The sequence below is a fragment of the Emys orbicularis genome, chromosome 1, assembly GCF_028017835.1.
Source record: "Emys orbicularis isolate rEmyOrb1 chromosome 1, rEmyOrb1.hap1, whole genome shotgun sequence".
NCBI lineage: Eukaryota > Metazoa > Chordata > Testudines > Emydidae > Emys > Emys orbicularis.
Window position 1 is genome coordinate 114,399,185 of NC_088683.1, and position 135,841 is coordinate 114,535,025.

At 48.0% G+C, this 135,841-nt stretch overlaps 1 protein-coding gene and 1 pseudogene across 1 annotated transcript in view; one reads left to right on the forward strand and one right to left on the reverse strand.

Moving 5' to 3' along the window:
* Nucleotides 1-22,966: 22,966 nt before the first annotated feature.
* LOC135881479 (sodium- and chloride-dependent betaine transporter-like) lies at nt 22,967-80,525 on the reverse strand (annotated as a pseudogene).
* A 41,112-nt stretch (nt 80,526-121,637) lies between these two features.
* The window catches only part of LOC135886503 (histidine ammonia-lyase-like), a 20,273-nt gene continuing 6,069 nt past the window's right edge, over nt 121,638-135,841 (forward strand). Inside the window, exons 1-16 of the mRNA XM_065414237.1 lie at nt 121,638-121,884; nt 122,287-122,347; nt 122,521-122,548; nt 123,092-123,166; nt 123,267-123,339; nt 123,436-123,502; nt 123,699-123,736; nt 123,822-123,947; nt 128,695-128,834; nt 130,528-130,575; nt 132,653-132,800; nt 132,887-132,982; nt 133,098-133,156; nt 133,842-133,922; nt 134,779-134,844; nt 134,931-135,096. Of these exons, the coding sequence (XP_065270309.1) occupies nt 121,638-121,884; nt 122,287-122,347; nt 122,521-122,548; nt 123,092-123,166; nt 123,267-123,339; nt 123,436-123,502; nt 123,699-123,736; nt 123,822-123,947; nt 128,695-128,834; nt 130,528-130,575; nt 132,653-132,800; nt 132,887-132,982; nt 133,098-133,156; nt 133,842-133,922; nt 134,779-134,844; nt 134,931-135,096 (1,519 nt within the window). The remainder of the gene's footprint in view (nt 121,885-122,286; nt 122,348-122,520; nt 122,549-123,091; nt 123,167-123,266; nt 123,340-123,435; nt 123,503-123,698; nt 123,737-123,821; nt 123,948-128,694; nt 128,835-130,527; nt 130,576-132,652; nt 132,801-132,886; nt 132,983-133,097; nt 133,157-133,841; nt 133,923-134,778; nt 134,845-134,930; nt 135,097-135,841) is intronic.

Genomic DNA, 135,841 nt, shown 5'->3' on the forward strand with positions numbered 1-135,841 from the left:
GCTCCCTGGGCCTCAGCATATAGCAGTGAAAGCCTGCCTCGACAGGGTTGCCACCTCTTGTGATTTTGCTGCATCTCATGATATTTGGAGTTATTAGTGATGCCCCAGCTGTATGAATCAAGAGACCGCATGAAATCTCAGCTTCCATTTAAAAAAAATAGAGCGAGATTCTAACCCTCCTGGTTGCAGAGAAAAGCTTGAAAACATTCAGAGGTTGCACCCCAAGACTCACAAACCAGAAACAAAGAAAAAGAATCCCAATGTGTTATTTTTTAAAAAAAATCATGCTTTTGGGGGGAGGAATACATGACTTTTGTAATGGCAATGCTGTAAATGCAGGTTCAATTTAGTTCCCAGCTTATCAATCGCCCATGTGTGAAAAGGCCCAGTGCCTATTAAAAGGGTCATTTTTGCAGGCCCCTACTGATTAGGCTTTGGAGGTGGTCAGAACAGAAATGTTAGAAGTAACCATTTTAAAATAGTTTCCCCCTCATCTATGAAATCTTCTTACTTTCTGATCTGCTAAAGGTATCCCAGCATCTATCATTCCATGACATTACAAATAACATGGTTTGTAATGGCATTTCTAGGGATATCTGTAATGACCCGAAAACTATGACACGCAACATGTTTTCAGAGGGAGACTTGTATTTTAAAAAATATAATAATAGGTTTGTTAAAGTGCAAATTTGTGTGTTGGATTCTGCCAGCAGCCTGGACAAGGAAGTGTTCAGCATAGATGTGTATGCTTAGCTCACATTTCATTCTTGCTTTGCAGTTCTTTATTAGTTAGGCCTTAAGCACAACTGTAATAAAGGTGATTAAAATAACAACATTGCCTGCCTGGACCACAGAGATCCCATTTCCTCCTCTAATACTCAGGCCTCATCTACTCTAGAGATATTTGGTGCATCGATCATCGTGTGACTTTGAACACCTGTAACGCAGCTCATGTCCACACACAAGGGACAGCAATGGTGCATGGGGGGGCGGGCAGTCACAGTGTAAATTAGACTTGCTTCCAGCAAATTCCCAACGTTTGCCATTAAAAACAGCTCTTGAATCCCTCCCATTATCTAGATTCACCACAAAATGGGATATTATTTTTCTGGTTTATTTTTTAAAATTTCATTGATGTGATGTTGATTTTTTTCAAACTTGATAGGAGCAATCTGGAGACGGGGAGAATAGGGCTGGCTGAGAAATCACAGAGAATTTTCTTAGGCTTCACTATTTTTCTGTATGGGTAGGTCTGACTGCAGCCATCTCACCTGCCATCAGCACCCATCTGTCTCTCTAAGAGTCCACCTCAGTTTCAAGCAGCTGCTGAATGACTCAGCAAAAAGGGAAAGGAATCCCACAGAGATGTCCCCCCCTCCTTGCTTCATAAATACAAATACCAATGCAAATGCTGTTCCAAAGCACCTTCTGAATACCCTGCCAAGCGCCTGGCATCCACACATGGAGCTCAGAGCCCCTTATAAAAAAGAAACAAGAAACCTTTCCCACTCACACACACACACACCCTTCCCCCCCGCCCCCCGCACACACCTCCTTACCCTCCCATCTGTGGACATCACGGCTCCTTGGAACAAACCCAGTCCTCTTGGATGTTAGTGTTTATGAGGAAGGACAATCCTCCACCACTCATCTGAGTAACAACTCAAACATGTGCTGTCGTTTCACTCGACTAGCTGCTGTGTCACTTTGAGCTGAGGTTGTGTCAGACCTTGCAAGCTGAGCAGGTGTGAGCCCGATGAGTGCGCCACTAGGAGCTCTGTTAGGGGGCTTATTCCTTCACCCTCTCACGTCCCTGGTCCTTCTCGCATGAACAGAGAGCAACAATACCCGAAGTCTGATGGTGCAAACAATTCAATGTTTATTGGGGTGAACTTCCAGCAAGCATGATTCCAGTTTCCTTCCTTAGCGTCCCCCTTCCCAGCTCTGACACCACAGAGCCTTGCCTGTGTCCCTGTTCCCATTCCCTGTTCCCAGTCCCCCCTTTAGCAAAACATGATCCCAATTCCCCCATCCCCATTCCCTGTTCCCATTCCCCCTTACTTCCTGATTGACTGCAGACTATATAGTAAAACTTGAGTTCTGCTTAGCTATACCTTAACCAATCATTTTACTGAAATTTAACTAACCAATCCTAACATACTGTAACATGGTTATTTAACCAATTATTTCCCACCACCTTAATTGGTTTACACCCAACAAAATTAATTATACAGCAGACAGAAACAATTACAGAACCAGACAGAGATTATACAGACAAACAATAGGGAAGTGGAGACTACCGTGATAGAACAATACAGAAATGAGGATTTCACATCCCAGCTATTGGTAAGTGAGTTCTTGCCAGACAGGATGCTATCAAACTAAGTTTCCTTTTAGATCTTCTAGGCTCTTCCCTTTCTCTGGAGGTGATAGGAATATCAGGACAGGATTGTGTTCCTAACAGCCCAATAGCACCTTATTTCAATGTGACTAGTTCGGAATGTGTGGATGTGACCATACTAGGGTTACCATATTCAAACATTTTAAAAAGAGGACACTCCACGGGGCCCCGGCCCCGCCCCGGCCCCACCCCAACTCCGCCCCTTCCCTGCCCCGGCCCCGCCCCAACCCCGCCCCTTCCCCGCCCCCATTCCAACCCCTTCCCCAAAGTCCCTGCCCCAACTCTGCCCCGTCCTCTGACCACCCCGCATTCCCCCTCCTCCCTTCCGCTCTGATCTTGGTTGGGGGTTGCTAAGTGCTTCCCTGCTCCCCATTCACCCTGCAGCCCCTGCACCCCCCCCGCCCCTGCAGCCTCTGTGCCCCCTGCTCCCCACTTGCCCTGCAGCCCCTGCGCCCCCCGCCTGCCCTGCCCCTGCGCCCCCCTGCCCCTGCAGCCGCTATGCCCCTGCCTGCCCTGCTCCTCCTCGCCCTGCAGCCTCTGCACCCCCCCGCCTGCCCTGCCTCTGCGCCCCCCTGCCCCTGCAGCCTCTATGCCCCTGCCTGCCCTGCTCCTCCTCGCCCTGCAGCCCCTGCACCCCCCCGCCCCTGCAGCCTCTGCGCCCCCCGCCTGCCCTGCCCCTGCAGCCTCTATGCCCCTGCCTGCCCTGCTCCTCCTCGCCCTACAGCCTCTGCACCCCCCCGCCTGCCCTGCCCCTGCGCCCCCCCTGCAGCCTCTACGCCCCTGCCTGCCCTGCTCCTCCTCGCCCTGCAGCCTCTGCAACCCCCGTAGGGTTACCATATTTCAACAATCAAAAAAGAGGACACTGGATGCCGCCCTAGCCCTGCCCCAGCCACGCCCCCCTCAGTACCCCCTACCTGTCCCCTGACTGCCCCCTCCTGAGACCACCCACCCTAACTGCCCCCAGGACCCACCCCCTATCTAAGCCTCCCTGCTCCCTGTCCCCTGACTGCCCCAACCTCTCTCTACACCCCCTTCTCCTGACAGCCCCCCCCAGAACCCCCAACCAATCTAACCCCCCCTGTTCCCTGTCCCTTGCCTGCCCCAACCGCTCTCTACACCCCCTTCTCCTGACAGCCCCCCCCAGAACCTCCGACCAATCTAACCCCTGTTCCCTGTCCCTTGCCTGCCCCCCCCCCCCGCCCACCAGGCCGAGGGAGAGCTGCGGGCTCCACGTGGAGTCAAACACTGCCGCGCTGCTCTGCAGGGGAGGAGGGAGGGGGAGGGGGAGGAACTCTGGCTGCTAGAGGCCCCAGTGGCTGCGAGCGGCTTTCAATCAGGCCCAGCCGTCCAATCAGCCATGCTGCACTCTGCATGAGGGGAAGGGGGAAATCCTGGACATTTCTACTTTATTAGAAATCCCCCCCGGACGGCCATTTATAGCTGAAAAAGCCGGATGTGTCCGGGGAAACCCGGACGGATGGTAACACTAGACCATACACTTCCCAGTTTATGGCTGGCCTCTGCTGCTTAGCTGAAGGCCTTAGCCTAAGAACCAGGCCTCAGACTGTCACAGTAAGAGAAGGTCCTTACACCGGCAGACAGTGATTTTGATTCTTTATTTTATACCTCTAGAACTAGCTAAGTGATAAGAATACACCTAAATTCTTAAAGTATAGGCCTTTGCAGACAGGCCTGAATATCTATATCCTAACACTCCACCCCTTTTTTTTCGTTTTCTTTTGGGATCCTCCTGCCCAGGTATTCCTGGAAAAGCATAGGACATATGGCGACACATTTTTTGATAGGGCCAGGCATCAAGGTGGAAGGTGTTGATATTTTATTTGTTCCGCTGCCCCTTGTGTAGTACAGTGCCCTGCACCTTCTCTCGTACGGGCATAACACACCTATTTTAATTAGTGTTTCAGACTTTTTATTATAGTGGGCCCGAGAAGGTTGGGTCCGGGTTGTTTTGCACACTGCGGGGTGGGGAGGGCTTACTACATTACTTATAGGTTATTTTTATATGCAACGTAACACAAGTACAGTTAACAATACACAATTTACAGCAACACCGAGTCCTGACCACTGCAGTATGGTCCAACATTTGAGCCACCACCAAAACACTGCCTCTCCTCCTTTGACAGGGTTAAGATTTTAATGTGTCCATTTGCTGGCAGTTGCAACAAGCTGCCCCTGCAGGTTTTGCATGCTTTTGTTTACATTATAAGTTTATTGAATGTTTACAGAGAAATGGGTTATTCTTTAAACCAACTTAACCACTTGGTATGGAATTAGGCAGTATGCCCTGGTTTGATTACTTACAGCAATAAGATTTACAGATTTATTTGTGCACCAAAGTTTAGATAGCAGCGTGTAGATGTGTGTTGTTTGGTTAGGGGCTGGTGTAATTGTGCCCCCTAGTAATATGTACATTTTCAGCAAAACACCTTATACACAGTACACCCAATTGTCCACCCCTTGCCATAGGCCATTGATTCTGCTCCTCCATAGTCATAGGAGAGGGGCACAGCCAAACATCTTTTTTGATTACACCATTTTACACACCCCTTTATTGATTTTTAGTGAGCTCCTCCCCTTCTCATTATTTTTATAGGGCTTGTGGGGCCCACCTTAGTTGCCGTTTTATTTTTAGGCACCATGGTAGCTATTACACAGGTGCTGGCCTTTTAGTTGAGCATTTTGTGTTCCCATATAGATCTCCCCCCTTCCCCCGGTCAGCCTTTTGAAGCCATTTCCCACCCACGTTATGCTAGCAACAAGACAAACACTACAGACAAACAACACAAAACATAGATTTATGGTATTTTGGGTTATTTTTTTGGCTGGCGCCAGCATGCTTGTAGAGTGTCTGAAAAACAAAAGAAACAATTTCCACCCCCCTAGTGGGGACAGATTATTGCTTAATAATAATACCAATGTTTTTTACAAATTTTCTTGCTAATTGCAGGAAAAACAGAAGAATTACCTTTAGGCTGTTTTTATTTTGTTTTATAGTCAGGCTAGTGAATTACCCCACTTACTGGTCATTTATGAAATCTATGAGGTGGTGTACCTTGGTTTTTTCTTTTGTACAACAGACCAGGTTTTTAATAGTTTTTTTTGCTGTACCAAGCTTTAAGTTTATTTTTAGGTAATAGCTGAGAGACAGCTTTAGATTTGTTCTTTGCGCACGCGCGCGCACAGACACACACACACACACACACCCCTCCCGTAGGGTTAACCTGTTTCCCTTATTTTTAGTCTTAACTTGTTTTGTAACCTCCCTTTTCTGGAGGGCCATAATTTGAGTCTTTTAGTAGCTTGTTTGCTGACCAGATGTGTTTATTATTTGCAGGTTTTTTGTGCTGCTACTTATGGGCAGTTCCCCCCCCCCCCCGCAGCAGCAGTTCCCTCGGAGACAATACTACACCAATGCCCCGGCACAGTGTTTGGGGTGCTATCTTTTGAATGATGCAGCAGAATAGAAAACCTTTTTCAAGAGTGCAGGGGCTATACCCCAGGGATCTGGTCCGATTCCAGTTAGGAAATTAGATTCTCTCTCTCCCTGGATTCCCCTTGCAAGATCAGCTGGAAACGATATACCTCCCTTCATTCTCTGAACCACCGTGCGGTGTGGCTGCATGTTACTGAACACCTGCTGCGCTCCACCTGAGCAGTGGTTCAAGTGGCCCCAGGGTAAAGTTAGCCAAGCACTTTGGCGATCTTTATGTGAACGGTGACTTACAAATTAATGTCAATCATTCCAATTAGTAATTACGAGTGGGATTTATACTGAACATTTAGTATCTTTGACTTCTGATCCTACACAGGTGCAAACTGCCCCATACCGAAAAAACTAGTTGCAAGCTCTATGCAGAATACATTATATTCATCATCTCCAATAAGTAATGAATGTGGCACATGTTCACGGGTTTAAGGGAGACCAAAGAACTTGGAGAATAATAATACAGGGACTGTCAGCAACAAAAGTGCACAGCAAATGTACATGTATAGAGAGAGAGACTGAAAAGATTGGAACTACTAAGGCTATGTCTACACTTAAAACATTACACTAGTGCAGTTGCAGCACTTCGGCGTAGACACTACAGGGATGGGAGGGGTTCTCCTTTTGCTGTAGGTAATCCATCTCCCTGAGAGGCGGTAGCTAGGTCGACAGAATTCTTCCATTGACCTAACGCTGTCTACACCAGGGGCTAGGTCAGCTTAACTACGCTGCTCAAGGGTGTGGATTTTTCACACCCCTGAGAGACAGAGCTACACTGACGTAACTCTTCAGTGTAGACAAGAGACAAACAAGAACGGATATGATGGTGAATAAATAGGCCTGGTCTACACTCAGAATGTATACGGGCATAGCTATGTTGGTCTGGTGTGTGAAAAAACCCACACACGCTAGCAAAATAGCTATGCCAGCAAAAACCCCCGTATAGTCACAGCTATGCTGACAGAAGAGTACTTCTGTTGGCATAGCTAATGTCATTCAGGGAAGGGAGTGTTCCTACACTGGCAGAACTCTTGCTTCTGTCAGTTTACACTACGTCTACACTAGGGGGCCATGCTGGCAAAGGTTCTGTAGCACAGACATAGCTAAACAGTGAAGTTATAGAGAAGGTAAACTGGGCACTCCTTCTTAACCTCTCATAAACAGGAACAAGGGGACATTCAAGAGCAAATTTAAAACTGATAAAAGGAAACACTTTTTACATAATGCATTTTTATCCGATGGAACTCACTACCACAAGATATAAGGGGTTGAGAGTTTAATGGGTTTCAGAACAAGCTGAGACATTTAGATAATGAGAACAGTCATGGTAACATCATATATGGATGTAAAAGAGCTTTTAAAAAAAGCTGAGCAGGGATATAAACCTTCATGCTTCAGGAACTAAACCAACCACTAACTCAAGGATTTAAGAAGAAACAAGGGCTTATGAGCAGGTTCTTTCATAACTATCCACAAATCATCTGATGCTGGCCACTGTTGGAGACAGGATACTGGACTGGGTGACCTTGGGTCTGATCCGTACGGCCATTGCTACTTTCTTGCACCATTGAAGTCAATGGAGTAAGATCAAGCCCACAGACAGCTATTCAAAGCATTATATAAACACCACCTGTAAGGATAAGTATTGTTTTCTCATTTTATGGATGGGGGACTGGGGCCATGCCTACTCTACAAAGCCATCACAGTTAGTATATCGCTCAGGCATGTGTATACTTGGCTGTGTGTGTCAGCACTGTGTGCGCTCACCAAGAGAGCTTGTGTTGATGCACAGGCCAGTATACCATAGGTAGGTATCCCAATGTGCCATGTGCCACCGTCCGGTGCACCGTCTTTTGGGAAATTTTTTCAATGCATCATGAGATAGAAACAAGTTGCGCAGGGGTGACTAGAAGCAACGGGTCAAGTTACCCTTATGCAATTTTCTCCATTCCATAATGCCATCCAGATCCCATAATTTTTGAGCTTTTTTTTTTTTTTAGTCCCACAAACCCATGTGGCACTTTTTTGCTGTCCGCCATCTCTGACAGAAGCTCTGCAGTATTGTCATGACCATGGCAAACACAGGACAAATAATCTGCTGATATTTTCAGAGCCACAGAAAGAACCACAAAGGGGCACATGATAATTTCTTCAAATACAGTTTGCTAAGGGACATAGCGAAAAGCAATTCAAGGTTGTTGGTAGTGTTCATGGAGCAGCTGTAGATGGTAGAGCGCTGCTTTGGGGCCCAAGAAATGAGCACTGACTAGTGACATTGCACTGTAATGCAGGTTTGAGATGATGAGCAATGGCCACAGAACTTCTGGATGCAAAAGGTCACATTCCTGGATCTGTGTGCCGTGTTGGCCCCACTCAGGGACACCAGAATGTGAGCTGCACTGACAGTGGAGAAGCGCGTGATGATCACACTCTAGAAGCTTGCAATGCCAGATTGCTACTGGGCAGTGGGAAATCATTCTGGAGCTGGAAAATCCACAATGGGAGCTATTGTCATGCACATGTATAGATGACACACACGGCCCTATATTGGCACAAGCCCACCTTGCCACAGAGTATAGCAAAAAGCCTATTTTTCTATGGTTATGCAAATGTTGATGGATCCCGGGAGATTCTTCATCAATATCAATGTGGGCTGGGCGGGGAAGTTGCTCGATGCCTACATTATTAACAACACAGGACTATTTAGAAAGCTGCAAGCAGGGACATTCTTTATTGACCGGTGGCTTACCAACAGCAACATTGAAATGCCAATAGTGATTCTGTGGAACCCAGCCTACCCCTTGCTCCCCTGCCTCATCAAGTCATACTTTGGCCACCTCACAAGCACCAAGGGAAGATTCAACTACCGGCTCAGCAGGTGCAGAATGACAGATTGATGTGATTTTGGTAGATTGAAGGGACGCTGGCAATGTTTAGTTACTAGATGGGATTTCAGTGAGAAAAATATCTGTGATCAGTGCCTGGAATGGACCACACTGAGAATGCCACACTCAGGGCAGACTGCAAGAAACAGGGCAAACAATCCCCCAAAACTGGTGGTTTATTCTATAATTAGATTTCCCAACCCAGTAACAAAGTGGTTCTGTAGTACCCACTGGTTAACAAGAAGCCAAACAGTCCCCTTTAGGCACTCCAGCCCTTGGCTTCCATCCAGACAAACTGGTCTAATATAGTGAGTGGTTACTGAAAACCCAGTTCACCGTATGTAAGGTTCTACCATTCCCAAAGGATCAGACACTTACCATCAGGTCAATATATATCTCAGGTCTTACCCAATTTTCATGCTGTCAACCAATCTTTAATAACTAAGAATCAGGGTGGATAAAAATCAATGATTTTTTTTTAAATAAAAAAAAATCTGTTTTTTTTTATTTAAACCGGATTTTTGAGGAAAAATGTATCTGAAGATAGTTTTAATTAAGATACATTATAGATCAAAAATATCTCATCATGGAATAGGGATTATAAATTCTAATTCTATAGTATGAGACAATATATTCATGTAATGTTTAAGAAAAGTTTTGTAAAGGAGTTCCAATAGTTCATGGACCCAATCTTATGGGGTTCCACAGGCTTCTATATAGATTATTTAGGTTAATCTTTCTATCTACCCAATGGGACTCAGTGCTCAGTCTAGAAGATACCATCAGAGATGCTTAGTTTTGCAGTTCTCAAACTGTGGATTTGTGTCTCCAGAGGTAACATGCTTGTTAACAGCAAAAATGTTTTTAAATAAATAAATAATATAGAGAGGTGAGAAATAACAGACCTCAATCCTATTGTTCCTCTGCAAATTTGTGTACACAGAGTCAATCCCTTACCTCTGTCTAAAAGTGCAAAGTTTCAAAAAGTTCAACGAATAGAAGATTGTTGGGGGCGGAATAGATCTGGACAAGGAGAAGAAGTCTGGAGATAAATGTGAGAAGCGAGGGACATATGCTTTTTTGTTAAAATATTATATGTTTGCTGTTGAAGAAAACAATCCAGAATACTTAATGTTGTTGTTTTAGTTAAATAAAACAATTTAAATGTCTGTCTAGTGATGTTCTCCTCCTAATACAGCCTGGCAAGAAAATCCTCCAAATATTAACAATTAACCTGTTGAATTGGAAATAGTTCACCTCCAAATGACGTCATAAATATCTGTTTCAATTACCTTTGGTAAATGAAATAACCAAATAATCATTAATTTTCTGATATAGCTGTAAAACTAATCTGAAACGTTTTCAAAATAAACCACTGTTTAAAAATGTATAGGGTGTACCTTCTAAAAATGAAACCTACATCTATCTCTGAGTTGTGAAGAATATGTATTAATTAATAAAAGAAAAGAATAGAGTTATATATGGAGTGATGGGGCAAGGCCAGATGGCTACAGTAAAGTAGTGAGGAACAGGCATGTTAGCCCCAGGCTAAACAAATCCCTGGTACCATGGTAACCAAATGGCAGTTGCTCCAGGTTAATCAAGACTCCTGGGGCCAATTAAGATCCTTCTAGAAGGCAGTGGAGATAGCTAGATTGATTGGGACTCCTAAAGCCAATCAAGGACTGGCTGGAACTAGTTAAAAGCCTCCCAGTTAGTCAGTGCGGTGTGGGTGTCAGGAGCTATAGGAGGGAGCTGTGCTGTTGGAGGAACAAAGTAGTATGAATCCATATCAGGTGCAAGGAAGGAGGCCCTGAGGTAATTGTGAAGAAGATATTGAGTGGGGTCTGCTGTGGGGAAGTAGCCCAGGGAATTGTACACGTCCTATTTCCAAAAAGTCAGCTTCCATAGCTGCTAATTTTAGGGTCCCTGGGCTGGAGCCAGGAGTAGAGGGAGGGCCTGGACTCCCCCCTCCCCGCCCTGATTAATCACTGATACTGGGAGACAACAGAGACTGTGCGAGGGAGGGTTGTTTCTCCTCACCTCCCTTGCTGGTGTATGATGAAAATGGCTCAGTAGACTGTGACACTTGCCTCTAGAGAGAGAAGGGCTATGTGGAGGGTCACAGTGAGAGCCTCTGAGGCTAGCAAAATCCATCAGGAAACGCAGGACCCACGGAGTCAAGGACAGAACTTTGCCACAATGGTTAAAAGATCATATACTCACCAATGCTAGGGAAGTCCTTGAATCAGGTTTGTAGCAGTGAACGAATAGTCTGCTGGTTCGCAAAAGTCCCACTGGTAACTTCCAAAAGATAACGCTGCTAACGTCCTCAGTCCATAGTTCAAAACACTCCTTTCAGTTGTCAATCCAGTCCAGAGAACTGTAGCAGGAAAGAAGCAAAATGGAGATATCTCAGGTGTCTTTTATATTCTCTGCCATGTGCATGGAAATTTACCTATACCAAACAAAGCCCATAGCCCCTGTGTATGGAAAGTTACTGACAAAGAGGGAGTCTGAAGTCACATGTCCACATCAAATGCCCCAATATGTTTTGTTAAATAACAGGGGTGGCCATTGGTTCCCTGTTGTCTAAGACATCCTCAGGAATTGCTAAATGGAGAGTTGATTCTTCTTAGTGGCCCATCAAGCTTGACTAGTCCATTCACAATGGACTGGAGAGACTGGAAGTAAACTACCCTGTGGGTGTCACCCCAAGAACAAACACATCTGAGATACAAATACATCACCAATAGTCAGAACGTCAGATACTGTGATGATACAGGGATTTAACCAGGATAATCATACTTGACAGACTAACTTTTCCATTGATACCTTACATGATGTACTTTGTACAAGATTTGTTGCAATTATATAATAATGGGATCAATAATATTATAAATGGTCACCCATCTTTTATACAATGTCACAATATTCCCATGGTTATAGCTGCCTATTGTGTCCCGCATAATATCTGTAAGGCAAAGGGGGGAAAGTTGCTGCCTGTGGGGAGGTGGGGAGGCTATTGGCTGACTCTGAACAGCCAGGCCCAAGGGCCATTACAAGAGCCCAACATGAAGCTGTGCAACTAAGGGAGGCTTTGAATGAGCACTTTAAGGTCATTCACAGCAATGTCCCTCTTGGAGTGTTCTCTGGTCTGAATATTAGGGTGCTGTTAGGAACTGTCTGGTGTTTGCTGTACTTTTATAAATAGGACTGGGTATTTTAGTGATCCTATGAATTGTGTCAAGTATCAGGGTGTAGCCGTGTTAGTCTGTATCCACAAAAACAACAAGGAGTCCGGTGGCACCTTAAAGACTAACAGATTTATTTGGGCATAAGCTTTCATGGGTAAAAAAAACCTCATTTCTTCAGATGCACCTTCAGATGAATTGTGTGGTGCTTGCTGTACGTTTACAAGTACTCTTTGCTTCCTCAAAGGAAATCTGCGCAACACCCTCAAAAGACTGGTAATTTTGCAACAAAAAAACTTCAAAAACAGACCCCAAAGAGAGACTGCTGAACTTGAATTAATATGCAAATTAGATATAATTAACTTAGGTTTGAACAGAGACTGGGAATGGTTGGGTCATTACACTAATTGAATCTATTTCCCCATGTTAAAATATCCTCACACCTTCTATGGGTTATCTTGATTATCACTTCAAAGACTTTTTTCTCTCTCGGGCTGATGATAGCTCATCTCAATTGATTGGCCTCTTACAGTTGGTATGGCTACTCCCACCTTTTCATGTTCTCTGTATGTATAAATATCTTTTTTCTGTGTGTTCCATTCTATGCATCCGATGAAGTGGGTTTTAGCCCATGAAAGCTTATGTTCAAATAAATTTGTTAGTCTCTAAGGTGCCAGAAGTACTCCATAACTTTGCTAGACACTTAAAATCATGGACTCAACAGGAACACCAGTTTTATGGCTCATTACAACAATTTGTAACACACCCCACTGGTTGCTAACCTTTAATTGCCTACTTCAAACCCCTTATGCAAAACAATGTAACCCTCAATTGCCAACTTCTTTTCAAGTGGCCTCCTACAACTTGCGTTACCCCTTTTACTTAACAATCTGTTCCAACTTGCATTTAGCTCAGGCACTCTAATTTCCTTCCCCAGACCTGAAGAACACCTCTGTGTAGCTTGAATGCTTGTACTTTCCATCAACAAATGATGGTCCAATGAAAAATATTACCTCACCTACCTTGTGTCTCCATAGCTGTGTTTTGTTAACTTGTGGATGAGCTGGGTGCCATCATTAAGTGTAAAGACTGTAAGGGAAAATGCACATACACCCCCCCCCAAATTCTCTTCCCCGTTCTCAGGCTCATTCGTGTTTACCTAGCAGGACTGTCTTCTGTGATGGAGTCTCGAACAGGTCCTGGCTCACAGCCTCGCTGGAGTTCCTCGCTAAGTCTCTCCGCTCATTTTCCTCACTTTTCATGGCCGGGGTCTCTAGCTCAGGCTCCTCTGAGGTATCCACAGTGGCCTATGGGTTTCTTGTGGGGTCTATTCCAAGTATGCCAGGCAGTTCAATAAAAAAGTAGCAGATCTGCAGGGCACCACCAGATCTATTAGAGGCCTCCCTGGCCTTTTGGTATTCCTGGCGAAGTTCCTTTGTTCTCATGTGGCACTGCTGCTGATCCCTGTCATACACCTTCATCCCCTGTGCTATCTGCTTGTAGATGTCCATTGTGCTATGGCTGTGCTTGCACAGCCTCTTCTTCCTACAGGCCCAGGAGATCTACCATCTCTTGTCTACTCCAGGGAGGATTGTGTCTAGTGTGTGGAGCCAGCATGGTTGGCTGTGCCATTGCACACAACCAGGGGGAGCTGCTAGGTGTGTTCACCAAGGTGGACAAGCAGGAAAAGGCATTTCAAAAACACCCAGGGGACTTTCAGGTGGGGAGCATTGGAGTTTAAAATTGTGATCAGAATGGCCACTGTCACAGAGGGGCATTGTGGGATGGTTGCTGGGGGACTGTTAGGGTTGACACAGATCACACAGTGTTTACACTTGCACCGCATTGACCTCAGCAGGTCAACCATGGCTGCACGCTGTTGGGGGAGGTGGTTTTACTGCATCACCATCAGGAAGCACTTACATCGACCAGAGACAAATTTGAGCATAGACACATGTACAAAGAGGTCAATGCAAGACAACTTACATCAACCCATCTTTGTAATACAGACCAGGCCTGGAACACAGAAAGGAGAGGTAGCCTCAGAAGAGACCAACGAGAGCCTAACTGGCACCTTCAAAAAGCATGGGAGTTAGGATTTTTGGACATTTCACTGCGAGAGCTAAAACTTTGTGTCAGCTACTAATAAAACGTGAGTTTGTGAACACGACCAAACTCAATCTACTCAGAAGCTTGCTGACCCATTGCAGACAGTGGCACTGAGTGGTGCGCCACACTCTCACATACTGCAATACGTCTTCTCTGTAGCATCTGGTGCTGTTCACTGTCAGAGACTGGCTCATGGAATAGATGGACCACTGTTCCGCTCCAGCCTGGCAATTTCTCTGTTCCTAAAAGATGGTAGCTCCCCTCCCCCCTGCACTGGATGCAACCAAGCCTTATAGTGGAAACTACTGTAGTTCTGAGAGTCTGCAGGAGGGGAAAGTACAGTGACTGTGTTTCATAAGCGTGCTCATAGCTTCTACAGCAGTGGTCACCAGTCGGTAGATCGTGATCAACTGGTCGATTCTGGAGCCTCTCACAGTCAATCACAATCTCCGACAACTAAAAGTCTGGCAGCCCCGGCCCCATGCCGCTTCAGAAAGTGGTCAGCACGACCCTGCGGCCCCTGGGAGGGCAGGGGTCTCTCAGGGCCGGTGCAAGGATATTTTGTGCCCTAGGCGAAACTTCCACCTTGCACCCCCCCCATGTCCAGGCCCCACCTTCCTATGGCCAAGTTCCCCTCAGGGGCCCAGCTGTTCACAAAGTGCAGGGGGCATGGGGAGGGTCTGCAAAGAGGGGGGTCATATGGGGGCTCTTCCAGGGGGTGAAGGTGGCAGAGAGGGGGGTGCATACGATTGTTGCCGGGGGTGGAGGTGGCCAAGAGGTGGAGGGGGCTGGGGTGTAGTGGCAGGGAAGAGATTGCACAGAGGCAAAAGGGGCTCATTGCAGGGGGTGCAGTGGCAGGGAGGGAGTGGCACAAGGGAGGAGTGGGCAGGAGGGGGTTGTTGCAAGGGGCTGGCAGGTGGGGGAGTGTCTGTGCCCAGGGTTGTTGCATGGGGTGCAGTGGCAGGGAGGGAGTGGCACAAGCAGGGCCGGCTCCAGGCACCAGCCTGGCAAGCAGGTGCTTGGGGCGGCCGCTCTGGAGAGGGGCGGCATGTCCAGGTATTCAGCGGCAATTCGGCGGACAGTTCCTCACTCCCGCTCAGAGCGAAGGACCTCCCGCCGAATTGCCGCCGCAGATCGCGATCGCGGCTTTTTTTTTTTTTTTTTGGTTGCTTGGGGCGGCCAAAACCCCGGAGCCGGCCCTGGGCACAAGGGAGGAGTGGGCAGGAGGGGGTTGTTGCAAGGGGCTGGCAGGTGGGGGGTGTCTGTGCCCGGGGTTGTTGCACGGGGGTGAAGGTGGCACGGATGGGTTTGCACAAGGGAGGAGTGGGCAGGAGGATGATGGCAGGCGGGGTAGGGGGTCCCAAGGTTGATTCAGGGGTGAAGGTGACCGTGGCAGGGGGTGGCGGTTGCTGGGTGGAGGTTGCCCAGAGGCAAAAGTGGCAGGACAGGGTGGGTTGTTGGGGCGGAGGGTGCACAGGGGAGAAGGTAGCTAGTCGGTGGGTGTTGGAGGGGGTGGCGCTGGCTGGTGGAGGGGTGCCCGGGTTGCTCCCACATACACCATTCTCTTGGCCAGGGACTGGACCTGCCCACCCCCCGGTGCTCCGCAGGCCCGTGCAGCTCCCCGTGGCCCGGCTAGGTACCTTGCAGGTGGAGTAGACACCCAGCTCCTGCGCCCGAAGAGCAGAGCACAGCTGCGCCTTCTTCCCCGCGCCGCGGGCCGAGCCGGGCTCCCTGCCGCCCCCAGGGCTCTCAGCGGCGGCACAGGCAGCCAGCGCTCCCCGCGCCCAAGCCTGCTGCCACCACTGCTGAGAGCCCCAGGGGTGGCGGGGAGCCCGGCTCGGCCCACGGCGCGGGGAAGAAGGCGCAGCTGCTAGCGCTAGACCCTCCCCTTCCCCGCTCCGCAACTGGCTGCTCCCCCGGGGGGAGGGACTGGCCGCGCCGTGAGCGGCCCCTCTGGAGTCGGGAGGCGGGGAGCAGCAGCAGCCTTGCACTCTGCTGTTTATAAAAAAATTGGGCACTGCTTTTTGGCGCCCCCAACCACTTGGCGCCGTAGGCGGCCGCCTAGTCCGCCTAGTGGTTGCACCGGCCCTGGGGTCTCCCCCGCAGCTCCCATTGTCTGGGAAGGGGGAACTGTGGCCAATGGGAGCTGTGGGAGTGGTGCTTGCAGGCAGGAGCAGCGCACTGAGCCACATGCCCCCATCCCAGGGGCTGCAGGGGCATGCTGGCCACTTTCAGGAGCGGCGTGGGGCCAGGGCAAACAGGGAGCCTGCCTTAGCCCCGGCGGAAGCCCGGACCCTTCCTGCACCCCAACTCCTAGCCCCTCCCGGAGCCATCACCCCATACCCCCTCCTGCACCCCAACCCCCTGCCCCAGCCCTGAGCCCCCTCCCAGACCCCACATCCCATACCCCCTCCTTCATCCCAACACTCTGCCCCAACCTGGAGCCCCGTGCTGCACCCAAACTCCTTCCCAGAGCTTGCACCCCTCAGCCACTGCTGCACTCCAACCCCAGGCTCAGCCCAGAGCCCCCTCCCACACTCCAACCCCCTCGGCCCCAGCCCTGAGCCTGCACCCCCTCCCAAACCCCAACCCCTTCCCCAGCCTGGTGAAAGTGAGGGAGGGAGACGAGCGAGCGATGGAGGTGGGGGAATTGAGTGATTGGGACGGGCCCTCGGGGAAGGGGCGAGCCTCAGGGAAGGGAAAGGGTAGATCCTGGGTTGCACTTAAATTCAAAAAGTGATCTTGTGCGTAAAAAGGTTGGAGACCACTGTTCTACAGCATGTCACAAGGGAGGGCAACACTGAGCAGCCCATGGCTGACTTTTCATGGGAACTGCATCCATTTCTCTGGGGGAATTCCTTTCCTTTCTACATGACTCTCCATGCTGAGGCTTGACAAACCAGAACAGACAGCTCCAAACATAAATGTCCTCCTTTGCAGAAAAGGCTCACAGGTAGGGGATACAGAATGGTGCTCGTACTCCACAGCAATTGAGGGTTTAGGATCTATTGGTTTATTTTTTTTAAAAAGTGTTGCAAGAATCGATCCTGCTGCCCCCTTCTCCCCAGGTTGAATTCTGCTCCCTTGACAACTGGCACTAGGGCAAATGAAGCATAAAATAACAGCCAAATTCAGTAGGAAACCAGTAACAGGAATTAGTAAAAGGTCACACCTCCTTCCAGTGCCCAGGACAATGAACTGCAGTTTTCTTCATAGGCTGAGGAGAGAAGTCTCATCTATAGGTTGTGTCCTATGGCCAGTGAAGAGTGGCTAATAAAAACTAACTTAAAACTCAACCAACCAGGCATTTCATCAACTAGAGATTAACCTTAACCCCTCGGATTGTCACTCAGGGGTTTCACCAACTATGGATATTGAGCCCAGGCCTTCTGGCTCTATCCTGGTGCCTGATTAGCTAGGGACTGAACTCAGCTCTCCACCGATCTCCATCCAGTTCTATCAGCAGGGTATCCAGCTGGGTTACTGAACAGGAGCACCACTAGCTGGAGATTTGCACGGACAAGAACAGTTTGACGAAACACCTTTATTGTTAAGAGTATTGTTCAGTACAAAGTCTTCCAAAATATACACAAGTCTATGAAAAACAAGTACAAATATTGTACATGGGGGCATATTCTGTGCATACAAGTGCCGTAAACCAACTTTTAAGGAGAGAATTTACTGCTAACAAACACCCCTCCCCCCAAACTCTGAAATTAGGGTCCTTTCCCCAGCACTTCTGGAGTAACTGGATGGAAATGAGGAGTAGCCAGCCTCCTGACAGGTGGATGCCTACCAAACAGCCTGCTCTGTCACTGGGTTCCTCACTTCCCATGGTCCCCTCTGACAGCAGAGCATGGCATTTGTGCTTATGGACCCAGAACTCCCTACATTCAGCAGAGGACATGTCAAATGTATAGCAATGCCCACTTCTCCCTCTGCTGCCCCTGCCAATGGATTCTTGCCTTCTGCTGCAGAATACCCTGTTAGCTGGGTCCTTAGACTTACAGGCTCCATCTTTACAGTAGGAAGAAAGGGGTGTTAACTCAAGTTAGCTAACAGGTGATAACTAACACACGGTAATAGCCTAGTGAACGCAAGCCAGTTTGCAGTTTTCACACAAGTCAGCAGGTCTAGGTAAAGACTATGGGGGAGGTTAGTTTTTAACTTAACCTGCTAGCTCATGGGAATACCACAGACTTCTTTGTCCACACTAGGATTTTACCTTGACTTAGTTCACTCAAATTTAGAACACATCTTTTTCTCGTGGTGAAGACAAGATCCCAGATGTAACCTCATAACAGATCTCCCATGAACAGATGAGTGTGCGAGGATGCTGGCTGAGGGAAGTTTTTCCAATCCTATAAAAGCCCATCTCCTTTTCTGATTCAGTACCCACCTCTACTAATGCAGGGGGTGGTGCAGGGGAAATGGGGTGTTAACTCCTTCCAGCACTGCCACAAAGTAGATCTGCCCTTCTTCTTTTTCTGGTTCAGTGTGTGCTTCAGTTCAATAGGCTGCTATTATGTCACACAGTCTATATACCAATATACGTGCCATGGAGCTGAGGTAATGCGGCTGATGGGCCCTTAACTTCAGCTTTTCCGGTGATTTTAACTGTGCAGCCTTGATATACATCGATGTTTATAGCTGTTCCATTTGAATTTAGTCTCCATAGGAGACTGTCATGTGAAACTGTATCTAATGCCTTATTCAAGTTGAAATACCTCCAGTCTCCTCAGGGCCGTCCTGAGGCATACACAGCATCCATGGCTGCGTAGGGCACCCGAAAATTTGGGGCACCACCGGGACAGCAGGTAAGAGCGGGTCGGCTCCCTCACACCTAGTGCACACTGAAGTCTCCTTAGGCAGGGGCCCTATTCACAGAGCCGAATGAGCCGGCACGGCACATACTGTGTGAGGGGGAGGGTACGGGGCGGGGAACTGTGACTCTCCACCACCATGAGGCAGGCCGGGCCGCTCAGTATCCTTTGCTGCCTTGTCCCTCCCCCCCAGGCTGTGAGCCTAGGCTGCTGCAGCATCTGCTGCGTATGAAGCTCGGTGTGTGTCAGCAGTGGGGAGGGGGTGCGGTTCTAGGGGTCCGTGGGCCGGGGTGGTGGCTGTGCCCCAAGTCAGGCATAGGGGCACCAGTTTAATAATACTGCGTAGGGCCCCATAAATTCTAAGGACAGCCCTGTCCCTGCATTCCCTTTGGGCATTATCCTGTCAAAGAAAGAGATTAAGATACTTTGGCATTACTTTTTTCTGATTAACTCATCTTGGCTATTCGTTGCCTTACTATTTATCATGTATTTGCCAGGAGACGCTCAGGTTTTGAGCCTGATCGTACTTTGTGCAGTCATTTACACCAGGGCAAAGTGGTGTAAAAAGCTGCCATTCTGATGTGGTATCACTTGCCCTGGTGTAAATGACGCCACAAAGTGCAGTGTAGCAGGGAAACAGGCCTATCGACATCTCTATTAATTCTTCTAGCAAGCTGCAGGCAATGCAGTTAAGCTTTCTCGTGTGTAAGTCCTGGAGCCCCTTTTGACCCCTATATGCTATGTTTACTCTCGACCAGTATTGTGGGACCTCCCCTGCACTCCAGGCTCTCCCCAAAAGAATCGCCAGCTCTCTGCTAGCCTCATGCTCTTTAGGATGAATTTCACTGGCCCATATTGATTTGAATTAGCGCAAGTTACCCAGATATCCTTCAGCCTGTTCCATCCTGAGTCTGTCTTGTGGTCTCTCCCTTTCCTCATTAACTATGATTATGTTAAGTATCCTGTTACTCACCCTTTGAGTGACAGCTGAAGCCAAATAGCTACTCAGCACTGCAGCCTCCTTGGTATGTGATTGGCTCTCTCTCTCCCTGGTATGTAGGTGACCTACCTGTGCACTTTCCTTTGTCAGCCTCCTGCTTTTTATGTACTTATAAACCATTTAACTTGTTCCTTTTGCTCACACCCCCTCATTTTGTGCCTTTGCCTTCTTAACTTTACTTCTGAACCTCTCTACTCTTTGCAATTTCCTTTCCCCATTATTTTATATCTACTGTTCCTTTTTTCAGTGTCAGGGCTCTAAAGCGCCTCTGGTGAAGTCACATTGCTCTTTCCCAGGTGCAGAAGGAGAGAGCTGACCCAGCGGCATCAAAAGAACTGTCGTCCCAAGTCTGTATAGTTAACTACCTGATAAACTTGGGGAGGGAGAAGGATGTCCCAGAGTCACTGACTAGGATGGCTCTGCCTCAGGTGTGCAGAGGAGAAATGAAGAGTGCATTGTGAAGAGAAGCCACCTCAGGAACAAGAGGGGGAATCACACCAGAATCATAGGGGTGCGCATGGGGTGTGCCCAGGTACACCCTAATCATGCCTGAGCTCCATCTAGGAAGGCTGCTAAGGCTGCTCCTCCTCCTTCCCCCGCTGGAGGCTTGGAGGGGGGAGGAGGAAGAGGAGGAGGCTGCTTAGCACCCCCTGGGGAGATCAGCTGTTGGCAACTGCCAATCAGCTATTTAGCATGCTGCAGCAGCTCTCATCAGCTCTTTGGCTGGCTGCAGCCCATCAGTTGTTTGGTGTGAAGTCCCCGCCTATCAGCTGTTTCCCCTGCCACTGCTGAAGCTCCTAGACTGCAGGCAGAGGTGAGTGAGTCTTTCTGATTTTCAGGGTAGAGGGAGCTGGGTTAGGCGGGACCAGCAGCCCAGGCACGGCAGCTTCTGGGCTAGCTGCAGAAGGGTGGGCAGCCTCTTGGTAGGGGGCTGGGGGGAGATGGGTGGGCAGCTTCTCAGCTGGCTCCAGGGGGCTGCTGGGGGGAGTATGGGCTGGTGGCTTTCTCAAGGACTGAGCTAGTCAGTCTCAGCCTACCCTGGTGTTTCCCCCCAGGACCTGTGCTACCCCTTCAGCCAGGAGAAACCAGCTGCAGACCCCCTTAGTGCTGGGCAGGGGGACAAACCAAAGGACATGGCTCCTTTAAGAAAAGTTCTCCCTTGTGTTTGATGAGTGAAATTGGGCTGGGTCCCGCAGCTCACCCCGCTCCCCCTTCTTTACCCATCCAGAGGGGCTTCACTGCAGCCTCATGCCTGGGAAAGTAATGCTTGCCCAGCTCAAAGCTGTCTCCCCCTCCCCCATGCCCAGATCAAGCCTGCCTGAGGGGCTTTTCCACCAAGAGAGGAAGTTTATCCCCTCCCCTGCCTATAACCGTCCCCTCCTCCCACAAAAGTCGTAGAGTGTGTGAAGGAGTCAAAGTGGGAGTGGGCTGCAGCCCTGGGATTGGGAAGAGCTGGAGCAACACAGCAGCCACACAGCAGGATGAATGAATGGGCCATTTCTATGCTGGGCTGTTGAATTACATTTCTCCCTATGTCAGGGCATGTAGTTTCTAGGCTGGCCGCAGGGGGTGGGGTTCGGGGGAGACAGAGCTGCTTTGAGTGTGTTGGTGGGAGCAGGTGCTAAACAGAGCCACCAGGAAGTGGGGAGCAGAGAGAGATGGGAAAAGGGACACAGGTGGAGAGCAAGAACTGGGAAACATCAGGAAGGGGAGATACCAATGATAGACACACTTTCAATAACTAGAATGAAAGTGTATAAATATGTTGAAAATAGCCTCCCCTCCAAACTGGCAGAGTGCCCCTCCAGCACCCACACCTCGCCCTTAAGGCAGGAGGGGGCAGAAAGGAGTGAGCAGCTGTTGGGAGGCATTTAGGGGAGGGAGTTGGCAAGAAGGTGGCGTTCAGGGGGGTCTAGGAGGATGGGGCAGGAAGAGGTGGAGTGGGGGCGGAGCCTTGGATAAGGGGGTGGAGCCAGGATGGGGCACCCACTGGCAAAACCAAAAGTCAGCACCTCTGAGTCGGGGTGACAGGGTCCCGCCCGCCCGTGCAGGGTGTATTTGCTGCCTGTACAAACTTCCCCAGCAGCTGCACAAAGTTGTTGTAATTGTGTCACACAGTGAACCCCACGCTGCTACCGTGACCCCCATTGCTCCCCTGCCTGGGCCCGCCCAGCCAATCGCTGCCTCCCCAGCACTACACATGACCTTTGACTTACGTCAGTCATAGCGCTCTCCCACCGCTGTGCTCCAGCTTGGTTGACGCTCTCTGCGCCTGTCCCATAAGTGCCATCACGTCTTTGGTCAAGGGGATGTTCGGGGGTGGGATTTGGTGGGGATTCTGTTCTGAGCGGGGGCGTGGTAAGGGGGCCGGGCTGGGCCAGGGGGTTGGATATGGGCCAGAGGGTCTCGGGGGCAGTCAGGGGACAGAGAATGAGGGTGTTGGATAGGATGTGGAAGTCCCAGGGGGCCTGTCAGGGGGCGGGGTGTGTGGCTAGGGGTCGGGGCAGTCAGGGGACAGGGGGGTTGGATAGTTGGTAGGGCCCTGGGGGGTGATTAGGGGGCAGGGGGGTCTCTGGAGGGGGTGGTCAGGGGACAAGGAGCAGGGGGGGTTGGATGGATCGGGAGTTCTGGGGATCCTGTCAGGGGGCAGGGAGCGGTTGGATTGGCGTGGGAGTCCCAGGGGTCTGTCTGGGCGTGGGGGTGTGGCTAAGGGTCGGGGCAGTCAGGGGACAGGTAGGGGGTAGGGTCCTAGGGAGGCAGTTACAGTGCGGGGGTCTCAGGAGGGGGCAGTCAGGAGAAAAGGAGCACGGAAGCTTAGATAGGGGGTGGAGTCCTGGGGGGCAGTTAGGGGCAGGATCCCAAGGGGGGGGCAGTCAGGGGACAAGGAGCGGGGGGGGTTGAGTTCTGAGGGGGGCAGTCAGGGGGCAGGAAGTGGGAGGGAGTGGATCGGGGTGGGGCTTGGGCGAGGCTCCCTGCGTGCACACCCTAATGAAATGTGCTGTGCACGCCTGTGACCAGAATGCAAAGGCAAAATCGTTTCCCATATGCTTTACAAGTGAGTTTCCTTCTCTGTGGTTATGAGCACTTCCTTGGCTGATGGGGATGAAATCCTGTATTCTGCTTTGGGGCTCTCCAATGGTTCAGACACGCTAGCCCGGTGCTTCTTTGGCTGAGGCAAGTCCTCCGCTGGGGAAGTGAGTTGCATTAGCCTCTGCAGAGAGACAGGCAGACAGAGGGAATCTCTGTTAATTAAACTGATAAACTGACACCCAATAGCAATCCACAGTAATTGCTGTGGGCAAAGGCATTTCAGAGAGCTAACGCTCCACTTTCCATTCCTTTCCGCCGTCTTCTCTCTCATACACACATACACACATACACACATACACACATACACACATACACACATACACACATACACACATACACACATACACACATACACACATACACACATACACACATACACACATACACACATACACACATACACACATACACACATACACACATACACACATACACACATACACACACACACTCTCTCTCTCTTTACTTTTCTGATCTTTAGCCAGTTCTCATCCATGATTATTCAACCTCCAGGCTTACAATGTTGCTATTTGTTTACATTTTGGGACACATGTATCACAAGGCGCACTAGAGATGTATTTATGGGAGGAGGGACGGTTTTCTGTTTAAGGCACAGGAGTGGGAATCAGTACACCAGGGTTCTATTCCTGGTTCTGCCTCACATCTCCAGTGGCCTCAGACAAGCCCCTTGCGACTTCATTTTTCTGTGGTGCTGAGTAGTCACAACTTCCGCTGACTTCAATGGGAGTTGTGGCTCCTCTGAACTCATCCGATTCGAAGGGCTGATAATAAAGAATTGCTGCTCAGTCCCAGATCCAGTTCACGTCAATAGAAAAATCAGCATCTTCAGCTCTTTGTACCCGTGTCATCAACTGTAATACAGGGTTACTAACACTGCCATCCTTACAGGGGTCCTGGGAGGCTTTCATTAGAGGCTGTGCCATGCTTTGTGATCATTGGATGGAAAACACTAGGTAATATTATCCCACTGCACACACCTACCCACAGAGCAGTGCCATAGAGAGAGATGCTTTTAGCTATAGATCTCCCCCCCTCCATGTTTCTAGCATTCGTCTCACACCCTATACCCTTCTGAGACCCTGCACTCCCTGGGACTACCACAATGAAGTGTTTCTCGGTGGTTTTCAGATTCATTGAGCATCAAAACATTTCTCTAACAGACATTGATATTCATAGCTACATGTGTCTTTCTACTCAGACTGTCTGGCTCAGCACACACCACTCATCTGATCACATGCTTACAGACCGCATCACAAACAGGGCTGAGCAATTAACTCATTTCTATAACTAATTTTGACAATCTCTCTCTCTGTTTGTGAATTGCCTGCCAACAGATTGTTGTTGTTTTCTAATTTATTCAAAAATATTTATCCAGTAATTTCTGGCATAGTTCTTAGCCTGTAGCTTGTTTGGAATTTGAGCTGTTTTTAGCTGGTCACATAAGGTAACAATGTTTGTTTCCTGATTGGCCCAGTGGAACTCTGGGAGTCAGCTTGCTGGTGTGAATGTCACAATTACCAATTAGAAATGTGCTTTCCATGAATATACTGCAATAGTCACTTGATATACAGTATGCTGGTCCTTGGAGCTTTGCTGCCAGTACATGCATTTCTTAAAATATTCATAGGCAGTGAAAGAAAGAGGAACACAAGCACCGTCAGGGAGACTCCGTTTCAAAATCAGAACAATTATTCATTGAGGATTTTTCTTTTTGGGGGGGCGGGAAGGAGGTGGACAGATCCCTTCCTGCATTTCTAATCCATGTCCTTGGAAGCTTCTTTATAAAGAGGCAGTTAAAAAGTCCATGGAAGTTATATCTGACATAATACAAAGTGAGAGGTAAACAAAAAATATCTCTTATCTGTAACTTGACTAAATCAGTCACTTGAGCACACTTATAAATTAGCACTAACGCATCATAATAAAATATTTGGCACCTACAGGAACTTTTTGGCTGTAGATCTCCAAATGCTTATTAAAGGTGGAGAAGTATCATTCCCATTTTACAGCTGGGAAAGTTAAGTCACAAAGGCCCCCATCTACCTTTAATATCAGACAGTTTAACATCTTTCAGCTGTGTAAGCTGGTTGTGTTGTAGACTAGGTAACTGAAGTCTTGTCTACACACAAGTTTTACCACTTTAATTATATCGGTCTCGTTAATGCAATAACCACCCCTCCAGTGTGAGGACAGCTATAGTTTCCCCAGGGACTGCACCTTGATGTGGTGCATATGCTTCTGTGCTCCAGGTACCCTGAGAGCTATGTTGGCAGGTGTAGAACTCGTGGTAGGGTCACCCAAGACAGAAAGGTCAAAGGGTAGGAGCCAAATTAAAGGCAGTCCACGGGTCTTACAAAAACGCTCTGTTACAGAAACAGCCCGGAGACCAGATGAATCTGTCACAGATTTGCAAATACAAATAACAACTGTGGAGAACCATGATGTGCTGGATGTAAAACAAGGTAGCTGGATTTGCTGGTTGATCAGTACTGACATTCTGATGCTGGAGAATCAAATCCACAAGGAAATGGGGTATCTTCACAGCTAAAAGTAAGTCAAGAATTGGGAGTTGGAATGTTAGATCCCCTGCCCAGCTGACCCCCCTTTTCCCACGGTTGGCTGGAGTTGGGTAAGAAGCAGATGTGGCTACAGGTTTTTTGGCTGCATAGAGTCTGTTCGAGCACCGTGACCTTGGACTGGAGGCAGCGTCTTATCTTTAGGCTGAGCTGAGGCATTGAGTTAACCCGTTCTCTTCTCCCTTCCTCCCCCTTCGTTCTCTCGCAACCTGCAAAGGAATCTTCCCCTCCACACTCACACCTTTAACCCTTTAACCCTTCCCAAAATGCCTTGCAATGCTTGCAACAGCATTAGCAACATACAATGCTGATCTGCCTCCGCAGGGGACCCCTTCAGGGACGGGACCACTGGGTTGTGACAAGAGCACAGGTAGACTGACACAAATTATCAGAGAAATGATAATCTTTGTCCTAAGTATACTTGGACTGACTGAGAAAAGGTGGACTGGACCCATCTAATTATCATTGGAAGGCATGGTTGAAGAGAAGATGATAAGCATTGGGAAGGTTAAGTTTAGCAAGGAAGCTACTACAACACTGAAGGAATGGGTTCCTGCACATTCAAGAATACTGACCGCTCGCTTTATGACAAACCAAGCAAAAGTCACACTTGTTCAGTGTTATGCACCTAACAATGATTGCAATGAACAAGGCAAAGATTGTTTCTATGAAAGGTTGCAGAGCGTCCTTGGCAAGATCAATAAATATGATATTATCTCTATGGGAGATCTAAATACACAGGTTGGTGATGATAATACTGGATCTGAGCACATTATGGGCAGAAATGGCATATTAGAACAAACTGACAATGGAAAATGTTTTTATAATTCTGTGTCCTATGCAATCTATGCATTTTCACACAAGGAAAGACAAACTGACGTGGAGGTAAAATGATGGCTTCACCCAGAAACAGCTTGATCATGTTGCCTTTAGTAGGTGCTAGAGAAGATCACAGTTGAACACCAGGCTGTATAGGAGTGCTAGTATTAGAAGTGACCACCATCTTGTTATTGGGACAATCAAAATAAAACTTAAAAAATAACAACACTCAAGGTAGAAGGTATGTATGATACTAGAAAGTTAGTAGATCCAACAGTGAAGGCATATTTCAAGATGAAATTTAGCAATAGATTTGAAGAGTTAAAGACACAGATGGATGACAGAAAAACAATGGGAGTTTTTCAAAGAAGCAAGTCAGGATGCATCCAGGACTACCATGTGGGATGAGACTATCTAAGAAAGAAGAATGGCTCCAACCAAATACATGGAAGCTAGTTGAATAGAGGAAAGAATTAAAGAAGAGAAAGCAACAAGAATGAGACAGCAGTAAAAGAACTATTCTGCAACAAGAATATGCGGACAGAGACAAGGAAGTTAAAAGAGTAGCCAGAAGAGATCATAGAGAATGGATGAAAAATAAAGCAAGAGACACTGCGGAGGCACATAGGAGAGAGGATTCTAAACAGTTCTCTAGTAAAACAACTGACATCACAATGCTCTAATCTTTGTAGAATTGGGTAGAAAAGCTCAAGACTGTATGATTTCAACCATAAAGGATGGACAGAGTGCCTGTTGGATGGTACATTTCCAGGCTGTGCTAAACCAGCCAGAACCATTAACACATACTGAGAAACGTGAAGACATAGAGGTCTTATCTATATCACTACAAGTAATCACATCAGAGGAAGGAACTAAGGCTATAAACCAGCTGAAGAGTGTTAAAGCACCAGGCTAGGATAAAACAAATGCTGAAATGTTAAATGCTGGGGCGGAAGAGATGGTCAATTACATGTGCAGGCAGTTGAAGAGTGGTCTGAACAAGGGACACCCATCCAAAGATTGGAGAAGAGGTGTTATCTGCAAAATCCCTGAAAAGGTAGAACAGCTTATTTGTGATAAGTAGAGAAGGGTGATACTCCTAGCTGTACCTGGGAAAGTGTTTTGTATTATCATTTTGAATGGGATGAAAACTGCTATTGATAAAGTACTCAGGGAAGAACAGGCTGGATTTCAAACTGGTAGGTCATGTTCGGAACAGATTTTCACCTTGAGAAGATTCATTGAGAAAGTTGCATCACATGGGTCAGCAGACTGAGGACTCAGTGATTCATAGATGCCAAGGGCAGAAGGGACCATTGTGATCATCTAGTCTGACTTCCTTTATAACACAGGCCATAGAACTTATATTTTAGAAAAACATCCAATCTTGAATTAAAAATTGTGAGTGAAGGAGAATCCACCAGGACCTTTGTGATCAGACAGAGACTGCTACGGTGGTTTGGCCATACCATCAGGTTACCCGTAGCAGAAGCACAAGGTATGTCTTAAATTGGATTCTTCCTGGGGGGAAAAGAAGACATGGAGGACAATGAATGACTCATTGCAGGATGACTGAAAATGATGTTGCCATCATGGAGACTACATATTAATGAGTCAAACATCTTGCTCTGGACAGACAGCAGTGGGGAAAATGGGTTGCTTCATGCGCCACTAGGCTCAGGAGATTCCACAGCTAAAAGCTAAGAACAGTTCCACTAGTATAAAAGTGCTTATACCAGTCTAGCTTATTCTAGTGTGGGAAGGCGATTAAGGTATACCCACAAAAGGCACCTTTATACCAATATAACTGCATCCACATTAAGGATTGGGGAGGACTTAGCCAAGGAGATCCTCACTGAGATGTCCTCCTCTGAGCCCCATTCTGTGAGTTTTATCATAGGAGGCGATCCTGACCACTGTTTTGTGTATCGCCCATTGACCATGGACCCATAACTCTTTATACAGGTAAATCTTCCAATGAAGTCACTGGGAATTTTGCCTGAGGAAGGGCTTCAGGATTTGGGCTCCTATAAACTGGCAGCTACCAAATGAAAGTACCTTTGTCCCACAAAGCCTCACCACATCACCTTCAGCCTCAGCTTCAAATGACCCTGCTGCTTCCCCATTTTCTACAGCATCCAGTCCAAAACGTTCCTCTTTCTTTTTAAAACTCTCCATGGACTTGTTCCAGCCAAATGCACAATTCTGGTTTCTCTCTGCACTCCTTCCAAATCCCTCCATTCATCTACACTGGCCTCTTCCCTATCCTTTCATGGTCTCAAATGATATTGGCAAGAGAGCCTTCTCTTACACAGCTCCTTCCAGTCTCATCACATTACAACTCTCAGCTAGAGAATCAAAGGGCTGACAGGAAAAGGGATGCATTGGAAAGAACTGACAGATATGGTCACATGCCTATAGAGGAGAGGTAGTTAGGAGACATTTCTACTTGGTCACCACATTGATTCACTATATTCTTTTTGAAGCACTTCCAAACAGTTCGGGCCAGATTCTCCATTTCCCTGCATCTCGTGTCATCATTTTACACTAGTGCAAATTGCTCCCATTCTAACTTATGCCAACTTTACACAGATGTAACCAACGAACACGGTGCCAGGCCTCAGTGAACCAGGTCTATCACTTTAAAGAAATGTTACGCACTGAATTGTCTGAATGACATTCACGATCGTGAAAACTGCTGTACTGACAGTGCCACAGATCAAGGACAGCATGGGCAGCATAAGGACTACCTTGATCCCCACTGTCCCACTCGTGTGTCTCAAATGTGATCCACAGTGACCACCTCTGGGAGCAGGAGGGTACTTTATTCCCCACACCTCTATTCATCTGTGGCCTCTCTTCTAAGCCTCTTAACAAGAAGTTCAATTAGGGCCAGTTGCTGAGATGGTTTCGTACTAGTACAGTAGAACCTCAGCGTTACGGACATCGGAGTTATGAACTGACCGGTCAACCACACACCTCATTTGGAACTGGAAGTATGCAACCAGGCAGCAGCAGAGACAAAAAAACCAAAACCCAAATACAGTGCAGTTCTGTACTAAATGTAAACTACTAAAAAAAATAAAGGGAAAGCAACATTCTTCTTCTGCATAGTAAAGTTTCAAAGCTGTATTAATCAGAGAATATCAGGGTTGAAAGGGACCTCAGGAGGTCATCTAGTCCAACCCCCTGCTCAAAGCAGGACCAATTCCCAACTAAATCATCCCAGCCAGGGCTTTGTCAAGCCTGACCTTAAAAACCTCTAAGGAAGGAGATCCCACCACCTCCCTAGGTAACCCATTCCAGTGCTTCACCACCCTCCTAGTGAAAAAAGGTTTTTCCTAATATTCAACCTAAACCTCCCCCACTGCAACTTGAGACCATTACTCCTTGTTTTGTCATCGGGTACCACTGAGAACAGTCTAGATCCATCCTCTTTGGAACCCCCTTTCAGGTAGTTGAAAGCAGCTATCAAATCGCCCCTCATTCTTCTCTTCTGCAGACTAAACAATCCCAGTTCCCTCAGCCTCTCCTCATAAGTCATGTGCTCCAGCCCCCTAATCATTTTTGTTGCCCTCCGCTGGACTCTATCCAATTTTTCCACATCCTCCTTGTAGTGTGGGGCCCAAAACTGGACACAGTACTCTAGATGAGGCCTCACCAATGTCGAGTAGAGGGGAATGATCACGTCCCTTGATCTGCTGGCAATGCCCCTACTTATACAACCCAAAATGCCATTAGCCTTCTGGGCAACAAGGGCACACTGTTGACTCATATCCAGCTTCTCGTCCACTGTAACCCGTAGGTCCTTTTCTGCAAAACTGCTTCCTAGCCATTCAGTCCCTAGTCTGTAACAGTGAATGGGATTCTTCCGTCCTAAGTGCAGAACTCTGCACTTGTCCTTGTTGAACCTTATCGGGTTTCTTTTGGCCCAATCCTCTAATTTGTCTAGGTCCCTCTGTATCCTATCCCTATCCTCCAGCGTATTTACCACTCCTCCCAGTTTAGTGTCATCTGCAAACTTGCTGAGAGTGCAGTCCACACCATCCTCCAGATCATTAATGAAGATATTGAACAAAACCGGCCCCAGGACCAACCCTTGGGGCACTCTGCTTGAAACCGGCTGCCAACTAAACATGGAGCCGTCGATCACTACTTGTTGAGCCCGATGATCTAGCCAGCTTTCTATCCACCTTATAGTCCATTCATCCAGCCCATACTTCTTTAACTTGCTGGGAAGAATACTGTGGGAGACTGTATCAAAAGCTTTGCTAAAGTCAAGGAATTAAGTCAATGTTCAATTCTAATCTTTTGAAAGAACAACCATAATGTTTTGTTCAGAGTTACGAACGTTTCAGAATTACGAACAACCTCCATTCCCAAGGGTTCATAACTCTGAGGTTCTATTGTACTGGATGGAGACCATCTATTCCTTTCACACAAGCCAATGGGAAGCACTCACACAGTCTTCAGTAACTGATGACCTGGGCTGGATTTGAATCTGGGACCTAGAAGTTCTGGACCTTCTTTTACCTTCTTTAGTGAGCCCCTGGTTTTCAGCAGGATGAAAATGACGTAGCGTGGAATGCAGATTAGGGAAGAGAGAGCCATCAACCAGCCCAGAGCGTAGCCCCACGGAGGGTACACGTACCAGTTGTTGTATTTGAGGGGGGTGTACTTGATCAGTGAAAATAGGAAAGTCACCTGAGGAATGAAGAACATACAAGTCAGAATAGTAGGTGGGTACATGGTGAGTCAGAAACAGGTGGTGAGAGACGGTTCCTGACAAGGGATGTATAAGCAGTAGAAGATTTGTGATCTCCTTACCTAGTTACATCCTTGTTCGTAAGTGTTTGGGAGTTGGAAATAATGTCATGGGTATGTACACTGCTGTTACTTACCAGCCTTAGCTGAGTTTTGAAACTTTTTTTTTGGTTTTTGGAATTTTCCCTCCCCGCTGTGCTGTTTTCCATTCACCAACCCCTCCCCTCCCCTGAACCTTTGGGATGTGAGTCTTTGTGCTCTTCTACCTCCTATCAGCCACCTTTCCAGTCCCTACCCAAATCCTTACCTCGCCTTGCCCTCTCCAACATGGATCCTCTAAATCTCCAGGAAATTCCCTCTCTCTCCAATGTATGTGTAGGAGTAAGGTCCTTATTTGTAAGCTCTCTGTAGTCAGGGTGCAGAAACTCTGGAGCAGCCAATCAGGGGCTGCAGTTTGGGCACCTTCTCTGGTGACTCCTGGCTTAGTCATGCCTCTGACAGGACTGACTTTTGAGCTCTGAGAACAGCCCTGGGGCACCCAAGGCCCTCTCTGAAAATACTCGTTGAAAGATGATCTCTCAGCCAGCACCCAGCCCTATAGAGCACTCAAACCACTGAGCTCTCAGCAACTCATGCATGACCAAGCAGCAGCTCTGAAAACTCCCTGATTGTTTTCAACTCCCATTGGAGCCCTCAGGTGGCAGCTCCAAAAGCTATTGGTGCCTATCCAAGCTGTTGAAGATTTTGGCCATAGTGCCTGATCCCATTGAGGTCAATGGCAAACAAATGTCATGACGTTCATGGGAGCAGGATTAGGCCCATACCATCTGCTGAAATCAATGGAAACAGAACTGGGCACGAGACAAAAATAGTTAATATCTTCCCTTAATTATAAACTGTTTTCTTCAAACATAGTTGGTGGGTGCATTTTCAAGGTGATTTGACTTTATGGAAAGCAAGGTGCAGGAGCAAGATGTTTTTGAACTAGCGGGAGTCATAGAAATGTAGACAGAAGAGAACATTTCAGAACAAGGTAATTCTTTAATGGGCTGAAATTCAAAAATGATTTGATCAATTCCCTTCAGGCTTTGCAGATACATTCTCCTTTGCCTGCAGAATAAATATGCCAATTTTCAGGCTAAATGAAATTTCCAGACCTAAGACAAGGCTTTACAATGGAAATTGATTCCAGCTTCAACTACGGAGAAGCTACTGTTCCTCCACAGCAATTCTATGAAACAATAGTGCACCCTCAAATTCTCTTCTTCACTCAGATTCTAGGATCCCTGTACAAACATGCCTCACCATAGTTTGTACCTACCAGGCAAACACCAGGGGTGACAACCTGCCAGCACATCTTAATCAGCGGCCATGGCCGATAACCAATCATGTCCTCTATGTTGTCATAGAAACGGTCTGCACATTGACCACCAGAGGAAAGGACAGAGAAAGAGAGAGGTAAAGGGGGTGAGAATTTTTGTTCTTCAGAAATTACTCATGCCAAGTCCATGTTTAGTTATGCTTTACTAAAATGGAAGCTCTAATTCCATACAGCAGGGGTTTATTTGGTCCTCCAGGTTTTCAGAATTTCTGGAATTCAGGCCACTTATTTAGATGCCTAAATATGGAGATAGCAAATAACGCCCCTGCACCTATGGGGCAAGAGGGGCAGTTGTCCCTTGCTAGACCTTGGTTTTCACCCTCACCCATGCTCCATTATGTCTTCCACTTTTTGCCCTCCCCTTCTCCCACCCCCACCCCCCCTTGGGATGGGGTCATCAGGAAAGCAAATTTTGCCCACCTGAATTTTTCTGAAATGACCCCTATGGCTAGGTGTCTCACTTTAGGCACCGACTCTTAACAATTTGGGCCTAAAAGAACTCCCTAACCTAGCTGAACCCCCGCCCCCGCAGAATAAACCTGTGGGTGTACACAGGCTTTGTAATGTGCCCCGTAGGTCAACAAGAGACAGTTCTGTTAGATTAACTGTGTGGCTCTGGGTAGAGGGGCTCTCTGAAGAATATTCTGCCCTAGTAACCAGATGGATACATCTGGGGCTTTCAGCTTAATTGTCCTAGCTGGTTTCTAGGGCTGGTCCAATATTTTCCCTCAAAATGTTTTTTAAGGCAAATTGGGTCTTTGACAAAGCAAACTTTTCCATGAAGTGTCAACTTTCCATAGAAAAGTTTGACCTTTTTTGTTTAAAATCTGAAAACTTTTTGCTGCAATAAAAAAAAAAATCTATTTGCAAATGTTGACATGGTGCTTAATGGGAGTTGAAGTGGATGGCTCATGCCCTCATTGTCTGTGGCTGGGTTCCCCAGCTGTATTACATCTTCCATGGTGCACCACATCCATGTAATTCCCATGATGCACTGCAGTGGCTCAGTAAAGAGGGGAGATTGGGGCATATAAAGGGATAGATAGTCTGGCCATGAGGCAGCATTTCTGAATTTCTGATTTTGGGCACAAATATTCAGTGTGGTGGGTTTCTTTTTTCTCCTGAAAAGTTGAAATTTTCCATACGGGGGAAAAAGCGTTTTTTGGACCAGCTTTACTGATATCACTTTCCAGGTTCAAACAGGACCATGGAATAGTCTGTGTGACATTGCACAATCTTTCCACAGGAACACATTGTGATGTTAAATACAGCCTGGGCAAATTCATCCCTGGTGTAAATCTGCTGAAGTCAATAGAGTATCATGAACATAACATAAGAACAGCCATACCAAAGGTCCATCTAGTCAGTATCCTGTCTTCTGACAGTGACCAATGCCATGTGACCCAGAGGGAACGAACAGAACAGGTAATCATCAAGTGGATTCATCCCGTCACCCATTCCCAGCTTCTGGCAAACAGAGGCTAGGGACACAATCCCTGCACATCCTGGTTAATAGTCATTGACGGACCTATCCTCCATGAATTGATCTAGTTCTTTTTTGAACCCTGTTATAGTCTTGGCCCTCACAACATCTTCTGGCAAAGAGTTCCACATGCTGTGCATTGTATGAAGAAAAACGTTCATCCTGGATTTCTCTACAGGATCAAGTGGAAGGGAAATCCTGGATGACTGGAAAAGAGCTCTTTTTCAAAAGCAAATATACCAAACAATAGCAAGGAGAACACAGAAGACATCTCTGCCCAGGAATCCATATTCTACTAAATATAATTAGTAGTAGTATCGTTAATGTTTCCTTTTCCAAATGTATTCCAGATAAACACCATTTTCTGTGGTTCCAGCGCACCCATTGTAAGCAGTGGATGATGCAGTGGAACATGGTGGGACCTGACATGAATGGATTTGGAGTGCCCTTGAACATGAGGTTTGCATGATCTACCTTTCACAAGCAAATGACAAAGTAATCAGGCTGAAGAAGGACTATATGCATTACGGGAGGGAATGCCCTAAATATCTCCCCAAAGCGATCTTTGCTGGAAGGAACAGACATGTCTGCTTTTATCCTGCGCATCCTAAGAGTTGCCAGACTGGAACAAAGCAATAGTCCATGAACCCTAATATCTCCTCTGCAAGTGACCAGTGTTGGATGTTTTAGAAGACATAAAAACCCCATTGACAGTTCCCCTAATTTTGCAAACCTATATCCAGAGGGGAAGTTTCTTTCTGAACCCAGCTGGTGATCTGTTTATGCCCTGAAGCATCAGGATGCAGAGCCCTTATAATGTTTTCTCTAGCCTATAAGAACCGCAGATGCTGTTCAAGTTCAAATGTGTCTAATCCATTTTTGAAGTTATTAAATTTTGGTTTTCTCAAGACTATCCAGCAATGGTGAGTTCCTCAGGTTAATTATATGGTGCATTAGGGGAAAAAAAGATTTCCTTCAATCCATTTTAAATTTGTGGCTCTCTGTCTCCCCTTGTTCTTGTATTATGAGAAAAGATAAAAAGGTGCAATTCTCATACAGTAACTACCATCCTCAGTTTGATTGCCCTTCTTTCTCTAATTTGAGATGAACTCACCAAAGCCAAAAGCAGAATTCAACTATACAACCCATTCATAGAGTAGCATAATCATCATTTGCAGTCCTATAGAACCTTTCATTTGAGGATCTCAAAGCACTTTACAAAAGTAGATATTATTGTCCCTATTCTATCGAGGAGTAAGCTGAGGCACAGAGAAGCCAAATAACTTGTCCAAGATCTGCCCAGCTAAGCAATAGGAAAGCCCAGAATGGAAACCACGGCCCAAATCCTTAGCTGGTGCACACTGGCATAGCTCCAGTTGAGGATCTGGCCCAAGTTCTTCAGACTCTCTGTTCTCTGAGCTATCCACTGAACAGCCATGTTGTCTGTTTTATTCTCTCTTTTCTTAATGCAGCCTCAATCACATCTTCAACTAACACCACACACTGAGCAGACACCTTCACTGACATGACCATAGTGATGCCTGGATCTCTTTTCTGAGAGGATGAAACAAATTCAGAAGCCATCAGTGCATGTGGGTATTTTAAATTCTTCTTCTCAACATGCATTTCTTGGCACTTGTCTACACTGGAATTGATCAGCCATGGTGTTGGCTCATTTCAAAAGTGGCTCAAAAAGTCATTTCAGTTCAGGATGGGATAGAGGGAAGCGGGGGAGTAGAAGTGTGAGCTACCGGGACTTGGGAGTCTGCAGATTAAATTATAAGCAATCTGCACAGTAGGCAGAGACATAGCTCTGAAATGTCACATGCAAATGTAGAACAAGAATAGATCATAGTGGACGGGAAAGCTGCTAAAGTGGATACTTGCCTCAGATAACCAGTCCCTGTTATTCCAAAGCAGAAGGCAGAGCTGAGGAGAAGACTCCAGGATGGACAAGAAGCCGCTGGGGAAGCTATTTGAAAAGATCAGGTTGACAGTTAACAACCTTCCATGGAACAGAAACATGGGCTCTAAGGAAAATGATGAAGAATGAAGCAGAGAGATGGTGCATGTGTGAGTGGGAAGAAACCAAGGGACAGTTTACTGACCATGAAAATGCTATAGTCATGGGCAAGAGTGAGCTGTGTCATGAGGTGGGAGAACTGGAAACCAGCACAAGGCACGGGCAAAGAGAATTCATTGAAGGCGAACAAATGGAAAGACACTGGCAGTCTCCTTATGTGGCAATATTTAGACCAGGATAAAGTCCCCAGAGGCCTTCACCTTGCCCGAAATAGAGGGAGACTGATGAGGAGGCATTAAAGACATGAGTTTGCAAAGCATAACCAGAGAGAAGCTAAAATATGGCAGTCTGGCAAAGAGGCAGCAGAGCCCTCTAAGCAACCCACCCATTGGATGGCAGGGAAAGCACAAGTACCTGTTCAGTAGGCTGAAGCTGCAGAAGGGAAAGGAAAGCAGAAGAGTGAGTGGAGGCATGAGAGGGGAAGGAAAGAGCACCAGTCAGGGATCATGTTATGAAAGAGAAGAGGCAATGGCGAAGATTAGTTGTCCAGGAATCCATGCTGAAGATGGGAGGAGGGCCAAAAAAAAAAAAAAAAGTGTAATTCATTCTTATGTGTTAATTACATTGCTGTAGCACCCAATCACGATCAGGGCCCCATTCTGCTGGGCGTTGCACAAACACACAGGAAGACACCGAGTCCCTGCCCTGCGAGTTTACAATCACAATGACAGCAGAGCTCCTGAAACAGAGCACCCCAGGGAGGCGGGAAGAACTCTCACGCCTCTCGATGGACTTGGTGCAGCTGGGGCTAGGGCACAGAACTGCCCCCTGTAGCTCCTCAATCCTAGACTGTGCAAACACAGGGCCTGTTCCTCGCATAAATTAGACAAGTCTGGTGGATTCTCTACTAGACACTGACTGCTAATGGTCCCAAGGGGGTGTTGTGGCAGCCAGGGGTCACTGGGGCTATGCTCCCTTCCTCCGGCCTTATCTCCTGCACAGACTACAGGGAGAGGGGTTGGCATAAAGTCACTACAGCCACTATCCCCTCCTGAGGTTCTCCTATGCAGGTGGAATCCTCCAGTGGCTGGCTTCACTGCTTGCCAAAGGAGCAGTGTAAGGTATCACAATAGAGAAACAATGGGTTCTCTCTCTCCAAACTCAGTCTGACAGCGCTGCCTCAGCATCCCTTTGGAAGGTTCTCTCCACAATCATAGGAGTTAGAAACCTCTTCTCCTCCCCACCCACCCCTCCAAAAGTGCTTAATTCCTGCAGGAACTGATTATGGGCTTATCTTCATTGCAAAGTTTCACTCGAGTTATAACGTGAGTGTTGTCGCTTAAAGATCAGACATTTCCAGGCTTGGGGTCTAATACTTAGCCGTGCTGAGCACCCCCATCCCTCCTTGACTTTAGTGAGAACTGCAGGCAGTCAGCATCTCTTAGAATCATATCTGACTTAATTGATCAGACCAGATGGATCATTATGTCCGGTATCTGATGGTCAGTGCTAGTGCTCCTGAGAAAGGGATAACCCATGCAGTTAGCCAGAGGAGTAATGCTCCATGAGGGTGGTGAGGGGGATCCCTTGTTCTTCATAAATCTTTATATGCAGGAAGGAGCCCAGAGCTGTCGTAGCTGGACACACATTACAGAAATTAGTGAAAGAGTCCCATAAAGGAGCTACTCTCCTCCCTCCCTCTTACTAAAAAGAGAACAGATCCTGGGGCCCAATCCCTGTGTGACTCTGTATCTCCACCAGAAGAAGGTCTGTTTGAGGGATGCATCCTAAAGGTGAAGCGCCCCAGGCGATCTTGTGAAAGAAAACCCGGGCTGTGTTTAAATTCTAGGGGGGAGGATTCCATTCATTCTAGGGCCATGAGATTTCATTCCCCCTATTGCAGGGCTTCTCAAACACTGCCAGGGCGTGGACCACATTTACAGACAGACGGCCTCCTGAGCATCACGCCTCCCCGTTCACAATTGCACAGGCCACATCCCTTCTCAACTGTGATCGTATAACATCCTGGTGACAACCTCACCGATTGCTCATGTAGAAAAGAATTACTAGCAATGAAGTCAGGGCACTCTTAGCAGTCTGTAATGGCATTGGATGTGTTATTCCTTGACTTTAGCAAAGCTTTTGATATGGTCTCCCACCGTATTCTTGCCGCCAAGTTAAAGAAGTATGGGCTGGATGAATGGACTGTAAGGTGGATAGAAAGCTGGCTAGATCGTCGGGCTCAACGGGTAGTGATCAATGGCTCCATGTCTAGTTGGCAGCCGGTTTCAAGCGGAGTGCCCCAAGGGTCGGTCCTGGGGCTGGTTTTGTTTAATATCTTCATTAATGATCTGGAGGATGGTGTGGACTGCACTCTCAGCAAGTTTGCAGATGACACTAAACTGGGAGGCGTGGTAGATACGCTGGAGGGTAGGGATCAGATACAGAGGGTGTGACGTTATTGATATAATCTGGGACCATATAGATCATTGTTGCAACCAAGGTCCTGTAGTGGCACCCAAATCTTGTATAAAGGGGGTCAAATGGGGTGTCTAAGACAAGGTTATGGATTACTGGTTATAATTATGCTGTCTATATGTGTGTATCAGTGCTATAGTTGAAGTTATGAATATTGGCTCTATACTGTCTGTGTTGCAAACTTATGCTATGCTTCTGGGTGACATCCCAGACAAGCTGGTGTTAGCTCTGCCTAGCCTGCTTGATGGCCCATTAAGAACCATCAGCTATACAATGGACTCATTGAGAAAAGGCAAATATGCCTTGAGACTCAGCAAAGTATGCAGGGACTGGCCCATGTGACTCCAGACTCCATTCTGCTGTAATTTTCCACAGTAAGAACAAAGGGGTGTTCTTACACCTGGAAAAGACTATATAAGGCTAATGCCTCATCTCCATTGGGTCTTCAATCCTGCTTCACACCTCTGGAGGAACTTGGCTACAAGCTGAAGCTTTGAACAAAGGACTGAGGACCCATCCCAGCGGGGGATGTACTCCAGAGACTTGATTGGAACCTGCACTTTATTCTATCGCTGCTGCAAGCCTGAACCAAGAACTTTGCCATTACTGTATGTAATTGATTCCATTTAACCAATTCTAACTCCCATCCCTATCTTTTTCCTTTTATGAATAAACCTTTAGATTTTAGATTCTAAAGGATTGGCAACAGCATGATTTGTGGGTAAGATCTGATTTGTATATTGACCTGGGTCTGGGGCTTGGTCCTTTGGGATCAGGAGAACCTTTTTCTTTTACTGGGGTCTTGGTTTTCATAACCATTTGTCCCCATAACGAGTGGCACTGGTGGTAATCTGGGAAACTGGAGTGTCCAAGGAGATTGCTTATGAGACTTGCGGTTAGCCAGTGGGGTGAGACCGAAGTCCTCTTAGTCTGGTTGGTTTGGTTTGCCTTAGAGGTGGGAAAACCCCAGCCTTGGGCGGTAACTGCCCTGTTTGAGCAATTTGTCCTGAGTTGGCACTCTCAGTTGGGTTCCGCCAGAACCGCATTGTCACAGTGGCGTAGTCGTGCTTGGATCCACAGAACCAGGTCAATTAAGCTTTGGGTCAGAACCCCACGCTATCCAAATTTGAATTTTGGGATTGAGAGTTTTGTTGGTTAAAGAGCTGCTGCAATGGCTGAGCAAAGAGCATATGAGGGACTTGGCAAAAAAGCCCTGGAAAATTTGTGTTCAGAAAAGAGGATAAGCTTTAGAAAGAAAGCTACAAATCAAGAACGGAGAAATCTGTTAATAGCCAGTGATCAGGGGGCAAGAGCACAGCCCTTACCTGAGGCTACAGAAGATGCAGAAAAAATTAGGATGCAAAAGGTGACAAGTAAACTGCAATTTGAGCATGAACAGAAGCTAGCAGATCTTCGATTGCTGGAGAAGCAAAAAATAGCACAATTAGAGAAGGAGGCAGATGAGAGAGAAGAGAGAGCTCGTAAGGGGCGTCTAGAGCTGCTCGCTGCTGAACAGGAGACTCGCAGGATGGAACAGGAGACTCACAAGATGGAACAGGAGACTGCCAGACTTCAGCTCCGAGTAATGGAAGAGCGGAGAAAGTCATCCCCACCTGGTACTCCACTTCCCCCCCGCCATGAGAAAAACTGGGAAAGGATGTGTCCCATTTACAACGATACTGAGGATATAGAGGAGTTTTTATCTACCTTTGAACGCCTCTGCAATCTGTACCAGATCCCCGAGGGTCAGCGAATGCCTGTCCTGCTGACCAGACTGACTGGAAAAGCGAGGGAGGTATTTAATGACTTGGGGGAACAAGAAGCCTTAGATTATGAGCGGTTTAAGGATTCAGTGTTAAGGCGGTTCAAGGTTACTCCTGAATCTTACAGAGTTAAGTTTAGAGAGTTTAAAATGTCTAAGGATTGTACTTTTGTAGAATGTGCTCATAAGCTGATGGGTTTTGTTAAAAAGTGGGTTGTGGGAGCCAAGGCGCATGGGAGTTTTGAAAAACTGCTGGATTTAATAACTTTGGAACAGTTCTTAAACATTGTGCCTGACAATGTGAGAGCAGCTGTGTGTGATAGGGACCCTGAGTCAGTCCTACGGGCAGCAGAGATTGCGGATGCCCATACCCAAAACAGGGCTCGAGAAGGGTGTAAAACCCCGGGGAAAACTAATCACCATTCTCCCCAGTTCAAGAGGAGGGAAGGATTTAAAAGTAAACCTGACTCTTCTAAAGGAGTTCAAGGGGGCCCGGAGGGTAGGAACTCACATCCCAGGACGGAACAGGTTACATGCTATCACTGTGGTATGCTGGGCCACGTGAGACCAGACTGCCCAACACTGAAGGGCAGCCCAAAACCAGCAACCCCAAATGCCATGGCAAATGCTAACCCTGTTGTTATAAACTCACAGGCAAGCTACACAGAGCCCAGCATTGGTGCCCTGTGTGCAAATGCTGTTTCTGTGGTCTCTGAAGAATTTGACCTTAAAACTCACATTAAAGCTAAATATGGGGGAAATAATGCAGAGTTTATTAGCAGTGCAGAAGTGAATGGAGTAAGGTGTATGGCATGGAGGGACACCGCAGCAGATATCACTTTGGTTAAAGCAAGTCTTGTCAGGAAGAAAGATTATTTGCCAGGTGAAGATGTGACTGTTGTAGCCTTTTCTGAGTATTTTGTCAGGGTGCCTTTGGCTAAAATCCACCTGAAATGGAAGGGATTTGAGGGCACCATGGTTGTGGGAATAAAAGACACACTCCCTAAGGATATTATGATTGGAAATGATATTAAAGCTATGGTCAGTCAAGTTAACACAAACCAGGCACAGGAGAGGATTGATCCTAAGGTTGTGCCTATGGAGGGTTTCTCCAAAAGTTTGTCTTTGGAAAGTAGCTGTTTGGCTGTGAATGAAGTTTCTAAATGTCTATCTAATGTCTCAAAAGTAAATCTGGAATTAGATCAAGCGAAGGGAGAAGAGATTTTGGATGAGCCTAGCCAGTCTTGTAAGCTGATGGCTTTATCTAGTCAGCAGTTTGGGAAGGCAAGGAGAGTGGAAGATGAGTGTCCCCATAACTTACCTGTTTCCTGTGTAAAGAATAGTGACAGTGAAGGAAATGTGCCTGTGTCTGTCAGGGGTATTGACTTGCCTATGGAGGAAGCTACCCCAGTCTCCAAGCAGTTGTCTGTGAACAGCCCGGTGTGCTGGGACAAGGGAAATGAAATCCCAAACTGTGTGTCTAGTAAAGGAAAATGTGTCTCCAACTCTTTTTTGTCTGTGGAGCAGACAGAAGGTGCCTTTCAGCCTGTGATGGTTGAGAGTAATTCAGTTGCCTCAGATTTGGTTCTGAATTCAACTAAAGCCCAGGAAGGGAATGGTCCTAAGTTTGTGTCTGCTGGGGAGAATGGCACTGTAACTAGGTTGCATCCAGTTAGTGTCTTAGCAAAATCCCAGAGACCAGACAATTCTAGTGCTTGTATCTTGCCTGTTGCTCATGTGTGGTTGGAGAAGGGGGTAACAACTCTGTCTAATCAGAGTGATACCCTAGCCAGGGCACAAGGAGAGCAGAAAGGTAATTTGGTTGTGGTACCTACGGACAGTTTAACAACTTGTAGCAAAAAGGACAAAATGCCTAAGCTTGTGTGTGGCAAAGGAAAGGAGAATGCTTCTGACCTTTCATCTAATGAGTCTATGGGTTTGCCTGAAAGGGGATTGTGTAGAAATCTGCCTGATGGGCCAAAGGTGATCCTAAATGTAAGTAAGACCCAGACAGAGTCTGTTGTTGCTCAGGAAAGTGTTCCTTTAGAGCAAGCCCTAGGTGAAGAGGGTAAGGGCAAAATCTCTGTGAGGGGAAATTTGCTGCTTAGAAAAGCTCCTGGGGAAAGGAATCCTCATGGTAATCTGTGCAAGCAGTTCACTGCAACTGAAGGGTGTGAGAGTGATTTAATCAAGGAAGTTTCAGTTCCTAACAGCCAGAAATTTTCTGTTGTGAATGAATCCCCTGACTTTCCTTTTGAAAGATCCAGTGTGGGTAGCTTTGAGAAGGTCTCAGATGAAGTAAGAGCTGTTAAGAAAGTTAAGCAGCCCTATAACCAGGTGGCTGTGTGTGGCCATCTTGTTGGGAAGACAATGGGGTTGGGACAGGACTGTCTCCATGCTAATTCGTTAAGTAAGCAGTTGGTGCTTCAGGGTCTGAGGACAGATTTGGTTACTGGTGTTTCAGAGCAGAACAGTTTTATGGCCAAATGCTTGAGGATGCAGGGGAGATCAAGCAAACTCTCACCCTCAGACTCTTTGGATTTGTGTGGTATCTCTTTAAGACCGAGTCCAGCCTTGGAAATGATAGCAGTTAAGAATATGAAAACTGGTGGACTGGCTCCTGTCTGTGGTAATGCAAATTACTTGCCTGGCTGGGAGAGGAAGGACTTGCTAATAGCTGTTAGCACAAAGAACCCACCCCATCAGCCAGTGAATTCTGTTAAGCAAAAGAAATCAGGGTTTGATCCTGCAGGACAAGGAGGAAAGAGAAAACTAAATTTTGCAAAGGGAAGCCACAGGTTAACCCTAAATTGCCCAAACTCCAGTGGTATTAAGCCAAAGGTGTGCCATGACAAACATGATTGTAAATGGACACTTGCGATGAATTTGTTATTATTGCTAATGGTAATTTTTGTAACAAATGTGTTGCTATTACCACAAACTGTAAAAATGTACAATGTGCCTAATCTTTTGGAAAATCCATTGAACAGGTTAAAAGGAATACATGAGAACACACTTTATGTTAAAAGGCCTTGTTATAATGGTGTTTCACAGTTAATGCCTGTAAACAGTATTGGAACTTTTTACAGGGGAAAAGACATTCCAGACCTAATGTGCTGTATAAAAAGGGAAACAGAGGCGCACTACCATATTGCTTTCATGGCTAAAGGCCAAAATTCCTGTACTGTAAACAACCTTAATATCTACATTGACTTGATGTTAATTGGGTTCCAAATATTTGCCAAAGCTTGTATGAGTAAAGTAGCTGTTTTCTTTAGCTCGTGGCAAAATCACATGAGACATTCAGGAACCATGCTGCAAGAGCAGATCCAATCCACTATTGTTCTAACTAAGTTTTACCTTGAGTTTGTAAAGAGGTTCAATCATGTTATTGAACATGACTTTGATAAACCATTTCTGTTATACATTGGTATAACTTCTAACCCAATGCTAGCTGTAGTGAGACAGACCCAAGGATGGGGAGCTCTTGGGATGCAGTCAGTGATGTTTGTGTCATCCCTTCCTGCATCAATTTTGCGTTGGGGGTGTGACGTTATTGATATAATCTGGGACCATATAGATCATTGTTGCAACCAAGGTCCTGTAGTGGCACCCAAATCTTGTATAAAGGGGGTCAAATGGGGTGTCTAAGACAAGGTTATGGATTACTGGTTATAATTATGCTGTCTATATGTGTGTATCAGTGTTATAGTTGAAGTTATGAACATTGGCTCTATACTGTCTGTGTTGCAAACTTATGCTATGCTTCTGGGTGACATCCCAGACAAGCTGGTGTTAGCTCTGCCTAGCCTGCTTGATGGCCCATTAAGAACCATCAGCTATACAATGGACTCATTGAGAAAAGGCAAATATGCCTTGAGACTCAGCAAAGTATGCAGGGACTGGCCCATGTGACTCCAGACTCCATTCTGCTGTAATTTTCCACAGTAAGAACAAAGGGGTGTTCTTACACCTGGAAAAGACTATATAAGGCTAATGCCTCATCTCCATTGGGTCTTCAATCCTGCTTCACACCTCTGGAGGAACTTGGCTACAAGCTGAAGCTTTGAACAAAGGACTGAGGACCCATCCCAGCGGGGGATGTACTCCAGAGACTTGATTGGAACCTGCACTTTATTCTATCGCTGCTGCAAGCCTGAACCAAGAACTTTGCCATTACTGTATGTAATTGATTCCATTTAACCAATTCTAACTCCCATCCCTATCTTTTTCCTTTTATGAATAAACCTTTAGATTTTAGATTCTAAAGGATTGGCAACAGCGTGATTTGTGGGTAAGATCTGATTTGTATATTGACCTGGGTCTGGGGCTTGGTCCTTTGGGATCAGGAGAACCTTTTTCTTTTACTGGGGTCTTGGTTTTCATAACCATTTGTCCCCATAACGAGTGGCACTGGTGGTAATCTGGGAAACTGGAGTGTCCAAGGAGATTGCTTATGAGACTTGCGGTTAGCCAGTGGGGTGAGACCGAAGTCCTCTTAGTCTGGTTGGTTTGGTTTGCCTTAGAGGTGGGAAAACCCCAGCCTTGGGCGGTAACTGCCCTGTTTGAGCAATTTGTCCTGAGTTGGCACTCTCAGTTGGGTTCCGCCAGAACCGCATTGTCACAGAGGGACCTAGACAAATTGGAGGATTGGGCCAAAAGAAACCTGATGAGGTTCAACAAGGACAAGTGCAGAGTCCTGCACTTAGGACGGAAGAATCCTATGCACTGCTACAGACTAGGGACCGAACGGCTAGGTAGCAGTTCTGCAGAAAAGGACCTAGGGGTCACAGTGGACGAGAAGCTGGATATGAGTCAACAGTGTGCTCTTGTTGCCAAGAAGGCTAATGGCATTTTCGGCTGTATAAGTAGGGGCATTGCCAGCAGATCGAGGGACGTGATTGTTCCCCTTTATGCGACATTGGTGAGGCCTCATCTGGAGTACTGTGTCCAGTTTTGGGCCCCACACTACAAGAAGGATGTGGAAATATTGGAAAGAGTCCAGCGGAGGGCAACAAAAATGATTAGGGGTCTGGAGCACATGACTTATGAGGAGAGGCTGAGGGAACTGGGATTGTTTAGTCTCCAGAAGAGAAGAATGAGGGGGGATTTGATAGCTGCTTTCAACTACCTGAGGGGGGGTTCCACAGAGGATGGAGCTCGGCTGTTCTCAGTGGTGGCAGATGACAGAACAAGGAGCAATGGTCTCAAGTTGCAGTGGGGGAGGTCTAGGTTGGATATTAGGAAACACTGTTTCACTAGGAGGGTGGTGAAGCTCTGGAATGCTTTACCTAGGGAGGTGGTGGAATCTCCTTCCTTGGAGGTTTTTAAGGCCCGGCTTGACAAAGCCCTGGCTGGGATGATTTAGTTGGGAATTGGTCTTGCTTTGAGCAGGGGGTTGGACTAGATGACCTCCTGAGGTCCCTTCCAACCCTGATATTCTATGATTCTATGATAGCAGCTGGGAACGAAGAAGAAAGCCAGCCCTGTTGGGAGCCACTATCCTGCTGAGTGTTAGCATGCTGCGTATTCATAGAATTATAGATACGTGGGGCGGGAAGGGACCTCAAGAGGGCATCGAGTCCAGCCCCTGCTCAGAGGCAGGACCAAGTGAACCTAGACCATCCCTGACAGGTGTTTGTCTAACCTATTCTTAAAAACCTCCAATGATGGGGATTCCACAACCTCCCTTGGAAGCCTGTTCCAGTGCTTAACTACTATTTATAGTTAGGAAGTTTTTCCTCATATCTAACCTAAATCTCCCTTATTTTACATTAAGCCAATTATGTCTTGTCCGACCTTCAGTGGACCTGGAGAACAACTGACCCCCAACTTCTTTAGAACAGCCCTTAATATATTTGAAGACTGTTCTCAGCTCCCCCCCACCCCTGCCCCGTCTTCTTTTCTTAAGACTAAACATGCCCAGTTTTGTTTTGTTTTGTTTTTTTAACATTTCCTCATAGGTCAGGTCAGGACAATACATGTTGTGATTGTAATGGCTTTACTCTAATTTGCACTTGCTGGCTTCATTTCTAAGAGTGTTCAAATGGAGTCAGTAGAAAAAAATGGGGGAGTTAGTTTAAAAAAAAAAAGTGACTAATGCCAGTTAATGGGTTTTCCCCTGGCTATGGGTCAGCAGCACCGATTCTCTGGCTTACGCTGCAAATTATTACAGCAGTGGCGCTAACACAAACACTCATTCCAAGCTTCCCTATTGCCAGCTACTAGGTAACTTCCTCCTGCCTGTCAGCAAGGCATTGTTACAAGGATTTGAGATTACAGGTCCACAGCTTTAGTCCTGTAAACAGACCAGGCTGAGTCAAACCCACTGATGGCATTTGCCAAAGGGGAAGCACTAATGTAATTTTTTCCCAGCTCTGAAAACCGAGTGTAGAATAAATTGATAAGTTTTCAGAGCTCTGGATTTGAAGGCTGATGCCACAATAACATGCTGCAGGGAGCATTCTCCAAACAACAGTGTACACACTGGGATTAACTGTTCCAGAAGAGAGCTCACATACAGTCCTCTTGCTGCATCAGAGCTGAGATTGAAACCATGAGGACTGTTTTAGATAACCAGAGCAGATACGAGGTGAAGTGATGCCCTAAGGCAGCATTTTGGGTGGTCCTGCAATGAATCCATGCTCTGGTTTTTGCATTTGTATAAATCTCTCTCACACAGACACATGCACACACAGAGGGAGCAGGCACAAGCTTTTGGGGTCCAACCTTGCTCCTCTTGAAGTCATTGGGCGTTTTCTATTGATTTCACTGGGCGCTAGATCAGACCTTTAATTTCATTTGTAACTGTGGCCAGACACTATGCAAATGAGTTTTATGCATGCTAATTCACAGTGTGTATGTATATGGAATTTCAGGTTAAATAAATTGTCAGGATTAAATTAACAGAAAGACAGAGGGAGTTCGCATGACAGGTCAGCCATAAAACTGCAGCCAGTGCCACTCCTACGTGGAGAATCCTCTTCTGCTCTAAATGAGCATAGTCTGTGTCAGCCAGAAAGGGCTAGAGGTCCACAGGCAGAACAACACAGTGTGTGGGAGACAGAACCTATGCCTGAATGAGCAGGAAGACTGAATTCACTTCTCTTCCTGGGAAAATCCCTTTCAAAGCAGAGATAAGAATCATTCCTACACTAAGGCTAGGTCTACACTACAGCGGGGGTCCGACCTAAGATACGCAACTTCAGCTACGTGAATACCGTAGCTGAAGTTGCGTATTTTAGGTCGGCTTACCTGGCGGTGAGGACGCGGGAAAGTCGACCGCTGCCGCGCTGCCGCCGACTCCGCTGCCGCCTCTTGCCGAGGTGGATTTCCGGAGTCGACGGCAGAGCGATCAGGGATCGATTTTACCGCGTCTTCACTAGACACGGTAAGTCGATCCCCGATAGACCGATTGCTACCCGCCGGATCGGCGGGTAGTGAAGACAAAGCCTAAGTGTGTGGGGACTGAGGAATCCCATGGGTGAACAGATTAAATCAGAAGCACGAGGCACTCCTGCTTTTCCCTGGGGCTGACACGGCTATTCCCATCCCTCCCATAGCAGCCTGGGTCTTTGTGTTCCACTTACCATACACCCAGCCAACACAGATGACTTCAAAAATGGTCAGGACCAGTAGGCACGTACCGCTGGCAGCATAATAATCGAACAGCTGGAAGATGTACATTCCACCCTGTGTCAAGCAGAGAAAGGGGAGACGTGGAGAGCTCAGCAGAAGGGTATGTGAAAGAGAAAATGGAATTTGGACAAGTACAAAACAAGGCTGAGGGACAGGGGAACTGCACACAGAGCAAAGGGGCGTTGGAGGAAGGATCTCTCTCTAGGCCTGTCCACACTAGGAAATTATACTAGGTACCACCATGCACTAAAATGATGGTCAGGCATGGGGCCAGGATGATGTTTCACAATCATTTCATAGCATGATTTCAGTGTCCACAGAGAACAGGGATTTGGGGGTTTTAAACGCTGCTATAGACCATGCTCCCTGGCAAGTTTCTCGCACTGTTTCTGAATGTGGTTGTCATAAACAGATAGTTAAGGGTTAATGCCTCTTTTACCTGTAAAGGGTTAAGAAGTTCACCTAGCCTAGCTGACACCTGACCAGAGGAACCAATGGGAGGACAAGATGGTTCAAAAGAAAGGAGGGAAGTTCCCTTTGTCTGGGTCAGTTTTCACTTTGGACCGGAGTGGGAAAGCTCCAGAATTCAGCCTCTTATTAAGTAGTGAGTATTAGTGAAGGAAATAAATAGGTTTATGTTTATTTCTTTGTAACCTGTCTTTTGCAATTAGAGGAATAGTCAAATTGGGTATTTGGGTATTTTTTGTGTAAGTTTTTGCCCAGGGGAACATCCTCTGTGTTTGGAATCTGTTGTCTATGAGAGTAGCTGGTATGCTAATCTCTCCCAGAGGGTTTTCTTTTACCTTTCTTTTCTTTAATTAAAAGCCTTTTTTAATAACCTGATTGATTTTTCCTTGTTTTTAGATCCAAGGGGTTGGATCTGGATCCACCAGGAGTTGGTGGGAGAAAGGAGGGGGGATGGTTAATTTCTCCTTGTGTTAAGATCCAAGGGGTTTGGATCTGTGTTCACCAGGAAATTGGTGAAGTCTCTCAAGGCTACCCAGGGAAGGGAATTAGTGCTTGGGAGTGGTGGCAGCCAGACCAGATCTAAGCTGTTAATTGAGCTTAGAGCTTCTCATGCAGGTCGCCCACATCTGTACCCTAAAGTTCAGAGTGGGGAAGGAACCTTGACAGTGGTCCTTGGCTATGTTGAGCTTTGGGCATAAGCCGTAAAGTTTAGCTCCAGGTGTGAACTACCCTGAAGTTCAATATGGTTAGATGCCGGGATTCTAGTTCAAGCCCATCTCTACATGTTACAAGCATGTTGAGATCCCAAGCATAGGGTCTCAAGGTCCCAAGCATAGTTGGAAGCCCTGTGGAAGCAACGGCCTTTGGCTCTCTGTTGTGCAATGACAGTACAATGGACTGAGCATTTGTTCTACTCTCAGGAGAGCTATTTGTACAATCTGACTCTCGTGTTCTCACAACTTGTCTTGACAAGAAAATAGCACCTCCAAGAAAAGAAAAAAGTGGAGCAGATACATTGGAAAATTATTCAACCCCTTGAATGGCCATGGAGACAGAAGAAAAGCTTTCCTATTAATCCCACCAAACACTGAGCAAGCTTTGTGCAGTGTTTAGATTATCCTGCAGTGATGGGCAATGTGTAAAAGCCCCAGGGAAGTTAGATAGGTCCTGAAGTCCTGATGCAGTTTTCACACAGTCCTTACTCGGGCAAAACTCCTATTGCCTTCTGTGGGAATTCTCCCAAGTAAAATCTCAGCAAGGACCTCTGAATTTTCAGATGACTGCAAGAATGCCACCTAAGAGAGGTTAAGGGTTGTATCAGATAGCAAGATCCTGCTGTCTCCAGAGTGTGGGGAGCAGCTATCAATGACTTCTTTCCTCTAAATCAGTGGTTCTCAACCAGGGGTACACATACCTTGGGGATACTCCAAGGTTTTCCAGGGGGTACATCAACTCATCTCGATATTTGCCTAGTTTTACAACAGGCTACATAAAAAGCACTAGTGAAGTCAGTACAAACTAAAATTTAATGCAGACAAAGACTGGCAGCATTCACATCTCACGTGTAGCTCCTCTACTTTTGACCTGAGAGCCATCAGGACTGGAGTTTGGATATAAAGTTCCTTTCAGGTGGCCCTTCCCTGGTGCTAGGTTCAGGGATAGGCAACCTATGGCACGCGTGCCAAAGGCGGCACACGAGCTGATTTTCAGTGGTACTCATACTGCCCGGGTCCTGGCCACTGGTCTGGGGGACTCTGCATTTTAATTTAATTTTAAATGAAGCTTCTTAAACATCTTAAAAACCTTATTTACTTTATATACAACAATAGTTTAGTTGTATATTATAGAAAAAGACCTTCTAAAAACGTTAAATTGTATTACTGGCACGCAAAACCTTAAATTAGAGTGAATACATGAAGACTCGGCACACCACTTCTGAAAGGTTACTGACCCCTGTGCTAGGTTATCTCTGAGATATACCCCAGAGGAAGGCTCAGCTATACAGTACGACAACATCTCAACTGGCACTATATAAGAAAGAAGAACTATTGGTTCTGATATGCACCAGCTAATAAACTAACCTAAAGAGAGAGAGAGAATAACTAACTGTGTGAGATACAGATAATACTGCTCCAAACAAGTCCATATCCCTCTCCCCCACATGCTGGGAAGGTATTGCAGTAAAATTTAGCGTTCAAGGTCAAGAATCAACACAGACCATGCCAAGTACAAAGAAAAAACTGCTTTCAGCCCCAGCTGGCTGTGAAAAAATTTAGACAGAGGTAAACCAAAGGCAATACAAGTTACAGGACTGAGATTACATTTGCAAAGCTTAGCTGTCCAGTGAGATCCAACAGTCTGCCTTTGCGACCCTGGAGCTGGCGTGGTTTGGGGACGCTGAAGAAGCCACAGGCAGCCGGCCTGGACTGGAATCTCTGAAAGAGACGCTGCAGGAGACCCCAGGGTGTAAAAGAACAGTCCTCCCAAGAGTGGAAGCAAGTTGGAGATTGCACAGCGTATCTCTGGAAAAGCTGTATACAGGATAATCTCCCGTCCACTCCCCCCACTTCTCTGGATGTTATACACAGACGTGGCCAGTCTGGACATACGTGTTTGAGTATGAAAGTGGCTTAGGGCTTCGGGCATTAACGTTTTTCTTCCCGTGAGTGATGTGGGAGCGTTCCCAACGTTCTCTGTTGTTTTATTATTTTATTAATGAAGCTTTAAAATTCAGTCATATGGTGTGTTTTCTTTATCTTCCCTCAACAATCCTGCGGTGTCAGCCTGAGTACCTGACACAAGGGATAGATTGGTAACAGAAATTTGTCACAGTTTGGTGGAAAATTGAGTAAGAGGGGAGCCCTGCAGAATGCACACCATCTATTTGTTTTGCCCTTGTTATTTTATGTTTGCTTTGTTTGGTACTGTTGGTGTTATATGTTGAGGATTGCATAATTAAAGGTGTGCCCACTCTCAGCCGCAGTAAGTCTGAGAACCGGAGAGGGGTTTAGCATTCCTCTCTCCACCCCGGTTGACCGGGAAGGGTGTCAGGTGGATCTACCCCAAGTCGTAGCAGGACTGGGCAATAGAGAAGTCGGAGAAAAGGGAAGAGATGTGTACTTGATAACTAGAATTGAGCAATTAAGAGCATAGATTTCTCTTTGTCTCTGGGCCAAGCTGAATTTCAAATTAACCCGTTCCTTTCCTCAATAGACAAATTGCTCCCACTGTGTGTCAGAGGCTTTTTGGTGATTAAAAGCTCCTCTGATATGTATGATCTTATCTAGATTGAAGGTACCTTCTAGTGGGCATTGTTTAGATGGATTTTCACGTGTGTAAAGATTCCAATTTTCTAAATATCTGCAGGTTCTAGGACCATAGTGTACGTACATGTAATATGCTAGGGTACCCTTAGGGGGTGAGGGGAAATGCTTAGACTGTCCCCCACTCATTTTCCAATCACACACACAGGGAGGGCGCCCTGTCCGCTAGCGGCTCATAAACTAAGGGTATCACACTACTTTCCACTCAGGTCACTCACACAGGAAAGATTAACAAGGATGTCCACGACCTTCCTACACCTCCCTTCAGCAAAAAGCGTTGGCTAGTCTCAGAGAGATGGCACCGCTTCCAGTGAGATGATCAGACCAGTCAGTGGCTCACGGAGAGGAAAAGGGAAGGGAAGATGGGATCACACAATCCTAGACCCAGGCAGGCCCCTCGCTGGACAATGCCAGGCCGAGAGAGCCACCTTAGTCAGGACCTTTTACCAGTCCACTAGGTGGAGTCACAGGGCTTGCGTTAGAGTGTCTCCGGTCATGAGCCTACGGCTTCGCAGATGGCTCTGGGCGTCTTCCTGTGACTCTCATTCACACTGGTGTGTACACACACACACACACACACACACACACACACACACACACACACACACACACACACACACAAGGCCTCTATTTCTAAATACCATGATGCAGCTTTACCTTATGTCCGGACTCAATACACTTTCCCTTTTGAGGTGGTAACAACCCCTCAGCACCGGTGCATTAACCTAATGCATTTCCCTTATGCATTAACCTTATTGGGGGTGGCCAAACTATAGTCCCCAGTACTTCATACAACTACCTTATTGAGGGTGGCAAACTAAGTCCTCAGTACCACTTCAAACTGTCCTTATTGGGGGCGGCCAAACAGTTCCCCAGTACCGCTCCGCATCTGATCTTGCTGCACAGTCAATAAGTTCGGATGGCGTAAGCCCAACAGGGACAAACGGCCCCACGGACAGTCCTCCTCCGACACCCCAATAGAGATTTCAAAAGGTCTCTTATCTCTATTGTGGCGCCCTGGGGTTCGAAGGGGAATGATCCGCAGCAATTGCCACTGTCTCAGCAGGTGTTACCACCCTGGACGAGCCCCCAAATTGTTGGAGAAAAGGGAAGAGATGTGTACTTGATAACTAGAATTGAGCAATTAAGAGCATAGATTATCACTGCTCTACAGCCAAAATGCTTCTGAAATAAATGTAGTCAAACTTTACTAATTCTGGGTCACTGAGAACGAAAATGATGCTTAAAATTGTTGATTGGCTCTAGTTTTCAAGATATGCTATTGGGTCAGTATATATGACCCTTGACTTGGGAATGGCAGAGGATAAGTGAGTTATAAAGGGAAGGGATCTCAATTTAAACCAGAAATGACTAAAATACATCTTTGACTGGATCTATGAATAAATCTATGACTGGGTTTGGACAGTACTTGCTTTTTAGGCAAAACAATGAATGATGCAATCTGAAGCTGGTATTGCGTCAGACATGATATGAATTGCATCATGTTATTCCTAGAAGTCATGGATGATGCAATCCTAACGAAGCTTACATCACTCTGCTGAACAAATTGCCCTATATCAGCTCTAGAAATCATACAGTGTCGTGCTCTCTTATTTGTCAGTGTTTGATTTTGCAAAGGGACACATTTCTGTTTAGCCAAAGTGAGCAGAGATGCCTCGTACTTGTGTGAACAGTGCAGATAACTTCTGCTATGTTTGTGGTGAAGTGACTTTTCATCACAAAAGCGCAGTATAACCATTATGGTTAAGAAAGCGTATCACCTTTATTTTGGCTGCAAAATTGGAGATCAGGACAAGAGGTGGGCCCCGCACATATGCTGCAACACTTGTGCAACAAATCTTCGCCAGTGGTTGAACAGGAAAAGGAAATCTATGCCTTTTGCAGTGCCAATGATTTGGAGAGAGCCAACAGATCATACCAGCAATTGTTACTTCTGCATGGTGCCTCCAGTTGGGAAAGGTGTGTCAAAGAAGAAAAAGTGGACTGTGCATTATCCAAACATTCCCTCAGCTATACGCCCAGTACCCCACGGAGAAGGACTGCCGGTTCCTGATGCACCAGAATCATTCTCACTTGAGTCAGACGAGGAAGAGGATGAAACTTCTGGTCCTGAACCATCAATGTCACAGGACCCACATTTTCTCCCATCCTCCTCCTCTGAACCACACCTCATAACACAAGGTGAACTGAATGACCTTGTCAGGGATTTGGAACTACCCAAGAGTAAGGCAGAGCTGTTGGGCTCCAGACTACAGCAGTGGAATCTCCTGGCAGGTGATGTTAGGGTTTCCATGTTCCGTGACCGTCAAAAGGATCTTGTCCCATTCTTCTTCATGGAAGGTGATCTTGTAGCCTGCAACAACATCGGTGGTGTGATGGCAGCCCTCAACATCGTTCACGATCCAGATGAGTGGAGACTGTTCATTGATTCATTGAAGACGAGTCTTAAAGCTGTTTTACTGCATAATGGCAATGTTTTGCCATCAATTCCAGTTGGTCATGCAGTCCATATGAAGGAAACCTATGACAACATGAAACAACTTTTGAGGTGCATAAACTATGACCAACATCAGTGGCAGCTTTGTGGCCATTTGAAGGTTGTTGCTCTCTTGCTTGGTCTGCAGACTGGATACACAAAGTACTGCTGTTTTCTCTGTGAATGGGATAGTCGTGCAAGAGATTCCCACTACATCAAGAAAGATTGGCCACTCCGACAGTCATTGGAGCCTGGGAGGAAAAGTGTTCAGCATCCACCACTTGTTGAATCAAGGAAGATTTTGTTACCACCCTTACACATCAAGCTGGGTCTGATGAAGAACTTTGTCAAGGCCAGGTCTGATGAAGAACTTTGTCAAGGCCATTGACAAAACACAAGCAGCTTTCAAGTACCTCCGTGGAAAATTTCCAAGATTAAGTGAAGCTAAGATAAAGGAAGGTGTCTTTGTTGGTGCTCAGATTCGTGAACTTCTTCGAGATGATGCATTTGACCATGTACTGCGTGGCAAGGAAAAGACGGCATGGAAAGCCTTCCAGTTAGTGGCAATAAATTTTCTCAGAAACAACAAGGCAGACAACTACAGGTTGTTGGTGGAAAACCTCCTCAAGGCATACAAAAGCCTTGGTTGCAACATGTCACTAAAGATACATTTTTTTGCACTCTCATCTAGATTTTTTTCCACCGAACTGCGGAGCAGTGAGCGATGAGCACAGCGAGCGATTTCACCAGGACATTACAACAATGGAGAAACACTATCAGGGCAAATGGAGCCCATCAATGCTTGCAGACTATTGCTGGACAGTGACAAGAGATGCTCCATTTAATGAATACAAGAGACAAGCCAAGAAGCGCTGAGTAGACACTGAATAGGACTAAACTATGTACATAATAGTTTTTTGCCTTTTGTTTCATAATAAATTTTATTTATATAACCCTTTTGCTGATTTTTAAAATGTTACATAAACAGGACAGGTGAAATATTATCATGTAAAGCAACCATAAACACATGAAAAGACCTAGGTTTACAATTTATGATTAAAACTCCACTATCTACACAATATACATAGACATAAAATTTAAAAACTTAAATATCTTAGAAACAGTAGCCAATCAGTTGTTTTAATTGTCATATTTGAATTCAGCACATCAAAATACATAATAAATAGCACATTTTATCTCTGAAGCAGACGACTTCTCAAAAATTGTAGACCAGTGTTATGAACCAGGCAGCAACTCAAACATACGCCCAGGGCAAGTTGCAAGCCTTGAGACAGGACTTCCAGGCAGAAAAGGAAGCACTGGCTAAGCAAGTAATGGTCCTTCATGGACTTGTCAAAATTTAACCATTTGTGCTCAGCATATGTTGTAACAGCAGTGTGTTTGCCACAAAGAGGAAATTGAATAGTTAAATGCCAATGGGCCATGCATTTTTGCCCAGGTGGCAAGCCTCAGGTAGCCTTGTGAGTAAGAATGTTTAAGGGAAGAGACCAGGAAGGGTGGGGGCTAGTTGAGAAGCTCACCCTCCTTGCTAAATTGGTAGTGGAACAAAGCCGGTGCCCATGGAAGGGATGGTTCAGCGAGGAAAGCAGGATCAGGGCCAAGCAGGCAGGTAACAGATAGAGAGATTGGAAAACAGGTTGGAAACTTTGAGGGCATAGTGGAAGGAAAAGAGTAAGTAAGTATAAGCATGGGGATTTCAAATCCCCAGGACAATACTTGAAATGGTGATTTGAGTTGATAAAAAGTGTCCTTTGGGAGACAAACAAGTGATTTAAGGAAAGAGTGAGAAATTAACTCTGTAGTTGCTAAAGGGAATCAAGCAGTTAAACTTCGTAAAATGCTAACGAGAAAAATTCTTGGTGTCTTTGAAATGTTTGTAAATAAATCCAGGCAAAGAAATTATTTGATTGCAATCATTTGGCTATGAACAATTTAATCGAATTAGCTAAAGAAATGTAAATATACAGTGCTACTTAATAAAAATCCTATTAGGCTCTAAGGGGCTACAATAAGTGGTGTTTTCTTTCAGATCGTTGTGTGTTTTGAAAGCAGGAGTTCAAAGTAAAAGGCAATCAAAATACTGGTAAAAACAATTGTGTCCCTTTTAAGTAAGAGTCTTTAAGCTGTGGATAGCTTTGGATCCAGAAGCAAGCCAGAAAGCATCTGTATTAATGCAAATTATCTAACTGATAAGGTAGAAGCCACTGAAACCTGGGCTGCCTATGAAACAAATACAAGAAAATATGGGGTAATTCCTCTGTTTTGCCTGAAATCAACAAGGGTATTTGTATATAAAGGAAATATTTTAAGCAATGACTGACTGCCCAGAAGGGGTAGACCTGTGTTCTTTTTGTCTTTCAGATAATCAGAGAAAACTGATGCCAGCTGAACAGCATTCAACGTACCATGCATTTATTGGCACAATAGGAATTATGTTCTGTGTTCTATGTCCTGTTTTGTGGTGTTTGTCTCGTGGCCAGAACTGTTGTGTTTAATATTTTCATAGGACAGTCTAGTTCAAAATCAAATAGAAGGGTTAAATCAAAATGCAGATACTTGTTTTATTCAACTTGAAATACAAAGTGTTTGGATAAATCAGGAAAATGTGATATACTAAAGTCTAATACATTTGCTTAAGTAAGAAAAAAGAAATTTCATTGGCCAGATCTTTTAATTGAAAAAATTGTTGTTAAAATTTGTACACCAACAGTCTTTGGAAACAATGACATGAAAAGTTAACCCACTCCCCATACTGCACATGGGATCCTTCTGGCTTCCCCAGATTTCTTGCCAGAGGGCTGCGGAGGGAGGAAAGCTATTGGACACCAGAGGTTGTACCGAGTGGACTCCTCAAAAGTGGGTATGCTTGTCCTGGCTTGTTGCTCCAAAGCTCTGTAATAAAGTTATTTTACTGGAAGGGTCTACGTGGCATACAGTTGAATAATAAGACTAAAGTACTGTTTAATGGCAATGTGTATGTGTTCATTGTTGGGAAAAGGTGTATGAGTGAAGAGTGGAAGTTTCCTTTGTAGGTTAAAAAAAGCCAAGAAGGGAGGCTTGAATGTGCCCAAGCAGCTGTAAAATCTGCAAAACACTGCCAGGCATTAATGAAATGTGTTAGGTTTCTTTTCTCACAGGTAAAAGACGCGCTACCCCCCGCCCCCCCCCCAAAAAAAACCCTAGCAGCCCTGCCACTCCTTGAAACCAGGAGATTGGATCTATGTAAAGGTCCACCAACGAAAGACTGCTTTGGGTCCACGCTGGAAAGGCTCTTTCCAAGTCCTGTTAACCACCAACACTGCTGTGAAGTGCCAAGGACTACCTACCTGGACCCACGCTTCTCACTGCAAAAAAAAGACCCCTCCACCTGGAGATGACTCTCCGACTGATGATCAGCCTATTTCTCCTTCTAGCTCTGCTGTGCCTTCTGGACAGCAGGGGAAAAGGACAAGGTGAAGTGCTAGTAACCTCTCCCTTGTCCACTGACAGACCTACTGTGCCTTTGGATTTTTCTAGAAGAATCAAACCATTACAGGGTGATGTGCTAGTAACCTCTCCTCTGTACCATGCTGAACCACGACTGTTTCAGGAAAAGAGAATGAGGAACACTCGCTCCACTGAAACCACCAAAATCCAGGGATTCCTTACTACAAAAGACATTAAGAACTGACCCTGGTGAAGAAAAAGAATTATACACTGGCAGGAAGAAACTTGTGGGACCCATGCTTGAGAACGTGGTATTGATTGGATTTTGGGGTTTATTCTACAGGCTGCACCCTGTGTTTTTGGATAAGTCCTCCAGCATATATTGCCCTCCCTAATTGGATTTTAAATGACAAATACCAAAGGCACCTTGTTGCCACTGCCCCTGCCATTTCCTCCATTACATTATTATCCCTGTAACACATCCAAATACAGACAATGTCATATATCTGATAAAACCCAATGGCCAAGGCCTTCACACTTGAGTGATTTATTTAAATATTGTTTGGAAAAAAAATTTAAGGTTCAGGATATCCCATATAAGCGAACAATTGAGTGGAAAAAGACTGGTCAGAGGAGATAAAAATATATGGCATCACTACAAATGAGCTTCAAGAATTTGAAATTAAGAAATTTTATAATGGGGTTGATATAATGGCCATTCCAGGGGTCTGTAGTATATCGGGGGAAGGGGTCCTTATTGTTTCGGTTACCCAATTAGTAAATAATCAGACTCATACTCAAAGAGTGTGTTCTGCCACTGGAAAGTTTACTTGTACTGAAATGATTCCAGTAACTAATAACGTAACCTGTACCCTATTGCAATATACCCCCTCTTATGCCAATGCCTCTCGGAAGTATATAAAGGTATACAACCAACAGATGTGGTATAGTACTACACCAAAGAGAGATGTATTAGGATATCGATGGACTGTGATTAATACTACACTAGGGACTGTTAAATTCACGCTGCCCTCATCCAGTTTTCAGATCACCTCCACATATTCAAACTGCTCAAAAGGGGCTGCCATTAGATTAGCACAGCAAAGGGCCTGGGTTATTTCCTCTAGAAAGAAGAGGGACTTGACCGGATCCCTATGGGATGGTGCCAATAGTGCAGCAGCAATTTGGAATATTTTTAAAAGCCAAGAACATTACGAGAAATTAGGACAATTAGAGAAAGCCACAGGTCTTATTAGGGGAGCACAGCTGACCCAGGTGCAAGCTGGAGTTGGTGAATTACATGTTATTTCTGCCCTTAGTTCAATAACCAGGATTTGTGGACAGAGATGGTATTGAATATCACTGAGGCTGGGAAGGTATTGCAGTGGGATTTGGCATGTTCAGAAATTCAAGATTTCCTGAATGACCAGCTGACGGCCATTCAGAGTGATCTCGAGCATGAGGCATGGCCTACTGCTCTTACAGATACCTCAGGAATGCCATCTGATTTGTGGCCATGGAGACATACTTGGAGATTTTCAGGATGGAGTTGTATATACTCGCAGTGCTCCTCCCAAGCATATGGGCCGGTAGGAGTGGTGTGGGCTCCTACATACCGAATCCTGTCGGGTCCATGGGGAGGATGCATGTGGGACTGGATTATTTACTGTGATATCTGGGAGATTAGACCACCTGGTAATGCCTAGCCGATTTGCTGTTAGTGCTCCTGGAATAACACCCTATATTTGGATTGGAATAGGGAAGCACTGGACATTATGGCCCTTAGAACCCCCGCAGCTTCAGTGCGTAAGGAAATTGAAGCAACGGGAAGTTGTCACTGTTCATGACAACGTTTGCTGGGAGGGTAGGGGACAAGGAACTACCCTTACAGGACACCTACTTTTTCAAGCTAATGATAGCTGTATGTATGTTAAAACCACCACGTTGTGAGATATACATTTTAATCTCACTACTGCTGCAGGTAGTCATATTATTTACTGACCTGCGGATAGAATTTTACAAGTAGCCCTGAGATTTCAGATACCCTTTAATTGGACTAGTTTAGTACCTGATTGATTTCAAAATTTGCTTTCACTGTTACCAGAGGTTCAAAGAATCTCTGAATTACAAGGGCAAATTCACATGCTTCAAACTATATATCAAGTTGAAAAGTATGCCTTTCATACAGCTTATAGAGTGTCTTCTTTATGTACTAAGTATGATGTATTGTGCTTTGTGACTAAAATTGTACAACAACCCCATCATATTATTACTGTGGGAATGTTACTGCTTTTATTGTTGTTTAGTTTAGGATTATGTTATTGTTGTTGTAAAGAACATAATAATAGTAATACCTTTCATGTCCATACTAATCATGCATTGTCATTGCATCCAATTAAAACCCCTAAGGTTGAAGCATTTGATGTAGAATCTGAAATCCAAGGCTTGATGCAAATGGAGATTTAAGAATGTTTGTTGTGCTAGAAGCACAAAAGGGGTGTGTGTGGAAGTAGAGATGGAAATGAAGGGGATTTCAATGCAAATAGTGTAGTTTGTGGGCAAGAGTCAGGCTAGCTGTAACGCTAATAACTCGAGATTTGTAGAAGCGAGGATTGTGTGAGGCGAGTGGGAAAGTACTGTGTGAGAAGTTGTTGCGACCTTGTATTAGATAAGTATGGAATGTAGACTATAGTTTAAATAGAGGTGAGAAAAATAAGATATCAGGATGACCTATGTATAAACAAAATGCAGCTGTTGCCCATTATTGTGTGTAACAAAAGGTACAAATGCTTGCTGTAATTGTTTACCTAGAGAGAGACCTGTTTTGCTCTCTCCCTCCACGCAATTGCTAGAGATAATAAAGTATCTGACTTGCTGCACCCAACGTGAGAGTGAGAACTCTATTTTTCTCCGACAGACACTTGTGTATTTTTATATCTGATTTTGTAAGCAAGTAGTTTTTAAGTGAGGTGAAACTTGGGGGTACGCAAGTCAAATCAGACTCCTGAAAAGGGTACAGTAGTCTGGAAAAGTTGAGAGCCACTGCTCTAACTTAGTCTAGGACCTGCTATCAACAGCCTTCATACCCCCAGTCCTGGTTTCCACGGATGACAGCCAGCCAACTGTGCCTTCCCTTGGAAGGCCTCCACCATGGCAAAGAGTGGCAGCATTCACATCTCACGTGTAGCTCTTCTACTTTTGACCTGAGAGCCATCAGGACTGGAGTTTGGATATAAAGTTCCTTTCAGGTGGTCCTTCCCTGGTGCTCTGTTCAGGAGTAGGCAACCTATGGCATGCGTGCCAAAGGCGGCACACGAGCTGATTTTCAGTGGTACTCAGACTGCCCGGGTCCTGGCCACCGGTCTGGGGGGCCCTACATTTTAATTTAATTTTAAATGAAGCTTCTTAAACATTTTAAAAACCTTATTTACTTTACATACAACAATTGTTTAGTTGTATATTATAGAAAAAGACCTTCTAAAAAGGTTAAATTGTACTACTGGCACGCGAAACCTTAAATTAGAGTGAATACATGAAGACTTGGCACACCACTTCTGAAAGGTTACTGACCCCTGTGCTAGGTTATCTCTGAGACATACCCCAGAGGAAGGCTCAGCTATACAGTACGACAACATCTCAACTGGCACTATAAAAGAAAGAAGAACTACTGGTTCTGATATGCACCAGCTAATAAACTAAGCTAAAGAGAGAGAGAATAACTAACAGTGTGAAATACAAACTTGCTGCAGATAATACTGCTCCAAACAAGTCCATATCCCTCTCCCCCACCTTGTACTTCCCTTCTTACCTCAGTGACTAGCATCAGGCCAAGCAGGTAGCATATGACTGCAATGGCCAGGGTCAGCAGCTCCCGGTGCCCTTTCTTCTGGAGAACTTCTGGGTACATGTCGATAATAGCCGTCACCAGGCTCTCAACACAGACGAACTGCAGAAGAATTCATGTCAAGAAACCAAGGACCTAATGTCTCTCTTTCCCTACCTATCCTCTTTCCCACTTCCATTCTTCCACTCAGGTAGTCTCTCTCCTTTTTCCTACACCTAAAGCATGAACGGCTTGGAAACAGGGAGGTATAGCTGCATCTGAGTCCCAAAGGAAGTGGAGTTACCACTGGTGCAACATCAGGAATTGAGCGCCCCAGAGGAGTGACTGGAACCACATCTGGAACTGAGTGAGATTATCACAAGCCTTGCACATGGAGTAGGGAGGATGTTCAGGTACAACAGAAATGACACACGGAACATGGAGACATAAGGGAATTGCACCTCACCACAAAGGATTATCAAGAAATAAATTGTGTGTCACAAGGAACCACTGTGGTATAAAAGAAGTTACTGCCAGGAAGCAGCTACTCTGGAGCCAGGAGACAGTGAGGGTACTACAGGTCACAAGTCACACCTGGAATCAAGAACACTCGTAGTACAGTCAGAGCTGCCATCAAACTACAGTTACAGATGGGGCTTGTCACAATACAAAGGGAGTCCTAGTGAACTTAGAGGAGATTGACACAAAATGTGTAGTAAAGTGCCTGGTTCCTGAGAGATGACTACTAGCCCCTAAGGGCAGACTTGGCGGGAAGGACAAAGAAGCGTGGCTGCTGGTTGTCACTGGATTGTCAGAGACTTATGCTGGAAGGTACAGGTGCTGCAGGTCACTGTTAAGGAGTAACACCTAACACCAGCTGACTGCTGGGATGTACTGGCCAGCTCTAAGTATGATCATTCTGAAGTAGTAACATGGATGTGTGACAGGTGTTCCAGGTGGCTGAGAGACACATCACCATTTCCCACCCACGAGTTATGTTCTACATGAGGCTCTCAAACATGTGACAGACACCTTGGAGTTAGAGGGAAAGAGGAGGGTTATTTACTGTACCTGGCTGTCTAGTCCCAGGAAGATCAGCATAAGGAAGAATAGGCAGGACCAGAGCTGAGACACAGGCATCATCGTTATAGCCTTTGGATACGCAATGAATGCTAGGCCCAGACCTGCCAATCAGATAGCTGAGTAAGGATGAGGTTTCCCCAACAACACGACCCAGCAACACAGAGACCAGTTTGATGTGCTGTTTAAAAAACTTAGCCTACCAAGACCTCACTTCCCCAGAATGTATCGTGCAATGGTCACTGACACACGGGATAATAACTGCTGACATGGGCTGAGAGGCTGGTTTTGGAAAGAAGAATCAGGGATTTCAAAACAGAGAATGCAGCTCTGCTTCTGGACAGTGGCACTAAGTGCATCAGGATAGCAGAGAATAAAGCAGTGGTTCTGGATGACAGGGCCTCTGAGTCCGCAGAATAGGCAGAGGCTTTTCTGGGCAACTGGACTGGGGACACTAGCAATTACAGAGGATGTAGGATTGGTTCAAGGTAGCAGCACTGCTAACCTCATGGGTTGGCTTCATATTCAAAGGTGTCAATTCCTAAAAAGTCCACTCATGTTTTAAGTTTTCCTTTTGGCCCTGCCACATTTAGAAAGCACCAACCTGACTCGGCCACTTCTGAAATGGGCACGCCCTGTTCTTGTGCCATGAAGCCCAGCACAGAGAAGATAGCAAAGCTGGCCAGAATGCTGGTAGCACTATTCAGGAAACATAGCATGAAGCAGTCCCTGTTGGGAAAGAACCAAAGAGAGAGAGAGAGAGACGGCATTGTTTTCCTCTGCAAATTTACCACTTTGGGCAATTGCTTTTGTGCTCAGCTTTCTGAATGGGACATGAATCCATGCACTTGCTTACACTAACACTAGCCTGAGACTCCTCCAGAGGCCAGTAGCCCAAAACAGAACTCGGCAGCTTACAGCCTTGACCCATGGCACTACAAGAACTACATGATTATACTTGGCAATAAAAATGACGGAGGGCTACAGATTATAGATTATACATCCACCTATAGGATCACCCTATAGATTATACATCCAAAGCAAATCCCCTAACTCTATTATTAACAACACCTGAGTCTTTAAATCCCCAAAGCCTCTGCTTTCACTGAATTCTAATTAAAGGTCATGAAAATATTTCTATTCATGGCCAAGATTTCCAAAAGTGAGCAGTGAATTTGAGGGGGACAAGGCAGCAATTTTCAAAGCGTGATTGCTTACCACACTGAAAAATTTAGCCTCCTTAAGGCATCTCAACTTGAATCTGAGAGCCCCCAAAATCTTGACGTGTTTTTGAAAGCCTTGACCACAGTTTTTGTAAAGCCCTCCTGTCCTCTCTTTTGTGTGGGAAATGAAATGGATTGGTTTAGGGAACGGTTTGAGCAGAATGAATCATTCGTCAAGCCCTTTTTTCTGCTTATGGAATTGAATATCAGTGAGCAAGCTGCAATTTCCCTAAAGGTATTCATTATTCAGATTCACTCAAATAATATACTTTTGAATTTTTGTTCACACTATGGATCAATTGCAAATATTCAAATGTCAAACTGTGTTATTTGACTGTGATTTGTCTTTGTTAAGATAATTAGATTGAACTTTCTTTAGTCTCTCACTGTCAGTAGATATGGTTGGAAAAATTTTGATCAAACTATTTTTGCCCATCAAACTATGCAGATTTGTCAAAACCAAAACTTTTCATTGAAAAGGGTCAGTTTCCACAAATGGGTACTCAAAATGTTTTGTATATTAAATTTTAAAATTGCCAACATGACAAATTCTGGCTTACCAGTTCAAAACAATTTTAGGTTTAGAAAACTAAACTAATGGAAGTAAAAAAAAAAGGTGGAAAACTTATAATAGAAATGAAACATTGCAAAATTATTGAAACTTGACATTTCAATTGATCCAAATTGAATTTTTTATTTTATTTTATTTTCAGTTTGTGAAAAAAATTTAATGTTTTGACCTTTTGTCCTGATTCAGGAGGGGAAACGGTTTTTGAAATCTCAGAAGTTTTCACAGGACAGGAAAACCATTTCCAGGTTGGCTTTAACTGTAAGACAGATTTTCCAGGCATCAGATCATTCTTGTAGCTCTTCTGAATCCTTTCCAATTTTTCAACATCATTTTAAAGTATCTTTTTAAATCCGCATGTTTACACTTCAGTATTTGATTGTTTTCTGAAGTGCAAAGAGAGAAGAGTGGGGAGGAGACATGGATTTTAATTGAGTCCCCTGGGTCTCCACACATATGCAGCAAGCAGGAGAGAGCAACTCAGTACATTTCCATTAAAGGCAAAGAGTCTTGCAGGCTCCACATGTTCCCATCTGAGCCCAAGGAGCACAGTGGTGTAAGCAGAGTCAGGATAAGCTCTACCCTGACATCTGGTGGTGAATTATGGCGAGGGTGGAAAAGAACTTCAGGGGCTGATCTTGTTTGCATAGGCACACCCACCCGCCTAGCCTGGGACAACAACAACTGAAAGTAGTTACTTTGGCTGGTGTGGGATCCCCAGTTTCTCTGTTATCGGGGCAGGAAGAATAAAGTGTTGTTACCCTGATTCTGTGCATCAAGGCCAGTGGAACTGTTGTATGACAGAGGGACTCACCAGTAACTAAGTAGCACTGGCTAGACAAGGGACATGGGTTACAAAACCCAGTGAATTGAGAGAGGATGGGGACAGGTATGTGTACTTGATGGTATGGGCCCCTTTTGCGGGCCTGGAACACCAACTGCACTACTTCCTCTCTCCAGTGTTGATTAGCAGAGCTAAGTTTGCTTCCATTAGGAGTCTAGCTAGAGATTGCTGAGCTGAATTCACTTTGGGCCAATGGTGCACCAGCACAGGGGCTCCCCTACTACAAGCTGAAAAAACTAAAAGAGCTAAAATTGCTGAGCTGAGATCACTCAGTGTTGTGTTAACCGGGGGGGAGCCTGAAGATATATTGCTAAGCAGCTGGCAGAGCCGAGCAGTTTGTGGGACAGTTGGAGCGGCCCATAGAACAGTGAGTGGCGCAGAGTGGAGCTGCGCCATTTGTGGGGGCAGCTGGAGCGGTTCAGGGGACGGCTGGTGGAGTGGAGCGGCTGGCAGAGCTGAGCAGTTTGTGGGACGGTTGGAGTGGCCCATGGAACGGGGAGCAGAGCGGAGCAGTTTGGGGGACGGCTGGCGGAGCAGAGCGGCGCGGCTGGTAGAGCGGAGCCATTAGTGGTAAAGGCTGCAGCAGAACTCCACGGAGAGGTTGGGCAGTCGGCCTCAGACCACGTAAGGTGCCCCTTAACATCCTGTGTGTCCCCCCCCCATTTCCGCCCAGGCTGGGGGGGTAAAACTTTGCAGATAAACTTTTGAACTCTGGGGCAGCACTGACCAGGGACAGAGACTTTGGGGTTGTTGGACTTTGGGGTGATTGGACTTAAGACCCTGAGGGGAAAAGGACACTGCCAAACTTACTTGGAGGTGGGTCTTTTGCTCATGGTTTGTGTTATGAATCCTGTTTGTGGTGTTTCCCCAACATAATGCTGCATTGTTTCCCTCCTTTATTAAAAGGCTTTTGCTACACTCAGACTCCGTGCTTGCGAGAGGGGAAGTATTGCCTCCTAGAGGCACCCGGGGGGTGGTATGTAATTGTCCCAGGTCACTGGGTGGGGGCTCGAGCCGGTTTTGCATTGCGTTATTGAAACATAACCCCTAGATACTGAACCTGGCCCTTGTTACTGCCAACTCAGAGGGGCAGAAGGGTTACAGTGGTAAAAAGGTTGTAAATATGGGAGATGAAGACAGCCCTGTGGACTCAGGAGCTCATTGACCCAGAACTAAAGAGATGTGTCTATTGTGAAAGATGCGTCCTGTACCAGGAAAAGGTGGGAGTGATGGGAGCTTCATGGATGGAGAGAGAGCAAATAGTGGGAAACATCTTTTATGGAAGAAGGGGATTGAAGAAACTGGCCACTCACCCCTCAGCGATTGTCACAGGTCCTCTAGAAATGTGCAAGACCAACCCTGAGTAGTATAACCCACCCTCACCGCAGCTCAGGGGGTTATACTTCAGCCCTGCACCATTGAAGTCTGAGTGGCTTCTTTAAGCCTCCCATGTGAAATATGTTATGCTCATCCAATCCAGGAATAGAAACAATACCATGTGACTTATACAATCACAACCAGCCAGCCAAGCTCAAATTTTCAGTATCGAGTGTGGAATGCTCACAGCAGTGCCCTGTTTGTGAGCAATCCATTGAGTTAAAGAAAAAAGACAGAAAACCCCCAAACTGAGAAATTACAAATAATGAGGAAGTGGGAGGTAACCGTGCTGAACCCCCTAAGAAGATTATTTCTAGTGGGAAATTCACTCAGCTCTGGTGTTTAATTATTATTGGTGATTGGAGATTTGACACTAAAACAGGCTAATGTTGCAAAAGCCACCAGACCACTTGGGGACTGTGCATCAGCAGCAACTGGATGATTGTGTGTTGCTAATGGTGAAGCAGCGTCTTTCACAAGGTTTCCCCATTACAGTGGACCATGCTGGGCTAGGACTTCACCATTTCTTCTAAGATCTTTCCCTTGTCTCCCCTCTGATTGACTGACTTTCTTTGCTCTTCTCATAATGGACTAAATTCAGACCCAGCGTAAGCAGCTGTGACTTCAATGCAGTTGCACCCACCCATGCCAATCCGAGTATGGCCCTATGTCTTGTGTGTTCCCTGCGTCATTTCTTCTTCTCTCTGTATCCTGGAGAAGGCTAAGAAGGGGGGAAAGAGATATAATGGCAGCTAGGAGGAGGTTTAGGGACTAAGGGGACAGAGTTTGCTCTTACTTTGCCTGTGGACTTGACTCCTTTCCAGATGCAGAAGTAGCAGATGACCCAGGCGAGCAGGAGGCAGAGAGCTCCCAGCGCACAGTGCCCAGATTGTGAATACCGTCTGTGAGCCCCAGGGCTCGCTTCCTGCCAGTGCAGTAGGAGAGAGAAAGGTTAACATCCCAGACTTGACTCTTCCAGCAGCCCCCCGCCCAGAGTTTTCATACACATCCCATAGCGCAGCTGCCCAATCTCCCCCATCACTCCTCCTTCCAGTCACCCTAGCCCTGACAGCATTACTGTATTCTTGGTCACCACAATGCCTTAGGTGTCTCTGGGATCCCCTCGCAGCCTAGCCCCTGCAGTTCCACCTCACCCTTTAGTCAGCCTGGGCTCTCCAACTCTCCCAAAGCCCTCAATAGCCCCACTGCAGCCCCCAACCATTCACAGCACAGTCACTCCCGATCTCACATCACTGCCATCCCTTTGGCTGCCTCGCAGGCCACACTCCATCAGCAGCCTCCCCTGCAGCCCCCCGGTATCATCAATGGCTCCTAATCACCTGCTGGCTACTTTGTTTCCTCCAAACACCACATGTTCTATGGCTCTCTCCAGGAACCCTTATGGTTATGGCCCTCATTCATCCCTACAGGTTCCCCTCAGCACCCAGGCTCCCTAAGGTTATGTCTACACGATGAGCGGGGGAGCGGGGTGATTCCCACTTCACCCAGCCATACTCGCCCTCACACTCACCTGAGTTAGCACACTGACAATAGCAGTGTAGCCGTGGTAGCATGGGCAGGGGTGGCTTGTGCTAGCAGCCCCCACTATGTACCCATGGAGTTCAGGAGGTTTGTACTCAGGGCATCTAGCACGGTGCTGTCTCTGCCCATGCTACCATGGCTACACTACTATTTCTACTATTTTAAGCATGCTAGCTCAGATGAGAGCTGGCATCAGTATATCTACAAGAGCTGGGACCACACACCCCCGTTCATAATGTTGACATAGCGTAACAGGGACCATGTGAGAGCTGACCACCATGTCCAGACAGTTCCCCTGCAGCCTCTCACTACCCTAATAGCTATGACAACTCTATGTCCTCCCGTACAACCCCCACCCCCACCCCGAACTCTAGGGGCTCCCTTGTAGCTGGCAACGTTGTACTGAAATCACAATGGTTTTTGTAGCTATTGGTGGATGGTCCCAGGGCACAGGAGCCTGACACTGAAGTCCCAGCTCTTCCTCTGGCTCATCCTTTTGCATTCGACAAGTCACTTCACCAATGGGGAAGCATAGACACAGCAAAGAAAAACCCGCAGCTGGCCCGTGCCAGCTGACTCAGGCTCACAGGGGTTGGACTGCGGGGCTGTTTCACTGCAATGTAGATTCCTGAGCTCGGGCTGGAGCCCAGAATCAGGGACCCTCCCACCCGGCAGGGTTCTAGAACCCAGGCTCCAGCCCAAGCCTGGACGTCTACACAGCAATGAAACAGCCCCACAAGCCCGAGTCGCCTGGCACAGGCCAGCCGTGAGTGTCTAGTTGCTGTGTAGACATACCCAGACAGGCTAAGTGGGACAATGGATACCGATCACCTTTGCAAAGCACTTTGAAAGCGATGGATGAAAACGTGCTATTGTGATTGAGCCCCTGATTCCCACTTGCTTCCTGGGACTTCCCTAGATTGGGTGGGGGGCACGGTTGTGAGTGTGAGTCCCTAGAATTACAACTCCCATATTTTTCACGCCCTCTGAGGGCCGTGCTGGATGATTCCCTAGAGTGTATTTTGCAGCAGTTCTCTTTTCAGGACTCCTCTCGGGTGCTACGTCTGTTTGCCCTCTGGGTGTTTTCATGGGGTGCATTAAGTACTGTGACAGACCCAGACCAGTGGGGTACAGGAGTCTGGAGGAGGGCAAATATACTGGTCACTGGATGAGTAGTTTTCTGTTCCCTGAGTGACCAGAGCAGGGGCTCCACTAGAGTAATCAGGAACCTGCTAGAACCAGTTAAGGCAGGCAGGCTAATTAGGACACCTGGAGCCAATTAAGAAGAAGCTGCTAGAATCAATTACGGCAGGCTAATCAGGGGACCTGGGCTTTAAAAAGGAACTCACTTCAGTTTGTGGTGTGAGTATGAGGAGCTGGGAGCAAGAGGCTCAAGGAGCTGAGAGTGAGAGGGTGTGCTGCTGGAGGACTGAGGAGCACAAGCATTATCAGACACCAGGAGGAAGGTCCTGCGGTGAGAATAAGGAAGGTGTTTGGAGGAGGCCCTGGGGAAGTAGCCCAGGGAGTTGTAGCTGTCATGCAGCTGTTACAGGAGGCACTATAGACAGCTGCAGTCCACAGTGCCCTGGGCTGGAACCCGGAGTAGAGGGCGGGCCCGGGTTCCCCCCAAACCTCCCAATTGACCTGGACTGTGGGTTCTTCCAGAGGGGAAGGTCTCTGGGCTGTTCCCCAACCCACACGGTGAATCTCTGAGGCAAAAAAATCTGCCAATAAGCGCAGGACCCACCAAGAGAGAGGAGGAACTTTGTCACACTGGTGTCAGGAGTGGGATCTTGGGGTGCACAGCGCGGCGGAAGAAGGAGGGTGATTTAAAAAAAAAACAAAAAAAAGGGAGAGGGTTTATTTTTTTTCCACCACAATGGATGACGTAGTGCGGGCACTGATACAAGCTACGACGGCCCAGCAGGAGGCTACCCGTGTCCAGGCAGCCGCCCAACAGGAGGCAGTGCGGCTGCAGCAAGAGACTAATCGCCTGCTGATGGACCAGGCTGCTCAAGACCGAGCTATGTTGCGGGAACTGGTAAACCAGGTAAAGTCCCTTACAGAGCTGAATCGCGGCCATGATGGGACGCGGCTCATACGGGCCAGCCATTGGCTGCAGAAAATGACACGGGAGGATGATGTAGAGGCATACCTTCTGGCCTTTGAGAGGACAGCCCTACGGGAGGCCTGGCCTCGAGATCAGTGGTCTAGCATCCTTGCCCCATTCCTGTGTGGGGAGGCCTAGAAGGCCTACCATGATCTGCCTGAAGAGGCTGCCGCAGACTACCCCCAGCTGAAAGCAGAGATCCTGGCCAGATCTGGGGTAACAACAGCAGTGCGGGCCCAGCAGTATCACGGTTGGAGGTACCAGGAAGACAAAACCCCGCGGTCCCAATTGTATGACCTCATCCATCTCGCACGAAAGTGGTTGCAAACAGAGTCCCGGAGTCCGGAAGAGATACTAGCGGTTCTGGTCATCGACCGATACATGAGGGGACTACCACCAGACCTTCGTGCCTGGGTAAGCCAGAACGAACCCTCCACCTATGACGAGGTTGTCGCCCTGGTAGAAAGGCGAAGGACAGCAAGGGAGCTTACCTGACCAGTTAAGGAAGAGGCACCCTGGGTTAAACTAGAGCACCAAGCCCTAAAGTTCGGGTGACTGGGCTACCAGGAGGGCCCAGGTGGAAAAAGAGAGAGGCTGAAGGCCCATTAGAGGCCACAAAGAGTCGGAGCACTGAGGGAGAAGAGGATCGTGATGTTAGACAGCCCAAACCAAGAGATCGGGGAACGCCTAGGGCTCCATACAGATGTTATGCCTGCGGGGAGTGGGGACACATAGCTGCACAGTGTCCCAATGCTGAGGAGCCTATGCAGTGTAACCGGGGGAACTGGGCAGATCCATGCTCCCTAATCCACCTTGTGGGGGTCTCACTAACCCCACATATGTATACCAGACCAGTGAAACTAAATGGGGTAGGGACCACGGCACTGGTTGATTCGGGGAGTGCTATCACGCTTATCTCAGGGAAGCTCGTGAAGCGTAGTCAGCTGCTGCAGGCTAAACATACGGGGATAACATGCGTCCGTGGGACAGTTAGTTATTACCCCACCATCCCAGTAAAAATCGAGATCCAAGGGAACACTACTGAGGTAGCAGCAGGTGTAGTCCCTAAACTCCCATACCCGGGAGCAGCCCATGCTCATAGGGAGGGACTTCCCAGGGTTTGGAAACTTACTCCCAGTAGGGGGATTGGAGAAAGATGGGGACCCTAAAATTGGTGAGGCATCCACAGCAGACTGTCAACCCCCAATCTTCTCTGAAATATCCCCAGATTTGTTCTCCACTCCCAGACAGGGTAGAAAGACAAAAAGGGAAAAAAGGGCAGCTAAGGCCTTGGGAACCCGAATACTGACCCAAAGCCAGAGGGCTTGTCACGTGTGCACTGTGTGGCGTCCCAAGCTGCCCAACCCCTTGGCGTTGAGCAGGGGGAAGGGATACGTGACAGACCCAGACCAGTGGGGTACAGGAGTCTGGTAGAGGGCAAATATATTGGTCACTGGATGAGTAGTTTTCTGTTCCCTGAGTGACCAGAGCAGGGGCTCCACTAGAGTAATCAGGAACCTGCTAGAACCAGTTAAGGCAGGCAGGCTAATTAGGACACCTGGAGCCAATTAAGAAGAAGCTGCTAGAATCAATTAAGGCAGGCTAATCAGGGCACCTGGGCTTTAAAAAGGAACTCACTTCAGTTTGTGGTGCGAGTGTGAGGAGCTGGGAGCAAGAGGTGCAAGGAGCTGAGAGTGAGAGGGTGTACTGCTGGAGGACTGAGGAGCACAAGCATTATCAGACACCAGGAGGAAGGTCCTGTGGTAAGAATAAGGAAGGTGTTTGGAGGAGGCCCTGGGGAAGTAGCCCAGGGAGTTGTAGCTGTCATGCAGCTGTTACAGGAGGCACTATAGACAGCTGCAGTCCACAGTGCCCTGGGCTGGAACCCGGAGTAGAGGGCCGGCCCGGGTTCCCCCCAAACCTCCCAATTGACCTGGACTGTGGGTTCTTCCAGAGGGGAAGGTCTCTGGGCTGTTCCCCAACCCACATGGTGAATCTCTGAGGCAAGAAAATCCGCCAATAAGCGCAGGACCCACCAAGATAGAGGAGGAACTTTGTCACAGTACCCAGCAGTAAAGGATCACAGAAAAAGTTGCTTTCCTCTAACACTGAACAAGGAACTCAATTAGAATAAGGGGGAAAGCTACTTTGTCTCTTCCTGCTTCACCGCAGAGCATCTTTGCAGAATCTCTTCCAGCCCCCTCCCACCTGGCCTCCTCCTCTAGATAGATCATCACACTTGGTGTGCATACATGCGTGCCCGCTAGGTGTCTGTCAGGGCGGCCCTGCCAACAAGTGTTCAGGCCCTGTGTATCCACAACCTGCGGGTGCTGAGTGCATCTGCCATGTCAGAAAGAATGTGTCCGTGTGCGTATGTGCATGTGTTCTCGGTAAGGGTCAATGTCTGACCTTTGGGGCTGTGTGGTGCATGGGGTGAGACAGCGTGTGTCTTGGGAGTGCCCACGTGCCCCATGGATTTTTGTCAGTAAGTGGGCCCAGTAAGAATGCAAGTTTGCATGTGCAGTGAGTGTGCTCATGTGCCCCATGATGTGCGATGTACCATAGGTCTGGGCTCTGAGATGCGGCACTTGCACATCTTTTTTGGCCTTACAGAGACTCCATTTGGAGTATTCACACTGCTGTGACCGCTTGAGGAGAGAAGAGTCTGAAACCGGGGTACGTACTCCCAGAACTCAGTAACTGGGGAGGTGGCATTAGCAGGCGCTGTCCAGTTCTCCACGTTAGAGTGATTCAGAAAGTCCACACAGTGATCTACAAAGGAGGAAGCAAGTCGGTGAGCTTGGAGAATTCTCATGTTTCTCAGCCTTTGTGCTCCCTCCCGCCTCCTCCCTGTTCACTGCAGCTGCACACAAACACTTCACGCTGCCCTGTAAAACTTCACTCTCCCTCCACCCCTGGCAGAATCCTAGTCCAGGAACAGCCAGAGGGATGGGGGAAGTGGAGGCTCCTTACTGAATAGAACCCAGATGGCTGTGGAATGCAGGGTACTGTGGGGCAGCGACTATGGTTACCCAGGCTGGGAAGTTACTTAATGTTAAGAGATCGGTCAGAGAGGAATTTCCCTGGCTTTCCCCACAAATAAAGCTCTGCTTGTGGAACTATGAGAGTCGGGCCCCGCCCTGGCGGGGCGGGAAGAGGCTGGAATAAGCGATACTGGAAAAAGCACAATTTTGCCGGTGTAAGCTGCAATCACATGAGACGTGCTTTGCCTGTACAGTACACTGGTACAGCTATCCCGACAGTGCACTCCTAGCAGAGACCTGGCCTGAGTGAGCCAAAGACTGACTGAACAAACAGTTCTCTGCTGTGACAGAGGCTGGCCCAGATGCTTGAGGGTCTGAGGTGCAGTGAGTGGGTTGTGCTGTACCCTGTCACACTAGATAAGGGCAGTGCCAGCTCCAGTGAAAAGCTCCTTCCATGGCTTAGAGTGGGGTGAGGACTACAGACTAAAGCTGGTCTGAAAATGGGCTTTTTTTGCTGCTGAAAATTTTGAATTTCCCGTGAAAAATAGAAAACCAAAACATTTTGATTCAGAAATGCTGCCATAGAGTTGTAGTTTGGATGTCGCATGCTCCTGCTATGAACTGAGTTCCCTGGTCAGACTACCTAACCCATGATGACCATGGTCTCTCCTCACGGTGTCAGGAGGCTGTTGCATCCTGGCCATGGGTGCATCATGGGAGAAGTAGTCTAGCTGGGGAGCTCAGCCCATAGAGAAGAATGGGCACATGAGCAGGGCTGGATTTCCCATTAGGCACAGTAGACACGTGACTAGGGGCACCTAAAAATTCAATTTTTGCCAGGTCCCAGCAGGGGTGGGGCCAGAGTCAGCTGAGCGAGAGATGGCCCCATGCAGCCCTGCTGGGTCGCTCCTCGCTCAGCCCAGCAGACACAGTCACCTCCCAGTGGGGCTGGTGAGTGCAGTCAGGGGGCAGAGCAGGTCTCTGGCGGGGTTGTGGAGAGGCTCTGGATAGTGGGGGGTTTGTGGAGGGGTGCTGGGCAGTGGGGGGTGCGGGAGGTATGTGTGTGTTGGGGCAGTGCGGGGTCTGTGGTCAGGGCCGGCTCCAGGCACCAGCGCAGCAAGCAGGTGCTTGGGGCGGCCAAGGGGAAGGGGTGGCACGTCCGGCTCTTCGGCGGCAATTCAGCGGTGGGTTCCTCGGTCCCACTCAGAGGGAAGGACCTGCCACCGAAGTGCTCCTGAAGAAGAAAGCGATGCGGTGGAGCTGCCGCCGAAGTGCCGCCGTTCGCGATCGTGGCTTTTTTTCCCCCCCCGCTGCTTGGGGCGGCAAAAACCCTGGAGCCGGCCCTGTCTGTGGTGGAGGGGGTTGGGTGGCGGGATGCCTAAAAGTTAAAAGTGGCAGTACCCCCACTGCCCATAATGGCTGGGTGCTCCGAGCCACTGTGGGGGTACCCCACAGTTCCCATCTGCTGCCAGGCAGCGGGGACCCCTGGAGCTCCCGGCCAGGGGCGGATAAGGGGTTCGTGGGGCTCTGGGCCAGAGCAAGTGGGGGACATACCTTCAGTCCCTTCCACCCCCACCCCTGCACTCCTGCTGGGGAAATGGGGTCAGAGCACGGGGGCTTGCCTGGCCTTCCCCCCGCCCCGCCACTCCTGCCGTGTAGACGGGTCAGGGTGCGGGGGGCTTCTCTCCCTCCCCATCAAGAGCACCGGGTGGGTGGGGGGAGTGGGGCAAGCCCCTGCGCCCTGACCCCGCTTCTGGGCGGGCAGCGGAACAGATCAGGGTACCGGGGGCCCCCAGTTGACCAGGACCCCTGGGCACGGGCCCTGCTGGCCCAGTGGCTAATCTGCCACAGCTCCCAGCTGCTGCGGTGGCTGGGGATCACCCACAACTCCCGGGTGCTGCCTGGCAATGGGGGCCCCGGATATCCGAGCTGCCACAAATGGTGGGGGGACCCTGCTGCTCCTGGCTGCTGTGGTGGGAGGGGGGCGCTACTCCCAGCCTCCGTAGGCAGTGGGGGCCCTGGAGCGCTGAGTCACGGGTGGCAGGAGACTGGAGCTCCGAGCCCCTGCGGGCAGGGGTGGGGAGCTCCGAGCCAGGGGGCCAGCAGCTGCCCAGACACCAGGGAAGGTGTGCGGACCCTGCCTAGGGGCATGCAAGGTGTAAATCCAGCCCTGCACATGAGGAAACCAAACAACACCCATTTGGCCCACAAATGCATATTGAAATCAAAATATTTTAGTTTTCAGCTGAATATTTCAATGAAAATTCAAAATTTTCCACATAAAGCAAACAGTGCAAAAAAATGTGTTTAATCAAATACCCAATTTTCTGTCAAAAAGCAGTTTTGATGGAAAGTTTTCAAACCCAGATCCTCTTTCCAGAAGCAGACTAGCCGAAGCTGTACCTGAGTTCCAAGGATTATTACAGGTGGCCCAGGGAAGCACAGCCATAAAGGAGCTGAACAGGTAGAAGATAGCCCAAGACAGGATGACGATGTAGTAGATATTCAGATAGGATTCGATGACTTGTGAGGCGTATCCAATTCCTAAGAGGGAAAGTGACAGGGGTTAGGAAATGGCCCCCCGGCAAGCCTTAAATATATCAGACTTTAGTTTCAAATAGTACCATAGGCCATCCCACTGGAGTTGCGGGCCGGGCAGATTAATGAGCAATTTGGTTCACCAAAAATTCCTGTAAGACTCAGGTTGAGGGTGGGAGATCCAGATGTGGTTCATCATGGTGCAGAAATCAGAAATAAAAAGGGTTTTCACTGCTAACTACATCCCACGCCCAAAGAATGGGGCCAGAGCAAAAGCATAGGGTCAGGAAGGTGGTGGAATCTCCATCCTTATTGGTTTTTAAAGCCCAGCTTGACAAAGCCCTGGCTGGGATGATTTAGTTGTGGTTGGTCCTGCTTCGAGCAGGGGGTTGGACTAGATGACCTCCTGAGGTCTCTTCTAACCCTAATCTTCTATGATTCTAGGAGGTACCTTCTAATCTTGGCTCTGCCAGTATCAGCAAATGCCAATCTGAGCAAAACACTTAATCGTTCCGTGCCTCAGTTTCCCCCTATGTAAAATGGGGATCATAAAACTTCAGGATAGTTGTGAGGTTAATTCTCTGCGGTTTTAAAGTAGAGCTGTCCAGAAAACAAGAATTCCATTTCACAAAAAAAGTCCAGGTTTTATCATTTGTTTTTGGTTCTGCTTCAGAACAAGAACTAGATCTTTTGAAATTTTTCACACAAAACCCATGAGACCCAGAAATTCCATCGTGGACCTGAGAAACCCATTCATTGACTCACCTTCAAAGAGAGGGCAGATCTTCCTCCAGGCGGTGATCCCTCCCTGGCTGGTGTACTGTCCTAGCGCTGTCTCCAGGAAGAACACTGGGATCCCACAGGTGAAGAAGAAGATGAGGTAGGGGATAAAGAAGGCACCTGCAGAGAGAGAGAGAGAGAGAGGGTAGCAAATGGAGGAATCTTTACTACTCGACATTATCATAATCACCCATTACCAGGTACACTAACAAGCGAGATGTACCATCAAGGCTCAGGTAAACACCCTGGAATGTAATTGCCTATCTGAACTAAATGGACCTGGTGAGCTTGCAAAACTGTGCAGATCTTGCAAGAGAACAGCCTCTCGGCTTTCTTCTTCTTGTCCTGGAAATACCACAAGCACCCCCGTCCTCATGCTATTTCAGCACTTCTGCATCTGGTCCTGGCCAGAACCTGGAAAAGCAGAATGGCAAGAAGACAAAAAAAAGCCACAGAAAATAAACGTTGACTATACTTTTCAGCCCTTAAAACTGGTTTGAGCAAAGGTTTGGGAAGGTAAGAGGAAATCTTATTGTATCCAAACTGGGTCCTCCTTACCCAGCAGTCACAGGACAGCTCTCTCCAGTTGCTTCTAAACTGCTGCCGGGGTCTTGGTTTAGTCTCCAGCCTTTCCTTCTCCCATCTCCTAATTTGCCTTTCCAAAGAGAGCAGCTGGTCTCCACACTTCAGAACCCACCCACCTCAATCTAACGTCAGACATAAGGCAGGCAAATGCCATTCTCCTCCTGGTTGAATCAACAGCCCTCAGGGCCTCATCAGACACAAGGAACAAATGATAAGTGAATATATTCCCATCCTTTGCCCCAGTCCTCTGATAAAAACACATATGTTTGGAAGAAAGATTTGGGCTCCTTCTCTCAAAAGCAAATCTGGTTCTTCTTAGATCTGCTTCTCCCTTGCTAGGATCAGTCATGCAGACCCACATTCCTTCCCATGAAGGATAATTAACAATTGGGTCTAAATAAAGAACATTTCTCCTTGTTCTTATGCCAATAATGTTAAAATAAAGAGCAACATCAAAATGTTCCCTAAACACGGATGTATTATAGTTGCAGGGGACGTAAGGCCAGCAGACCCTTCACATCTAGACAGGATCAGTTCATGAAGTAGGAAACATAGATCCTGTATGTATTCAGATAAAGGCAGCTGGTCCTTTCACAGCCACATAAAAGACCTTCAGTCAGAGTTCTTCTAAGACAACAGTATTATCCAGTACTTGATTAGATGAATCCTTAGGGAGATCCCATACCCTGTTTTCTGATTCTGATCGTCCTAGTGGCTGATCAATGTAATCAATAATCATTTATAAGAGTGCCACCTTACATTTATAAAGCTTCTTTCCATTCTGAAGTTCCCAAAGTTCTAGCCAGGATACCAGGGTTAACATCTATTTTTGCAAAAAATGACATGGAAGCTTTCATGACTGTACAAGTGGTCAGCCGACCCCCCAACACAGTTCTGAGCCATTGGGTCTCAACGGGAAGGGTGCTTTGTACTAGAACATGAAAACCACTTTCTGCAGCATCTTGAATTTTCTGTGGTAGTCTCCCAGCCAAGTTTTGCCCAGACCTAGCTGTGGTCAGTTTGAGAGATCTAACAAGATCACAGCCTGATATGTTACAGCTACATTAGAAATAATCATTGAGGCAAATAATTTAATTTTTAATGCAACAGAAAGTATGCAAGTAGCCTTTTCAGTGACACTGGTCAGGATAGAGACTGCAAGGATTATCAATCCTGATACTCCTGCTTCACCTGGCAGAAGAGACCCAAATGCAAGGTCACTGTGACCTGGCCTTTACTGACTGGGAAGTCAAAGGGGGAGTGGTATATATGACTGTAAACATTATCTCAGGTCAGGACCTGACCGTGGAATGGGAGCACAAGGTTTGTTCTTAATACCTTACAGGACTATATTATTTTAGTTTTCCCCAATAAACCAAAGTCCAACCATTTTTACAAACAAACTGGTGATGTTCAGTTCTCTTCCCCATCCTCCCTCCCCCCCCCCGCTCTCTTTCATTTTATGATCACTAGAAAATCTTATTTTTAACCATGTAAAAGATCTTACTGCAGTTTTACTGGACTAAGGAATTAAGCAAGTCATACAAGAAGCAGCAGTGAAGGGGGATGGACTCTTTCTGTGGGAATGTTTCCCCTGGCCAGGGGTTGGCTACTTATAGATCTATTACTGGGGAAGAGGTAGAAGTGTCCTTTCCTTTCTCATCCCCCCAGGCACACCCTCCTGAAGCTCCTCAAATTCATCTTTACCCCCAGGACAAGTGCCTTGCCTTTTGGCTTTGAAAATCCGGTGACCTTACTCAGCTTTAGAATTCACTGGGGATAACACACCTGTGTTTGGATAAGTGTTTCCTGATCCCTGATTACCAGAAATACCAAAGTAGTGGGAGAAAGGCTACAATCATGGGGCAGTCAGGCCTGAAGGGTGAGTTTAGTGAGGACGGGAGCATCACCTGGGTCACAGAACATACAGGATAGGGGGGCAGTTGTCCAGGTGCCCTTGAGGAGGAGCCCAGGCCCAGAAGGAAATCATAGAATCATGGAATATCAGGGATGGAAGGGACCTCAGGAGGTCATCTAGTCCAACCCCCTTCTCAAAGCTGGACGAATCCCAACTAAATCATACCCACCAGGGCTTTGTCAAGCCTAACCTTAAAAACCTCTAAGGAAGGAGATCCCACCACGTCCCTAGGTAACCCATTCCAGTGCTTCACCACCCTCCTAGTGAAAAAGTTTTTCCTACTATCCAACCTAAGCCTCCCGCACTGCAACTTGAGACCATTACTCCTTGTTCTGTCATCTGGTACCGCTGAGAACAGTCTCGATCCATCCTCTTTGGAACCCCCTTTCAGGTAGTTGAAAGCAGCTATCAAATCCCCCCTCATTCTTCTCTTCTGCAGACTAAATAATCCCAGTTCCCTCAGCCTCTCCTCATAAGTCATGTGCTCCAGCCCCCTAATCTTTTTTTGTTGCCCTCCGCTGGACTCTTTCCAATTTTTCCACATCCTTCTTCTAGTGTGGGACCCAAAACTGGACACAGTACTCCAGATGAGGCCTCACCAATGTTGAATAGAGGGGAATGATCACGTCCCTCGATCTGCTGGCAATGCCCCTACTTATACAGCCCAAAATGCCTTTAGCCTTCTTGGCAACAAGGGCACACTGTTGACTCATATCCAGCTTCTCGTCCACTGTAACCCCTAGGTCCTTTTCTGCAGAACTGCTGCCTAGCCATTCGGTTCCTAGTCTGTAGCAATGCACGGGATTCTTCTCTCCTAAGTGCAGGACTCTGCACTTGTCCTTGTTAATAACAGCAACAAAGTGTTTTCCCCTGACAGAAGATCAGCTGTGATCAGAGAGTGCTTGGGAATAGCTGGGAGGAGGGGGAATGCACGTGGGCTGGGGAGGAAGGGTCCCAGGGACTGTTGGGTGGGGGAACCGATAGGGTGGGTTCCCTGGCGGAGGGAGCCCCCAAAGGTTCTGATAATTCAGCTGTATTTTAGATAAGCATCTCACCTGTTGGCTGCCTCTACAAATGGCAAACCTAAAGGTTCATCCATTATTAAAACGGGCAGCCTACTGAAAGCTGGATTGCTCCTCTCCATCTGGCAGAGCTACTTTGAGCATCCACCTCGCTGTGTGATTGCTTCACTGGAGGTACAGGGGGTGGGCGTGGTCTCTATGTATGGGCGTGTATATATGAACAGATGAAAGTGCCTGCTCTGGTGCTCATATTCCTGGGCCAACATCTCACACAGCCTGGGCTTTTATGGACTTACCACCTCCATTTTTGTAACAGAGATAAGGGAATCTCCAGACATTGCCCAGGCCGATGATCTCCCCAGCCATGGAGAGCATAAACTCCATTTTATTATTCCACTGGTCTCTTGGCTCCATTTCCGACTTCTCCTTTTCGAGCAGCACCATGCCCCCATTGGGCTCAGCCTCCACAGCTGCTTTACTCTCCATGGCCCAACAGAGCAGGGGAAACTGGGAGGGAAAACAGAACACAGACTGTAAGAAGCTGTTACAGGACACACAGGTGAAATGAGCTGGGAAGGGACTCAGCCACCCAACTGGACACATTTGTATTGTTGTGACAGAAGCCTCAGCTCAGGGCAGTTCCCAGCGTAGTCCAGGGAAACTCCATCTGAGAACTAGCTGCACCATGGAAGGGGCTGTTTCTTAGAAGATGGAAGCAAATTGAGTCATCAGCTGAAACGGAATCCTGGCCCCACCTTCATCTCCACCTCCCTTTGACTAGACCCACCTCATCCCCATCCTCTTATTCCCAATAGCCTCCCTGTCACTGATGACAAAACCTTTTTAAAATGTCCGGATATAATTTTATGACCAATAATTCCAGGAAAGGGAAAAACAATCAAAGTAAATGCTGTGGGGAGATACATTAATCAAAACATCTATGGGGATCAGGAAGAATTCCTGCAGAGTGTGCAATATTGTACAATTGACCAGGTGAATTACAGGGTGGTTGCCTTCCTCTAAAGTAACATATCTGATACTGGCCACTGTCAGAGTCAGGATAGTGAATTTGATGGATCAAGTGTCGAAACAAGTATGGAAAATCCTATTGTCCTATTTCCAGACATTGCCAGGAGTCCTGAATTACTATTTTTGGACCCACTAGCCAACACAGCTTATTACATCATAGCATGTCATGGTAGCAGAATGTACACACACTCCTTTGACCTAAGTCTCCCTCAATAACAAGAGGGGGGAAAAATGATTACCTACCTTTCATAACTGTTGTTCTTCGAGATGTGTTGCTCATGTCCATCCCATTCTAGGTGTGCATGCGCCTATGTGCGTGGCCGTCAGAGATTTTTGCCTTAGTGATACCTGTAGGGCCAGGGAGGGGATTTTGGGAAGGAATCCAATGGGGGCTGGAATGGGGGCAGGGCAGGGGTGGAGTCACGGTGGGGCCGGGGGCGGCCGAGCACCCACCGGCACCAGGAAAAGTGGCACCTATGCATCTAGGGTGGCTCCGATGTGAGTGTCCTGATCTCGGACACCTTACAGGCCAAAGTTATAGCAACCAAAAAAAAGACCTTCCAGGAGAGAAGCAGGAGGGAGCAGGAAGCCAAGGGTTCGAAGGTGGGGGTACATGAGCCTGGACAGCACAAGATTCAGGTCCCAAGGGGGGGGACCGGGTCTTGTACATGCGGGTAAAGGCGCTACAACCCCTTCAGGAAGCTCCCGGTCATGGGATGGGTGAAGACTGACCTGCCTCGAAGCAGAGGGTGGAAAGCCAAAATGGCCACCAAGTGTACCTTGACTGAAGATAGCGACAGACTCTGGTGCTTAAGGTGCAGTAAATAGTCCAGGATGTCCTGCAGCAGGGCCTCATCTGCACGAATGTGTTGGTCCATGGCCCAACACATGAACCGCTTCCACTTTCCCCACATATGTAGCCCTGGTGGATGGTTTTCTGCTGCCCAGCAAGACCTGCTGGACACCAGTGGAACACCCCCATTCATCCACACTTAGCCATGCAGCAGCCAAGCCATCAAGTGCAGCAACTCCAGGTTCAGGTGCAGCAGGTTAACGTAGTTCTGTGAAGCAGATCCGGTCGAAGATGTCAGACAGGGAGCCCTTGTCCCTGCCCTGCAGAGAACAGAACATGTGGCACTTCCAGTTCTGTCTGAATGCGAACAGGTCCACCTGGGGAGTCTCCCACCTGCAGAAGATCAGACTGACCACCTCTGGATGAAGCAACCATTCGTGGTGAGACGAGAAGGTCCTGCTGAGGCGATCTGCCAGGAAGTTCTTGGCTCCAGGCAGGTGGATGGCTACCAGATGAATGGCACATCGCACACAAGTCCCAGAGGCTGAGAGCTTCCTGACAAAGGGCTGAAGACCTGGCTCCGCCCTGCCTGTTGATGTAGTACATTACGGCTGTATTGTCCATCAGGACCTGCATCACCCTGCTCTTCAGGTGGGGCAAGAATGCCTGGCAGGCCAGGCAAACCACTTTGAGCTCCCTGATGTTGATATGAAGGGCCAGATGGCTGTGAAGCCAGTGGCCCTGGGTGCTGAGCTCACCCAGATGGGCTCCCCAGCCCAGGTCTGATGCATCTGAAACCAAGGTAAGCGACGGAGATGGGGACACAAAGGGAGCCCTCTGCAGCACCAACTCCCGATCCAGCCTCCAGTCCAAGGACGAAAGGACGTGGCTCGGCACCGTGACCACTCGGTCCAGGGCGTGTGTGCTGGGAATATAGACTGAGGCCAGCCATGCCTGCAGAGGTCGTAGATGAAGGTAGGCATGGTGGACCACGCATGTGCACACGGCCAAGTGGCCCATCAGTTTCAGGCACATGTGGGCTGTGGTAAGCAGATGGCTCTTTATGTGGGCAATCAAGTCCGACATGGCCTGGAAGCATACTTCTGGAAGGAAGGCCCTGCCTCGCGTCGAGTCGAGAACTGCTCCGATAAACAATATGTGTTGGACTGGCATTAATGTGGACTTTTCTATGTTTATTAACAAGCTCAGATCATCGCAGATGGATCGCACCAGGTCGAGGCTTCATTGGACCTACCCCAGAGACCTGCCCTTGATGAGCCAGTTGTCGAGATACAGGAAGATCTGGACCCCCTGACGTCTCAGGGAAGTTGCTACGGGCACCACACATTTCATGAACACCCGGGAGGCTAAGGACAGGCCGGAGGGTAACACCATGAACTGGAAGTAACACCCAGCCACTATGAAGCGCGGGAAGTGCCTGTGGCCCGGGAATATGGAGACATGAAAGTAAGCGTCCTTTAAGTCAAAAGCAGCGTACCAGTCCCCCGGATCCAGGGAGGGGATGATGGAGGCCAGGGAGCACATACGGAACTTCAACTTCTTGAGAGACTTGTTGAGGCCACACAGGTCCAGGATGGGCCCGAGGCCTCCTTTGGCCTTCGGGATTAGGAAGTAGCGGAAGTAGAATCGTCTTCCTTCCATGTCCCGAGGAATTCCTCCACAGCCCCCAAGCCTAGGAGCTTCTCTACTTCCTGAATGAGGAGCTACTCGTGAGAAGGGTCCCTAAAGAGGGACGAGAAAATGAGGGGTGGGTGGGAAGGGAGGGTGGCCATGAACTGCAGGATATTGCCCCAAGCCATTATGTCCAGGACCCAGAGATCCAATGAAACCCGTGACCAGGCCAAGCGGTATGGGGAAAGGCAGTTGAGGAAAGGGCACAGGAGGGTAGGGATCTGGGACCCCGAGCGCCCACCAGTCATCGATGCTGCAGCATTGGCAGGAAGTGACAGGTCATGGCCTGAGCCCCCTGCTGAGTGAGCGCCTGTGACAAGACGATCCCAAGGATGGGTTCTGAGTGTGTCACGGGCTTTCTCAAAGGGCAGAACGTAGCCAAGGGCCAAAGAGAAATGCTACAGTTGAGGAAAGGCCTGGACCCTAATCCCTGAATAAGGACCCTAGATTTCCCACCAAACCTTTCCAAATATTTGCCCCTGCTCTCTGCCCAGCTCCCCCCTCCCAACCCTTCTGCTGTATTATCCCACTTCGCCAGGTATCCGTTTCATTATGGTTCTTCTCTACAGCAGGGATTTTTTTTCCTCACTGCCTTCAGCTGCCGTTTGCCGAGGACAATTGGGGAGACAGGGTGATATCAGTTGGGAGAGTGTTTTCTTTCCAGTGAGACCAGCTGGTTGCCTCCTTCCTTTCCCCAGGGAACACTCACAGTCAGAATGACAAATGGGTGAGGAAAAGTCGACTGAGCACTGTTGGAGACCAGAGTCCGTCCCTTCCTTCCTGGTCCCGTGGGTGCAGAGCGCTTTCAGCTCCCATCAAGTTCAACAAGAGTTAAGGCTGCTCAGTACCTGGCAGCACTGGGCCCACATGGCCCCAGCCTGGATTTGTTTTACTGCTCTTTAGTTCATCTTGGACAGGCAGCTGTTCCCTCTTCTCTGCTAAAATGCCCTCTTTGCTGCTGGATCCCAGAGGTTTGCACCCCTGCTATAGGCCATCACCACACCAGGAGGTCTCTGGGACTCACTCACATACCAGAAGAGAAACCTACCTCATGGAGCTTCTTAATCAAGGTCCTTAACGATGGCTTTGACCCTCGGAGCAGCTCAAGGGAACTCCGGGCCAGAGGAGCACATACTGGAAAGCCCTGGCGCTGACAGGAGAGCTTTGAGCCCCTCCTGCCACATGCCCTCCTCCCTATGACTTTCCCCACACAGTTTCTCATTACCAATATTGACAAGTGGCTAATGAGCTTTGAGCTCACGTCTGATCAAATCAATGCTCCGCACGTCGGGGGGCTCGGACTCCGCTGGAAAAACACATGTTCCTATGGAAGTAGCCTGGAGAGAAAAGGATTCAAGGACATGGACACATGGGATGGGGGTGGGGAGGGAGAGCAAGCCAGGGCTCATCATTCTAACAGGCAGGTCCATGATAAGAAGGGTGGGGGGTGGATGAATGGGATGCAAAGGGTTCCCCAAAGACACTGGGGCTGGGGCAGTCCCATTGGGCTGGCTGTAGCATAGCCGAAGAGGAGGTGGGGGTGAGGTCAACAATGCAGGCACTGTAGCTAGTGCTGGCTCTAGGCACTTGCATGCCCCATGGTTGGAGTGGTGCTCTCCAGATCCCAGGGGCCCTCAGAGGATGTGGCGCTCAAGGTGGGTGTAGTTCTCATGGTCTTGTGGACGATGCAATGCCCAGCACGGAGCACACAAGAGGGCAGTTCTCTGCTCAGTAGCCTTCCCCTGCTCTGGATTGTCACTCCTGTTTTGTGACAGTGGACACATCTCGGGCTTTGGGACATAAACTGATCACTGCAGGGTTGAGAAGCAGTGTGCCCCAATGTACAGCATTGCAGGTAGCCAATGGCATTGTTGGCTGTTGGTTTGATTTTGTATTGGGGGAGGAGGGGGAGAGAATTGCTTTTCGCTGAAGCATCATGTATTGGCCACTGCCAGAGGCAGGACTGGTGGATGTAAAGAACCAGTGGTCTGATATTACAAATCCAATGTTTCTCCCAGTGGGGATAGCCAGAAGTCCTGGTTTTTCCTTTTTCAGGACCTGCAACAATTGGCATCTACTGGGAATGCTGGGATTTCTCTCAAAGGAATTGTAAGCAAGTGCCTCCTCCTCATTAGGGATGGTATTTTCAGAGACACAGATGCACTCAAGGGAGTGAACATATGATTCTACTCAGAAAATGCCTGTAAACTTAGCAGAACTGCTCCTTGTGTGAATGCAGAGCTGTATGGGCTCAAATTAGTGACAAAAATACACTTAACAGCGCTTGCCCTGAAATAGACACGGCCAAAATTGACCTGGATTCGATTCTTTCTGGTGCATCGTCAACAGAATGGTTGGCTTAGTTCCAATCAGTTACACCTGGGCAAACCCACTGGAGGCAATGGGACTGGACTGGTGCTGCTGAGGGAATACCAGGGCTTTGAGACACTTTATAACTGCTGATGATACCCGAGAAGGAAAGAACTGGGCTTTGCACTAAGATCTCAGGTTGAGTTTGCAGAGCTGATAGCCAGGGGGGGAAATCTTTCCCCAGGTGAGCACAGCACCTCTGATCTGGAGTCACTGGGACACAAACATGGAGCCCCAGGATGCTGTTTTAAGTGCTATTTTCAGAGCCGAACCACACTTGAATCCACACCACTACATAACTGAGAGGAGAATGTCAAAGTCTATGAGAACCCTCCTTAGCACCTCCTTCTTTAAAGGAGAGCTGTGCTAGCCCCTTTCCACTGAGCTATGTTGAATGACATTTCATGCCCAGAAGGGCCCATCCATATAAATAAGTGTTTTATTAAATCAGATGAGAGACTAAGTGGGGTCAGGGGAGAGCAGGAGAGACAACAGGCCATTCTTGGCCACTGGGCAAAGGAGACAGATGCCAGTGCCAGAGCTGATATAAGGAGCTGGCCAGGCTGAAGATAGGGAACCCTCTGCCTGCCTGTGCAGAGAATGGGAAAGGGGAGAAGAGCCCACAGATGTGCTGGTAAGGCCCGGCCTCTGCCAGCCAAATGCTAAACCTTAATGTGCAGCATTTGCTGTTGAAGCAGAAGGCTGGATCTGAGGCCCTGGCTCCCCCGCAGGGCATCCTGAGGGAAGGGCACTTGATCTGAGCTGAGGTAGGCCCTAAGAGGGTGAGACTCCGAGCTATGCAGCCTGTCAGAGACTCACTGGCCCCACTCCTCCGGCTCTCTCCCCAAACACTCACAAACCAGCAGGAGTTTGCCAGGGCTTCCCGCCGGGAGTAGGCAGGTGAGCGTCATGTCTCTGCTCGCCAGCCTGGCCTCCCTTAGGGCACTGCCTGGTTCTCTCCCCGGATGCTGATCATCTCCTTTCCCTGCCCGGGAGCGGCATCATGCCTCCTTACCAGCTCCTCTCCTACCACCAGCCTCACACGTAAGGAGAGAGGTGGAGCGGGTATGAGGGCAAACTGCTTCTGCTGACAGGCTCCTGCCAATCAGCCCATCCCAGGGTCATTCAGGGGATTAGACGCCATCTCCCTGGTTTGAGCGGCTCTAAAGGCAGTTGCCCAACCAGTCGTCCTCGTCCTTCCCTCATCGGCTCTTCCTGCCTTGCCTAAGCAATTCTCTCAGCCACCTGCTCTGGCTACTCCAGACACACAGCCCCTCTCCCTCTGGCATGGAGTCTCTGCATCAGTCACTCATCCACCCTCCTGGCCTCTTTATAGGGAAAGGGGAAGTCAAGAACCATTTCTTTTACCTTGTGCAGGGTGTCCCAGCCAAGCAACAGGGATACTGTCTGCTCTGTCCTGCTGGTGGTGTGATCAGAGGAGTGACACCAACTCTTCCTTTCAACCAGGAAATGGAGATGGACCAGCACTGCAGAAAGCCAATCTAAAATGTAAGCAGTTATTTCAGAGAGGATTCTAAAACACATGCACACAGACACACATGCACTGGAGAGTTTGCTCTACAAGACCTGCCAATAGTTGCTATGTTGGTTTGGGATGGGACATACCAACCCCTTAATTAGATTGGCATTTGATAAGATTAAAGGAAAAGAATACTACACATAATGTCCTGGGGATCTCTCCTCTCTACTCCAACCAGGACTTTAAACAACCAACAAGGAATCTGTGTTCCCTACAGTCAAAGGAATCCATCCCAAGTTTTAGAGTCAGCCCAGCGCAGGCTGGCTCTGAACTGTGGGCGTTTAGTTAGTACAGTGTGGATACAAGCAGAGCAGAAAAGGGGAATAGTTCTTCTCTCACACTGGGATAACTCCGCTGGAATTATTCCTAGTTTGTACTGGCATAGGGGAGATCAGAATTTGGCCCCACTCGACTGGGACTCAGGACAACTGGGTTCTAGTCCCGGCTCTGCTGAGTGACTTTGAGCAAGTCACATTGTTCCCTGTACCTCGATTTCCCCATCTGTAAAATGGTGATAATAAGGCTAACCCCATTTGTAAAGTGCTTGGGGTCTGTAATGGTGCCTCGCTCTCCTGGTTCAAGGGAGGCCTCTCAGGCTCGTCCTGTCGGGTCGGGGCCAGAGTTTGTCAGACCAGCAAGAGCCTCCCAATAGGGCTGCGCGATTAACAGTCCCTACCAGGCTTTAGCCTGGGCTTAAGTAGCTCAAGTAGGCAGCCCTGAAACACAGTCTCTAAGGGGTTGGCTTTGGCCTGGGTGGGGCTCAGGCAGCCAGCAAACAAACAGTCTCTAAGGGGCTGGCTTTAGCCTGAGTGGAGCTCAGGCAGCCAGCAAACAATCAGTCTTTAAAGGAGAGTGGTAAGGGAGCTCCGGTCCTGAGCTAGAGCCTCCTTGCACCGAGTAGGGGGTCAGACACCCGGGGTGGGGTGGCTGGGGGACGCGGGCGCAACCTACTCCACCGCCTCCCAGCCCAGGGCCCTGGCAGGGGCAGGATTGGCTGCACCTGTGTCGGCAGGGATCCAGCCGCAACACGCCAACTGAGCCACGCCGGGCTCCACAGCCGGCTGCTCCGTGGCTGCCCCGGGCTACTTTCTGCCTCCCCAGGGTTTGGTACCTGTGGGCTCCAGGCCTCTTCCGGCTCTTCAGGGTAAACCGCAGCAGGTACTCGGTGCCAATTGTCGACCACGTCTGGGGATCGGGAACAGCCACACGCCTGTTCCTCTCGGGGCCTCTGGAGAACAGGCCAAGCATCCTCCTCCGGAGCAGGCTCTCCCCCAACTGAACTGTAGGGCCGGCTGTGACGTTATTGATATAATCTGGGACCATATAGATCATTGTTGCAACCAAGGTCCTGTAGTGGCACGCAAATCTTGTATAAAGGGGGTCAAATGGGGTGTCTAAGACAAGGTTATGGTTTACTGGTTATGATTAGGCTGTCTATATGTGTGTATCAATTTTGTAGTTGAAGTTATGAATATTGGCTCTATACTGTCTGTATTTCAAACTTATGCTATGCTGCTGGGTGACATCCCAGACAAGCTGGTGTTAGCTCTGCCTAGCCTGCTTGATGGCCCATTAAGGACCATCAGCTATACAATGGACCCATTGAGAGAAGGCAAATATGCCTTGAGACTCAGCAAAGTATGCAGGGACTGGCCCATGTGACTCCAGGCTCCATTTTGCTGTAATTTTCCACAGTAAGAACAAAGAGGTGTTCTTACACCTGGAAAAGACTATATAAGGCTGATGCCTCATCTCCATCTTGTCTTCAATCCTGCTTCATACCTCTGGAGGAACTTTGCTACAAGCTGAAGCTTTGAACAAAGGACTGAGGACCCATCCCAGCGGGGGATGTATTCCAGAGACTTGATTTGAACCTGCAGTTTATTCTATCGCTGCTGCAAGCCTGAACCAAGAACTTTGCCATTGCTGTATGTAATTGATTCCATTTAACCAATTCTAACTCTCATCTCTATCTTTTTCCTTTTATGAATAAACCTTTAGATTTTAGATTCTGAAGGATTGGCAACAGCGTGATTTGTGGGTAAGATCTGATTTGTATATTGACCTGGGTCTGGGGCTTGGTCCTTTGGGATCAGGAGAACCTTTTTCTTTTACTGGGGTATTGGTTTTCATAACCATTTGTCCCCATAACGAGTGGCACTGGTGGTGATACTGGGAAACTGGAGTGTCTAAGGAGATTGCTTGTGAGATTTGCGGTTAGCCAGTGGGGTGAGACTGAAGTCCTCTTAGTCTGGCTGGTTTGGTTTGCCTTAGAGGTGGAAAACCCCAGCCTTGGGCTGTAACTGCCCTGTTTGAGCAATTTGTCCTGAGTTGGCACTCTCAGTTGGGTTCCGCCAGAACCGCATCGTCACACCGGCCTTTTATACTTCCGGCCCCGCCCCGGTCCTTCCGGCAAGGGGGGCGGGGTGATCTAGGCCTTGCCCTCCAAGGGGCGTGTAATAGTGCCTCACTCTCCTGCTCGGAGGGAGGCCACTCAGCCTCATTACAGGGACGTAGGGCTGAAAAGCTTGATGTAAGAGCTAGGTGCTGTTATTACCTTTGAATCTCATCACTTATACACCTTGCTGTTGAGTCTCAGTGTCTTGATTTAAGGAGATCCCTAGTCGCCTGGGAGGTGATACTGTGTTAGGTAGGCAAGGTTTACTTCCATGGGCAAAACCAGGTTGGACGAGAAGTGGCCAACGGTGGTAGTTCACAGTGCGTGCAAATAGCATGTTTGGTGGGAAGCCTGTACCCAGCCCCTAGTCCTCCAGCTCTCAAATCAAAAATTAACATAAAGCCAGTTCTGCAGCGAGGCTTCAGGCTCACCGACTTCATGAATACTCCATTCCTTAGGACAGTTCGTTGCAGTTCCCTCTGGGTCTTCAGATCCCTCCTCAAGACCCATCTCGGACATGACCCCTACAACAATGAAATCATATATAAACTGTATGTATTTATTGGCCCCCTCTCTCCTGACCCATGTCACTTGCCCTCTCAGGCCCTAGTTCAGCAAGGTGTTTAAGCATGTGTCTAACTTTAAGCACACAGGTAGTCCCACTGAAGTCAATGTGAGTACTCACATGTTTCAAGGTAGACAGGTGCTTAAGTACCTTGGTGAACTGAGGCTGTAGATTGTAAACGCTTTGGGGCATGGCCTACATCTTTCTATGTGTTTGTACAGCTCCTTGCACAATCCTGATTGGGGCCTCTGGGTGCTACCACAATATAAATATTAAATAACGGTAACAGAAATGGCAATGACGTGCGCTGTGCAAACTTCATGTGAGAGGCAGTCCCTTTACTGGGAATGGCACAGGCATCTGCCCAAGTGATATTCTTCACAGATGTGCAGAGAAAGCAGAGCACAAAGCAGCTGCTCTTGCTGAAGGAATGAGAAAGGAGCTGGAGAGGAACATCTGTGTTATAACAAAAATTAACACACTGTGGATGTCCAGGACACTGGATTCCAGGGCAGCAAGGACTCTCCACAACATGGTGTCAAACGGGGTAAATCTATATTGTCCAACCCAAAGGAAAGTGGGATCGAGAAGAGAAGAGGGCAGGGGAGGAATGTGCCGTGCCTGGTTCTGACTAGGCCAGCACCAATAATACAGAATGCATTGGGGAACATGCCTGAGTGTAAGACTTGAGAATTTACTTTGATGGATGGCATTTGGAACCCCTTTATTGGTTGTCCTCCACAGACATTCATGTGAGTGAATTTTCATTCACTAAAGCGCTTGCCAAAAGTGTTTCAAATACTCATGCAAGCGTGTATTTGCAACAGACGTGCTCAGGTAGCCACCTGCAAAGCTCTTTGAGGATTGGGGTGTTACCCCACCAGGGAGCAATAACATACCACATGACCTGGGTGAACAATCACACAGTGCAGAGAGCAAGTTATGAATAAATCGACATTCGATGCAGTAATAATGGTAAAAGAGTTTGTGAGCAACCTATTAGTTTGAAACTGATTTGCATAAACAATTAGTTAAATGATTTTAAAATAATAAAAAGGCATACAAACTTAAGCCTCATCATGGATAATTAGTGAACAACAGAAAGGGTCATGTGCCTTGAATGAATTGGTTGCTGCTGCTGTTAGCATGACCAGCTCTAGAGCTGATGTACACAGAAAATTTGCTTTGACATAGCTACATCTCTCAGGGGTGTGAAAAATCCACACACCCCAAGGCCTGGTCTACACTAGAAAATTAGGTCAGCATAACTATGTCAACTCAGGGGTATGAAGAACCCACACCCCTGAGTGACTAAATTAACCCGACGTAAATCCCCGAATACACAGTGCTAGGTCAATGGAAGAATTCTTCCATCCACCAAGCTATTGCCTCTCGGGGAGGTGAGAGGGGACAGGAGAATCCCTCCCGTCGGCATAGGTAGTATCAACACTGAAGCGCTGCAGCTGTGTCGCTGTAGCATTTTAAGTGCAGACATATCCCACAAACTTCAGAGGCTGGGACACTAAGCACCACACACCTGGCAGCAATTGCCTCAGACTAAAGACTTTCTAAGGTTTTCAGCTCAGCTCTGATCCAAGCTGCCTACATTTTTCACCATGATTAGACCACCTGGGCTTGATTATCAGCTCATCCCAAGCTCTGCTCAGCACAAGAATGGAGGTGGGGGCCCAGGGTGGGTTTGTGCCAACCTGTGTGTTTCTCTCGTTCTTGGAGTTTGCCCAGCCATACGCATAAATTAGAGAAGTCTCAGAGCTATCAGCGTATGCCTCCTCTACAAGCACTGCAGCTGCACTGCTGTAGCATAGACACTTGTAGTAGCGTGGCTAGGGGGGTTCAGGTGAAGCGGCCGCTTCCCCTGACCACATTCCCCCAAAGTGGCGCCTTTTTAATTTTCATACTTACTCGGCGCCACTTCTGGGTCCTTCCGCTGTCTCCTCCCTCTTGCTACTCACTTCATCAACAACAAAAGAAGTCTCCTCCCCCGACTGGAACTCGTCCATCTTTCCTCCAGCTCGGACCGCAGCCGCTCACGCCGCCAGCCTGTAGCGAACGCCCCATCCCCGTCCCCTGATAACTCCTCCGCCATTATCAGGGGACGGGGACGGGGACGGGGCGTTCGCTACAGACTGGCGGTGTGAGCGGCTGCGGTCCGAGCCGCAGGAAAGATGGACGAGTTCCAGTCGGGGGAGGAGACTTCTTTTGTTGTTGATGAAGTGAGTAGCAACAGCAGCGGTGCACTGACCCCCCGCCCACCTGGGCACCCCCCCTCCTCCTCGGCTGCTTCCAGGTTTTTCTTTTCTTTTTTTCGCAGGCTGGCCTGCTGGCTCCTGCCTCCTGGCGCTCCAGGCGGCTGGCGGAACGGGGCCGCGGGCTGGCTCCCGCCATGCCGGGCGGCCACAAACGGGGCCGCAGGCTGGCCTGCTGGCTCCCGGCGCTCTGGGCGGCCGGCGGAACGGGGCCGTGGGCTCCCGGCGCTCCAGCCGGCGCAGCGGGGCCGCGTGATCCCCGCGCTCCGGGCGGGACTCTTGCCCTGAGAACGTGTCCGGGGGTCTTGGTGCCCCAGACTGCGCTCCAGATGGGGAAGCGGGGCGGCCCTGCGCATGTGCCGCTCCGTCTTTCGGCGGCATTTTGGCGCATGTGCAGGGCCGCCGAAATGCCACCGAAGAACCGGCACTTTTTTTCTCCGCCGCTCCTCCTCAGCTGCAACCCTAGCTACGCCACTGTTGCTACAGTGACAGAAGAGGTTTTTCCAGAGCTGTAGTTAGTCCACCCCCTCAGGAGGCAGTAGCATAGGTGCTGACTTCTGGTTTTGCGGGTGGATGCCCCACACCAGCTCTGCCCCCTCCCCCAAGACCCCCACTCCACCTCTTCCCGCCCCAGCTCTGCACACTTCCCCAAGACTTCCCTCCTCCTCCCCAAGCACCTCCCACCCGCAGCTCACTCCTTTCTGCCCCATCCTGCCTTAAGGGCAGTGAGGGGAGGAGGGGGCAGTAAGGAGCGAGTAGCGGGGCAGCCCTGCTCAACACCTGATGGGTGGGGCAGCCACTGAAGAGCTGATGGGGGCACAGGGCCAGCTTCTGAACAGCTGATTGGTGGCCAGCTCCAGGGCCACCAGATTAGCAGCTCCATACAGCCCTGGGGGTGCTGAGCACCCCTATTTTTTCTCTCTGGGTACTTGAGCCCCTGAGCACCCACAGAATCCACATCTATGGGCGGTAGCAAGGTTAATGGAAGAATTCTTCCCTCAACCTAGCAGTGTCTAAACTGGGGGTTAGGTCACCGGAACTGCGTCTCTCAGCAGGGGCATTTTTCACACCCGAGCGACATAGCTAAAGCAACCTTAGTTTTAGGTGTAAACCAGGCTTCAGCTTCTTGTGCCTCCTTGCCTCTGCTCTCCTGAGCTGTGCTGTTCAGTCGTTGGCAGTCGACAGGAATCTGGGTCTCAGCTCTACTAACACTTAGTGCTTATTTTGTCCATAGATCTTAATGCCCTTCACAAAGGTGGACAAGAATCATTAATACCAGTTTACAGACAGGAACATTTAGGCACACAGACAGTCTTGCCTGAAGTCACACAGTAAGCTACTGTCAGGCTCCTAATTTCCACTGGACCCTGCTGTCCTCTTCTCTTCAGAGACTCTCAGAGTCTGGGTTCCTTCAGCAAGAGCAGCTGCTTTGTGCTCTGCTTTCTCTGCACATCTGTGAAGAATATCACTTGGGCAGATGCCTGTGCCGTTCCCAGTAAAGGGACTGCCTCTCGCATGAAGTTTGCACAGCGCACGTCATTGCCATTTCTGTTACCGTTATTTAATATTTATATTGTGGTAGCACCCAGAGGCCCCAATCAGGATTGTGCAAGGAGCTGTACAAATACATAGAAAGACGTAGGCCATGCCCCAAAGCGTTTACAATCTACAGCCTCAGTTCACCAAGGTGAAAGGACCTCCTTTGAGAACACTCAGCAAACCTTTGTCAGAGTTTTCTCATACTCTAAAGACAAAATGCGATTAAGCTCCATGCAATCAGGATTATCAAGAGGAGGGTATAAAGGAACCTCTGGGGAGGGGGAGGTACAAATCTTACATATGAGCACTTTACAGCAAATGAGCAAAAGGACAAGAACAAAACATATCACCACACCTGTGAGCAAGATGCGAACAATGCTTCCCCCTATATCCCCTAGTTCCCCTAAACCAGGTATCCAACCCCAAAGGGAATCCAAAATAGTGGGTTCCCCTTCCTGGGCCTTCCACTGGTTAAAGGCCCGTTCAGCTGACAAGATGTGCTTGTTAATGTCCTGTGAAATCTCTGGGACATAGGTATAACACTCTTCTCCAATAAGGGCACAGACCCCGCCTCGTGAGGCTAACACATAATCTAGGGCCTGACGGTTCTGCAAAGCCAGCAGTCGAAGCTGGTACAGCTCAGAACTTATGCTTTTCTCTATGGCTAGGGTATCTTTGGCAAACTGGGTGAGAAATTTAGACAGTCTTCTGTAAAGTTGGGTTAGTCGTCCCACCCCATAGGAAGGGAGGGCTATCATCCCAAACCTGTCTCCTTCACTGATGGGTTCTAAGGTAGCTCTCAAGGACCGATAGTACCTGGGACGACCTGAGGGAGCCTTGGGTAGAATGCGGAGGGGAGGAGCAAGATAGCCTTTGTAACAGCTACCATGCCGACCATTAGGAAGCCATTTGTAGGCACTAGTACCACAAACCCAGATACCCAGAAGACAAAAAGAATTATTGACACTAAACAAGTCAAAAAATAACAAGACCAAATACATAGGCCAGGTCGGCCTTCTGTGAGAAAATAAAACCAATGCTCAGGGTTTTCGCGGGGAGTATGCTGTGACTGTTCAGAAAGATCACAATGCATTTCCAGTGACCCTTACTGTCTTTTGAATAGCAGCTTAAGTCCCAAATCGTCGTTAGCAGTCTTCGCAGGCTGGACAGTCCACTGTTTAGGAGCGGGCACTGCTTTCAGTCGGGAGTGATGAATCCAGTTCTTGTGTCCTTCGACCTTTGCCGCTGTATGGGTGACAAGCAGGACGGTGTGGGGTCCCTTCCACTTCTCTTGGAGAGGCTTGTCCTTCCAGGTCCGCACGAGAACGGAGTCACCAGGCTGCAGGGAGTGGACCCGGACATCCAGCAGAAGAGGCTGTGAATCTTTGATGTACCTGTGAAGAAAAGAAAGAACAGCAGACAGAGGGCACATGTACTGAGACAAGAAACCATACCCCACTTCCCATTCCCCTGCCAGAACTGGGGTACCATTCATAGGCCATGCCCTTCCAAACATAATCTCGAAGGGACTAAGCCCTATCCTACCCTTAGGGAGAGCACGAATGCGAAGTAACACAAGGGGCAAGGCATCAGGCCACTTAAGAGAGGCCTCCTGACAGACCTTTGAGAGGTGTCGCTTGAGCGTCTGATTTGTGCGTTCCACTACTCCACTGGCTTGTGGTCGCCAGGGTGTGTGGAGTTTCCAGGGGATTTGCAGAGCACTTGATATCTTTTGAACAATTTGAGATGTGAAGTGTGTTCCATTATCAGATTCCATCCACTGGGGAAGGCCGAAGCGAGGAATGATTTCCTTGACAAACTTAAGAGCCACTGTTTTGGCAGTGTTGTTGCAACATGGGAAGGCTTCAGGCCATCCGCTGAATCGATCCACTAAGACAAGAAGGTACCTGGACCCTTGGGTCCTGGGAAACTCAGTAAAGTCTATTTGCCACACCAATCCTGGGCCTGGGGTAGGTTCCAGGGTGGCTGGTGGCACTGCTACTCCTGGTCGTGGGTTATTCTTTTGGCAGATTAAACATTCAGCCTGTACCTGTGATGCTAGGGGTTTAAGTCCAGAGGTTAGAAAATATTTATTCATGAGCTGGGTAAGAGCCTCTCTGCCTGCGTGTGTGGTTTGATGCAGTTCCTGCAACACTGGTCGAATCAAGCCCTTGGGCAGGAGGATTTTTCCCTCTGTGGAATAAAGCCATCCCTCCTTTTCCTGGAGACCGAGACTGTCAGCCAGGTTTCTGTCCTCTTGGGAGTACTGAGGGGCTGCAAGTTCACCCACTGATGGGATGAGGGCATGCATTTGGGCATTCTCCTCTGTTGGTGATTTCAGGGTAGCAGCTCGCTTAGCTTCCCTGTCTGCTCTGGCATTGCCCCTGGTTACATCTTGATCTTCCCTTTGATGGGCTTTGCAATGCACCACTGCTACTGCTGAGGGGAGTTGTACTGCTTCTAAAAGCCGGAGAATTTGAGACCCATGCTTGACCGGAGAGCCTTGGGCTGTTAGCATTCCCCTTTGCTTCCACAAACCAGCGTGAGCATGCAATACCCCAAAAGCATACTTTGAATCAGTAAAGATATTAACCCGTTTGTCTTTTGCCAGCTCGAGGGCACGGGTTAGGGCCACTAGTTCAGCAAGCTGGGCAGACGTTCCTGCCGGTAAACTCTCAGCTTCCACGGTATCATGAAGAGACACAATAGCATAACCAGCCCTCCTTTGCCCATCCACAACAGTACTACTTCCATCCGTATACCATTCCAAGTCAGCATTTGGGAGTGGCTGATCTTTTAGATCTGGGCGGCTAGAATACTGAACATCTATGATTTCTAGACAGTCATGTTCCTGCTTTTCTGTCTCTGGGAGCAGTGTAGCTGGATTAAGGGAGGGACAGATCTGCAGGGTGACTTCAGGATTCTCTAACAGCTTCGCCTGGTACCGAGCAACCCGAGCCTGTGTGAGCCAAAGACCACCCTTAGTGTCCAGCAAGGCTCGGACCATATGGGGAACATACACTTGCACAGTTCCTCCCAGTGTCAGTTTTCAGCTTCCCCAAGCACTAGAGCAGTAGCTGCGACCGCCCTCAAACAGACTGGCCATCCCTTTGAAACTTGATCCAGTTGTTTAGAAAAGTATGCCACAGGACGCTTCCAGGCACCTAATAGCTGGGTAAGCATTCCCAAAGCTACCCCTTTTCGTTCATGCACATACAGTTGGAACGGCTTAGCTATATCGGGCAAGCCGAGGGCTGGAGCTTCCATTAGCTTCCTTTTCAAGATCTTAAATGCCCTGTCCGCTTCTGGGGACCAGTGAAAGGGGTCTTGATCCGCTCCCTTAACACATTCATACAGAGGTTGAGCCCACAGTCCAAACTCTGGAATCCATATTCTGCAAAAACCTGCCATGCCCAGGAATGCCCTAAGCCGTTTACGGTTGCTGGGGATGGGAACTTGGCAGATAGCTCTCAAACGAAAGAAAGGAGGCTGTCTCTCCCTGCCTGATGTGAAATCCCAGATATTGAACCTCTGTAAGAGCAATTTGGGCTTTGCTTTGAGATACCCTGTATCCTCGCAGTCCAATAAAGTTTAGGAGACTCACAGTAGCTCTGAGACAAGGGATTAGACCCACAGCAGCAATTAACAAGTCATCTACATATTGCAGCAGGAGGGCTCTGTCTGAATTATCCCACTCCTCCAAGTCTCTGGCCAAAGCCTGGCCGAACAGAGTGGGGGAATTTTTAAATCCTTGAGCCAATACTGTTCAGCAAAGCTGCTTTTTAACCCTTCTGTTGTCTTCATTATGCCTTGCAGTATTTTGCTGATCTCACAGTTGCTTGGGCACATTCAGGCCCCCCTTTCTCTTGGTTGTCAGCCAAGTCTTAGCTGTGTACACTGTCCTTGGATGAGCCTGCTAGCTGTATTTTCCTCTCAGTTAACTCATTCTGTGCTTTTTCCTCTTCTCCCTTTCTCAGCTTCTTCTAACTTCCAAAGGAACCTTCCACTCTTCACTTATACACCTTTCCTCCAACCATTAACACATACACATTGCCATCATACACCTTTCCAGTAACATAACTGCTGTGCAGAGCTTTGAAGCAACAAACCAGGATGAGCACACTCACTTCTGAGGATTCCACTCTGTACAACCTCTGGAGTCCAATAGCTTTCCCTTTTAAACCTTAAATGCCTTCCCCGTGCCTTCTCCTTAGCCTTAGCTGTAACCTGATTCCGCTCCACTTCAGACAACAGGGTTCTCATAAGTATATTGCAGTCATCCCAGTCAGGCTTATGGCTAGCTAGACAACCTTCAAAGATTTCTTGTGTTCCTGGACGGGCTACCACACTCTCAGTAATCAACGGCTACAATCCCATGGGGGGGGGGGTACTCTCTAAAGCCTGTGGGGGTGGAGGAGCCGAAGGGGACACCGATTCTGGCATTACAACAGTGGGAGGGTTCTGGGGTTTAGCAGCCAATACTACCGAGCCTGTCGGAGTCAAATGGCACTTGAGCAAAATATCAGTCCTATTTCTTAACACCATAAACGTATACGCATAGAGATGTTCATTCCATTTACCTGTTCTCTGACAAAACAAAAGCAACTGAAGGATCGTGTTGTAATTAAGTGATCCTTCCGGTGGCCACCTTTCTTGGCACTCCAGCTGGTACTGAGGCCAATCAACTGTACAGAACCTTTTCAATTTACTTTTAATCAACTGATCAGATCCAAACACTTTCCAGTTCACCAGAATGCATTCTAAGGGTGTACACTGTACCCTGCCGGCTGTACTCTGTCCCTGCCCCATACTGAGGGAGACTCTGGGCGTCCCCAAGTCACAACAGGCAGACACTGGGCGTCCCCAGGTCAAGACAGATAAAGTCCCCACTGGACTGTTCCTACCTTATCCACGGGACCGGTTCCCCACCGTCGCCCACAGCTGCTTCTCCACTGTCTGTGTGCGTTGCACCATTGTGCCCTCCGGGGTCGAACAAACCACGTCTCTGCCGAGGCCCCCGATGAAGTCACCGGTGAGCGCTCTGGGCGTCGGTCGTCGTCGTAATCCGTCGGCCACCAGGAGGGATCCGGGCAAGGCTAAATTTCAGCCTCGAGCCCACCCAGGGACGCCAAAACTGTTGCCTGCCTAAGGGGCTCGAGGGGACATCAAAGGTCCGTGGCCCGGTGTGCTTCGCACCAATAAAGACACCGAGGGGAGAAAGCAAGCCAAGTTTATTTCAGAGCTCTGAAATGGCACTAGGAGACCAGCATGTCTCAAATCCAGTGCAACAAATACAAATAACATTTACCTTTTATACCCCAAACTGTTTCTGTGTAAGCCTTTGTCTGGCTATTCCCCCACCCCTCCCTTCCAGACAACTGTTACAATAAGCTCTACATAAGCTTGTGAGAAAACTTTCCCAGTCTCTGCGACCTGGAGTTAGACGCCTGTAAACTAACTACCCCTCTGTTCCCTCCTCCTTATCTCTATTATTTCTGCTAGTCTGAGTGAAACTGCAGCCATCTGCTAGAAACGCTGACCAATACATTTCTGCTTCAGCCTGCTACAGAGCATGTAAAGCAGTAAACACAGAAGTAGGTGAGAGTTCACAAGATGGAGTTTGGGGGTTCAGATAGGACCAGAGCAAGAGAGTTTCATCGACACTTTGGTCTTCCGCTCTCCCGAGTTACCAGGTAGCTATGCCTAGTGGACCCCAACAGGCCCTCAGGCAGGGGCTGAGCAAACAGGTTCAATATTAGCAGGTCCAGGCCCTGGGTCAGGGCGGGGCAACAAACAGTCAGTAGCTCAGGCCCTCAGGCAAGGGCTGAGCAAACAGGTTCAATATTAGCAAGCCCAGGCCCTGGGTCAGGGCAGGGCAACAAACAGTCAGTAGCTCAAGCCCTCAGGCAGGGGCTGAGCAAACAGGTTCAATATTAGCAAGCCCAGGCCCTGGGTCAGGGCGGGGCAACAAACAGTCAGTAGCTCAGGCCCTCAGGCAGGGGCTGAGCAAACAAGTTTAAGAGCAAATCCCCAGGCTCCTGGGTTTGAGCAGCTGGGGAGAGGGGGAAACTGCCACCCGGGTGGTGGGTGGCAGGAGGGACGTAGGCCCTCCCACTCCTCTGTGTCCCAGCCCGGGGCCCTAACAGCGGCAGAAGAACCGCTCCTGTGTCAGTGGGGATCCTGACCGCAACACACTGACATTGGCTCTGGCAGTGTTGCAGCCAGACTCGGGTCGGCTGCCGCCGGGCTACTTCCCACCTCCCCCTCTAGAGGTATCTGGGTCCGGACGGCGTCCTCCAAGGGGTCACACACCATGGGCTCCTCGGGGTAGCTGGCGAGCGTTTGGTTTGGCAGTTCCTCAGGGTAATGGGCGAGCGGTAGGCTTGGTAGCGTCTCTGGGCTCGGGCTAGCATCAGGCGTTGGCTGGACTGGCCAGTCCGCCGTTCGGCCGCCGATCGCCGTGGTCTCTCCACTGGCAGCAACACCACAGGCGTCTGGTCTCTCCGGTGGCTGAGCTTCAAGTGAGCTCTGGGCTTTTATACTTCCTGTCCTGCGCCTTGACCTCTGAGGGGCAGGTGCAGAGTTTGCTGGCTCTGCCCACTTTGGTGTCCAGGGAGGCTCGTCCCCCTCTGGGGCGGTGGGGAGCCAGACCGCCTCTCTACAACAAGGCATAAGGGTTTAATCTAACGAGAGAGTTACACTGGGTTAACATTAAGGGCATGGCTACACTTGCAGATGTAGAGTGCTGGGAGTTAAACCAGCCTTTGGAGACCGCAGCAGGGAAAACGTGTTTACAGCATTCCACGGTAATGGTTGCTTTGTCCCAGAGCAGATAAGCATGCCGGCTGTCAGAAAAGGAGCTTTGAAAGGGGATATCCGGATTCCTACAGCCGATTCCAAAACAATGACAAGAGTGGCTACTTGACTTCGGGGGATTATGGGACATTTCTGGAGGCCAATCACAGCGCAGTAATGCAACACCTCATTCACACTGACGCCCGGGCGTTTCAGCCAGGGCGCAGCAAGCGTTATGCTTCTCGTGGAGGTGGATTACCAGGAACGCTCCAGCTGCAGAGTCCGGGCACTCTACGTGCCTTGCCAGTGTGGACGCGTCGGGAGTTAGGGTGCCTGGGGCTGCTTTAACGCGCTCTAACTTGCAAGTGTAGCCAAGCCCTAAGAGTAATTTTAAAGAGGTCTAGTTAAGCGGCTGCAGAAGGGTGTGTGGTCACTCTTATTTTGGTTTAAACTCGGCTAATTTCAGTTTAATTTAGGTTGATCAGGATCAGATTTAAGCCAAACTGAATTTCGGGCTGGTATACATACAGGTTTTACATGAATTAAAAGTGATACAGTTCAGTTGGCACAACCTCTATTGTATCCCACTAAAGATATCAAAGCTTCCGTCGGACAATGGCATTACAGAAAGCATGGTTTGCAATGGGATGCTGGGTATTTCTGGGGCATTCTTGATTGAACAAAAACCTATCCCACCAAGGTGTTTCAGAGGGAGACTTCTTTTAAAAAAAGGTTAGTTAAAGTTAATATCGATAAACAGATGTTCCAAATCTTTAACTAAATTTACCACAACAAGCCATTCTGATAGGAACTTCTTTATATTGATATAACTGCACCCACTCTAGGGATTGCACTGATTTAATTATATTGCTATAAATCGATGCACAGATGGTGTGTAGACCATCCCTGAAATAGTCTTAAAGCAGAATAAACGTGTCTACACCAGGGGTTTGTACTGTGTTAACTAATCTGGTTTAACACAAGATTGTGAGTAATGTAATCCACTGGTGAGTGGGTGTTACAGGTCCGCCTCTGTGCCCAATCCACAGAGGATGTGAGTCTGTTATAGCCTCTACTAGGGAACCTTGCCTCTTTAGCTCAAGCTGTAGCAGTTTGTGCTTTTAGCTCTGGAGGCAGCTGATTCAATCCCCAGTGATTCAGCCAAGATGGCAGCCATCACAGCAGTACAATTAGAGATACCCAATACTCCAATGTCCCAAGTCATGCACAGCTGTGACAGACACTAGGGACGGATGGCGGGGGGAGGTGGGGGATATACAGGGGTTAAACAGAAAGCATATCTGCAGGCTCCCTGTACTCTAGGTAGTAGGATGCTAAGTGCAGTATTCTCCATGGGGTTGCTAAAACCTCAGTGTATCCCAGACACACACACGCTCTTGTGGCTGCTGCATTAACAAACAGCCTTCTTGGCACAAGTTAAATTCTCACACTCGGGTGGCCTGCAGCTGCCAGCTCTTACTTGGGATTAACCAAGTGACACTTACAAAGCTTTCTGGCAGCTCATGGAGGGCAGGCGTCGATAATGAAATCTCACACTTTGCTGGCTGCAGCTATTTGGCTTTGCTGCTTTTGAAATGCAACATGGGTCCTTCCTCGGTCAGCATGAAACCAACGCATCTGACAGTGCTCTTATGGCAAACTGGGCAAGTAGCCTCTCAGTCACGAACTACATTGTACCAATAGCTTGGGACATCCTTCCTTTAGTGCCATCCTCATATGCAACTCTGCCAGGTTATGCTCCCGTTAGCAAAAGGACATTGTCTCGGTCCTCCTGACGTCCATGTTTTCCTCCTCCATCAACAGTTAATAGAGTCCACAGGCTGCAAGTTGTTACTTTTGCAGCAATGATCATGTATCAATGTCTGTTTTCCTCCTTTCAGAGTGTCCCACCCATATTGTCAACAGCAATGAGGAAGGGTAGAAGAACTCACCTCATATCCAGAAGTATCGTGCCAAAGGATGGGGATGGGGCTTTCATTCAAAGAAAAGAAAGATAGAGTTGTGCAAGGAAAGGGAAAAACGGTCTCCCCTCTCCCCCGCATCTCGAAATATCAGGAATGTCAAGTCTAGTTTTCTTCTCTAGTTTTGCTGGAGAAGTCATAGAGGTCTCAGATGTGGATTAGGAACATTCTCAGTCTTTACCTAAAGGGGAAAGATATTGAATCTTCAGCAAAGATATCTCTTCTCCCAAGTGCTTCTTAGGCACACGAGTTAAATTGGTGTTAACGAAAAAGAAACAAAAAACACCAAAAAACCCACCGAGTTTTAAACAATCTGACTTTTTTTCAGCTGATGAAATTTCACTTGCACAGTGTCTCTGATGTAATTAACTCACTGGTTCTCCAGTCACCCCTAGAGTCCTTCAGGATAAATAGAGTAGACAAGCCCTGAATTTCTGATGTAAAAAACAAGCAGGGAAAAAACTTTAATTGAGTAAAAACCTTTCAGACTTCCTTTCTACATCACAAAAGGAGCAATCAAAGGGCACCAGCCCTATCTTTTTTCTTTTGCGGGTCACATTTAGCCTTGATCCAGATTGGAAGCTTCTCTCACCCGTGTGTTCTTAAGTCTCTGTCTCTCTTTTGTTATTGGCCTGTCTTTTCTTTCCTTGCCTTTCACTTTGCTCCGCTCTGTTTCTGGTGCTGGCAGTGGCGTGAAGGTGCTTAAGAACTCCCACTCTTTGACACAGATAATTTCCTGGGAGAATTGTTCCCCAGGGCTCAGAGGAGCTGTGGGGGCAAATAGCATCAATTGTGTGTTGAGAATAGTGGGTGACTGAAGATAAAATTGCTGGCTGCTGATCTTTTTGACAGGGTTTTGTTTGAAAGCTCTGTGTGGGGCCTTGCAGTGTGGCTGGGAATTTGTGAGTGACTGAAAATGAGAGGGCAGAACCTGGCCATGAGCTGTATTAACCCCTGAGGCCAAGTACATAGGTGAAGATTATAGGAGATGTCCTGTGGTAGGGATAGGAAGGAACCCAGACTCTGAGAGTCTCTGAAGAGAAGAGGACAGCAGGGTCCAGTGGAAATTAGGAGCCTGATAGTAGCTTACTGTGTGACTTCAGGCAAGACTGTCTGTGTGCCTAAATGTTCCTGTCTGTAAACTGGTATTAATGATTCTTGTCCACCTTTGTGAAGGGCATTAAGATCTATGGCAAAATAAGCACTAAGTGTTAGTACAGCTGAGACCCAGATTCCTGTCGACTGCCAACGACTGAACAGCACAGCTCAGGAGAGCAGAGGCAAGGAGGCACAAGAAGCTGAAGCCTGGTTTACACCTAAAACTAAGGTTGCTTTAGCTATGTCGCTCGGGTGTGAAAAATCCCCCTGCTGAGAGACGCAGTTCCGGTGACCTAACCCCCAGTTTAGACACTGGTAGGTTGAGGGAAGAATTCTTCCATTGACCTTGCTACCGCCCATAGATGTGGATTCTGTGGGTGCTCAGGGGCTCAAGTACCCAGAGAGAAAAAATAGGGGTGCTCAGCACCCCCAGGGCTGTATGGAGCTGCTAATCTGGTGGCCCTGGAGCTGGCCACCAATCAGCTGTTCAGAAGCTGGCCCTGTGCCCCCATCAGCTCTTCAGTGGCTGCCCCACCCATCAGGTGTTGAGCAGGGCTGCCCCGCTACTCGCTCCTTACTGCCCCCTCCTCCCCTCACTGCCCTTAAGGCAGGATGGGGCAGAAAGGAGTGAGCTGCGGGTGGGAGGTGCTTGGGGAGGAGGAGGGAAGTCTTGGGGAAGTGTGCAGAGCTGGAGCGGGAAGAGGTGGAGTGGGGGTCTTGGGGGAGGGGGCAGAGCTGGTGTGGGGCATCCACCCGCAAAACCAGAAGTCAGCACCTATGCTACTGCCTCCTGAGGGGGTGGACTAACTACAGCTCTGGAAAAACCTCTTCTGTCACTGTAGCAACAGTGGCGTAGCTAGGGTTGCAGCTGAGGAGGAGTGGCGGAGAAAAAAAGTGCCGGTTCTTCGGTGGCATTTCGGCGGCCCTGCACATGCACCAAAATGCCGCCGAAAGACGGAGCGGCACATGCGCAGGGCCGCCCCGCTTCCCCATCCGGAGCGCAGTCTGGGGCACCAAGACCCCCGGACACGTTCTCAGGGCAAGAGTCCCGGCCGGAGCGCGGGGATCACGCGGCCCCGCTGCGCCGGCTGGAGCGCCGGGAGCCCACGGCCCCGTTCCGCCGGCCGCCCAGAGCGCCGGGAGCCAGCAGGCCAGCCTGCGAAAAAAAGAAAAGAAAAACCTGGAAGCAGCCGAGGAGGAGGGGGGGTGCCCAGGTGGGCGGGGGGTCAGTGCACCGCTGCTGTTGCTACTCACTTCATCAACAACAAAAGAAGTCTCCTCCCCCGACTGGAACTCGTCCATCTTTCCTGCGGCTCGGACCGCAGCCGCTCACACCGCCTGTCTGTAGCGAACGCCCCGTCCCCGTCCCCGTCCCCTGATAATGGCGGAGGAGTTATCAGGGGACGGGGATGGGGCGTTCGCTACAGGCTGGCGGCGTGAGCGGCTGCGGTCCGAGCTGGAGGAAAGATGGACGAGTTCCAGTCGGGGGAGGAGACTTCTTTTGTTGTTGATGAAGTGAGTAGCAAGAGGGAGGAGACAGCGGAAGGACCCAGAAGTGGCGCCGAGTAAGTATGAAAATTAAAAAGGCGCCACTTTGGGGGAATGTGGTCAGGGGAAGCGGCCGCTTCACCTGAACCCCCCTAGCCACGCTACTACAAGTGTCTATGCTACAGCAGTGCAGCTGCAGTGCTTGTAGAGGAGGCATACGCTGATAGCTCTGAGACTTCTCTAATTTATGCGTATGGCTGGGCAAACTCCAAGAACGAGAGAAACACACAGGTTGGCACAAACCCACCCTGGGCCCCCACCTCCATTCTTGTGCTGAGCAGAGCTTGGGATGAGCTGATAATCAAGCCCAGGTGGTCTAATCATGGTGAAAAATGTAGGCAGCTTGGCTCAGAGCTGAGCTGAAAACCTTAGAAAGTCTTTAGTCTGAGGCAATTGCTGCCAGGTGTGTGGTGCTTAGTGTCCCAGCCTCTGAAGTTTGTGGGATATGTCTGCACTTAAAATGCTACAGCGGCACAGCTGCAGCGCTTCAGTGTTGATACTACCTATGCCGACGGGAGGGATTCTCCTGTCCCCTCTCACCTCCCCGAGAGGCAATAGCTTGGTGGATGGAAGAATTCTTCCATTGACCTAGCACTGTGTATTCGGGGATTTACGTCGGGTTAATTTAGTCACTCAGGGGTGTGGGTTCTTCATACCCCTGAGTTGACATAGTTATGCTGACCTAATTTTCTAGTGTAGACCAGGCCTTGGGGTGTGTGGATTTTTCACACCCCTGAGAGATGTAGCTATGTCAAAGCAAATTTTCTGTGTACATCAGCTCTAGAGCTGGTCATGCTAACAGCAGCAGCAACCAATTCATTCAAGGCACATGACCCTTTCTGTTGCTCACAAATTATCCATGATGAGGCTTAAGTTTGTATGCCTTTTTATTATTTTAAAATCATTTAACTAATTGTTTATGCAAATCAGTTTCAAACTAATAGGTTGCTCACAAACTCTTTTACCATTATTACTGCATCGAATGTCGATTTATTCATAACTTGCTCTCTGCACTGTGTGATTGTTCACCCAGGTCATGTGGTATGTTATTGCTCCCTGGTGGGGTAACACCCCAATCCTCAAAGAGCTTTGCAGGTGGCTACCTGAGCACGTCTGTTGCAAATACACGCTTGCATGAGTATTTGAAACACTTTTGGCAAGCGCTTTAGTGAATGAAAATTCACTCACATGAATGTCTGTGGAGGACAACCAATAAAGGGGTTCCAAATGCCATCCATCAAAGTAAATTCTCAAGTCTTACACTCAGGCATGTTCCCCAATGCATTCTGTATTATTGGTGCTGGCCTAGTCAGAACCAGGCACGGCACATTCCTCCCCTGCCCTCTTCTCTTCTCGATCCCACTTTCCTTTGGGTTGGACAATATAGATTTACCCAGTTTGACACCATGTTGTGGAGAGTCCTTGCTGCCCTGGAATCCAGTGTCCTGGACATCCACAGTGTGTTAATTTTTGTTATAACACAGGTGTTCCTCTCCAGCTCCTTTCTCATTCCTTCAGCAAGAGCAGCTGCTTTGTGCTCTGCTTTCTCTGCACATCTGTGAAGAATATCACTTGGGCAGATGCCTGTGCCGTTCCCAGTAAAGGGACTGCCTCTCACATGAAGTTTGCACAGCGCACGTCATTGCCATTTCTGTTACTGTTATTTAATATTTATATTGTGGTAGCACCCAGAGGCCCCAATCAGGATTGTGCAAGGAGCTGTACAAATACATAGAAAGACGTAGGCCATGCCCCAAAGCGTTTACAATCTACAGCCTCAGTTCACCAAGGTACTTAAGCACCTGCCTACCTTGAAACATGTGAGTACTCACATTGACTTCAGTGGGACTACCTGTGTGCTTAAAGTTAGACACATGCTTAAACACCTTGCTGAACTAGGGCCTGAGAGGGCAAGTGACATGGGTCAGGAGAGAGGGGGCCAATAAATACATACAGTTTATATATGATTTCATTGTTGTAGGGGTCATGTCCGAGATGGGTCTTGAGGAGGGATCTGAAGACCCAGAGGGAACTGCAATGAACTGTCCCAAGGAATGGAGTATTCATGAAGTCGGTGAGCCTGAAGCCTCGCTGCAGAACTGGCTTTATGTTAATTTTTGATTTGAGAGCTGGAGGACTAGGGGCTGGGTACAGGCTTCCCACCAAACATGCTATTTGCACGCACTGTGAACTACCACCGTTGGCCACTTCTCGTCCAACCTGGTTTTGCCCATGGAAGTAAACCTTGCCTACCTAACACAGTATCACCTCCCAGGCGACTAGGGATCTCCTTAAATCAAGACACTGAGACTCAACAGCAAGGTGTATAAGTGATGAGATTCAAAGGTAATAACAGCACCTAGCTCTTACATCAAGCTTTTCAGCCCTACGTCCCTGTAATGAGGCTGAGTGGCCTCCCTCCGAGCAGGAGAGTGAGGCACTATTACACGCCCCTTGGAGGGCAAGGCCTAGATCACCCCGCCCCCCTTGCCGGAAGGACCGGGGCGGGGCCGGAAGTATAAAAGGCCGGCCCTACAGTTCAGTTGGGGGAGAGCCTGCTCCGGAGGAGGACGCTTGGCCTGTTCTCCAGAGGCCCCAAGAGGAACAGGCGCGTGGCTGTTCCCGATCCCCAGACGTGGTCGACAATTGGCACCGAGTACCTGCTGCGGTTTACCCTGAAGAGCCGGAAGAGGCCTGGAGCCCACAGGTACCAAACCCCGGGGAGGCAGAAAGTAGCCCGGGGCAGCCACGGAGCAGCCGGCTGTGGAGCCCGGCGTGGCTCAGTTGGCGTGTTGCAGCTGGATCCCTGCCGACACAGGTGCAGCCAATCCTGCCCCTGCCAGGGCCCTGGGCTGGGAGGCGGTGGAGTAGGTTGCGCCCGCGTCCCCCAGCCACCCCACCCCGGGTGTCTGACCCCCTACTCGGTGCAAGGAGGCTCTAGCTCAGGACCGGAGCTCCCTTACCACTCTCCTTTAAAGACTGATTGTTTGCTGGCTGCCTGAGCTCCACTCAGGCTAAAGCCAGCCCCTTAGAGACTGTTTGTTTGCTGGCTGCCTGAGCCCCACCCAGGCCAAAGCCAACCCCTTAGAGACTGTGTTTCAGGGCTGCCTACTTGAGCTACTTAAGCCCAGGCTAAAGCCTGGTAGGGACTGTTAATCGCGCAGCCCTATTGGGAGGCTCTTGCTGGTCTGACAAACTCTGGCCCCGACCCGACAGGACGAGCCTGAGAGGCCTCCCTTGAACCAGGAGAGCGAGGCACCATTACAGACCCCAAGCACTTTACAAATGGGGTTAGCCTTATTATCACCATTTTACAGATGGGGAAATCGAGGTACAGGGAACAATGTGACTTGCTCAAAGTCACTCAGCAGAGCCGGGACTAGAACCCAGTTGTCCTGAGTTCCAGTCTAGTGGGGCCAAATTCTGATCTCCCCTATGCCAGTACAAACTAGGAATAATTCCAGCGGAGTTATCCCAGTGTGAGAGAAGAACTATTCCCCTTTTCTGCTCTGCTTGTATCCACACTGTACTAACTAAACGCCCACAGTTCAGAGCCAGCCTGCGCTGGGCTGACTCTAAAACTTGGGATGGATTCCTTTGACTGTAGGGAACACAGATTCCTTGTTGGTTGTTTAAAGTCCTGGTTGGAGTAGAGAGGAGAGATCCCCAGGACATTATGTGTAGTATTCTTTTCCTTTAATCTTATCAAATGCCAATCTAATTAAGGGGTTGGTATGTCCCATCCCAAACCAACATAGCGACTATTGGCAGGTCTTGTAGAGCAAACTCTCCAGTGCGTGTGTGTCTGTGTGTCTGTGTGCATGTGTTTTAGAGAGTCCTCTCTGAAATAACTGCTTACATTTTAGATTGGCTTTCTGCAGTGCTGGTCCATCTCCATTTCCTGGTTGAAAGGAAGAGTTGGTGTCACTCCTCTGATCACACCACCAGCAGGACAGAGCAGACAGTATCCCTGTTGCTTGGCTGGGACACCCTGCACAAGGTAAAAGAAATGGTTCTTGACTTCCCCTATCCCTATAAAGAGGCCAGGAGGGTGGATGAGTGACTGATGCAGAGACTCCATGCCAGAGGGAGAGGGGCTGTGTGTCTGGAGTAGCCAGAGCAGGTGGCTGAGGGAATTGCTTAGGCAAGGCAGGAAGAGCCGATGAGGGAAGGACGAGGACGACTGGTTGGGCAACTGCTTTTAGAGCCGCTCAAATCAGGGAGATGGCGTCTAATCCGCTGAATGACCCTGGGATGGGCTGATTGGCAGGAGCCTGTCAGCAGAAGCAGTTTGCTCTCATACCCGCTCCACCTCGCTCCTTACGTGTGAGGCTGGTGGTAGGAGAGGAGCTGGTAAGGAGGCATGATGCCGCTCCCGGGCAGGGAAAGGAGACGATCAGCATCCGGGGAGAAAACCAGGCAGTACCCTAAGGGAGGCCAGGCTGGCGAGCAGAGACATGACGCTCACCTGCCTACTCCCGGCGGGAAGCCCTGGCGAACTCCTGCTGGTTTGTGACTGTTTGGGGAGAGAGCCGGAGGAGTGGGGCCAGTGAGTCTCTGACAGGCTGCATAGCTCGGAGTCTCACCCTCTCAGGGCCTACCTCAGCTCAGATCAAGTGCCCTTCCCTCAGATGCCCTGTGGGGGAGCCAGGGCCTCAGATCCAGCCTTCTGCTTCAACAGCAAATGCTGCACATTAAGGTTTAGCATTTGGCTGGCAGAGGCCGGGCCTTACCAGCACATCTGTGGGCTCTTCTCCCCTTTCCCATTCTCTGCACAGGCAGGCAGAGGGTTCCCTATCTTCAGCCTGGCCAGCTCCTTATATCAGCTCTGGCACTGGCATCTGTCTCCTTTGCCCAGTGGCCAAGAATGGCCTGTTGTCTCTCCTGCACTCCCCTGACCCCACTTAGTCTCTCATCTGATTTAATAAAACACTTATTTATATGGATGGGCCCTTCTGGGCATGAATTGTCATTCAACATAGCTCAGTGGAAAGGGGCTAGCACAGCTCTCCTTTAAAGAAGGAGGCGCTAAGGAGGGTTCTCATAGACTTTGACATTCACCTCTCAGTTATGTAGTGGTGTGGGTTCCAGTGTGGTTCGGCTCTGAAAATAGCACTTAAAACAGCATCCTGGGGCTCCATGTTTGTGTCCCAGTGACTCCAGATCAGAGGTGCTGCGCTCACCTGGGGAAAGATTTCCCCCCCTAGCTATCAGCTCTGCAAACTCAACCTGAGATCTTAGTGCAAAGCCCAGTTCTTTCCTTCTCGGGTATCATCAGCAGTTATAAAGTGTCTCAAAGCCCTGGTATGCCCTCAGCAGCACCAGTCCAGTCCCATTGCCGCAAGCGGGTTTGCCCAGGTGTAACTGATTGGAACTAAGCCAACCATTCTGTTGACGATGCACCAGAAGGAATCGAATCCAGGTCAATTTTGGCCATGTCTATTGCAGGGCAAGCGCTGTTAAGTGTATTTTTGTCACTAATTTGAGCCCATACAGCTCTGCATTCACACAAGGAGCAGTTCTGCTAAGTTTACAGGCATTTTCTGAGTAGAATCATATGTTCACTCCCTTGAGTGCATCTGTGTCTCTGAAAATACCATCCCTAATGAGGAGGAGGCACTTGCTTACAATTCCTTTGAGAGAAATCCCAGCATTCCCAGTAGATGCCAATTGTTGCAGGTCCTGAAAAAGGAAAAACCAGGACTTCTGGCTATCCCCACTGGGAGAAACATTGGATTTGTAATATCAGACCACTGGTCCTTTACATCCATCAGTCCTGCCTCTGGCAGTGGCCAATACATGATGCTTCAGCGAAAAGCAATTCTCTCCCTCTCCTCCCCCAATACAAAATCAAACCAACAGCCAACAATGCCATTGGCTACCTGCAATGCTGTACATTGGGGCACACTGCTTCTCAACCCTGCAGTGATCAGTTTATGTCCCAAAGCCCGAGATGTGTCCACTGTCACAAAACAGGAGTGACAATCCAGAGCAGGGGAAGGCTACTGAGCAGAGAACTGCCCTCTTGTGTGCTCCGTGCTGAGCGTTGCATCGTCCACAAGACCACAAGAACTACACCCACCTTGAGCGCCACATCCTCTGAGGGCCCCTGGGATCTGGAGAGCACCACTCCAACCATGGGGCATGCAAGTGCCTAGAGCCAGCACTAGCTACAGTGCCTGCATTGTTGACCTCACCCCCACCTCCTGTTCGGCTATGCTACAGCCAGCCCAACGGGACTGCACCAGCCCCAGTGTCTTTAGGGAACCCTTTGCATCCCATTCATCCACCCCCCCTTCTTATCATGGACCTGCCTGCTCCCTGCCTGTTAGAATGATGAGCCCTGGCTTGCTCTCCCTCTCCATCCCCATCCCATGTGTACATGTCCTTGAATCCTTTTCTCTCCAGTCTACTTCCATAGGAACATATGTTTTTTTCCAGCGGAGTCTGAGCCCCCCGACGTGCGGAGCATTGATTTGATCAGACGTGACATCAAAGCTCATTAGCCACTTGTCAATATTGGTAATGAGAAACTGTGTGGGGCAAGTCATAGGGAGGAGGGCATGTGGCAGGAGGGGCTCAAAGCTCTCCTGTCAGTGCCAGGGCTTTCCAGTATGTGCTCCTCCAGTATGTGCTAATATTGAACCTGTTTGCTCAGCCCCTGCCTGAGGGCTTGAGCTACTGACTGTTTGTTGCCCTGCCCTGACCCAGGGCCTGGGCTTGCTAATATTGAAACTGTTGAGCCCATGGTGTGTGACCCCTTGGAGGACGCCGTCCGGACCCAGATACCTCTAGAGGGGGAGGTGGGAAGTAGCCCGGCGGCAGCCGACCCGAGTCTGGCTGCAACACTGCCAGAGCCAATGTCAGTGTGTTGCGGTCAGGATCCCCACTGACAGAGGAGCGGTTCTTCTGCCGCTGTTAGGGCCCCGGGCTGGGACACAGAGGAGTGGGAGGGCCTACGTCCCTCCTGCCACCCACCACCCGGGTGGCAGTCTCCCCCTCTCCCCAGCTGCTCAAACCCAGGAGCCTGGGGATTTGTTCTTGAACCTGTTTGCTCAGCCCCTGCCTGAGGGACTGAGCTACTGACTGTTTGTTGCCCCGCCCTGACCCAGGGCCTGGACCTGCTAATATTGAATCTGTTTGCTCAGCCCCTGCCTGAGGGCTTGAGCTACTGACTGTTTGTTGCCCTGCCCTGACCCAGGGCCTGGGCTTGCTAATATTGAACCTGTTTGCTCAGCCCCTGCCTGAGGGCCTGAGCTACTGACTGTTTGTCGCCCCGCCCTGACCCAGGGCCTGGACCTGCTAATATTGAACATGTTTGCTCAGCCCCTGCCTGAGGGCCTGTTGGGGTCCACTAGGCATAGCTACCAGGTAACTCGGGAGAGCGGAAGACCAAAGTGTCGATGAAACTCTCTTGCTCTGGTCCTATCTGAACCCCCAAACTCCATCTTGTGAACTCTCACCTACTTCTGTGTTTACTGCTTTACATGCTCTGTAGCAGGCTGAAGCAGAAATGTATTGGTCAGCGTTTCTAGCAGATGGCTGCAGTTTCACTCACACTAGCAGAAATAATAGAGATAAGGAGGAGGGAACAGAGGGGTAGTTAGTTTACAGGCGTCTAACTCAAGGTCGCAGAGACTGGGAAAGTTTTCTCACAAGCTTATGTAGAGCTTATTGTAACAGTTGTCTGGAAGGGAGGGGTGGGGGAATAGCCAGACAAAGGCTTACACAGAAACAGTTTGGGGTATAAAAGGTAAAAGTTATTTGTATTTGTTGCACTGGATTTGAGACATGCTGATCTCCTAGTGCCATTTCAGAGCTCTGAAATAAACATGGCTTGCTTTCTCCCCTCGGTGTCTTTATTGGTGCTAAGCACACCGGGCCACGGACCTTTGATGTCCCCTCGAGCCACCTTAGGCGGGCAACAGGCCTGAGCTACTGACTGTTTGTTGCCCCGCCCTGACCCAGGGCCTGGGCTTGCTAATATTGAACCTGTTTGCTCAGCCCCTGCCTGAGGGCCTGAGCTACTGACTGTTTGTCGCCCCGCCCTGACCCAGGGCCTGGGCTTACTAATATTGAACCTGTTTGCTCAACCCCTGCCTGAGGGCCGGAGCTGCTGACTGTTTGCCGCACAGCCAAGCTAATTCCCCAACACACCTGACCCAAGTAGCGAGGCAGTCTGGCTCCCTGCCGCCCCGGAGGGGGACGAGCCCCGGCCGAACCGCACTACACGTGGTGGAGAATGGGGGCCCTGATCCCTCGATCCTTGTGAGAAGGGATCTGCGGTGGAGCGTGCCTGAGCGACCACGGATATGGACAAGCTTATTAAGTTCTTAGCCAAAAGCCAACAACAGCAGCAGGCCACTTTGCTCCAGCAGCAGCAGCAGCTCGTCCAGCAGCTCAGGACCCAACAGCAACAGCTGATTTTGGAGCTGGGACGCCAGAACTGGGACCACCAGCAGCAATGCCTGCAGCAGTTGGCGACTTTGCTGCGCCGTCCTGCGGAGCCCCAGCCTGCGGGTGCCACTGGACCACCCAGCCTAGCCCCTCCCATCCGGTTGACAAAGATGGGCCCCCACGAAAACCCAGAAGCTTTTCTGGTAACTTTTGAAAGGGTGGCGTTAGTCGCAGGCTGGGCCCAAGACCAATGGCCTACTATTTTGGCCCCATATCTGACCGGGACCGCCCAAACCGTATATCGGGGCCTGTCCACGGACACGCTTGGGACTACACCCGGGTAAAGGCGGCAATCTTAGATGCCTTGGACGTTAACCTGGAGACCTTCCGACAGCAGTTCCAGAGCTTGGTCTACCCTACAGGGGCCCAATCCCGGGTGGTAGCCCAAGAGTTAAGGGAAGCCTGCAAGCGGTGGCTACAACCCAAAACGCGATCCCCGGATGAGCTCGTTAAACAGATTATTCTGGAGCAATTCGTCCATATACTCCCATCGCGAGGGAGGGCTTGGATCCTCCGCCATCAGCCTACGACCTTAACTGCTGCCATCACACTGATGGAGGATTTCCTCGCTGCCGAAGAAACAGTGGGACCGATCACTCGAGCTGCCCCGCCAGGACCGGGGCGCCCTAACCCAGAGAAAAGGGGGCCACCTGGAGCGAGCCACAAAATCCGTCATGGGGCCCAGAGCCCTGACCCCAACCTGCCGAGGGGCCAACCGAAGCCCTCCCAGGGGCCAGGTGGGAACACTGTCCCGGCCTGGGCGCTCGGATATTGGACCCTGTTTTTCCTGTGGGAAATATGGCCATTTACAGCGAGACTGCGCCGAGATGGATTGCAGATTCGGCCAGGTCTGCATGGGAGAAGCCCCCGCCCGACGCCCACAAGCCGCCAAGATTACGGTGCCAGTGGTTGTCGGGGATTGCCCAACCTTGGCCCTAATTGATTCAGGCTGTGGCCAGACGCTGTTTCGCCAAAGCCTAGGCCTCCAGGCTGCCCCACGCCTGGGAACGATCTGTCTACAATGCATTCACAGTGACGTACGAACCTACCCCAGTGCACAAGTCCATCTCCCTGTGGATGGGGTCACACGATCGATGGGGGTCGGCCTGGCTCCTCAGCTCGCCTACCCGGTGATCCTGGGGCGGGACTGGCCAGACTTTCCGGAAGTCCTCCGCTTCAATGCCGACGAGAGGCCCACCACTACCCCAGTACTGGAAGAGAGCCTCCCTGAGACCCAGTCAGAAGGGGAGGATGCACCAGACCCCAACGGACCGGAAGAAGAGCCAGAGGACTCCCCTCCAGAAGCTGCTGCTGAACCCCTGCTTCACACTGACTTTTGTCATGACCAAAGGGCAGATCCCACCCTCAGTCATGCTTACGAGCAACTAGCCACGGTCGATGGGGCCATAATTGACCCACACCGGGCGAAGCAGTGGCCACACTTCGAACTGCGACAGGACCGGCTCTATCGGGTAGAATGGGACCCGCGCACTGGAGAACCCCAGAGCCAACTACTCGTGCCTCGTTGTCACTGGCGGGCAGTAATGAAACTCGCTCACGACATCCCTGCTGCTGGGCACTTGGGCCACAAGAAGTCTCTAGCCCGGATACTGACACGCTTCTTCTGGCCCGGCATGCATCAGGAAGTAAGGAGCTATTGTAACTCCTGCCCAGAGTGCCAGCCAGCCGCACCCCCGCGGACACCCAAGGCCCTGTTGGTCCCCAAGCCCATAGTCCTTCGAACGCGTGGCCATGGACCTGGTGGGGCCCCTCCCGAAAAGCACCGCAGGGTCTCAGTAGGTGTTGGTCCTAGTAGATTATGCTACCCATTTCCCGGAAGCAGTACCGCTGCAGAGCATCACCGCCCAAACCTTTGCGGGCGAGCTCGTAAAGGTCTTTGCTCATGTAGGCCTGCCCCGGGAGATCCTCACGGACCAGGGCACCAACTTTACCTCCCAACTGCTGCGGCAGGTGTGTAGGCTCCTACATCTACCATCCACGGTTTGGTTGAATGGTTTAACCGTACTCTAAAAGACATGTTGCGCAAATTTCCCCCAGATGAACTAAGCCAATGGGACCAGCTACTCCCGCCTTTGCTCCTGGCGATCCGGGAGGTGCCCCAGGCCTCTACGAAGTTTTCCCCTTTTGAGTTGTTGTATGGCTGTGTCAAGGCTATATCCCCACTTTGAACTTTAGGGTACAAGTGTGGGGGCCGGCATGAAGACTTCTAAGCTTAACTACCAGCTTAGATCTGGTCCGCTGCCACCATTCCCACAAGCTAATTCCCTTCCCTGGGAAGCTTTGAGAAACCTTTCACCAATTCCCTGGTGAATACAGATCCAAACCCCTTGGATCTTAAAAGAAGGAGAAATTGACCCTTCCCCCCTCCTTCCTTTCACCAACTCCTGGTGAATACAGATCCAACTCCCTTGGATCTAAAAACAAGGAAAAATTGACCCTTCCCCCCTCCTTCCTTTCACCAACTCCTGGTGAATACAGATCCAACTCCCTTGGATCTAAAAACAAGGAAAAATTGACCCTTCCCCCCTCCTTCCTTTCACCGACTCCTGGTGAATACAGATCCAACTCCCTTGGATCTAAAAACAAGGAAAAATTGACCCTTCCCCCCTCCTTCCTTTCACCGACTCCTGGTGAATACAGATCCAACTCCCTTGGATCTAAAAACAAGGAAAAATCAATCAGGTTCTTAAAAAGAAGGCTTTTAATTAAAGAAAAAGGTAAAAATCATCTCTGTAAAATCAGGATGGAAAATAACTGTACAGGGTAATCAAACTTAAAGAGCTCAGAGGACCCCCCTCTAGTCTCAGGTTCAAAGTACAGCAAACAAAGATAAACACTCTAGTAAAAGGTACATTTACAAGTTGAGAAAACAAAGTAAAACTAAGACGCCTTGCCTGGCTTTTTACTTACAAGTTTGAAATATGAGAGACTTGTTTAGAAAGATGGGGAGAACCTGGATTGATGTCTGGTCCCTCTCAGTCCCAAGAGCGAACGACCCCTTAAACAAAGAGCACAAACAAAAGCCTTTTCCCCCCCAAGATTTGAAAGTATCTTGTCCCCTTATTGGTCCTTTGGGTCAGGTGTCAGCCAGGTTACCCGAGCTTCTTAACCCTTTACAGGTAAAAGGATTTTGGAGTCTCTGGCCAGGAGGGATTTTATAGTACTGTACACAGGAGAGCTGTTACCCTTCCCTTTATAGTTATGACAGCCTTAGTGCTGCTTTAATTGTGTTTAATTGTGCCGTTACAACTATAACACCTGGAACTCGATGGGGAAGTTCAAGGAGTTGGTTCCCCAGGAGTCCAGGGAGGAGTTTGGGGCCTTGCTAGAAGAGGGCAAGAAAGTGGCGAGGACATCCCTGCAGGCATCCTTAGATGCAGCGGACTCGGCGGCTAGGACTCTAGCCTCGGGCGTGGCTATGCGCCATATTTCATGGCTGCAAGTATCCGGTCTTCCACCAGAGCTGCAGCAAACTATACAAGACCTGCTCTTTGATGGCCAAGGTCTATTTTCAGACAAAACTGATCCCAGACTGCAGAGTCTGAAGGATAACCGGGCCATCATGCATTCATTGGGCATGCATACCCCGGTGACGCAACGTAGGCCCTTCCGGCCCCAACCACAGCGCACCTACCCTAATCCTCAACCGCGGCAAGACTTCACTAGAAGGCGTGGTCGTGGTAATAGGAGATGACAATCTGGTCCTCAATCAGGCCAGAATCAGGGCCCCCCAAAACCATCAGCGGGGCCCAAGCAAAACTTTTGAAGGTGCGTCTGAGGACGGAGCACCAGTCTCCTTGCAGGATCCTTTCCCGCCTTTCTCCAGCCGCCTCTCCTATTTCCTCCCTGCGTGGTCCCGCATAACATCAGATCGCTGGGTCCTACGCACGGTGGAAACTGGATACCATCTTCAGTTTGTTTCCCCCCCCCTTCCCACCCTCGCTCCCCGTCCCTCTTCAGGGACCCTTCTCACGAGCAACTCCTCTTACAGGAGGTACAAGCGCTCCTGTCTATTGGAGCGGTGGAAGAGGTACCAAAGGACCTGAGGGGCAGGGGTTTTTACTCCCGTTATTTCCTAATCCCCAAGGCAAAGGGGGGACTTCAGCCCATCCTGGACCTGCGCGGACTCAATAAATTCATGGTAAAGTTTCCCTGGGGACCATTATCCCTTCCCTGGATCCTGGAGACTGGTACGCCGCCCTCAACATGAAGGACGCGTACTTCCACATAGCAATTTACCTGCCGCACAGGCGGTTCCTTCGCTTTGTGGTCAACCAGCAGCATTTCTAATTTACCGTCCTTCCCTTCAGCCTGTCCACAGGGCCAAGGGTCTTCACAAAATGTATGGCTGTTGTAGCGGCCTTGCTCCGCAGACATCGGATCCAAGTGTTTCCGTACCTCGACGACTGGCTCATTCGGGGTCGTTCCATGCTACAGGTGTGGTCTCATGTTCGGTTCGTCATGAGCTTGTTCAGGCAACTGGGCCTGCTCCTCAACGCCGAAAAGTCCACTTTGGAGCCAACCCAAAGAATAGAGTTCATTGGGGCGGTCCTGGACTCGAATCTCGCCAAGGCATGCCTGCCACAATCCCGCTTCCAGTCCACGATGACCATTATTCATGGCCTACAAAGCTTCTTGACCTCGACAGCACGCACGTGCCTCGGTCTTCTGGGCCACATGGCCTCATGCACCTTCGTGACCAGACATGCCAGACTACGCCTCCGCCCCTTCAGACCTGGCTCTCGTCAGTGTACCGTCCAGGCTGGGACAGTTTGGACACAGTACTCACGGTGCCGACGGAGGTCTTATCCTCTCTGGGTTGGTGGCTAAACCTCAGCCTTGTTTGTGGGGGGATGCCATTCCATGACCCCCAGCCCTCTCTAGTCCTCACCACGGAAACGTCATCTCTGGGCTGGGGCGCTCACCTCACGGACATTCGCACACAAGGTCTTTGGTCCGCACAAGAAATAACCTGCACATCAACATCAGGGAACTGAGAGCAGTATGCCTGGCATGTCAGGTATTCCACGAACACCTGCAGGGCCGTTGTGTCACGGTCTTCACAGACAACACAACGGCCATGTTTTACATCAACAAGCAAGGTGGAACGCGGTCGTCCCTCCTCTGTCAGGAAGCCATACGTCTCTGGGAATTTTGCATAGCCCACTCAATCGACCTGGTGGCGTCATTTCTCCCAGGAGTCCAGAACACCTTGGTAGATCGCCTCAGCAGGTCCTTCCTGGCTCACAAGTGGTCGATACATCCGGATGTTATCCATTCTCTTTTCCGGAAGTGTGGATTTCCCCACATAGACCTTTTTGCCTCTCGCAAGAATCGGAAGTGCCAGGAGTTCTGCTCTCTCCACGGACGCTCCCCGGGCTCCCTGTCAGACGCCTTCCTGATACCGTGGAAAGACCACCTGCTCTATGCCTTCCCTCCGTTTCCGTTGGTCCACAAGGTCCTTCTGAAGTTATGCAGAGACAAGGCCCGCTTAATCTTGATTGCTCCAGCGTGGCCCAGACAACACTGGTATGCCACACTCCTCGATCTGTCGGTGACCAAACCAATTCCTCTACCATTGTGGCCGGACCTGATCACTCAGGAACATGGCAGGTTATGTCATCCAGACCTGCAGTCCCTCCACCTGACAGCTTGGATGCTGCATGGCTGACTCAATCTGAGCTGCGTTGCTCCATTTCGGTGCAGCAAGTACTCTTGGGTAGCAGAAAGCCCTCCACTAGGTCCACATACCTGGCCAAATGGAAGCGCTTCTCCTGCTGGTGTGCCCTGAGCAATACTGTCCCTCTGGAGGTGCCAGTACCTACCATCCTAGAGTATCTCTGGTCCCTGAAACATCAAGGCCTAGCTGTCTCATCTATCAGAGTACACCTCGCAGTGATTTCAGCCTTCCACCCAGGCGAAAACAGGCGCTCGGTTTTCTCCAATCCCATGGTCAGCATGTTCCTCAAGGGTTTGGAACGTCTGTACCCGCAAATTCGTCATCCGGCCCCTACGTGGGACCTCAATCTGGTCCTATCTAGACTCATGGGTGCCCCCTTCGAACCGATGGCCACCTGCTCGCTTCTGTACCTTTCCTGGAAAACAGCTTTCCTCATCGCTATCACATCGGCGAGACGAGTCTCAGAACTTCGGGCCCTCACATTGGACCCACCGTATACGGTGTTCCATAAGGACAAGGTACAGCTACGACCACACCCCGCCTTCCTCCCTAAGGTGGTGTCTGCCTTCCATGTCAACCAAGACATCTTTCTCCCAGTCTTCTTCCTGAAGCCGCACGCTTTGCGTAGGGAACAACAGCTACATTCCCTAGACGTTCGCAGGGCTCTCGCCTTTTACATCGAGCGAACGAAACCATTCAGAAAGACGTCCCAGCTGTTCGTAGCGGTGGCAGACCGGATGAAAGGCCTCCCGGTCTCCTCGCAGCGAATCTCGTCCTGGATTACATCATGCATCCGTGCGTGCTATGACTTGGCTGGTGTCCCAACTACCCGCCTCACTGCCCATTCTACTCGGGCTCAAGCTTCGTCCTCCACCTTTCTGGCTCATGTGCCCATACAGGAGATCTGTAGGGCAGCAACTTGGTCATCCGTACACACCTTCGCTTCCCACTATGCCATAGTGCAGCAGTCCAGGGATGATGCGGCATTTGGTTCAGCGGTCCTTCACTCCACGACATCTCACTCTGACCCCACCGCCTAGGTAAGGCTTGGGAGTCACCTAATTGGAATCGATATGAGCAAGCACTCGAAGAAGAAAAGACGGTTACTCACCTTTGTAACTGTTGTTCTTCAAGATGTGTTGCTCATTTCCATTCCAAACCCGCTCTCCTTCCCCACTGTTGGAGTAGCCGGCAAGAAGGAACTGAGGGGGCGCTGGGTCGGCAGGGGCATATATCCGGCGCCATAAGGGTGCCACTCCAGCGGGCGCCTCAGCCGACCCACCAAGTGTTGCTAGGGTAAAAATCTTCCGACGATCGTGCACGCGGTGCGCGCACACCTAATTGGAATGGATATGAGCAACACATCTTGAAGAACAACAGTTACAAAGGTGAGTAACCGTCTTTTCTACAAACTAGAGCTAGATTTAGACTCTACAGTCCAGACCCTCGAAGGTATAGAGGCGCCTAAATACCTTTAAGGAACTGGTGCTACATCCTTGGCACAATCTCAAAAGATAACTCCTGTGTCAGCAGTTTCACATCCCCTGTCTAGGAAAAGGTTTGTTGCTAGGGTTGGCTTTTTAGTAGATAAAGTTTGTTAAATACACTAACTTATTTGTGAAGGCGGGGATCTCGGGGTGGAGAGAGGATTTTTGCCCTTTCCTGATTGGGACATTGGAATCCAGTCAGGTGCTGTTCTTTAGGCTATAGTGTGGTAAACACAAGGCTGATTCACACCACAGCCGCCTTTAGTGGAGGGACAGCCATAGACAGAGGAGAAGTATGCCAAGGTACACAGTACATGTCCGAGGGGAATGGCTGGCAGTGCCTTGCCAAACTGGCACTAACACAGTGAGATGGCTGGGGAAGGAAGCTGTGAGACGTTACATGAAAAACAAGCCTGATAATGGGGGCTTTGCCTCAGTGGAAGAAGTGAAATTCTGTGTTCGGAGGTGCAAAGGCCTTGGCTTGCTGGATCATGATGATACTTTGGAGGACACACTAGAGGACAATGAGTTTGTTGAAGTTGGTAAGCAAACCTGCAATGACAAATTATATGGTGACTGCACTTGCTTAGGAGACCCAGAGTGTGTATTTTCTGTTTATCGTGCAATGTTATATTTCTGTGATATAGCAAATCTAAAATTTAAGAAAAAATACTAAATTGCAAACTCAGTTTTGAGAAGGCTTTTTAGGTCGTCTGTTGTGTCATACAGTTGGGTGGGATATGAAGTGTTTGGCTGTAGGTTTTGGATTTTTGTGTGTGGTAACTACATTTTTACTGTATGTTTGTTAAGACATTTAAATACATTTGGCTGCAAATTAGAATTCTTGTCACTGATTTTTTTCTAGCTAATGAAGAATTCTCTGTAGCAACAAACTATGGGCAATAAGTTTTCATTCTGTTTGTTTTTCCCATTCTTCATTGTAGCTATAGAAGGAGATGTAATGTCTTCGGATTTCATTGCATCTAAGCTAGAAGGAGTTGATTTGTATCCTTTATTGAGCATTGTTTTGGTTAATTTTTACAATTCTTAGATTTGCAAAAGTTGAAAATGCTTAGCACTTTTTCCCCCTTCAAAGGGCTTCCTTCAAAAACTCTAATTAAATGGCAGCTATTTGTGTGGGTTTTGAATGTCCTTTATTTTCCTTTACATGGCTTCAGATATAGCAAATATCAAGAACCAGAAAAGGTATGGCTCAATAATGATCTTAATAAGATGTGCCCCAATTCCAATAGTTTTTTTATGTTAGAAGGTGAAGTAGGGTGAAATCCTCTTATCACGGTGGGGGAAATGGCAGTATTCAAAGAAAACCTATTTTCTTTATTTGCCCATGACACAGAGCGGGACCCCACAGAACATTTCAAATGGAATTGCTGTTTGTGACATATACTATTTGTTTTCAGTAGGACTCAGTAAGTTCCTGCAAACATTTACTACCAAGTGTAGAGCTTTCTATTACTGTGGGTAACTTCACCGAAGCTACCACAGAAGCACTTTGCTCTGCAGTGTTTGCAGGATCATCCATGATGACTGCTTAACTTGTTACCTCTCGTAAAATAAGCTGTTCTTTGCTAATGCTTCTCTGAGAGAGTCTTACTGTATGAATGAGAACGGGGCTGAATGCTGGTGTAACCCAGTTCACTATTAAGCTTTCACTGTATTTATTTAGTTATTGTTTAGAAATTGCTTACATATACATGACACTCACTAAAATGCAGTTCTTTTGCGCAGTATATTTATTTAGATGGGAACAGTTTAACACCAGGGGACCTGGTCAATTTAGGAAAGGGGCTCTATAAGATCAAGGTAAAGATTTTGAAAGAATCTAACTCTCCAAATACTTTTTATTTAGTTAGTTTTTTAAGTAGTAATAGAGGAATGGATATTGACGCTATTGTTTTTCTAGCTCACACCTGAAGCTGAAGCTGAAGTCAGACAATCAAGAGAAGTGATTGAAAGAATTGTAAAAGAACAGACTGGTATTTTTTTTTTTCTTTTCCAACTTAATTTTGTTGTCAGTTTTAGATGACTTTAGTTAGATTCTCTTCTTTATCTGAAATATCTGTTTCTTTCAGTTGTTTATGGAATCACCACTGGCTTTGGGAAGTTTGCTCGAACGGTTATTCCAACTAGTAAACTCAAGTATGTTGTATCTATTTCCTTCTTTAATTTAGAAAATGGATATAGAAAGTAGATCCATATTATTTCTACAGTGTACATTTTTAGTCCATTTTTCTTCCGAAAAGGAGAGGGATATTTTTTGCTCAGTTTTGTGAAAAACTTTTTCTATGTTTGAACATTGGAAGTTGGTTTTTAAATGACTTTTCTTTCTTTGTAGGGAACTTCAAGTGAATTTAGTTCGGTCACATTCCGCAGGTAGTGGGAAATTGATTTCAAATTTGTTTCTCTTCCACAACTGTTAGAATTGGGGGTTGTAACCTTGAGATTGTTGTCATTGCAGGTGTCGGGAAGCCTTTGATCCCAGCGAGATCTCGCATGCTTTTAGCTCTCAGGATCAATGTTTTAGCAAAAGGATACAGTGGAATTTCACTGGAAACTCTCCAGCAAGTTATTGAAGCATTTAATGGTAAAAAAGATATTTAGAAATGAATACAGCTGTTTTATCCTTTATATTACAATGGTGCCTAGAGACCGCAGCCTAGATCACAGGCCCATTGTGCTAGGCACTGCACAAGTAGATAGAGTCCCTGTCCCAAGGAGTCTAAGTAGACAAGATGGGACAAAGGTATACAGCACGCAGAAGATTGGGAACTGAGGCACAGAGAGTTTAGTTGACTTGCCAACATTACCCAGGGAGGTTGTGACAGAACCAGAAATTGAACCCAAATCTCCCAAATCCCAGTCCAGTGTCGTAACCACAACCCCTACCTTCTTTACTGATTTGTTTTTCTTAAGTGTTCATAGTTTTATTAATTTCGAGCCAGAATTTGTGGTGGAAGAACAGTGGTATAGTTTGGGAGAGGAGAAAAAGGCAGCACTTCAGATTACCTTTTGCAGTTGTATTACTTTTGTCCTTTTGGGTCATTATATTATGGTAACACTTTGGCATGAAAATAAACTCCATTGTGTGCATTTAACACAAAGTGAAAGCAAAATTAAGAATGTTTGCTCAGGGCTGATTACCTGAGAAGACACTAGGTTGCCAGTTCAAAAGCAGCTGAAGGCTAATAGTCAGTGCAAGCTGTGACTTTATCAGTTATTTGAAAAGCAGCCTACGTGAAATATTACTCTTTCTAGGTATTTATACCTCATCTATCACCATAGTGACTGCCTGTCTGCTAAGGGCTTGATTCTCGAACTGCGAGGCTTTCTGGTAGGGGTTCAGTTCAGCAACAGTTGCTCATTGATCTGGCTAACACTCATGTGAGTGTCTTTGAGTTCAGTGGCACTACTTCCTGGGAAAAAAATTATCACATAGGTGTTTGCAGGACTAGTCCCACTGAGACATGTTTACTCATGTGAGTAGTTCCATTGAAATCAGTAGGAGGGCTCATAGGAATAATTCACTGTGAGTAAGACAGTGGCAGAAGTGGGCCCTAACTGAGTAGCTGGCCTGAGGCTGGTTGCTAGTAGGCAGTTAATCATGTTAACAAAACCATCGAAACAGTTAATGCCACTTATATCATTGCTGGCAGGCTCAGCAGGGAAGTTCAGGGTGGCCTTGGAAACTAGCTACCTTTCATTCCTAGAAATGGTCCCGCCAATGAGAGAGCCACTGCAAACTTCCTCCCACTGTCTGTCTGTCTGCTATTATACTCATTCTGTGAATAAACTTCAGTTTAGATGGTTTTCTTTCAATCCATCATCTTTCCTGAGCACAAGATTCACTAGTTTTTTTAAATCTGTTGATATGAATGTAAGGTTTTTGCATTGCTCTGGGGACATAAAGCTAATAGAGGCGCTACGGTTATACACATCAGGGCGAACTCAGGAAGGTGAACCCTGTGCTGCCTTCCATTATGTGACATGGGAAGTAAAGGAACATGAATTTAGTCACAGAGTTTTTTAAGTCCACAGAGGGAAAGGAAGAGAATCTACACTGCCTGTTGCCTGTTGCCCTCATAGGGTGACCAGATGTCCCGATATTATTGGCATTGTCCTCATATTAGAGACTTTATCTTATATACGCAACTATGCCCTCCCCCCCAAAAAGTCCTAATTTTTCACACTTACTATCTGGTCACCTTATGCCCTTCTCTCCATCTTTCCTCAGTCCCACAGACTCCTCCTTGCCTCTTCCACACGTTCAGGGATTAATTGGGCTTGAGGTAGATCCCAGAAGCACCAGGAGCTAGGAAATTCTCAAAGGCGTTTAATGCTGCTAAAAGTCACAGGGTGGCTTTGACTTTAGAGGAGATGGGGCATTCAGTCAGAGGTGAACAAATAGCTGCTTTTTCAGTTTGTATTAACAGGCCTGTGTACCTTTGCATTATAAACCCCTATGCCGAGGAATTATGAAACCCTACTGGAGACAACAGCTTAGGGCTAAAATTTGACATACAAAGTTCTGTCAAGTTTTTATCAGCCATTTTAAAAAAAATGTAATTGTTGGATTTCAGGATGATTTTTAATTGAAACTTCTATCCCAGACTGAAGTGACTTAACTGAGAAATGTACAGTAGAACCTCAGAGTTACGAACACCACACACCTCATTTGGAACAGGAAGACCACAGTCAGGCAGCAGCAGAGACAAAAAAAAAAAAAAGAAGCAGCAAATATAGTACAGTGCTGTGTTCATAGAATCATAGAATATCAGGGTTGGAAGGGACCTCAGGAGTTCATTTAGTCCAATCCCCTGCTCAAAGCAGGACCAACCCCAACTAAATCATCCCAGCCAGGGCTTTGTGAAGCCGGGCCTTAAAAACCTCTAAGGATGGAGATTCCACCACCTTCCTAGGTAACCCATTCCAGTGTTAAATGTAAACTACTAAAAAAAAGCAGGGGAAAGCAGCATTTTTCTTCTGCATAGTAAAGTTTCAAAAGTGTATTAAGTCAATGTTCAGTTGTAAACTTTGGAAAGAACACCCATAATATTTTGTTCCATTATGAACATTTCAGAGTTACGAACAACCTCCATTCCCAAGATGTTTGTAACTCTGAGGTTCTACTGTACTTTCTAGAACACACAGTGCCATTGATTTTCTTTTTTTAAATGAAAATGCCCAATCATTCCTAGCATATATGTATATATGGGCTAAAGGAGCCAACATTTCAGCCTTGGTGCATAAGTAGCCACTAAATAAGCATTTCCTGAAGTGTGAGGTGCACCTTCCAGGACTAGTGGGGAGATGGAGGGCACAGATGATCTATACATGAGTATGGGTAGGACTTTTTACAAAATGTGGAAGTGTTGACAGTGGGGTGTGTGTGATTGCTTTCATTTTCCTGAATGGGGTTCAGTGTTCAAAGGTCTGGGAAATGGTGCTTTAATTTGATCTGAGAAACTTGAGTCTCTAAATATTCAGTAACATCAACAACTGCAGTAGCTTAGGGGCTAAATCCAGGGCTGGCCTTAGGGAAAATAGCTCCCTGGCTGAACTTGTATTTTGGCATCTCTGGCCTGTTGCCTCCCCAGGCTCCCCATCCACCCCCTCATTGCCCTGGCCCCTGCTGCCTCTCTGGGCTCCCCACAACGGGTCAGCAGCCGAAGGGGAAGAGCAGTGACAGGAGGGCACCAAAGGGCTGTGGTGGCAGGGGAGCATGGTGACCTGAGAGACCCAGAAGGGGGGGGGGGGAACCAGAGTAGTACAGAGTCTCATTTGTGTGGGGCTGCAGGGGGACAGTGACATGGGGGCTTCAGAAGGGCAGATCTCTCCCCACACCCCATTACTGAGCGTCCCCAATATTCAAGTGCCCCTTCCCAGTCCCAGGGAAGGTGGGTTATGGGTGGGGGAGGTTAAAATGCAAATGCTCCCGCACACTGGCGGTAGCTAGGGTGGATGGTGATGGTGGAAAGTTCACTCCTGAAATATCCCAAATGCCCTGCACTGACACCTCCCTTTGGGATGAGCTAGAAAAACGGGAAGCCCCTGAGAGCTGGGAGGCTGGGACGTGGAGGCACAGTGAGGGACCCCCGGGGAGCTGGGTGGGCCTGGGGGGGGGTGTTGGAAAATGGGGGCACAGGAGGGGCCCCCTGGGAGCTGGGACATGGGGTCAGGACCCCCCAGACTTACTTGTCTCTTTCTCTGCAGTTTCAGCTCCCTTCCCCTCCCAACCCTGAAGAGGCTGGCATCTTCCAGCTCCCATTTCCATTGGGCAGCATCGCTCTCATTCACGCTGCCCATGGAAGGAGTAATGGCTGGGCTGGGACAGTCTCAGAGGGTGTGGGGGGAGGAGGGCGGGAGGAGCCTGCCGGCTCGCAGAGTATGGAGGCAGGATTAGGAGCTGGGCTGGGAAACCAGGTGGGGTGGCGAGCAGGGGCCCTCCACTCAGGAGCAGTGAGGTAGGTGCTCCTGCTGCACCCTGCAGGCACCGAGGGGGAGCCTGAGCCCCTTGCCTCTTCACCACAGCATCACCCTGACTATGACGCCCTGGGTCGTCAGCCACGTCACCCACCCCTAAGGCCAGCCCTGGCTAAATCTTACTCTACTTGGGGATGAGCAAAGATGCTGTCTGCTGCATCCTCTTCCATAAGCTTGGTGTCCCTCAAAGGCTGAAACTCAGCCCAGTTTTGCTGAGGCACTGCAATTTCTGCAAATGTATGATGCCAAAGTGATGACCTGTAGTTGGACCTAGATTTCCAGTCAGCTGCTCAAAGGCAGCCAACAGTTCAGTGGGTTCCTTACTTTTAGAGGGTCCTCTTAGGACTGAGCCCTTTAGATTTTCTTGGTCTTGCCTCAGTGCAGGACTTGGTGACTTCTCGAGGTCCCTTCCAGCCCTATATTTCTATGATTCTATTCTATGCTATGCTGAGCTGAGTGGGAGCCTTTCTTGTGACCCCACCAATGGTTGTCAGATGTAGTGACACAGCTGAGATTCTCCCATTCCTATATTGGAGCTGGAATTTCAACCTTAACTTTGAGTTTATTGGCCTTTGTGGGACTAAGCTACACTAAAAATTTAATCCCGTATCAGGTTTTGTTTTGATTTGTCAGCCAAAAACAATTGGTTTATTTTTAAACTACAGGAGCTAATTTAGGAAAAATTAACAAATGGCAGTTTGCGAGGGGGGTGATGCTTCTCCATTTCACTGGTTGCTATTCCAGTATGTCACTTCAAGACAACCAGGGCAGATTCATGTGCCTGTGTCTCTGTTTCAAGGAGAGAATGGATGGAGGCTTTAACCAAAGTCTGATTTCTGCTTTCTTCCTAGCATCCTGCCTGCCCTATATCCCCGAGAAAGGGACTGTTGGAGCCAGTGGGGACTTAGCCCCTCTTTCTCATCTTGCTTTGGGGTTCATAGGAGAAGGAAAGATGTGGTCCCCAAAGAGTGGCTGGGCTGATGCTAAATATGTAAGATCAATGTGTCTAACTACTAGACTTCTTTGTCTGTCTCCTTCAATTGGCTCTGAGTAGACTATGTGTATTATGAGAACAAAGGGAAATTTTTTCATCAGAACTATGCGATGGATTCATAATATTTTATATCGTTTGGATTTTGTGTGTCACTTTCTTGTGATTGAAGTATTTGTTTTTGCACTACTTCAACACTTTGTCCTGTAGGACAGGTACCATGGTGAAAAATGAAGCATAAGGATAGAACAAAACAAGCAAACACCAGGCATCATGATATTGGGGTTTAGATTCCACCATGTCTGGCATATCAATAATGCCTAGACAGACATGGTCACCTTGCAGTGAAGCAACATGATGCAAGATCCAACACTGATGAGTGCCCGAATCTGGATGGATGGACAAGATGTCATGTTGTACCAGCTCCAAAGATTTGTTAGTGCACCTTCTGTCCTGCAAACATCAGAACTGGCCCACCAAACCTGAGATGATCCCACAAAACTGAGGATTAATGATGTGGTTTCAAATGCTAAAAGTAAATGGAGACTTTTAGGGTTTTTTCTCTCCTGAGGAGAGAGGAGTTACTAAGATTTCTGTTACATATTATAATGGCAAGAAGCAGATGTATAAACTTCAGTAAAGCGGAAAACACATGACTTAAACATATAACATTTTCAATAGATTAATTTGGGTTGAAAGGGATCTTTGTGGCATCATTTAGTCTACCCAGTTACACCATGGCAGAATTGATTTATTTTTTTAAATTTATTCCATCCCTAATAGTTCAGTGTTTGATCCAGCCATGGATCTCTCGAATGATGGAGATTCCATAACCCCCCTCGGTAGCTTATTCCATTCTTTATCTGCCTAGGTACTGACATGGCTCCCATCAACATAGTATCTGAGCACCTCCCCAGTATGTAGCCTCTCAGCATCCCTGTGAGATAGGGAAGTGCAGTTATCTCCATTTTACAGAAGGGTACCGAGGCACAAAGAGATTAAGGATTTTAATCTCATTTAATGATACACTCATTTAAGTCGAGCAGTCTGTAGCGGAGTTGGAAATTGAACCCACCCTACTGATTCCCAGTTACTTGCCCTAACCAAAAGCCATCCTTCCTCCATTCACTAACTGCATTTGCTGTTGGTGGAAAAGTCTTCTGCAGCTCCTCTGGGGGCTCGAGCATCTCTTGCCTGCCATTGTTCTTCCTGCTTCTCCCCGTCATCACTTCCTCAGCAGGTCTCTCTTTTCGATTTACCATCTGTCCAGCTGAGGAGGACTGGGTAGGATTCTAGTCAGAATCAAAGCAATACTTCTCCTTCATTTGCCATAAGAGTCTTTGCTTCATGGTGTGGAATAATGCCACCACTCCTTAATGGGCTGCGACTGCACTACCTCTCAAGCACTCCTAGTCCCAGACTGTGCTGGCCCTGGGGAATGACAGCATTGGACTTGAAGCCCGGGTGTGTCATGTGACAGGACAGAGCATGCATTAGTTCAGGCAGCCAGGTCAAAACAGGGTTCTAAATGTTAGTGCATAAAAAGCTTTCCCCCCCTCCCTTTACTGTGGAATATTCCAAAATGTTCATTAGCATAAGATAAAAAAGAGGGTTGTATGCAATCAGCAGTCGTCCAATCAATGTATTGAAAGGCATTTTTCACTAACGCCCTGTTCAATAAACTGCTTTACAGGTGCTGCAAGCCCATGGCCTGAAACCGATAACCTTGAAACCAAAGGAGGTAATGAAAACCAAGCCTAGCCAATTGGTAGTTGCTTTATGCATATGTTGCCCATATTTTAAAAGTGAGATGAATTAATTATTATTTTAAATCCAGTTCCAGAAGGTTATTAGACATCTGTTACAGGGAACCCATTAGAGACTCTACAGTAAAGGGTATGTCAGCGTTTCCATTTCACCTCCCATTTACATGCGATTTAGTTCAACCGCAATCATTTATAGAAGCTCTGTGTACAACGCTTCAGTCCAGGGTAAAACTTAGGTCCTGTCTATAAAAGTTCCACTGGGAACTGCCATTCATCCACACGCACACTTTTTACCATCAGTGATTTCCTGGACATCCATCAATGGAAATTACCCCAATTCCTATCTAAAGTAAGTCTGCATCAGTGGAAATTAAATTGGTGTAGTGCCAGTGTAGATGCATCCCACTTCCATGGCAACTAAACCAGCGCAAATAATCTTCTTCCTGCTGTTGCACGCTGCACTAATTACTGCAGAACTGACCTATCTGCTCTCTGTTCTACATTTCAGCGCTTGGGGCTCATCTCAGCTGGCTGTCACCAGGAGTATTGTGTTCAGACAAGCCCTTATTTTATGAGATGGGTTTTGTTTAAGAATGTAAAACCTTTAGTAATTCAGATGGCTTTTATCCTGCATTGTGGGGACCAGAAGGCTTTTTGTGTTGGTAGTTTAGAGAAAGAAACACATTTTATAACTTAAACACATTTTGTGATATTTAATAAGCAGTAACTAGCATTAGCGTGGTATAAATGTGTATTTATGTAAGTGTATTCATCTATTTATTAAACAAAAACCCAGGCTGATGAAATCTTACCCACATAAACTGACATGTAGGTTCTTAGTATGTAAGATATTCCAGTGCTCTTGATGGTGGACCATAGTAATTGTCATAACTACAGTACATGCGGCAAGATACCTGAGCCAAAGCCTACTGAAGCCAATGGGAAGACTTCTCTGGCTTCAGTGAGCTTTAGAACAGGCCCAAGGTGAGTTAAAACAGAATCTCCACCTTCAGTCTAACGGCAAGTCTCCCACGGACATAGCACCGGTGTGGACAGTGGGAAACTTGCACTGTTTGGGCGGTGGGGCAGAGGGGGAGGGGGTTGATGGGTCTTTTTCACACTTCTGAGCAACATACGTTAGATGAGCTTAAGTGGTAGTATAAATCTGCCCTAAGTTTCCTTGCTTTGGTGTGGGGGTTTTCATACCTCATCTTCTTCATGTCTAGAGCTGAATTTAATAATTTTGTCAAAAATCAGTAGCAGGGTTACTCTTACAAAGAAAAAGAAAAAGAAAGCTGTCCTGTGCCCTTAAATAAAGTTTGAAGTAACATGAAATAAACCTCATGTAACATGGCAGAATTTCTAAGGAACATATAGAGACTAACAGTTAAAAGTAAATGTTTGCTTTAGAGCAATGATGTCACATCACCATACTATTTTATTGTAGGAAAAGTACCTCCACTTTTACTGCAGTAATGTAAATGTTTAGTATTCGCCACTGCATAATATAGTTGTCCTAGGACCCATAGAGGGGACAAATGGAAATGTTTGTCGTGCCCTTTGAGATCTTGAAGTGGATTGTTGCCAGTGATTTCTCCTGTAGTCCTAGTACACACACTACTCCCATTGACTTTAGACAATCATCTGCATGTTGGGATGACAGGAAGCGTCTTTAGGGCCTTAGCTGTATATCTGGCTTGCTAGGTTTCACCAAACCTATACCAGGAACCCCCTGAGCTGATCAGCAATCGTGGCCAGATGGCTATAACTGGCTTGCTAGTGAAACTAACTATTGGAAAACAACTCCCAATTAGGAGACATGGGGATGTAACAGCTTCAAAGTAACTGGTGGCTTGTCTGTATCAAAAAATAACCAAACAGCTGAGACCATAGCATCTCTAGCCCTTTTTATGATTCATTTAATGACGATCCAGGAATCTTAGAAAAGCCTTTCTTTAACTGACACGTGTAATTATGAAAATTACAATGGCTGTGGCATGTGTAAGGCTGCAACAGATTCACTTAAAATAAACACCTGCTATCTCTCCGAAGGGCCTGGCTCTTATCAATGGAACCCAAATGATCTCCTCTCTGGGATGTGAAGCCGTGGAACGAGCCAGCGCTATTGCTAGGCAAGCGGACATAGTTGCTGCACTAACACTTGAAGTCCTGAAGGGTACAACTAGAGCCTTTGACACTGGTTGGTATTGAATTTTCTGTGTTCACTTTCTCTTAACTTTTGGAGAGGGAAAAGCAAAAGTGTAATGCTCTTTTATTTCTTAACAGATATTCATGCAGTGCGTGCCCATCGGGGGCAGATTGAAGTGGCATTCCGATTTAGGTCACTTTTAGACTCTGACCATCATCCATCAGAAATAGCAGGTGAAACATCTTTGCTTCCTGCCATGCAAGTCACCTATTTGATTTCCAGGACAGACAGGGAATTAAAACAGTGATGTGTGACCTTTTCTATAAGAACCTTCCTTTTGTTTTGCAGAGAGTCACAGATTTTGTGACCGAGTTCAGGATGCATATACGCTGCGCTGTTGCCCTCAGGTAAAATGAGTTTCCCACTCCCTCATACAGGGATAGGCTAGTGGCAGTGAAATCCCAATCCCTGTGTAATGTCAGTTAAGTGTTGGTTGTCTCCTTTAAAATAATGCAATTACATTATTTCCCACTCAGCTCAAAATAGGGCTTAAGTGAGACATAAGTAATTCCTGGATCTTGTACACAGGAGTGATTTTTAACTTTCAATGAACTCAATCCATATTAACACAAGCAAAACTATTGAAATTGGTGGGAGCTTTGCATGTGTAAAAACTAAAGAACTGGGGTTTCCTAAGTTTAGTTATAATTCCTTAATAATACCTAATATACATTGACCAATTAGCTAAGCTTTGAGTACTTTCTTGATCGGATAGAGGTTGTACCTGTGGCTGAGGAACAAGGGGACGCCAACCCAAACACACAAAGAATTATACATTTATGTTGTCATCATCATATTATAATGTCGTAATAATAGTAAGTCAAATCTTTAATGAGTACAGTATATCTAGCATTCCACAATAGCAATTTCCCTGGTTATCACATCAAATCAAAGTCTGTATCCCTGTGTGAGTGCCAAGTCTGGGAGTGGGGTCAAGGCAGAAGTGTGCTCTCAGAAAGTAGAATTGGATGGATCTGTGTCTTGAACTACAAATAGACATGACCTGTGGCTAATTGCTATTGTTTCTTTTAGGTCCACGGTGTGGCGAATGACACGATAGCTTTTGTAAAGGACATAATCACGACTGAAATTAACAGTGCAACAGACAATCCTGTATCTTTTTGATGATTCAGTTTCTCAGTAAAATTTTGTTTGGTTACTTTTTCCCTTCTAAATAATTATTAGCTAATGAAGCAGAAATTATGGCCCTGATCCATCAAATCACTTACATATGTGCTTAGTCAGTGGACTGCTCTTGCTTAAAGTTAAGCACACATTTAAGTGCTTTGCTGGATCAAGGCCTACATGGTTATAAGGGCAGCTGGGAACTTTGGCAGCCAATTGGACTTGAAGGTCAACAGTGACTTGTCAGTTGACACAAGGTTGGCTCAAGGTTGGCAAAACTTGCATTCTAGAATGCACTTTGAGTTCTACAAAGGGTAACTACAAGAGCTATGCACCACTTTTAAGAGCTGTGTGAGCTCATTTTGGGAAGCTCTGTGCATACGCCTTGTATTAGTGCTCTGAACAAGGGTGAATTCCACTCTTTAAGAATAAAGGAATGTACAAAAGATGCTCCTTTGTGTTAGCTGATAGTAGTGATGAGTGCCCATCTTGCTCACTATATATAAAATTTCACCTCCATTGGCGAGAGCACCATTGGCAATTGAAAATTACACTAGAAACTGTGCTCAAGTGCGGCTTTGCATTCCTTATAGCCTTCACCTGCTGACCATCCAGCCTATTTAATAAAATACACTATTCATCTGTATCTGTATGGTGGGAGAACTGGGCATTGTTTTACATTTTTCTGACAACTGAACATGCAGAAGTGCGAGCTACACTATATATGCATATGCATTTGCACATCAATTCTTCCTCCTTTCAGATATGATATTCTGGTTATCCAGAGATGTGTGGTACGTCAGCCGTTCTTCATTCATGTTCACACCTTAACTTGTCTTTAAAGATGGTTTTTGCTGAAAGGGGAGAGACCATTTCTGGAGGAAATTTTCATGGTGAATACCCTGCAAAGGTAATTAAGCATTTGGAGAAATATTAGTTTATTTTCTGAAATTTTTTTAAAAAATCAGCTGATTCCATCAAGAGCTTCTCTTGCAGGCTCTGGACTACCTGGCAATTGGTGTCCATGAACTTGCTGCAATTAGTGAAAGAAGGATTGAAAGACTATGCAACCCATCTCTCAGTGAGCTGCCTGCATTTCTAGTCACCGAAGGGGGTCTGAATTCTGGTTTCATGATTGCTCACTGCACAGCAGCGGCCCTAGGTGAGTACACAAAGACCTAAGCAAGACTGGCAAGAGCACAAAATTAGAAAGATCAACCTATGTTAGCACTGTGATAGTTTGATAGTACTGATAAAGGAACCCCCAGAAAAAACAGCTCTCAGCTCCAGCTGTAAATTCTTCTTTTCTCCCCATGTCCAGCTGAGCTATCTGATATAGTTTGCAGCCCTGTCTCCCCTTCAGAGGCCCTGAACCTGCAAAGATTTATGTATGTGTTTAGCTCTAAACCGGTGAGCAGTCCAGCTAGGGTTGCCAACAGTCCCTTATTATAAGGGACGTCCCTTATTTTTTCATCTCTGTACAACAAGATCAGGCATTGCTGAGTGCTGCAAAAAGCAGCAAGAAATGCCCCATGTGAATTTAGGTGAGTAATGTTCATTTATTTTATTTATTTATTAACGATAATAATGATGATAATATTGGGGAACGGGGTGAGTTGGGGGTGCTAAGAAAACAATTCCTTATTTTTGAAATACAATGTTGGCAACAGTAGGATTACTCAAGTGCTTAAATCTTTGTAGGATTGGAGTCTGAGTTTCGGAATGGTTAAGCGCCACAGTCCCACTTGAAATCAGTAGGAGCTAGAAGTACCCAGCACCTCTGAAAATCAGGCCCTAAAAGCACAACAAAGCTAAAAAGCAAATTATCTATGTACAAACAATTCTATTTTTGATTCTACACAAAACGTATAATTTCTATCTGTAGCCCTCCCCTTCTGGGACACCCC